The 144,179-nt window shown below is 33.9% G+C and overlaps 10 protein-coding genes and 2 pseudogenes across 22 annotated transcripts; 6 read left to right on the forward strand and 6 right to left on the reverse strand.

Moving 5' to 3' along the window:
* Positions 1-6,671: 6,671 nt before the first annotated feature.
* LOC121224991 (uncharacterized) lies at positions 6,672-8,495 on the forward strand. The gene has a single exon (XM_041108652.1). It carries the CDS (start codon positions 6,672-6,674, stop codon positions 8,493-8,495), a length of 1,824 nt encoding a protein of 607 aa, XP_040964586.1.
* A 1,891-nt stretch (positions 8,496-10,386) lies between these two features.
* Positions 10,387-13,233, forward strand: LOC121224992 (uncharacterized). Its single transcript, XM_041108653.1, has 2 exons — positions 10,387-11,173; positions 13,064-13,233. The coding sequence occupies exons 1-2, from the start codon at positions 10,387-10,389 to the stop codon at positions 13,231-13,233; spliced, it is 957 nt and encodes a 318-aa protein (XP_040964587.1).
* A 4,645-nt stretch (positions 13,234-17,878) lies between these two features.
* On the reverse strand, positions 17,879-20,864 carry LOC121203359 (cellulose synthase-like protein E6; annotated as a pseudogene).
* Positions 20,865-21,520: 656 nt separating this feature from the next.
* On the reverse strand, positions 21,521-43,827 carry LOC107922422 (cellulose synthase-like protein E6; annotated as a pseudogene).
* Positions 43,828-44,757: 930 nt separating this feature from the next.
* Positions 44,758-50,184, reverse strand: LOC107937150 (uncharacterized). Of its 7 annotated transcripts, XM_041109206.1 has the most exons (6): positions 48,662-48,796; positions 48,463-48,525; positions 47,862-47,941; positions 46,276-47,094; positions 46,072-46,188; positions 44,758-45,982 (listed from the first exon to the last, which is right to left on the reverse strand). In XM_041109206.1, exons 4-6 carry the CDS (start codon positions 47,086-47,088, stop codon positions 45,116-45,118), a joined length of 1,797 nt encoding a protein of 598 aa, XP_040965140.1. In that variant the 5' UTR covers positions 47,089-47,094; positions 47,862-47,941; positions 48,463-48,525; positions 48,662-48,796; the 3' UTR covers positions 44,758-45,115. The 7 variants fall into 7 exon arrangements, with proteins under 7 accessions (XP_040965140.1, XP_040965137.1, XP_016725510.2 ...); XM_041109203.1 differs by lacking the exons at positions 47,862-47,941; positions 48,463-48,525; positions 48,662-48,796 and adding exons at positions 49,483-49,643; positions 49,773-50,184 and having other exon boundaries at positions 46,276-47,160; XM_016870021.2 differs by lacking the exon at positions 47,862-47,941.
* A 15,265-nt stretch (positions 50,185-65,449) lies between these two features.
* On the reverse strand, positions 65,450-67,559 carry LOC107937143 (superoxide dismutase [Cu-Zn]). Of its 3 annotated transcripts, none has more exons than XM_041109207.1 (8): positions 67,374-67,559; positions 66,730-66,818; positions 66,539-66,640; positions 66,353-66,448; positions 66,185-66,216; positions 65,989-66,064; positions 65,747-65,800; positions 65,450-65,640 (listed from the first exon to the last, which is right to left on the reverse strand). In XM_041109207.1, exons 2-8 carry the CDS (start codon positions 66,803-66,805, stop codon positions 65,618-65,620), a joined length of 459 nt encoding a protein of 152 aa, XP_040965141.1. In that variant the 5' UTR covers positions 66,806-66,818; positions 67,374-67,559; the 3' UTR covers positions 65,450-65,617. The 3 variants fall into 3 exon arrangements, with proteins under 3 accessions (XP_040965141.1, XP_040965143.1, XP_040965142.1); XM_041109209.1 differs by lacking the exon at positions 67,374-67,559 and adding an exon at positions 67,260-67,300; XM_041109208.1 differs by lacking the exon at positions 67,374-67,559 and adding an exon at positions 67,057-67,073.
* Positions 67,560-71,095: 3,536 nt separating this feature from the next.
* Positions 71,096-77,958, reverse strand: LOC107937126 (acyl carrier protein 2, chloroplastic). 2 transcript variants are annotated; one of them, XM_041109210.1, is made up of 4 exons: positions 77,802-77,957; positions 77,092-77,202; positions 76,720-76,842; positions 71,096-71,422 (listed from the first exon to the last, which is right to left on the reverse strand). In XM_041109210.1, exons 1-4 carry the CDS (start codon positions 77,850-77,852, stop codon positions 71,294-71,296), a joined length of 414 nt encoding a protein of 137 aa, XP_040965144.1. In that variant the 5' UTR covers positions 77,853-77,957; the 3' UTR covers positions 71,096-71,293. The 2 variants fall into 2 exon arrangements, with proteins under 2 accessions (XP_040965144.1, XP_016725440.1); XM_016869951.2 differs by lacking the exon at positions 71,096-71,422 and adding an exon at positions 76,098-76,442 and having other exon boundaries at positions 77,802-77,958.
* Positions 77,959-85,226: 7,268 nt separating this feature from the next.
* Positions 85,227-89,899, forward strand: LOC107937097 (vesicle-associated protein 2-2). 4 transcript variants are annotated; one of them, XM_041109211.1, is made up of 10 exons: positions 85,280-85,429; positions 85,521-85,821; positions 86,012-86,092; positions 86,432-86,502; positions 86,596-86,677; positions 87,583-87,698; positions 87,775-87,957; positions 88,196-88,561; positions 88,886-88,963; positions 89,556-89,899. In XM_041109211.1, exons 3-10 carry the CDS (start codon positions 86,044-86,046, stop codon positions 89,715-89,717), a joined length of 1,107 nt encoding a protein of 368 aa, XP_040965145.1. In that variant the 5' UTR covers positions 85,280-85,429; positions 85,521-85,821; positions 86,012-86,043; the 3' UTR covers positions 89,718-89,899. The 4 variants fall into 4 exon arrangements, with proteins under 4 accessions (XP_016725417.2, XP_016725406.2, XP_040965145.1 ...); XM_041109212.1 differs by having other exon boundaries at positions 85,283-85,429; positions 88,202-88,561; XM_016869928.2 differs by lacking the exon at positions 85,521-85,821 and having other exon boundaries at positions 85,227-85,429; positions 88,202-88,561.
* LOC107937116 (E3 ubiquitin-protein ligase SIRP1) lies at positions 89,764-91,667 on the reverse strand. The gene is made up of 2 exons (XM_016869941.2): positions 91,528-91,667; positions 89,764-91,261 (listed from the first exon to the last, which is right to left on the reverse strand). Exon 2 carries the CDS (start codon positions 91,245-91,247, stop codon positions 90,231-90,233), a length of 1,017 nt encoding a protein of 338 aa, XP_016725430.1. The 5' UTR covers positions 91,248-91,261; positions 91,528-91,667; the 3' UTR covers positions 89,764-90,230.
* A 7,168-nt stretch (positions 91,668-98,835) lies between these two features.
* On the forward strand, positions 98,836-99,972 carry LOC121225151 (uncharacterized). The gene is made up of 2 exons (XM_041109213.1): positions 98,836-99,263; positions 99,411-99,972. The coding sequence occupies exons 1-2, from the start codon at positions 99,261-99,263 to the stop codon at positions 99,729-99,731; spliced, it is 324 nt and encodes a 107-aa protein (XP_040965147.1). The 5' UTR covers positions 98,836-99,260; the 3' UTR covers positions 99,732-99,972.
* A 946-nt stretch (positions 99,973-100,918) lies between these two features.
* Positions 100,919-118,995, forward strand: LOC107922415 (uncharacterized). The gene is made up of 4 exons (XM_016852448.2): positions 100,919-101,029; positions 109,098-109,245; positions 118,112-118,233; positions 118,382-118,995. The coding sequence occupies exons 1-4, from the start codon at positions 100,919-100,921 to the stop codon at positions 118,685-118,687; spliced, it is 687 nt and encodes a 228-aa protein (XP_016707937.1). The 3' UTR covers positions 118,688-118,995.
* A 2,620-nt stretch (positions 118,996-121,615) lies between these two features.
* Positions 121,616-122,669, forward strand: LOC107940074 (uncharacterized). The gene is made up of 2 exons (XM_016873493.2): positions 121,616-121,948; positions 122,144-122,669. The coding sequence occupies exons 1-2, from the start codon at positions 121,694-121,696 to the stop codon at positions 122,444-122,446; spliced, it is 558 nt and encodes a 185-aa protein (XP_016728982.2). The 5' UTR covers positions 121,616-121,693; the 3' UTR covers positions 122,447-122,669.
* The last annotated feature ends 21,510 nt before the right edge of the window (positions 122,670-144,179 follow it).

The raw sequence follows: 144,179 nt of genomic DNA on the forward strand, positions 1-144,179 counted from the left end.
AATATATAAAATAAAAATAAAGAGGAGAGTTTTACCTGATTTCGGCGGAGGAGAGGAGGAAGAACCAAAGGGTCTCTTCCATTTTCGGTCTCTTTTCGCTGGGATTTCGGCTTTTCTAGCCTCGAATACGAACCTTACTCGGAAAAGGGGACAAAGTGGGTTTTTTTTGAATTTTTCGGCCACCGCGGACGGCGGCGCCATCGCCGGCGACCGGTCACCGGCGCGGTGGCCGACGGCCGGACCTAAGGCCAGAAATCGGATTGCCCAGAAGGGCTTGAGAGAGTTTTTGAGTTTCTTTTTTAAGAAAAGAAAAAAAAATTTGTTTTTATAGCGCCTGGAAACGACACCGTTTTGGCTTGTTTCATCTGGCCCCAAAACGACGTCGTTTTACCCCATAACCCGCGCGTTGACCCGACCCAGGGGAGGATGCGCGTGTTTTCGCCAAATGGGTTATTTATGCGCGCAGTCCCTCCAATATTAAAGCGCATTGCAATTCGGTCCTTTTCGCTATTTCCTTTTATTTTTAATCGAGCCCTATAATTTTAATTTTATTTCAATCCGGCCCACTGCTGCGCTGCGTTTTGAGGCGGTAGGGTTATTTGTCCATTTGATCCCTTCCCTTTTGGCGCGCTTTGTAATTTAGTCCCTTTTATTTTGAATTTGCCCAATATTTTTGCTTTTACTTTAATTTAGTCCCTTTTAGTAATTTATGACTGTGTTCATTATTTTAATGTTATTATCGTTATTGTTATTCATTGTTATTGGTTTTATTTCCCATTTATTTAGTCATTACAATCTTATTAATGCCTTAACTAATTTTTATTTATTTATTATTATTTTAGCTTTATTTTCATAATATATGTACATATACCTATGTATATTTTATGTATATGCATACACATATTTGTTTCTATATTTTATTTATATATACCTATATACATGTCTATACTTCATTTTCATAAATATATATATATACACTTACATATACTTTATACTTTCAAAATATAACTTGTATATATTCTTTACATTTTATGACTAACATATACTTACACATATATACTTTTATATATTTAATGATTATTATATATGTATATATGTATGTACATACACTTACATAATTTTTAATGTACAATAATTCTGAAATATGTACACATACACATGTTTTTCATATTCTCATTGTTTTATTTATATATATATGTGTGTGTGTGTGTTTATATATTTTTATATTTGCACCATGTTGTTAATTTTGCTCATTTATTTGCATGTTTATTATTGTTTGTTTTCTTACTTTAGTTCTTAATTATTTGTTACATTGCCCGTATGATTGTTTTTATTATTTATTGTTTTGCTTGTATCATTTTATTTACATTGACATCATTATCATTATTTTACATCCATTTTACTCGAATTTATCAAGAATAAAAATTTCAAAATAAAAGCAACACTCGGTATTTAGGATCTTCGAGAGAATCGAGCCCTAACGTATTGGGTTCCGATTTTCTTTGTTGAATCTAAATAATCGAGGTTACTTTTTTAAAAATAAATAAATAAAAGCTCATTATTGGGAATTCAATATGTCTTGTCCTAACGCATTGGATGTGACACGTTGTTTTTTCGAGATGAGGATTTTCTTAAAAACAACCAAGGCAATATTCAATGTTCGGAATGTTGAGAAATGGTGCCCCAATGTATTGGGTTGCGATTTCCTCATCTGACTCGAATAATTGAATATCCTTTTTTAATTTTTATCGTAGGAGTTTTTTTTTACAAGCAACCTATTTTATACAAGTCATTTTAAGACAAAGGATCGTATTTTTTAAAATTCTTCAAAGTTATCAATTTTCGACATTAAGACATTAAATAATCAACTAGGTACCAATTTTGGGCGTTACGAGGGTGCTAATCCTTCCTCGTACGTAATCGACTCCCGAACCCGTTTTCTGAATTTCGTGGACCAAAATCGTTGTTTTAATAAAATCAAACCGTTTATTAAAAACAACCACTTTTCGAGGTGATCCAATCACACCTCATTAAAAAGGATTGGTGGCGACTCCCGTTTTCATTTTTAAAACCCAAGTCGACCCCGTTTTCAATCAAAAAAATGGTGTCAACAGTTTGGCGACTCCACTGGGGACTTTAAATAAGAGAGTCAAGCCACGAGTTGATTATTTCTTGTCTTTTTGTCGAAAGTTGAAAATTTGATTTAAATATACGATCCTCTCATTGCATTTCATTTGTTTTGAGTTATAGTTTTTATCATGTTTTGTATTTTAAATTTTTATATCTTTCTACATTGCATTGCATGACCGTTGGTCACACCTTTTAAGTGGGAGTGAGAAGCTAGTCCTTCGTGAGGTTTTCACCTCCGTGCAGGATAGTGGATCGCTTTCGGGATACATCCGTACCTATGTCTTCATGAGATTTTCATCTCCGTGCAGCCATAGGGAAATGTATTCCCCTGAACCGAACTCGGTCCGTATGAGCCTATAATAGGTGAGGATCGAGGAATCTGCTGGTTCGGGTACCTTTTCTTTAGAAGCCAAACCACATATAGTGAACCTTAGGAACCCACCCTAGGTAGAATCACTTCAAACCCCTAGTATATACCTAAATAGGTGCTTTATTATTTATTGCTTGTATTGGATTTTATTCTTATACTGATTTATTGTGTTTTGTTTTGACTGTATGGCATACATGGCATTTCATTATAAAAGGCGTTGATTCACATTCGGTTACTAGATAGAAAGCTAATCATGGAAAGTGAATTTCTTGATAAAGTGGAAGATAATGCGGTTGTCCGAATATGGTCAGAAAAAACGCAACTCGAGAAAGGAGACAGCTTGACGGAAGGGTACACATCAGAGTTATCGGACTTCACTTATATCAATGTAACTCAGAATAATTTCTGGGAGTTGAAAGAAATATGGGCCCGGTGGGATGATGAAGTCAAACAATTGTTTTACTCTAATTATGGTGACTTGCCTTATTTGCTTGATATTAAAGTGGACGAGCATTTGTTTCGAGCTCTGGCCCAATTTTGGAATCCCTCTTATAGTTGCTTTACTTTTGGGGAGATAGATTGGTGCCTACCATAGAGGAATATACAGCCTTACTGCATTGCCTAAGGTTCAGGCAGATAAAGTCTATTCTAAAGCTGTCAATGTCCCGACTTTTGTGAAGAAGCTAGTGAACATCTTGGGAATGAGTGAGCAATGGGTCTTAGCACGGGTCAAACAAAAAGGGGAAAACAAATGTATTCCTTGGAGAAGTCTGCGTGATTTGATTTTAGCTCACCCTGATACAAAGAAAAGAGTCGATGTTTTTACTTTGGGCATTTATGGGCTGATGATTTTCCCTAGAGCGTTGGGATATATAGACGAGGCAGTTACTGATTTGTTTGATCGACTGGACAAGAGGGTCACACCTGTTCTAGCAATTTTGACCGAGACATTTAGATCTTTAAGTGTGTGCCGAAGCGCGGGGGAGGGAAGATTCATTGGATGTGCACATCTCTTGTTAGTATGGTTCCACAGTCACTTCTAGAAAGTGGATAAAGTTTCTTACCGAGTATTCTCCAAGAATTATTCTCCACTGAAGGAATTAGCAGCCATGCCGAGACGTGACAACATTACCGTGGAAAGATGGATAGCGATTCTTCAAAATCTCAAAGATGAAGATGTTGAATGGAAAGCTCCTTGGATGGTGCCTGATGAGATCTTGTATCGATGTGGGAATTTCAACTGGGTCCCTTTACTTGGGATTTGGGGAGCTGTTGGCTATGCGCCATTGATGGTACTGAAACAATATGGGTCAAGACAGCTCGTGCCTGCCACCCAAGGACTAGCTCAGTGCGAGTTTTCGTATAAAGATGATGGTTACAAGAAGAAGATTCGAGAGATGACCAATGCTTGGAGGCAAACTCATCGGATGAAACGATTTACCGTGGGAGCAATGACGACCCCCGAGTATCATGGATGGCGAAGTAAGAGGATTAATGATAACATCCCCGGGCCAAGAGAAGATTGCGTTCGATCCATAGAGGAGCATTTGCAAGTAGTTCCATCAGAATTAGAGATCATCAAACAGGACTTTGAAAAACGAAGTTTGGAATTGGAAAAGAAGATAGAGCAGCTAGAAGAGGAAAAGATGCGTTTAGGACTAGATGTCGATATCCACAAGTTGGAAGCTGAAAAATTGAGGAAAGGGAAGAACAAGGCCGAAGAGGATTTAGATAGTCTAAAAACAGATTGTAAGAAGCTACGTTCGTCACTGAGAACTACGGGTTTAGGTAAAACATCAGAGCAATGGCGACAAGAGATCAAGGAAGAAAAGGCCAAAGCTGTTCAGTGGGAAAAGAAATTTCAAGACGCCTGAGCTCGAGAAAGCGTTTTGGAAAAAAATTTGTTAGAATGCCGAAATGAAGAAGTAAGATTAAAAGCCCAGATAGCTGAGTTGGAAAGGTCGCTTCACTTGTGCCGTAGTCGTAACTCTATGATCGAGCTGAGAGTAAGTTTGAGCAAAATTGAAGAATTGAAGAAAAAGATAGAAGAACTTGAAGACGCATTGCGAAATTCTGAATTACGAGTAGAACTTCTTGAAAGACGTAATGAACAGTACCAAGAGCAACTCCATCATCTTCAAAGTTAGATTAGAGATAGAGATTACGTTATGGACGAAGCTGTGACTCAAGTGCGGGAAGTGGCTGACCATCTGCAAACCTTAGCGGTTCAGGCTGATATACTGAGTTTGAAATATGAGTCAGAGTCAAGTCGGGGTCGAGAGTTAGCTTGGCTCCTTAAGAGGGTTAAGGCTTTGAGCATAAAGGCAAAGCCGTATATGTAATCCACTTTATGTAAAGAAATTTATTTTCTAGTCAAGTTTTTCTAATGAAATTGAATTAGAATCAATGCCTTTTCTTTGCATTCATTCATCTGCATTGCATTTTTATCATATGCATTAAAGTTCCAAATAATAATAATAATAATAAAGAGCTCTAATTAATAACAGTTACCCTGGAAATCAACGAAAATCTGTCAACTAGATATCATTACGGTACTCGCCGGAGAACCAAAGAAATAGATCAAAGACTAGAGAAATTAGAGCAATTGCAAGAATAGATACAAGCTCAGATGCAAGAAAAACTAGCCAAACTGCAGCAAGATATGGAAGCATCCCAAAGAGAATTATTGAATCAATTAAAACAGTTAACGGCTGGGGGGCACGATAAGGGGAAGAGCCCCGCGATAAATTCTGGGGATGATCACGAAGACCCTGCCTACCCTCCAGGTTTCGCCCCAACTAATGTCCAGACGCAACCAGGGATGTACCCACAGAGGGTACCTGTCACCATTAGATCCCAATACCAAGTTGGTGCCCCAGCATTGATGAACTTCCCAACAGGTTCGGGTTCTAATCCCGGGGATAATCCTATTAATCCCGTGGTTTCGGATCTCGACGACACAGGAGAAATAAAGAAGACAATAGTAGACCTGTCAAAACAATTAGAAGACCAATGTAAATGGTTAGAGGAGAAATTTCAAGCCCTGGAAAATGCCGATTACCATCGAGGAATGGATGCTAAAGATTTGAGTCTGGTACCTAATCTGGTGCTCCCTCCCAAATTTAAAATGCCAGATTTTGAGAAGTACAACGGGACCAATTGCCCCGAAGCCCATATTACTATGTTTTGTAGGAGGATGACAGGATACATCAACAATGACCCATTGCTGATTCATTGCTTCCAGGACAGTTTGATCGGGTCAGCGGCTAGATGGTACAACCAATTAAGTCGGGCCAACATTTATTCATAGAAGGATTTGGCGCAAGCCTTTATGAAGCAGTATAGACACGTGATGGATATAGCACCCGATCGAATTGTATTGCAAAACATGGAAAAGAAGCCTAATGAGAGTTTCCGGTAATATGCTCAGAGATGGAGGGAAGTGGTTGAGCAAGTTCAACCACCGCTTTTAGAGAAAGAGATAACTATGCTTTTTATCAATACTCTAAAGGCTCCATTTCTCAGTCACATGTTGGGCAGTGCCACTAAAATCTTTTCAGACATAGTGATGTCTGGAGAAATGATAGAGAATGCTATAAGATGCGGCAAGATAGAAGCGGGAGAAAGTACTAAAAGGTCAGCACCAAGAAAAAAAGAGCATGAGATAAACAATGCAAGTGTGTTTAACAGGGACCATTCTAAATCAATCACGGTGGGGAAAGCCAGAGCAGTAACCGCTAATCAGCAAGGTTCTTCGAAACATGAATCTAATCAAAGGTCGAACGTAGAGAGACCTCAATTCACACCCATCCCAGTGACGTATAGGGAATTGTACCAGAACTTATTCGATGCACATGCGGTGTCTCCATTTTACCTGAAACCAATGCAACCTCCATACCCTAAGTAGTATGATGCAAACGCCCAATGTGAGTATCACGCGGGGACTAAGGGGCACTCGATTGAGAACTGCACTGCATTCAAGAAGTTAGTTGAAAAACTTATCAATTTGGGGATCGTAAAGATTGGCGACTCATCAGGACCGAATGTAGTAGAGAATCTGTTGCCCAACCATGATAATAAAAGGGTGAATGCGATAATTGAGTATGGAGGAAGGAGAGTCAAAGCCAACATAGTAGAGATAAAGACCCCCCTTGAATGGGTTTGGAAACAAATGATGAAAAGAGGTCTCATCAAGCAAGGTTCAATAGAAAAGCCTGAAGGAGTAAGGAAGTTTTGTGAGTTCCATGCAGGAGAAAGCCATGACATCCAAGAATGCACCGAGTTCAGAACCATGGTGCAAAACTTAATGGATAACAAAGAGTTGGATTTTTATGAAGAGATTAAGGGACTAGAAGAAGGAGAGGTTTATGCTGCAGAAGAAGGATCTACGGGGAAAGCCCAAAAGGCTAATCACCCGGTGGTGATTATTTTAAAACCAATGAGCAGAGAATCTAGAATACAAATAGCACCAAAGGTCATAATCCAAAAACCTGTATCCTCTCCCTACAAGGATAGCAAAAAGGTTCATTGGAATTACGACTGCAATGTAACAATCCCAGGAGAAGAAAGCTTGGTAAATGCTTCAGGAGAGGATGAAGGATTCTATACACGAAGTGGAAAATGCTATGATCCGGCAAACGCAAGAGTGGAATCTGGAAAAGGAAAAGCCTTAGCGGTTGAATTGGGAAAAGCAAAAGCAGACAAAATTGAGCCGCGTTTTAATCAGCCGGTAACTGAAAATGAGGCTAAAGAATTTCTAAAATTCTTAAAACATAGCGAGTACAGCGTGGTAGAACAATTACATAAGCAACCGACTCGTATCTCGGTGCTTGAATTGCTTTTAAGTTCAGAGGTACATCATAATGCTTTGATTAATGTGCTAAATGAAACTTATGTCGCTAGCGATATCTCAGTGAATAAGTTAGACCGTTTGGTTAACAATATCAGTGCCGACAATTTTATTTTCTTTAATGATGATGAAATACCGCCGGGGGGAAGAGGAGCCACCAAAGCATTACATATCACTGCTCGTTGCGGGGAGTATACGTTAGCGGGAGTGCTAATTGATAATGGATCAGCCTTGAATGTTTTACCCCTATCTACCTTAAATAGGTTACCGGTGGATAGTTCCCACATGAAATCATGCCAGAATATAGTGAGGGCATTTGATGGTACCAAAAGAAAGGTGATGAGAAGAATAGAAATACCCCTATTGATTGGCCCGAATACATACGAAGTAGATTTCTTAGTGATGGATATCAAGCCTTCGTATAATTACTTGCTGGAAACACCATGGATTCATTCAGCAGGGGCGGTGCCTTCATCATTGCACCAGAAGTTAAAATTAGTGACAAAAGGCCGGTTAGTTACGATCGACGCTGAGGAAGACATTATTGCATCAGTAACCAGTGACGCACCATATTTGGGAACAGATGATGAGGTGATCGAATGTTCCTTTCGATCCTTAGAGTTCGTAAATGCGACCTATGTTATTGAGGGAAAGAGGATCCCAATGCTCAGCGTGTCTAGAGCCACGAAGGTGGGATTACAAATGACAGTTGGGAAAGGAGCTGTGCTTGGAAGAGGACTGGGAAGATGCCTTCAAAGAAGAATAGAGGCACCAATGGTGAAAGACAAACAGGACCGCTTTGGTTTAGGATTTAAACCAAATGCTAGGCAAAGAAGGAAAGAGTTAGAGAAAAGACAAGAGAGGAGGAAGGCGCGTTTGAACGGAGAAGAAGTTGATTGGGAACCTATGGCTTTCCCCCACATATCTAGGACCTTCGTATCGGGAGGAACCATGTATTCTAGTCTGAGGAATCTAAGAAGGAAGACCACAGAGGAAATGTTAGGAAACCTGAACATCAATGCCATATTTGAAGAAGAATCTGAAGAAGGAAGTACATCAGGCATCTATCCCTTTGAACCTGGGAGTGTTTTAAACAATTGGACTGCAGAGGAAATGCCTGAAGTTTTTAGAGCTTTTCCAGAGTAATATTCAAAACATACTAATTGTTCTAAGCCTAGAGAAAATGAAAACCTTTTGTGAACTGAAATGAGCTTATATTTGAACATTATAACTTCAATGAAATATATCTTCGCATTTTCTTTTTTGAGTATATATTCTTTTAAAATTCTTTTCATTCTTTCGAATAGTCATCTTGGATGCTTATATTCCAAATCATTCTTTCATTCATGGCCATACTAAATAAGAATCCTTAAATTCATACATTCCTTGTACATTCTTTGGTACTTATAACAGGTTCCAAGATATCGATGACATGAATGACTCTACTATGAACTTAGAGAACCCTTTTGAACGAGAGATGTGTTTAGAGGAATCTCAAGATTTTGAAGATAACATAGATTGCAACCTATCTCCGGACTTGTTGAGGATGGTAGAGCAGGAAGGGAAACAAATCCTACCTCACGAAGAGACGATAGAGACGGTGATCCTGGAAGAGGGAAAGGTGGTGAAGATTGGCACATGCATAACTGAAGAAGTAAAACAAAACCTCATTGAATTGCTTCGAGAGTTCAAAGATGTCTTCGCATGGTCGTATCAGGATATGCCTGGCTTAAATACGGATATTGTAGTTCACCATCTTCCTATAAAGGAAGATTGCAAGCCGGTTCAGCAAAAACTCCGAAGAATAAGGCTTGATGTTGTATTGAAAATAAAAGAGGAGGTGCAAAAGCAATTCGATGCTGGATTCCTGCAAGTGGTCAAATATTCTGAGTGGGTAGCCAACATCGTACCCGTCCTTAAGAAAGATGGAAAGGTACGAATGTGTGTAGATTACAGAGACTTAAATAAAGCTAGCCCAAAGGATAATTTTCCCTTGCCTCATATCGACACTCTGGTAGATAACACGGTGGGACACTCACTGTTTTCTTTTATGGATGACTTCTCGGGATATAACCAAATTAAGCTGCATCCTGATGATATAAAGAAAACTACATTCATAACCCTATGGGGAACTTTCTGCTATAAAATGATGCCATTTGGATTGAAAAATGCGGGAGCTACATACCAAAAAGCCATGGTGGCCCTTTTCCATGATATGATGCATTGAGAAATAGAAATCTATGTGGATGACATAATTGCAAAATCTAGAACAGATGAGGAGCATGTACAAGTCTTAAGAAAACTCTTTATACGGTTAAGAAAGTTCCAACTAAAGCTTAACCCAGCCAAATGTACTTTCGGAGCTAGATCGGGAAAGTTGCTAGGGTTTGTAGTCAGTGAAAGAGGGATTGAGATTGACCCAGATAAAGTCAAGGCCATATAAGAATTGCTTCCGCCGTGCACTCAGAATGAAGTTCGAGGTTTCCTAGGAAGATTGAACTATATTGCCAGGTTCATTTCACAGTTAACGGAGAAATGCGACCCCATCTTTCGTCTCTTTAAGAAACATAATCCGGGAGTATGGGATGAGGAGTGCCAAAAAGCTTTTGACAAGATTAAGTATTACTTGTCCAACGCCCCAGTGCTGATTCTACCCTTCCCAGACAAACCGCTCATACTGTATTTGACAGTGTTTGAAAATTCCATGGGATACGTGCTTGGTCAACATGATGAATCAGGACGAAAGGAAAGAGCAATTTACTATCTCAGTAAGAAGTTCACCGAATGCGAAACAAGATATTCACCAATCGAGAAATTATGATGTGCCCTAATCTGGACAACTCAGAGACTGAGACAGTACATGTTGTACCATACGACCTGGTTAATCTCCAAATTGGACCCTCTGAAATACTTGATGGAGTCAACCGCTCTGAATGGAAGAATGGCCCGATGGCAAATTCTTCTATCTGAATTTGACATAGTCTATGTGAACCAGAAGGCGGTCAAAGGGAGTGCAATAGCGGAATTCCTAACAAGTATGGCTCTGGATGATTATGAGCCATTGAACTTCGATTTCCCAAATGAGGATTTGATGTATGTTGCAACTGTAGAGAAAGATTACCAAGAAGGTGGTCCTTGGAAGTTGAGTTTTGTCGGAGCTTCAAATGCTATAGGCAACGGAATTGGGGCAATACTCGTGTCTCCTAGTGGAGATTATTATCCTTTCACTAGCAAATTGGACTTTGACTGCACAAATAACATGGCTGAGTATGAAGCTTGCATTATGGGCATCCGGGCAGCCATAGAGCGGAAAGTTAAGGTGCTAGAGGTATACGGGGACTCTGCATTAGTAATTTACCAACTCAAAGGGGAATGGGAAACAAGAGACCCGAAGTTGGTCCGCTATCGAAAATTGGTTATGGAGTTGATTGAGGAATTTGATAATGTCACCTTTAGTTACATCCCACGAGATGAAAACCAGATGGCAGATGCTTTGGCCACTTTAGCCTCCATGTTTAAAGTGAACAAATTAGAAGATATGAAGCCTATCCAGATCAGCATCTATGAGGCTCCAGCCCATTGTTGCAACATTGACAATGAAGAGGAAAAGGATGATCACCCTTGGTACCATGACATATTGCGATATGTGAAGAGTCGTGAGTACCCTGACCATGCGACAGAAAATGATAAGAAGACATTAAGGAGATTAGCCATTGACTATGTCCTAGATGGGGAAATTTTGTATAAAAAGGGAAAAGATCAAGTATTGTTGAGGTGTGTGGATGCTGTCGGGGCAAAAGAAATTTTGGAAGAAGTGCATGACGGTATCTGCGGAACGCATGCCAACGGCTTCACGATGGCCAGACAAATTATGAGATTTGGGTACTATTGGTCCACCATGGAAGGGGATTGCATTAGTTACACCAAAAAGTGTCATAAATGCCAAATTTATGGTGACAAAATGTATGCACCACCTTCACCCCTCCACGTAATGGTTTCTCCATGGCCATTTTCCATGTGGGGAATAGATGTCATCGGGCTAATATCTCCAAAGGCTTCTAATGGGCATCGTTTTATCTTTGTGGTTATTGATTATTTCACTAAGTGGGTGGAGGCTGCTTCATATGCTAACATTACGAAGTCAGCAGTCAGTAAATTCTTAAAAAAGGAGATTATATGTCGGTACGGGATGCCAGAAAGGATCATATCTGACAATGCGCTGAACTTGAACAACAACTTAATAGCGGAAGTTTGTAGTCAGTTCAAGATCAGACACCATAATTCATCACCATACCGCCCAAAAATGAATGGGGCCGTGGAAGCAGCAAACAAAAATATCAAGAAGATTGTAGGGAAAATGACTGAAACCTACAAGGACTGGCACGAGAAACTACCTTTCGCTTTCTTGGCGTATCGTACCTCTGTTAGGACTTCTACTGGGGCAACACCGTTTTCTTTAGTCTACGGGATGGAGGCAGTTTTACCCATAGAAGTTGAAATCTCTTCTCTCCGGGTATTAACTGAACTAAGGTTAGATGAGGTCGAATGGGTTCAATCTCGATATGATCAGCTGAACTTGATAGAAGAAAAGAGACTAAAAGCTATTCGTCACGGTCAGATGTATCAAAAACGAATGATGCGAGCCTATAACAAAAAGGTTCGTCCCAGAGAATTTCACGAAGGGGACCTAGTGTTGAAAAAGATTCTTCCTCTACAAAAAGATTTTAGAGGAAAATGGATGCCAAATTGGGAAGGTCCTTATGTTGTAAAGAAGGCATTTTCTAGAGGAGCTCTGATCTTGAGCGAGATGGATGGTAAAAACTTGCCAAATCCTGTGAACTCAGATTCAGTCAAGAAATACTTCACTTGAAGGAGAAGGACCAAAGTGAAAACCCGTAAAGGGCATTCAAAAAAAAAAAGAAGGAGAGGCCGAGGTGAAAACCCGTAAAGGGCGCATTGAGACCAAAGGGGATTTGAGTTGAAAACCTGAAAAGGCGGCTTAAATTTTGAGAAGATATGAGGTGACCGGAGTAGCTCAAATTTTGATCTGGGGCATGAGGTGGTCTCGATATACCTGAATCAACAAGGAAAGGGTAGACGACATCTTGGGGTATCGACAAAACCTTGCAGATTCCCTAAACACATATCAAATTCAGAATGGTTTTCAGAAAGCTTATGCAGGGAAACTCGTGCTGCGATATCTTGGGCACCTGCCGTCATCTTATTCATTTTGAATCTTGGCAAACATTTGTTATCTCGATTAATGTATTCATCTCAAGCTTTGCTCCTAATAAAATTCCATCTTGTCCATCGTCTTTTCTCATTTTATCTTAGCAAAATTTGCTATCTTGATTAACTTATTCATTTCGAGATTTGTTTCCAATAACATTTTTTTGTCCATTACGATAATCTTTTTCAAACATTTGAAATAACAACTAATAGACTAAATGTTCAAGTAAAAGGAGTTTTGCATATTACTCTAGAAACTTCTAAATAATGAAGGAACCTGGAACAGGACTGTTGTTTAGAACACACTAATTTTAAAAGGAAAAATTTAAGTCAGGGCTATCCTTTCAAATTTTGTTGTCCAAACATGGATTAAACAAAATGGCAAGGTGTCATATTGGTGACATAGTTTCAATAATTACCAAGTGATGAGAAGAGGTTTTCTTAGAGAAAATTTTACAATTGTGCATTTTGGTATGATACCCTAGGAATGGAGACCAAAGAGTTTTCACATTCTGTATCATTGAATTATGATAAAAGAGGATCGAGAAAAGGTCAGGTCTTTCTATCCTTGGGTTACAGTGGGAGAAAGATGGTTCAAATTTTGCATCCAGTGGATTGCATTTGGAGGCTCACAATGGAGGGCCAATCAGATTAAGTGTTTCTTTGGATATGCCAGCTAAGCAAGAAGGCGTTGTAACACGTCAGTGATAAAACAATGAGCAATAACAACTCAAACATTAAGGAATCATCTTCATGACATCATGCATTCATTCAAATGTCATTCATACGTATCTAGTTAGGAGCAGTTGATTCATTCTGATCATGCCATCCTAATCACTAGGCACAATTAGGTCCATAAAATAGAACATAAATGTCAGGTTCACCAGAGAACAGATCAATGAAGATAGCAGATCATGCCTTCCTGTACCGGCAGTGAAGCAGATCGAAGACACCGGCCTTGTTTTCCTGTACTGACAGCGAAGCAGATCGAAGAAACCATAGTTTGCAATTAAGAAGATTGAAGCTACAACAGTGGATCTTACTTTCCTAGCGTTGCAGTGGAACAGATTGAAGCTACAACAGCGGATCTTACTTTCCTGACATTGCAATTAAGAAGATTGAAGCTACAATAGCAGATCTTACTTTCTAGGTGGTGCAGTGGAACAGATTGAAGCTACAACAGCAGATCTTACTTCCCTGACATTGCAATTAAGAAGATTGAAGCTACAACAGCGGATCTTACTTTCCTAGCGCTGCAGTGGAACAAATTGAAGCTACAACAGCGGATCTTACTTCCCTAACATTGCAATTAAGAAGATTGAAGCTACAAAAGCAGATCTTACTTTCCAGGCGGTGAAGTGGAACAGATTGAAGCTACAACAGCGGATCTTACTTCCCTGACATTGCAATTAAGAAGATTGAAGCTACAACAGCGGATCTTACTTTCCTAGCGCTGCAGTGGAACAGATTGAAGCTACAACAGCGGATCTTACTTCCCTGACATTGCAATTAAAAATATTGAAGCTACAACAGCAGGTCTTACCCCCTGACGTTGCAGTGGAATAAAATAAAACCACAAATCTCGTCTCCCTAAAGAAGTAACAATGGAGTAGATTGAAGCTACAAGTCAGATCCCCCTGAAGTACAATGGAGTAGATTGAAGTGACAAGACACAGTGGATTAGAATGAGACTACTTGAAGAGAAGCGCCAAGAGAAATCAAGACTCAGCGAGACTGGACAAATTGGTCTTTCTTAGTCTTTGCTCTGTTCTCGTTACACGACAACGAGCAAAGAGGGGCAGCTGTACAAGCCCATTTGCCCGAACCCAACAAACAAAACAAAAACAATTAAACCCAACTAGCCTAACCCAATACCTCAAACCCAATATCCAGCCCAAACCCTAAATCTGACCCAAGAAGATTAGTCAAACTAGGGTTTCAGAACTGAAACCCTAGCCTAATGTTGTAGCCACCAACATCCTTACCTGCCCCCTGCTACCGCCGTAACCACCACCACCGACTCCTCTGGCACCTGCAAGGAAGTGCATACGCAACAGCAAGTACAATAACAGTAGGAAAATTGTAAAAAAATGAATGTAATGGGCTATAAATAGCCGAATATCAACATTGTAAGGGGCTTTTGGGGAAAAACAAATTGGAAGAAATAAAAATGTTTTTTAAGGTGATTTACTTTGATTTTTCCGACTTCTTTTTTCTTATTTTTGTTTTATTTCAGTTTTCTACATTGTTTCTTTCTCTTCTCATTTTTCATTTAATCAATATACATAATAATATATAAAATAAAAATAAAAAGGAGAGTTTTACCTGATTTCGGAAGAGGAGAGGAGGAAGAACCAAAGGGTCTCTTCCATTTTTGGTCTCTTTTCGCTGGGATTTCAGCTTTTCTAGCCTCGAATACGAACCTTACTTGGAAAAGGGGACAAAGTGGTTTTTTTTTTAATTTTTCGGCCACCGCGGACGGCGGCGCCATCGCCGGCGATCGGTCACTAGCGCGGTGGTCGACGGCCGGACCTAAGGTCGAAAATCGGATTGCCCAGAAGGGCTTGAGAGAGTTTTTGAGTTTCTTTTTTAAGAAAAGTGAAGAAAATGAGAAATCTGAAAAAAAATTTGTTTTTATAGCGCCTGGAAACGACGCCGTTTTGGCTTGTTTCATCTGGCCCCAAAACGACGTCGTTTTACCCCATAACCCACGCGTTGACCCGACCCAGGGGAGGATCCGCGTGTTTTCGCCAAATGGGTTATTTATGCGCGCAGTCCCTCCAATATTAAAGCGCATTGCAATTCGGTCCTTTTCGCTATTTCCTTTTATTTTTAATCGAGCCCTATAATTTTAATTTTATTTCAATCCGGCCCACTGCTGCGCTGCGTTTTGAGGCGGTCGGGTTATTTGTCCATTTGATCCCTTCCCTTTTGGCGCGCTTTGTAATTTAGTCCCTTTTATTTTGAATTTGCCCAGTATTTTTGCTTTTACTTTAATTTAGTCCCTTTTAGTAATTTATGACTGTGTTCATTATTTTAATGTTATTATCGTTATTGTTATTCATTGTTATTGGTTTTATTTCCCATTTATTTAGTCATTACAATCTTATTAATGCCTTAACTAATTTTTATTTATTTATTATTATTTTAGCTTTATTTTCATAATATATGTACATATACCTATGTATATTTTATGTATATGCATACACATATTTGTTTCTATATTTTATTTATATATACCTATATACATGTCTATACTTCATTTTCATAAATATATATATACACTTACATATACTTTATACTTTCAAAATATAACTTGTATATATTCTTTACATTTTATGACTAACATATACTTACACATATATACTTTTATATATTTAATGATTATTATATATGTATATATGTATGTACATACACTTACATAATTTTTAATGTACAATAATTCCGAAATATGTACACATACACATGTTTTTCATATTCTCATTGTTTTATTTATATATATATATATATGTGTGTGTTTATATATTTTTATATTTGCATCATGTTGTTAATTTTGTTCATTTATTTGCATGTTTATTATTGTTTGTTTTCTTACTTTAGTTCTTAATTATTTGTTACCTTGCCCGTATGATTGTTTTTATTATTTATTGTTTTGCTTGTATCATTTTATTTACATTGACATCATTATCATTATTTTACATCCATTTTACTCGAATTTATCAAAAACAAAAATTTCAAAATAAAAGCAACACTCGGTATTTGGGATCTTCGAGAGAATCGAGCCCTAACGTATTGGGTTCCGATTTTCTTTGTTGAATCTAAATAATCGAGGTTACTTTTTTAAAAATAAATAAATAAAAGCTCATTATTGAGAATTCAATATGTCGTGGCCTAACGCATTGGATGTGACACGTTGTTTTTTCGAGATGAGGATTTTCTTAAAAACAACCAAGGCAATATTCAATGTTCGGAATGTTGAGAAATGGTGCCCTAACGTATTGGGTTGCGATTTCCTCATCTGACTCGAATAATTGAATATCCTTTTTTTAATTTTTATCGTAGGAGTTTTTTTTTTACAAGCAACCTATTTTATACAAGTCATTTTAAGACAAAGGATCGTATTTTTTAAAATTCTTCAAAGTTATCAATTTTCGACATTAAGACATTAAATAATCAACTAGGTACCAATTTTGGGCGTTACGAGGGTGCTAATCCTTCCTCGTACGTAATCGACTCCCGAACCCGTTTTCTGAATTTCGTGGACCAAAATCGTTGTTTTAATAAAATCAAACCGTTTATTAAAAACAACCACTTTTCGAGGTGATCCAATCACACCTCATTAAAAAGGATTGGTGCCGACTCCCGTTTTCATTTTTAAAACCCAAGTCGACCCCGTTTTCAATCAAAAAAATGGTGTCAACAATAATCGTATTATCTTTTTACATAAAATAAAAGTTTCAATAAAAAAAATGTTGAATATGATAAGCAAGTAGATAGTTACTTATCACTTAATGTTGAAATTATTTAAGTTGATTTTACTTTTCTAAATTTTATTTTTGAATTAAACTATTTTCTCATTTTATTAAAAATTAAAGTATTCAACTTATTATCTTTAACTTTTATTCAAAATTATTTAAAATAAAATAAAAGAAATTTAAATAGATAAATATATCAGATTAAGAATAACACCAACTCAATTATTGACATTATGAATACTAGATTATGGTACATTGGCGAAAAAAATTTATGTAACAAATATATTTATAAAAAATTGATTTAAATATTAAATTATGTTGTTTTGGGTTCAAATATCATCAAACGCATTTTTTTAGACTTGTATTTAGAAATAACATACAATAAATAATGAAATGGAAGATAAAAAATAGTTTTAATTGTGAGTAAAAGGAAATTTAAATATATAAGTACATTATATTAAGAATATTAAATGCATTTCAGTTGAGAATGAGAATATTGAAATAAAATTTTCGTTGAAGAGATAAAGAAAATTTTAATAAAACTTATTTAAAATATGTAAAATTATTTTAATAACTTTCTTAATTGACTCGTGATATCAATTCAATCACGCATTTGAATGATAAGTTGATAATTTATTTAAATAAAACATAAAATATAGCAGTACCACAAATAAAACCTTTTCCATGTGTATTTTAATTTTATGATCAGTCCAAGTTTTCAAATAGAAGTTTGAGAAGTTTATAAGTTAAGATAAAAAGATAAGGAAAATTACATATACATGAGACTAATTTTGACCTTATTTCTTTAAATACAAACCTAGTGTTACAGGCTCTGAAATTTCCAATCCGATCTTAAATCTGCTGTGCGAGTCTCGGGCTCGGTCGATCACACGCTGACTGTGACACTAGTAAATGGCTAATGTGGAAGCCAAGAGAGCGAAAGCAACGGATTGAAGTGTTACAGATGCTGGGATCTTACCGCTATCTTTTCGGAAGAACATCCCTTGGTAAATCGGTAGGTTGGTGAAAACCAAAACGTAGCAAAGAAGTATCTGAAAACCGAATATGTCAAAAATCTTCATACGAGCATCATCAATGGCAACATAGTTTTTACTACCGCAATGAGTCCGAGCAGATTGAAAAGTGCGAGCGCAGCTAAAACCGTGAACATTGGTTACCAAGTCCTGAACACCATGATTTCTTGCTCATCTCTCCGGTGTACATTATCGTCAGCCACTTTTCCGGTGATGGCAAAGGCCGACTTCGAAAACCCAAAAAGTTTGAGGATGTGGTCAATGGCGGCAAAGAAGTAGGAAGTTGTTCTTTTGAACATCCACATCCTCTGTTCATTCAACCAACCTCGGACTGTGCCTCCCAACCATACATATTCCACAAGACTGTGAACTCGGTGGACAAAGATGACATACAAATATGGTATAACCCAAGAACTCGATATCTAACTTTAATCATGATATTGAAACATTTAAGATTGAACCCTGATCAGTTTAATTCGGTTATACAACCATCTTTGAAAGGTTGTATTTAGTATGTCTGGGATTCCAATTCTAGCATGCACAATCCTTTCTATTCTTACACTACAAACTCTTTCATACCAAAAAGGAAAAAAGAAATAGTAACTTTGAAGAATCCAAGGCTTAGGCTGGTTGATTTACACAACCTCTTTTAACAGGTGTGATGGCATTTAACAAATTTGAGCTTGAATGTAAAAAGATATGAAATTTTTTGTATCAAAAAGAATATGAAATGTTGGAAAATTTTGTTGGTATTTGATGCTCACCTTCATTAGAACTCTCAAGGAACCATAAATTTCAATTTCATTTTCAGTGAGGTTATCAAAGGCCTGTGGATATTTGGACATAAGCAATTTCATGTCCATTTCCTTCATCCAAAAAGAAGCAATGTGCATCCCTAATTGCTTTGGAATTATTTGAATACATATCGCAATCTACATTAAGGATAAATGGTGTATTGTTTATTCTTGAATATACCCTTATCTGTTCATTCACATATTCAAGAGTTAATGCTTTCAATATATATATACACATTCAAGAGATATAAAATAGTCATTTAATTCAACAAAGTATTTATATATAAATATATATTATTTAAACTTAGGGTGAAAATTAAATATAAACATATCTCCAACTTAGATCTATTCAAAGATTTGGTTATTCATCCAGATCGACTTTATATAAATAAAATATGATCCAAGCCAACAAAACCTCACTTGTGTCACTATTTATTAATAAAAAAACATTTTTATTTAGATTTTGAAATAAGAAGTATGCTAGGGCTAACCTAAATTTGAGTAAAGAAATATAAAATTTTCCAATCATGCTCCAACGAGAAAGGATTGTATCAATATGTGATTTCTTAAAAATTTCAAATTTAACTAAAAATGCTAAAAATCAGGAAGAAAAATATGATTTGTCATTCTCCAATGAAAAGAATAGAGATGACGTGAAATTACAGTTTCATACAATCCCTTCTCCACTCTAATTTATGGACAGTGTTCTACTAACTCATATTTGAATGTGTATCAAAGACAAATATTGGAAGAAAAGTATAAATATAGAATGCTTAATTACTAATGCATTTAAGGCGCCATCTTTGAAATTGTGGTGGATATGAGGTCTCTTTTCACGTGCCAAATATACAAGGGTTGGCAAAGCTTTTCCTTCAATATCAATGGTGTTAGGGTCTCTTCCATCAATCAAGATCTACAATTAAGTTTTTAAATGCACAATTTGAAGCAATTATAAGGTAGGAGTTAAATGTAGTTATAAAGTTTGCGATCCAAAAGAATAAAAAAAAAATTGTAGCAAATTACTTGAAGAATGGATGGATGATGATGTCGACTAAGAACAAAATCCCATTCATCAAATCCCTTGTGCTCTTTGCGTCTGTGCGCTGGAACTTTGCCCAATCTTGTGATGCTTTCAATCCGACTCTTCATGTCTTCGTATGATTTCTATCATTCATACCAAAATAAAATAAAATAAAAAAATCTATTCCTACACAAAATTGAAACGTCTAGAAATTTAATTCATTTATTTTATGTAATCATTATTATGCAATGACAACTACCATACATGTGAGTATACACATTCATTGCACTAGGGTGAATCCAAAGGGCATAAGCATCCCCGTTGATTAAAATGAATATTTTCTTGTTTTAATTAAAACTGTTTTTAGTGAAATACAAGAACATGACAAAGCTCGAAATAAAAAATGCAACAAACACAATTCGAACTCAAACCATACTTGAAACGGTGAACATCAAGCCATCACGATAAATAATTATATATGATAAAAATATAAGTTCATATAATATAATTATATTTTCATTCTCCAAAAGTTAAAAAAATTTGTTTAATCTCTTAAAAAAGGTTGAAATCATAAATTAACATATGATACAGATTATATTTTAACATCTTAAAAAAATTAATTTAATTATGTCTATTAAGGTTTAGAGTTTAAGGTTTAAGAGATTAATCACTCATTGGTCATGAATGCATCATCCACTGGTTCTGGAGTGGTCTGGAAATAAGCCTCAGGAGATGTGGGCTCTACTTTCAGCTTCCTGCAAAACGGAAGCCATAGCTGGGCAAACCCTGAAGCTTCTAATAAAGCATAAAATGTCAAATCGGAGCAACCATCATCAGATAAGTAGACGCTTAGCTTATGAGGTGGGTAGTCATAAGCCATGACCGATAACACTGTGCTGACCACCATCGTTGGTGGCTTTAATCTTGGGTCTGCCGTGGAGACAAATATACTATTGATAGTTTAAGATGCAATTAGAATGTCTCGACGTTTGGAGATCGAGGATCATTGTTTGGGGTTTTAGTGCAATTAACCTTATATAAATTCTAAATAATTCTCAAAATCCAGTAAATTTAAAAAAAAATACAAATAAAAAATCTGGCTTGACCTTGCTTCCATACTACATTTCCAAATCCCTGACTGTTGACATCATCACCGATTATCTCTTCCTCTTATCTTTCCATTTAGTTTCTGAAACTCTAGATTCATCCATAATTTAAATGATAACAATTAATAGTAAATTAATGTAAACCGACTTGTGTGTGGAAAATTGCACTTTTGGCATGCTTTTGTAAGTTTAGGGTAATATTTCTCTTTTGGCATACATTTAAATTTTCTTTTCAATTTAGTCCTTCACTATTTTTTATTTAAATTATTATATACGTATAAATTTAAATTGTATATGTATATAATATTTTTTTCCCTTTTGTTCTTTTATTTTTATTGTTAAGATTTTGTTTCTATGAAATCTATAGCTGACAAGTTTATCTTGGAGAAGAAGTAATCTTTTATTTCAGTTCAAAATATACTATAACAACAGTTACTTTAGGGTGAATTTTAGCTATTATGATTATGATCAGCATAATGCGACTGAAAATGCATCCATGACCGCAATTATAATCAAGTTGACATTGCTACTGTAGACACTAACAAGGCAAAAGTAATGGACTTGTAAGTAACTGGAGCGGGCATTCCACCGTTGTCTTTCCGAAAAAACACTGCCTTGTATACAGGCCAGTTGAGAGCAACCAAAAGGAAACCAAGAGAATTTGCAATCCGAATCGGTCCCAAACCTCACTGTGATCAGCATTGAAGACGAGCTTCTTGATTGCCCCAAAGCTACTGAACAGATTCAACATTGCGAGTGATGCTAAAACAACGAACATCGGTGATGAATCGCCAAATTCCATCAGCTCTTGCTCATATCTTCTCAAGACGTCTTCGTCCGCAACCTTTGCTGTGATGACAAAGGTTGGATTTGAGTATCCTAATAGCTTCAAGATGGTGTCACGTAAGGCGAAGAAGTATGAAGTTGTTCTCTTGAACAGCCACATCCTTTGATCGTTGCACCAAGCTTGGAATGTGCCCCACACCATAGGAATTCTCCAAGGCTATATGCTCGGTGTGCAATGGCAACATATGCAAATGGGAGGACCCATGGACTTGATACCTTAGGAAACAGGGGGATGTCTTTAAGCAGGCAAAAGCAAGGGACAACAACATAGTACAACGTAGGCAAGGAATTTGCAGCCATAAATTGCCCGCACAGTAAGCAAGTTGAAGTTTGAGAGGAATCCGATTATGTCCATACAACAAGGAGCAATATCTTGATAAGAAAATCTGGAAATGACCTTCGGCCCATCTCTTATGTTGCACCAGCATCGTCAATAGTGAAGTTGGAGCAATGCCTAAGAAGCTTTCTCTTTCAGGATTTAAGTAAATCGATTTCCAGCCTCTGCACTGTATGCTCAATCCTGTTATTATATCCTCAGCTGGGCACCCATATCTCAACCCCATCTGCACATAAATATTAGATTCCAAAAATGAGTTTGGGCACAGATTGTGTGACATATGCACAAATAGTAGTGTGTAGCAAACCTCGTTTCCCCATTGTGTGTTTTGTTCAAAGCTACAACTTGCAAGAACTTTACATGTTCCTTCAAGAACTGTTGCGTTTTCTTCAACCTCTCTACGATTTAGTCGCTTCCAACCAACCTTACAGGTTTTGTCGCATTTCTTCCCGCAAAGAGCATCTCGTCCGTGCCGATATAGCATGGTCCTCCATTTGCGTCGAGTCCTGAAAACTCCAACTTCATTTTTCATACCCCCATCAAATACAGGATTTGTCAAGCAGCTTACTCAACTCGTCATCAAAAAGACATCATCAAATTTCATTAAAACCATTGGATTTAATTAACTTAGTTACCTTTCGTGCAACTCGAAATGAATTACCATAAATATCGTTCTTGGTGAGATTATTGAAATGCTGAGGATATTGTACGTAAGCAATTTGATGTCCATTCTTTTCATCCATGAAAAAGTACAAAGAATCTTTAATCACTACACCAAAACAGGTTTTTAGCGGCGTTTTTTTAGGCCTTTAGCGGCGCTTTTTAACGCCACTAAAGATATTTGCGGCGCTTCTTCAAGCGCCGCAAAAAAGGCCGCTAACGAAAACGTCGCAAACGTTTGCAGCGTTTACAAACAAAAACGCCGCTAAAGACCATGTTCTTTAGCGGCGTTTTTCCTTAAGCGCCGCTAAAGAACATATTCTTTAGTGGCATTTTTTTTACAAACGCCGCGAAAGAACATGTTCTTTAGTGGCGCTTTTATACAAAAACGCCACCATTTTGGGGATTTTTTATATTAAATTTTTCATTTTTTCGGCCCTCCTGTAGCAAAAATTCAAAAGCAACAATTCAAAAGCAACCAATAGCAATAAATTTATATAATATTTCAACATAAGGGAATAAAATAATATTAATATCAATAAATAAAAGTGAATTCATATTGTTTTTGCAAAAAATGTTAAATGTTAAATGTTAAAATGATAAAAATATTTATGTCATACACTATGAAGGCGGAAGTTGCGACTTAAACATCTTCATCATAATCTGAAGCTGCTGCTAAAGTTCGTCGTACTTTTTGTTCTGCTCTGCTTCTCTCGCTGCAGCCTCTGCTTCCCTCGCTGCAGCCGCTGCTTCCCTCGCTTCCGCCTCTGCTTTAAGTTGTAGCTGGAGTTCTTCATATTTCCTTTGAACCTCAATTGTAGTCGCTTGCATCTGAGCCATCTGGTCTTTTAACCTCTGAACTTCAGCTTGAGCCTGACTCCCCGAAGCCATGTATTGGTGGGAGCTGGATCCAAAATATTGGGTTGGGCTAACAAAAGATCCTTGAAATCGAACCCGACCATACCTTTCAGGACCCAAAACTTCAGTAATAATCCGGTTATCAATATCTTCAAGATGAACCGAACTATCACTAGAAGCAATTGCTTCGTACTCCGCCTTTTTATCCTTTAGTTTTTCCTAATAAATATATCACATAGTTAGGAACGCAATATTATATATTGAAAAACATATGCAACATAACAATAGTCGCATTACAAGCAATGAATTAAACCATTAGAAAATAAACACTATAAATAACTAAAATAAGTCAAATCGTATTAAGTAAACGTACCATTATTTCAGCAGCTTCAGGAGTCATGGGAGATCCATCTTTCTTCCTATGTGTAATTTTAAAAAGTTGAAGGCGTCCAACTTTTTGACCGGACGACCGTTCCTACAATATAGTAGTATAAATATTCTTTAATAGAAAGTTATACATATTCGACAATATTAAAAATTTAAAAATACCTCCGCCTCAGCTACACATGCGAAACTTCTCAACCTGGCTGTGTGGGTGAATTTTTGTTTCTGCCTGCTGCTTATTCCAACTTGTTCACGATCCTACGTTATGAAATTTTTTAGTACGTAAATAGAAAATACTATAAACCAAAATAATTACAATAGTTTAGAAGTACGTCAAACCTCGCCTTTATTCGAATGCCAAAATCTAACCGCATCTTCCCATTGGTACCTCAACATACCCGGTGGGACATTTTGCAATTTCTCATCGAGGGTTTTTTTTGTCTTATAATAATTTTTCTTCAAAGTACTTTTGTTGTCTCTCCATCTTTTTCCCAATGCCTTCTTTACATAAGCATCTGAGACCTCTAAAGCAAACCTCGCCTACAAAAAACAAAAAACACAAGTTAATAAAGTAAATATAAATGAAACTATTTCCCAAGCATTATAGATGACATTAACATTTTGTTACCTTAATATTATCGAGGGCTTGATTTTTGTTGCTATCGGGCATTTGATGCCATGACTCGTAGTTTATAGGCAACATATTCGGATTTCATGCTAAAATGCCCATGTATCCAGCTAAAAGTCGAGCTTCTGATCCAACAGGCTGACCAAAACTGTTTCATCCAACTTTGGCACGCTCGACTGGATCTAACTCGTACAACTCTCTAAGTAGCGTACGTCCTTGACCTCTGCGTGTCCCACCATTTTCAGCTACAAATGGTATATTATAATATAAGAATTTGAAAAATAAATCAACTATAACAGAAACACGCATGTAAATTAAATGTAAAATTACTTTGAACTTGTGTAGGATCCTCAGCTGTAATCGGAACATTTGAAGATCCAACTGCTGTCTGTTGTTCAGTACTATTTGTTGCTGTCGAGTTTGGATCATTTTGAACAATGCTTCCCCTTAGAATTTTTCTTTTAGGCATTTTATCTACAATACACATAAAATAGTTAATAACTTAATAACTAATTACAACAATAACAGCACATATAAAACAGTTGAAATATATAATAAGACGAAGATTTAAATTATGATATTACATATAATTAAACAATCGTAAAATCTTACTACATCATTATTCGTAAATATCTTCATCGGTATCCTGACGAACCCATCCAAATTGTGCACTAGTACTAGGGATATTATCGTTTAAGTTTTGTTCTGGAAAGGGCAAAGTTACTGATCTATCGTCGATGTTATCTCTACTTCCACTGCCCATGTCAAACAAGTCTCTAGGGATGTTACGAAGTACAACGTACCAACCCTCATCAGTTGGATCTTTTGAGTAAAAAACTTGTTTGACTTGAGATGAGAATACATACGGCTCATCTATCAGTTGTTGTCCTGTGTGAATCAATCGGTCAAAGTTCACCATTGTAAAACCAAATTGATCTTGCTTAATTCCACGAGCTGTATTAACATCGGCCCAATCACCACGAAATAAGACAACTTTCCATTTGCCATAGTAATCCAACTCAATTATGTCAGTAAGTTGTCCGAAATATTCCACATTTCCCTCGACAGGATTATTGTCCCTAGCACTAGCATAACTTGTAATTGCAGAATTGACAACTATTCCACAATTTTGCGTTCTCATCAACCTCTCGCGATATTTTGTATGAAATCTGAATCCGTTGATGAGGAACGCACTATATCTTTTAACCACTCGATTTGGACCTTGGGAGAGCCATTTAACATCGTCGTTTACGTTCTTCCCACTCCAAACCTATTGAATGGAAAGTAAACTGAGTAATTCATTTGTTATGAGAAAACATTATTATTTGTAAGCGGAAGCTCGAATTGCATACCGTTTGGCTTAACCATTCATAAAAAGATTCTGTAAACAACTTATTGATACCTCGATGTTGTGTTCTTCGAGAGCGCAAACGAGATCTCAATATTTGTTTGTACTCACTGTGTAAAAAAAATGTGATTTTTCTTAGAAGATAAACAGTTATTAGTTTGATAAATATTTATCAAATTTGTAGAACTTACTTCCGTAAAGGTTCCAGTAATTCATGGTGAAATAGAACATATCGATGTGCTTGTACCCACGATAAATGATCTAATTCTGCAATTTCAACTTTTCCGATTGGTTCTCCAAAACTTTGGAACAAATAAGTATCGGCTAAGTTATGGTCCGTGAGTCCAGCATTCCTATTTGGTCTATTTAACATTGTTTCAACATCTTCCAAATATCTTGAGCAGAAGGTCATACATTCTTCTACCAAGTAGACTTCAGCAATCGATCCTTCTGGATATCGCTTGTTGCGGCAGTAAGACTTTAATTTGGATAGAAACCTAAACACAATATACAACATTTCTTAATTATTGAAACTAAAGGCATAGAGGTGAATGAAGGAAAACTTTAAAAATTTTAATTAACACCTTTCTATGGGATACATCCATCGATAGAAAACGGGTCCGCCAAGAATTGCTTCGTGCGGGAGATGGATTATCAAGTGAACCATAATGGTGAAGAAGGAAGGTGGGAAGATTTTCTCCATGTTGCATAAAGTCAAAGCAGCTCGATCCTGTACCTTCTGAAGTTCTTGAACGTCCAAAACTTTGCCACAAATGGCTTTCATTATGTTGGATAGTTCAATTATACAAGACGTCACCTTCTTGGACATACAACATCGTAGAGCCACTGGCAGTAAATCTTGCATCAAGATGTGATAGTCATGTGATTTTAGCGAATATAATCTTCAATCTTTAACACTAACACATTGAGATATATTTGATGCATACGCATCTGGAACCTTTATATCCTTCAACACCGTGCAGAACAATTCTTTTTCCGTCTTCGACATTGAAAAAATAGAAGGCGGCAACCGATATTTCCCATTCGGAAGTGGATTGGGATGAAGATCAGGTCGGATTCCCATTTGGACTAAATCAAGTCGACTCTGAAGATTGTCTTTTGATTTTCCGTCGACATTCAAAACTGTACCCACAATGTTCTCGCAGACATTTTTCTCAATGTGCATAACATCAAGATTGTGTCGTAGAAGGTGATGCTCCCAATAAGGTAACTCAAAAAAAATACTTCTTTTTTTTCCACAACTCCGCCTCATTAGGATCGTCCTCTTCATCAGAGTCATCATCAGCTTCATCATTGGATCTTCTATTTTTTTTTGTGTTTGGCGGTTGGTTCATCTTCCCATAAATGAAATTCATATCTTCCAACATGAACAATATTTCAGAACCACTGGTCTACGAATGAGCTTCTCTGAACTCTTCAGTACCGTCAAATACAGAACTCTGAAATCTAAATCTATGATTTTTCGGTAACCACCGACGATGCCCCATGTAAGAGAACTTCTTCCCATTGTACAACCATTGCGAACATGTTTGTGCAGCACAACAAGGACACGCATAACGACCCTTGGTACTCCAACCGGATAAATTGGCATAAGCGGGAAAGTCATTAATGGGCCACATCAAAGTTGCACGTAAATTAAAGTTCTCCTTTCTCAGCACATCATATGTCTCGACACCAGCCCACAATTGTTTTAACTCTTCAATAAGTGGCTGCAAATACATGTCGATATCATTCCCGGGCCCTTTCTCTCCAGGGAAAATCATAGGTAAGATAAGGGAAGATTGCTTCATGCAAATCCACGGAGGCAGATTGTAAGGAACAAGCACTACTGGCCAAGTACTGTAGGCAGTGCTCATGATCTTGAAAGGATTAAATCCATCAGATGCTAGCCCAAGCCTCACACTCCTAGGATCGCTTGCGAAGCTTGTAAATTTATTGTCAAATGATTTCCAAGCTAAAGAATCTGTCGGATGCCTTAGTAATCCATCAACGGTTCATCCATCATGGTGCCATGTCATTGACTCCGCTGTCTTCAACGACATGAAAAACCTTTAAAGCCTTGGTATCAACAGAAAATACCGTAAAATCTTGGCTGGCTTCTTCCGTGACTGTGCATCATTTTCATCGTCGTTCCCATCTTCTGTGTTTCTACTTGCCCAACGAGAGTGGCCGCATACATGACAGCACTGTTGGTTTCTCCAATCGCCCCAATACAACATGCAGTCATTTGGGCAACTATGGATTTTGTTATACCCAAGGCCTAAATCTTTTATCATTTTCTTCATATCTTTGCATGACCGAGGGATTTTTGCAAACGGGAACATTTCTCTCAAAAACTCTAACAGCATTGTCAACGAGTTTCCGGTCCACCCTCCCAAACACTTTAATTGAAAAAGATGAACACAGAAGGACATCTTTGAAAATTTTGATCCCTCATACAGTTCTTCGTTCATGTCATTAAGTATCGCGTAGAACTTCACCACTTCTCCATTCGGCTCTTCATGACGTACACTACTTCCCGGTTCGGTAAAAGTATTTCCACCAATATTACAATCATCAGAGGCCATAAAGTCCGCTGGGAATGATTCGACACCATGATTGTGCATATTAAATGCATCCCGCAACATACCTTCCATGTCATCCCCTCTATCAAACTGATGGTAAGCAGTATCAGGATAAGTTACATCCATCCTTGAAGAGGAAGTACTAGGCGGGCATTCTCCATGAAATAACCATTGTTTATAACCCCGAACAAACCCATCAACAATTAGATGCTCGTATACAACTTCACGATAATGTCAGTTTATGTTGACACACTTCTTACACGGGCAAAGAATCATGTTCTCTTGGCTTGCATATTGAAATGCAAAATTTAGAAAAGTCTGTACTCCATTTCGATAACCGTCGCTTACCCTTGACAAATTCATCCAAGACCGGTCCATTTCTTAGATCTTGAAGTCTGATTTTCACCAGAAATTACAATGGTAAGTTATGTAAGTTATGTAAGTTAAATGTATTATGTAAGTTGTAAGTTAAATGTATTTTGTAAGTTGTAAGTTATTATGTATTATGTAAGTTGTAAGTTAAATGTATTGTGTAAGTTAAATGTATTGTGTAAGTTGTAATTTATTATGTATTATGTAAGTTGTAAGTTAAATGTATTGTGTAAGTTGTAAGTTATTATGTATTATGTAAGTTGTAAGTTAAATGTATTATGTAAGTTGTAAGTTAAATGTATTATGTAAGTTGTAAGTTATTATGTATTATGTAAGTTGTAAGTTAAATGTATTATGTAAGTTGTAAGTTATTATGTATTATGTAAGTTGTAAGTTAAATGTATTGTGTAAGTTGTAAGTTATTATGTATTATGTAAGTTGTAAGTTAAATGTATTATGCAAGTTATGTAAGTTAAATGTATTATGTAGGTTATGTAGCTTATGTAGCTTATTGTTATTAAATTTTAATAAGATTATTGTTAAATATTTTTTAATAAATAATAAAAACAAAAATAAATAATTTAATTATATTTTAACATAATTATTGTTAAAATAAAATTTAATAAAATAATATATAATTTAATAACATTACTAATATAATTATTAATAATATTTAATAAAATAACATTTTATTTTAATAGTCAATTTTAATATTCCACATATTTTTTTATATTTTATTTTATCTTTTATTATAACATGATAACAAAAATTAATTATAAGGTATACTCTTTAATAAATTAATTATTTATAGCAATCTTTTGGCTATGTAAGATATGTATGATGTAAGTATAGCACTTTTATGCATCTTATTTATAAATATTTTTAAAATTATAATATATTTTAACAAGTTATGTAAGTAATGTAATATATACTTAAATTTTAGTAAGTAATGTATTTAAGTAACATATTTAAGTAATAAATTTAAACAAATTTTAGTAAGTAATGTATTTTAGTAAATAATGTATTTTAGTAATAAATTTAATCAAATTTTAGTAAGTAATTTATTTTAGTAAGTAATGTATTTTAGTAATAAATTTAAACAAATTTTAGTAAGTAATGTATTTTAGTAAGTAATGTATTTTAGTAATAAATTTAACATTCAATCGCATAAATGAGAACTAACGTCGATAATTTATTAATTGACAAGATCCTTGAAAATCGTTAATTTGTTCACTTTAAAACGAATCCACTATTTGCCCATAATTTATTCACTTACTCAAATATATAAACTGATTTAAGAATTTTAATCATTTGCGTAATTGTTTTTGCTTGGGTAAAAAATACGTACAAGAATTACAATCATAGTTTATACCTTGCAGTTATGGAAAAATTTGGCAAAGTAACATGCAAATTGAGCTAGCAACATATAAATCAAAAATGAGAAATAAAACCGATACCCACAGCGTAAAAAAATTCTTAATTAAAACTCCTTTTTAAAACTCAAAAATAATAATTAAAGTAACAAAATCCAAAATTTAAACATTTGGAGGTGTTTTTTTTAAGAAAACCGAGGTGGGAAACATAGGAATAAATACCTCAATTTCCTGGACTTCGAAGCAAACTACTGCAAAAAATAAAAATAAAAAGGAAAACATAAGTAAGTTAGTTCCAAATAAACAGGAAAAAATTAGTATAAAACTTAAATATAACAAAATCCAAAATTAAAAATCTTATTTGAATATTGAAAAATCAGCACTGAGACATGTCAAACCATACACCACAAACAATATACTCCAGGTAGGAGGAATAATGCAACCACTTAAAGTTAATAAAGTAATGTGGAAGTTACGATGACACCACTATTGCAACAATTAAAGAACTTCTGATATCAGTATCCATAACTCTGTCATGGGAGATCAACTATGTCCAGCTGAGAAATAACCAGACTAAACGAATCAGACATAATTATGCACTATTGCAACAATGATTGCATGGTCCGAATAATGGCTCAGCCAAGAAAATTTTAGGAAAATAATTGCATTATTTAACCTTCACCAGCTACCTTGGGTTTAAATCTATGTTAATTTGAGTCTTTCAGGTGTAAGACCAGACGAGTTATTTACTAGTATCTCTTGTCTAGTCCATATGCAAAATATTAGCAGAGCTATTAAAGGGAATGTATTCTCAAGCTCACCAGCACCATCCACAATCATATATACTGACATATAAAACAGTTTTGCTTATTGTCCTAGTTGCCACATATGTTTAAAAGGAACCGAGATTAAACTCTAGAATCCACAGCCATAAAGATGATAATCCGGGAGTTTGAGATATTCAAATTTAGTTACCCATTATATCAACCTGAAATTGCTAGAGTGACTACATCATCCCCTATGACCATAGAAGCACCAAATACTACCATGACCAGAAGGGCTGTCCTTACCCTTTTATGCTTCTCCAAAAATCGCTGTAATGGAGAAACAACAGGCTGTGTTGAGGACCCATATTTGTATTCGGGCAACCCCTAAATAAACAAAATTTTTCCTAAACAAACCCTTCTATTTAAATTGCTAAATAAATAATTCACAAGTTCCCCAAATTCCCAAACAAGAATGGTATTTTAACCTAAACCGGAAACCCTAAAATCTAATTTTTTTTCTAAACCCCAAATTCAAAAAACACAATACACCCAAAACCCCAAATCAAGACGATGTTCTTCAGAAGGATTAAACGCATACCTTTTAACCAGATATTCTGCAATTACTGTCAAGAATGGCGCAATCGTTGCTTCCTCTTTGATGATTTCTGATTTCTCCTCCCCTTTCTTCCTTAGAATATTTTCTTAGGTTTTTTCCCCTTTCCAATCGGCCTCTGCACTTGCCTTTTCTTTCTGTCTTTGTCGAGTGAGTAAAAATGCTAAGTTAAAAAACATCTGCAGAAACGGCATCGTTGAGAAAAAATATTAAAACACCTTCGCGGCGTTTCTTGAAAGAACGCCACTACTTATTCCAAATTTCTGGCGTTTATAGACAAAACGCCACAAAAAATTAAACCTTTTAACAGAAACGGCGCCGTTTTGTTAGTCTGAAATTGCATTTTTTGTGGCGTTTAATAAAAACCGCCACGTATACTTAATCTATTTTAAGCCAAACGCTGACGTTTTAAATAAATTATTCTAAAATTTTTCTAAGTTAAAAATCTGTTCCGGAAACGACGTTGTTTAGCCATTATATTAACACCGTTTTGCGGCGTTTTTGGTACAAACGCCGCAATTTCTTCCACATTTCCGGCGTTTTCCTAAAAAACGCCACTAAATATTACAGCTGTGAACAGAAACGACACCGTTTTCGCGGTCTGGAATTGCATTATTTGTGGCGTTTTCCCAAAAACGCCACTAAATATTACAGCTGTGAACAGAAACGACACCGTTTTCGTGGTCTGGAATTGCATTATTTGTGGCGTTTTCCTAAAAACGCCACTAAATATTACAGCTGTGAACAGAAACGACACCGTTTTGCGTGGTCTGGAATAATTGCATTATTTGTGGCGTTTTCCTAAAAACGCCACTAAATATTACAGCTGTGAACAGAAACGACACCGTTTTCGTGGTCTGGAATTGCATTATTTGTGGTGTTTTCCTAAAAACGCCACTAGATATTACAGCTGTGAACAGAAACGACACTGTTTTGCATGGTCTGGAATAATTGCATTATTTCTGGCGTTTTAAGCACAAATGCCACTAAAATTTGTCAAACTAAAATATACTGTAAACAAACGACACCGTTTACCCATTTTTTAAAACCCTTTTGCGGCGTTTGATATAAAATCGCCACTAAAAGTTCAAGTTTTAAACAGAAATGGCGCCGTTTTGCTAGTCTCAATTTGTATTATTTGTTGTGTTTTGTGCAAAAACGCCACGAACACTTAATTGATGTTTTAAATAAATAATTGTAAAATTTTTCTAAGTTACAAATCGTGTACAGAAACGGCGCCGTTTAGACATTATTTTAATACCCTTTTGTGGCGTTTACTGAAAAAATGCCGCTATTGCTTCCAAAATTTCCTGCGTTTTTTCGAAAACGCCATAAAAATTTAAACCTGTATGCAGAAACGGCGCTGTTTTTTGGTTCTCAAATTGTTCATTTTGTGGCGTTTTATATAAAAATGCCACTAATACTTAACGTACAACAAGCCAAATGGTGACATTTAAAGTAAATAATTCTAAACTTTTTTATAATCTAAAAATCGTGTAGACGGACAGTGTCGTTTACTCAAATTTTAAAGACACTTTTGCGGCGTTTCTTGTACAAACGCCAGGACTGCTTCCCATATTTGCGGCGTTTAACAGTTAAACGCCACCAAAAGTTTAACTATTCATTCGAAAACGGCGCCGTTTTGAATTTTTTTGTTTTTTTTATTTCATTTCTTATGTATTTGGTCCTATAAATATATATATTTCCAAAATAAATAATTATACCTAAATATATAACCATCCATATAATATATATCAATATATTTTTTAACTTATTTATGAATTCTATTTAAAATAATATTTAAATATATCAATTGGTACTTTAGATTGATTTTTTAAAATATTATTTAAATAAATTAATCTAAACTAACCTAAAATCCTTATTTGACCCCTAAACCCCTAAATCCTAAATCTTTAACCCCTAGATCGTAACTTGTAACCCCTAAACCCCTAGCTAACTCTTATATCCCAAACCCTAAATCTGTACCCCCTAATCCTTAAAATAGCACGACCATCCAAAATAATCCCTAAATCTTTAATAAATATCATAAAATAGTTATAATTGATTAAATAATAATTAATACTAAAAACTTTTTGTATAAAGTTTGAAATTTACCGGAATGGGCCATTTTCCGCGAAATCGCATCCACGTCAGCGCGATGTCAGGGTACGCGCCAGGACATCGCTTCCACGTCAGCACGATTTGCTTACATGGAAGAAATCGCGCCCTCTAGGACGTGATTTGCTGACGTGGCATGAACAGTTTGTGTTTTTAGCTTGGAAAACTTTGAAAGGCCATAACTTTTAGCTCGGTTGTCCGATTGAGGCGAATTTTTTTTTATTTCGAATAAATTTTCGAGATCTACGTGCTAGCAAATGGCCAAAGGCGGTTTTCCAAAGTTTTCATCGAAAAAGATCCTCTTTTGCCCCTCAATTTTGATTTTTTCAGTTTAAATTTGAATTTTGAAACATTCAAATCGTTATTTTCCTCATTTATTTGAAGTAAACACCGGATATTTTTTTACACAATTGTCTTATATCATCCTGTTATAGGTATAAGTCAGCTCATTCCACTTTTGAGAAGTTCCCTAACATTTTCCATTTTATTCAATTTAGTCCCTAAAACTTAAATAGTCATATTTTCAAATCTAAGCTTCGTTTTTCAATTCAATTTCAATTTCATCATTCTTTCAATTCAAATTCACAAAATTATTTAAGTATATATTTAAGTGTTATTCATGAATTATTTGAGCATTACTATTCAAATTAGTATTTAAATTAATAATATACCGAAACCAAATCATATACCGAACCGAAAAATCCTAAAAAAATTTATTATTACCTCTTTTACAATTATATATATAAGAACATATTTAAAATATAATTTGGCAATAATAATTAATCTAAACCCTACGTTTCCTAACCCAACCCCTAGCTAAACCCTAAATCCTTAATTAACTCCTAATAACCCCTAAGTGCTAACCCCAACCCTAACCCCTAAACATTATATCTCAGCCTTACACCATATCCCTAAATCCAATATTATATATATACTCCTGATCAATTATAATAATAACCTTAAAATAGTAACCCCTAAACCGACTTAAAATCTTAAATGAATAATATCATATATATATACCCTAAAACCTAAAACCCTATATTAACTATAGTGATACGCTTAATTCAATATTTTAAATTTAAATTAATACTTACTATCTCTTTTAATTACGATAATAATTTCAAATTTTTAATATATAAATTAAAAAACAATCAGTAATGTACCCAACAAAACTTTAAAATTATTTTAAATAATACTATTTTAATTTTTCCATGTGTTTTATTTCAAATTATTTATACCTGTTATTTTTTATTGAAGATTTTAAATATTCTATTAGAAATATGTTTAATTTGATTCAAATAATATAAATAATAGTTCAATTAAGATAAAAAATTTTTGCGGCGCATAAACAAAAACGCCGCTAAAACACCTAGATTAGCGGCGCTTTACAAAAAAGCCACTAATTCCCCCCAAAGGACACAAAACGGCACCGTCTGGGTGTATTATTTGCGGCGTTTTTATAAACGCTGCTAATGTTAACTCTTTAGCTGCGCTTTACAAAAAACGCCACTAATTCCCCCCCCCCAAAAGCCACAAAACGGCACTGTCTGGGTGTATTATTTGCGGCGTTTTTATAAACGCTGCTAATGTTCACTCTTTAGCGGCGCTTTTCCTTAAACGCCACTAATGCTCACTCTTTAGCGGCGCTTTTCCTTAAACGCCGCTAATGCTCACTCTTTAGCAGCGTTTTTGTTCCAAACGCCGCTAAAAGTGCTAAAAGCTTGTTTTGGTATAGTGAATTGATTCCAAATTATTTGAATACATGTCGCAATCTAAATTCAAAATAATTGGGCTGTTGCTTATCTCTGCAGAGACCCTAATCTGTTTTTTTTACCATGAAAATTATTCATTAATTAATAACATATAAAGTAAATAAATAAATTAATATATATAAGAATTTAAAAGTTTCATAAACAATATTGGGAGTGATAAAAAATGCACGTCAAGTATATTAAAAAAATTTAAGTACACGTGCATATATTATACTTACAAGTGCATTCATGGCTCCAGCTTTGAAATGGTGGTGAAATTGGGGTCTTTTTTCACGTGCCAAATACACAAGTGTTGGCAGAACGTTTCCTTCAGCATCCGCAGCAATTAAGATCTAAACAAACTAATTAATCAAGTCTTTTTAAGATTTAATTTACTTTAAAAATAGTTTGATGATCATTTCTGCTTGAAACCAAATTCCATTCACGAATCTCTTCTGGGATTTGCTTCATTTCAACCCTCATCTTTGCCTCCTCGTATAGTTTCTGTGTTAACCCAAAACTATATAATATGTAACAACAATATTTTGGAAGGTTTAGTTAAAAATATTATATTTCAAAATAAGTTTTTTTTTTTTAAAAAAACAACATATTCATTTCCAAAACCTTGGTTTCAAGGTAAGGCAAGCTTGAACTATCACCTTTTCAATATATTATTCCTACATTTGTATACCTTATGTGATTCATAAAAGAATAAATATATATAACATTATTATCTTACACAGTAAAAAAATTTAATAAGCGATTCTAGATCGATGTGATTTGTTTTTAGGGTACAATAAAGTAATAAGTAAATAATTTTTAAAAAAATACATTTGATATTATTCTAAACCCACTTGTGAAGTTTTTTTTTTTATTCCATTGGCCGTGGCTAGAATAATTACCCATACGTATGGGAAATTATTTGGAAGCAAAATTAAAAGGTTGACAAGTATTTTATAGGAGTGTAGTAAAATATGTTTTTAGAAAAAAACATATGACAATTTTTTAAAATTACTTATAAAATAAAAAATTTACACTAAATACTAACGCTTTATATATTGAAAATGGTATAAGGAAATGGTCATTATATAAGCAATGTAAAATAACCTATTAATAATGAGTATGATTAAATCATAAAATAATATTTAAACCATTATTTTTTTAAATTTCTACTTAAAATTTTTTTATCACAAGTAATATCTTAAGTTTTTTTTATCACAAATAACATCAAAATTATATTTTGTTATATATATATAAATTATTCTCCATTAATTATTGAACAAAAAAAATTATACTCTATTAGTCAAATTACACGAGCCATTAAAAAGAGTCCCTTAACCAATCATTTTTGAATTAAAACTTTTTAATTTTTTCACTCTTTTCCTCCCCACAATTTCTTTTCTTCTCTTTTAATGCACCCTTTTTTAAATGTTTGATAACTTTTCTTTGTAATCTTTTTATCCTTTTTTTTTCGCTCAACTTCTTCCTAATATTTTATCTAATTTTTTTTCTTTAGAGAAGTTCATTCAACATTAACTATTTTATGTCATGAATATATATATATATATAAAGGAGAGTTATTTACAAAAAAAAAAAGATAATACATGGGTTTTGAATCAAGTTGAAGTTTAAAAAAAGAAAAAAAAACTGGCCAAAATTTGTATTTTATTGTCGAAAATAATAATATAATACGTCATTATTAAATTAAATAAAAAATATGGCTATTACTATCCATTTTACTGTTACATTCAGGATTCATGGCTATCTCTCCCTACAAAATCATCTCTAAAGTTTGAATTTATGTTTTTTTTAGGAGATAATTTATTTTACCACTACACTTAACACTTGTTGTTACTGTCAACAAAATATTAGTACTGAAGATGGTGATAAAGGTTAAAGTTGACTAATAATGGTTATAACCCCATATTCATTTACAATATTATTTTATAATGAGATAATATAATTTTTTCTCTTTGAACTTGGCAATTAGGTTTACTTTGATACTTGTACTTGATAATTAGGTTCATTTTAATTTGAACTTAAAAAATATAAAAATTTGATGAAGTGGCACTTTAAGATTATACATTGTGCTACATCATTGTTTAAAAAATAAAAAAAATTTATATAAGCTTTCAAGTGATGATGTGAATATCAATGTCACATTCAATGTTTTAATAAATAGATTGGTAGTTGAACAGGTTGGACCATCGGTTACGGATTCAACGAGTTCGATTGATTACACTATCGTACTAATAATAATTAAATAATTAATTAAAATTCATAAAAATTTAAATTTTTGTTTTGAGTATTTTATTTTTACCAAATTCAAGCAGTTTTAGAGTCGATTGGTTTAACCCCTTTGTTCGGACCTTTATATCAATCAGATTTAGTTTTGTTCCAGCAACACTAGTCACATCATCAAATCTTGACAAAATTTAAATTTAGGGACCAAAGTGAATCTAGTTGCTAAATTTAAGTGCCAAAATGGATGGAAAAAGAAATAAATGTACCAAAGTGAACCTAATTGTCAAGTTTAAGGGTGAAAATTTATATTCTAGATTTTATAATAAATAAATTAAGCTTTTATTTCCACTATCTATGTTTTATGTGTTTTTTTACTTTAATTTCGTTAAATAAGTAACAAAAAAGCTGCACAAAATTTAACAAATTATTCATCATGTAAGAAAGGAAACAAATACCTTGACTAAAAGCCAGTGTTTAAGCATAAGAGGATGATGGCTGTCTGGTTCAACAGCTGTCCTAAAGTAAGCCTCGGGTGATCTGGATTCCACTTTGAACTTCTTGCAAAACGGCAGCCATTGCTTTGAGAAACTTGAAGCTTCTAACATGGCGTAAAACGTTAATTCCGACGCTCCGTCGTCAGATAAATAGATGTTTAACTTCTCCGGGGGATAATCATATGCCATCACCGATAAAACAGTGTTCATCACCATACTTGGTGGCTCCGCCGACGGATCCGCCGTGCATACAAATATGTCTACGCCCGGTAACTCTTTCTCGTACCTGTTATTTCGAAAATACTCCCATTCCCATAATTAAGCTCCCTTTGTCTCACGAAAATAATATTAATATTAATTAATTAATAAATAATACCTTAGGGAGAGCCTGTTTTTGTGAGGAAAACGGTAGACAGGGTTCCATCTACAAATTACGGTGAGAAACCAATAAAAACTAAACCAGAGCTCGCAATGAAACAATCCAATCCAAGCCCATCGCTCAAGTTTTCCCGACGCCACTGGTAACAACCGCAGTCTATAGTAACAAATGAAGCCGATGCCGAGCGCCATTGAAGCCGCAAATAACCTGAAAAGGAACCGTCCCTTAACTGCCATTGTTTCGAAGAGTGGACATTTTCGTTTTCTGCCATTTTCCCCCTTTTCTCCAGCTATAATAAACCTATGGATGGTGCTAGGATACAAGTTGAAGCTTAGGAAACCCCAGAATCGGTCGCTGGATAAATCAGAAATTGGTGCCTACGTTAATGACGCAAGGGAACTTAGTGGGGGATCCAGAACTGCTTATTTAAACGTCTCAAGAACGGGAGCTCATTCTCTAGCGACAGAAGGAATAAAAAATGGAGAGCAATCTTACCTGCGATTTGGTGTGCCTGCTTATGCGAAGTTGGTGGTAGAAGAAGATTGTAGGTGGATAACTCCGATTGAGTGAACTGGGTGACCGGCGTTGGAAGGAGAGAAGGATATGGAAGGAATCCTAAGTGTTGTCTTCCCCAGGAGAAGTACCCAAAAGTTTTGTGTTGGGCATTGGGTTTTATTTTAATAACAATCCACCTTATATTTTTCTAATAAATAATTCACGATAATATAAGATATTCCTTTCTCAAAATTATTAATTAATTTTTAAGGAAAGCTCAAAGTAAACAAATAAGGAAGAATCACAAGCCAAAACAAGTTGAATTTTATGCTTTCATCATTGCTGGGGACGTGAAATAGAAATATCTTTTCTCTTAGAGTTTAAAATCATGTATCTCTCAAGTCAAGATCATGCTAATTAAAAAAGTTTCTATTTCCATTTCATTTCAATTTTGATGTTCGAAAAATTATTGGAATAAATAATTTGGTTTTGTTGTTGAAAGTCAATTTTGTTCTTATTGTTGTTGGAATAGAGGTTGAGACACAACTGACTTTTAATAAGATAGGACAAGATGTAAAGTAAGAAGACAAATAACACGCAATATTTGTTAATGCAATTCGGATTCACCAATCCTACTATGTGGAACCTCACTCAGAAAATGATTTTATTCTATAATTTGCCCGAATAAACTATTGGAATAGATAGATTGATTTTGTTATTGAAAGACAACTTTGTCCTTATTGTTGTTGAAACAGAACAGACTTTTATCAAGAGAAATAACTTACAATATTTGTTAAATGTAGTTCAAATTTACCAATCCTTTTATGTGGAACCTCACACAGAAAATGATTTTATTCCACAATTTATTTGGATTAACTATTGGCTAGAACCCAAACTACCCTTACACCAAACGGATACTTGCAGCCCTAATATTAAACCTAAATGGTTACAAATTACTCTCCTCGAATACCCCACAATATAATCAAGCAAATCTCTCCAATAAAACACAAACAAGAGTGTCAAAAATACTAAGCTAAAATAACAAAACAATTACTCACCAACACACTCAAAAACCTCTCAACAATATCGTCATTAAGCTGCCAATATATATGCTTGGTTATCTCGATTTGCAGCACCAGGATACTACATTATCGTTTGTTTCATCAACTGATATGATCAACACACTAACTTTGAAGAATATTCCAAAGCATATGGTAGGCTCCAGCTGCAACTATCACCCTTATCCAAAGGATAAGGAAAACCTTGATAAACTAGTATTTATCTTTTAGTACAAGGAAAAGACGAGCCAATCATTCTTAGCAACAAGAAAATGGGCTTCAACCATGTTTATGACTTTGCTGATTAGACCAAAGATAATACCAACTTAAAAAAACTTTGGCTGGAACAAATACTCATAATAACATCAATTTTAACAATCCATTAGACAACAAGAGATAGCCTTGCTCCAAAGCTTATTCGAGCACACCATGGACCAATCAAAGGTTTCAACAGAACTCGAGGCTTGTTCTTCACCCTTCAAGCTTTCTACACCTACCATTCTTGTTTTGATATCAATTTGCACACACCATTCTTGATATCAAAGCTAGTATATTGGTGTCATGGCTGATGATATTAGATCTCATGACTTGAGAAGATTTGAAGAAAGGCTCAGGTAACTATTAGCAAGTTGCTGGGTCAAAAAGCTTTAGCTACCATGAGAGTTGATATCATAGCCTTGAGTGTGCTATAAACTCATATTATGACTTAGCTTCTTCACCAGGCTAATTATCAAACCCAAAAATATAAAAACTAGTATTTTGCAACAAGATGAAGGTGGACTTCCCTCGATTTACTAGTGAGAAGTGAGAACCTTAATGGATGGCACTCTAAGAGAGCTAGGAGTTGTTTGAAATAGATCAAATCTCCAAAAAGAACAGGGAAGATTTTTGTTATTAATTTGGAGGGCAAAGCACTAGTTGATCTATCCAATGTCTATGCCTTATCGCAACTACAAGAGAACCTTAACAAATACCTCTACGAGCACCTCAAACAAAAAAGAAAAAAAAAACTTACCTTTATTGTCAACTCCTACAATCTTGACCAATAAGACCAACCCTTTGGAAATACTAATAATTCCTTTAGAGTATGGTCTAGTACTGAGTTTGATGAGGAGAGCTAAAGGTCCTTACTTTTGGTATGCTGGTAGGACACAAATGTAATAAGAAGAAGCAATTGTACTTGATTGAGGTTAGTGACTTTGATTACAGATTGCTGATGAACTACCTCATAGCTAAATTTAATACATCAAATATTTTTATTTAAAATACATAAATCACATTTAGAATTTCCGTCAAACTTATAACATAAATTTTAATTTAGATTCATGTTAATAATAACAAACAAAATCATTACTTATATAATCACAAACTAGTTTAATTTGCAGTCTTACACTTAGCTTAGCCACCCATTTCTTAACTTGAATAATTATTTCATATTTTAATTTACATGCCTTAATTAATATTTTAAAAAATAAACACAATTATATAACACATGATAAATCTAACTTACGAAATTAAAATATATTAAATAATAATATCCTTATACCTATTTGCATAAATAAGAGCAGGAGATAAGAAAATTATGCTATTTTTCATTTTAGATATAATCATACAGATATTTAAAATTTAGAATTTTATTTAAGTATTTTGCATTCAAAATCACCCTTAACCTTTCATATTTATTCAATTCAACATTAACTTAAACAAGTCTAACCTTTTTTATTGGTATAACGATAAATTTAGTTCTAACATTTACTCTTTCATCACTTTGGCTCTAATTCTTTCTTCTTCTTTTTTGTCACTTTAGTGTTCAACCTTCAAATTTTAGTCAATTTATTGTATTTTGGATGGAAAAGTTGAGTAAATTATTAAAATTTTAACAATATTGATGTGGCAACTCATGGGAAAATCGGCATGTACTTCACAAAAAAAATAAATATATACATTTCAAAAAAAACAAAAAGTTCATACAACTTTTAAAATATTATCTATGTCAACAATAAAACACTTGTAGATTGCCACGTGGGCTAGCACGTCAATGTTGTTAAAATTTTAATAGTCCAATCAACTTGATTAAATTTTAAAGTTAGAGGAATATCATAATGATCCAAAAAAAAAAAGAATCAATATCAAAACGACAAAATAAATAAATATTAGAGGCTAAATTTGTTAAGTTTAATTTGCATATTTTGTCAAAATGGCCCTAATTGTATTTTTGAGCCTTTTTTTGCCATCAACATTTGTTCTTTTTTTCAATCTGTTTTTTTTAACAAATTTAATGAATAAATTCTAAGTTTCAATTTTTCTTTTTTTTCAAAAGATTTCAATCTTTCATACCTTTGTTTACTAGGAAGTGTTTCTACTGAGTTAATTTTTTTAGATAATTGCGTTTATTTTCTTTAAATTAAGAGTTGTTTTTTTAATTTAATATATTATTTATTTATTTTATTATTTTCCACATGTAATTATATTATTAGGTTATCTAAGTAATAAATTACGTCTCATTAAAAATATTCTACATATGAAATTCTATCATCCCCTTTAACTTTTGTAACAGTACTTTCATTAAATCTGTTAGAAAAAAGCATATTGAAAAAATGAACAAAGGTTGATAGCCAAAAAAGGCTCAAAATATAATTAGGACCATTTTGACAAAACATACAAACATTAGTGGCCAAATTTGTCATTAAGCCAATTCGTTATTATGTCTCTTTTATTTAATAAAAAACCTTATTTGATATACTTTTATACAATAAAAAGATTTGTTTAAATGTGTTATGTACTTATGATCACCAACCCGAGAACCAGATAAGATCCGGGTCGCCCACATGCGACTCGGAAGATCGCAGGGGAAGTTTGCAGTATTAGCTTGCACATTCTATGGGGTGTTCACAAGGGGAGCTCACTGTCTCAGCTCGTACATACCCAAGGAGTTCACATGTGGGGCCAGAAAGTCTAGCGGCCAGCCCAGAACAGTACACGTGTTTTGCATGCATAGAGTTTACTAAGAATGTCAATTATATAGATAAATATCCGATTGTCCCTCAAATTAAATACGACGGAAAATTACTCGATTATTAGTTTATAATAAAACTAGTAAACTTATAAAATGTAGCTTTTTTTAGTTATTTGGCTTTCTCTTTTGTCTTTCTTCTGTAAAACTTTTGATGCAACTGGGGAATAAACAATGTAATTAATAGCATTACCTCCAGAAACATGATAAATAATAAAAAGAATGCATACCAAATAATCAGTTTAATAGGTCACTAATAAGATGGATGAACCATGAATGCAAAAGCAATAAAGGAAGCAAACACCGACGGCATAAAGGCGGTGGCATCGGAGGTAGGGCTAGGGGCCTCTGCAGTCGAGGCATTAGAGGGAGGGGCAGCTCTCGGGGATTTAGTGATAGGGAGAGGGACACCACCAGCTGTGGCATTTTGGACCACGGACTCCGCCGTCAACACAATCACCATTTCCGAAACGAGTCTTATCCTTAAAGCTTCCATTGTTGAAGTCGTCTTTTGTTTAGTTAGCCAAAAAAAGGGGATGTTTTTACATAATAGGTTACGGGCAGGATGCCGGAGATGACCTTTGGTCCAACCATGTGAACCTGTTTTGGGGCTTCAGGGCTATCCGTTTGGCTAAGCTTTACTCTTTAGGGACCATATATTTGTTGCGGCAATTCTTTTGAGGGTACTTGACACACTATAAAGTTGTTCATGCACTGAGTGGATATCTAAATCTCTGGACAATTTTTGTAATTGATTTTGTTAGGAGATTGATAAATATTAGGTATAAAAATTATTTTTAAAAAATACTAATAAAATTAAAAAAAAAACACTGTCACTCATCCAAAATTATTTATATAAATTTAGAGATTTGAGCAGTTGGTTTAAATGAAATATTATTAATATGAAACCTAAATAAATGATGGGCCTTGAACAAAACTTTTTACAATTCAAACCGGCCCAACCAGCTCTTCTTATTTAATAAATAAATAAAATATTAAAACAAATTATTTAAATAATAAATGAATTATTGAGACAGCATGAGCCTTATCCAAAGAGAGTTAGAATAAAAGATTTCAAAGAAAAACCCCAAGAGATGAAGTTGAGGTAGGAACATTTGTACAAAACACAACTTCAACCTAATGATTAGTCTCATGCTAAACTAATTTTTTTTTAGTCAACTTAATCCTTTAGTTGATCTGCATCAAATACAAGCAAATCCAGGAAGATAGAATCGAAACAACATAAGAAATATTTAATTGAACAGAAAAACCAAAAGAAAGATCTATTAGAAAAATAATAAAGGGATAAAGGTGTTGAATGAAGCATTCATGGACAAAAAGAGTGAACTAAAACCCAAGACCAGCAATTACATATATGTTGACACGCATGTACGACGAAAACATTGTAAAACTTGAACAAAATAAAAACTATAATCATACTTGTGCCAGACAAGTATCTGTATCCAAAACTCAGATTTCAATGCCAGTCTTGCCAGCATATAAAAACAGAATGCGGCTAAAACAATGTATTAGCAAAGAGCTGAATAGGTAGGTTGGCAAAGAAGGGTCAAACAAAATATCCAACCAGGTTCCCATGCAACCATATCCAGATAGCTTCAGAAAGTACTGATTTGCAATTTGCTTTATCCTAATTAAATATGATAAAACCATTTAACAGAGTAGCTTATTGAAGTTCAGCAACATGCATGCAAACAAAATAGAAAAAGAAGTCAACTAATTTTGAAACATGTTCCAGGTTAGCGATATGAAGGGACTTATAGCTCTCAGCGATAGGGCAAAGATGCACCACCAAAAGAATACCGGGATGAAACTGATGTAGAAGCAGATGCAGGGTTAACATCTCGATGCCGCTGCATCCGGTTATGATCTACTAAAACGTCAGAAGGATATTGAGAATACAATCTCTCTGCTTGGTTGCTTTCTATCCTCCTCAAATGATCACTTTCAATCAGGTGTGCTTCTCTTGGACGCGACAGGTAAGCATCCACCAATGGATCACCAGAATAACGGCCATAATATGGATCCGCAATATAGGAGTCCAAGATAGAAGCACCAGCACCAGATGTATTTGCAGTTGCTGCAGAAACTGTTGGTTGCATTTCTCGTGTAGCGCCCAAATCATAAGTCCGGTATTCTCTTTCAGTCAAGCGAAGAGGATCAGAGCGAACTACATCTCTCTGCAAAGGCACAGATTCCCGGTATGCAGTGTCTGGTTGTCGCAAAGGTGGCTCTCTGTAATCTCCCAGGTAAGATGTTAATGTAGGAGCGATATGATGCTGTGGAGTCAAGTTTCGTCTCTCCCCCAGAAGACCATAAGTTCTGTATTCCTTCTCACTGAGGTATAAATCACGATGGCCATCCTCCCTCTTATTAGATGCCACCTCTCCATATGCCACTCGCTGATTCCTTTCATGAGGAAAACCAGCATAATTCCTAGCACTGATATTAGCATAAGGGTCTCTAACAGATGCTTCTCTGTGTGATGAGGGCCTTGCTTCCCTTGGTCTATCATGAGCTTCCCTTTTTTCAGGGTGTTCAATGATTCGAGCTGCTGCCCTTGATGGGGAGTGAAAAGGTAGTGCTGTTGAATGAACTGGAACTGGTCGAAAAAGTTCTGTGAGCTTCCGAACCTGAAAGGGAAAGTTCAGATACCGTATATCCTAAAATATGAAAGGAGACCATGAACATCCAACCAACAGGTAACAAAACTATTCCTTACTTGTCTAGCAGTAAGTTCAGTTTTGAATTTGTTCTTTTCATCATAATTTTCCTTTATAGCCTTCTTGAAAATGTTCTCTGCCAGAGGAAAACAATCAGAATGGACGCTGAACCGCACCTGAAACAGAAGTCATTGGTACACAAATCTCTTTAAGTAATGAATTAGAAGAGATGTAAGTTAAGGAAGGCTAAAACAAAATGGTACCTGAGCAGGGAAAGCCCCACCAAAAGCCTTGGGCTCAAGTTTCATACCACCAGAAGAGGTTGCCCTATAAATACCATAAAGAAGCCTGACATCGTAATCATAGAGAAATAACTTAAGCCCTGGTCTGATACCCAGCACAAGATCCTTTTTACCAGCTGATACCCCCATTACACGGTATCGAAAACAATCTGGCTTGGTCCTAGCATTGCACATGAATATTAGACCATCAATCTTTTCTTTCTTTTTAATTTCTTGTTTCTTTCCTTTACCCTCACGCTTTTCATCATTCATGTTATTATTCACTGGATTACGGTGCCTTTCCTTATTTTCGTTTCGTTTTCTCTTTTTCTTACCCTCCCGCTTTTCTTCATTCTTCTTATCTTTATTTGAAAGACCAGGCCCTTCACCATTTCTTTGTTTCTTGGGATCGTCATTTGATTTGGTAATCTTTTCCTTGCTATCTGATGCACATGTATTTTCTTCATTCTTTTGGATCTGCTGGCTCTTCTCTACATACTCCGTACTCGTAGTAGCATCCTTTTGCTGGTCTTTTTCCACTGGATCTAACTTCTTAACATTATTTTCAGCTGCTTTATTGCCCTCTGATATGCCCATGCTTTTCATTTTTGGCCTTTTCCTCAGGACCTCAGAAGTAACATTTGCTTTTCTTGTCTTCAAGAAATTCTTGGCCACTGACTTTGCAATATCAGATTTGGCTTTCAATAAATTAGGGCTTTTCTTTTCAGATGATTCTGATTTTGCCAAGTCTTCCGCCATAGTGTCAGCTTCATTTTTGTTATTTTCTATCTCCATAGTCAACTGAACCACAAAGCTCTGGTCAAATGAGCCAGCAAGCAGATAAAATTCTAAACCAGGAAGGAATGCCTGTGAGAGAGAGGGATGAAGAGAGTGGAGCAGTTTGGGAATGTCTAAAACCAGTCAAGCATATTGAGTAAACTTCAAGGAAAATAAGTACACAGAAAAAAGCAAACCTTATCTTAAAAGAACTGTAAATCCTTCTTAATCAAATATGTAAATTTAATGTGTTAACATCATTATTGAGGTAAATAAGCTTATGGAAACTAGAATCATTCATGCAAGAAGCTTTGCAGTCTCTCTTGCCAGTGAACGTGATTTATAAATTAGGCTCCAAAACAGATACAGAAACATATTACTCCCCAGATACCCATGGTAGAGTAACATATTCAAAAGTAGAGTCCATATACAGATTCCCACCATCTTGAAATACAAAGTTTCCCACAGTCTTAAAATATAAACCTGGCAGAAGCTATTATATTTTCAGATTCCAACCGTCTTGAAATACCACATTCCAAGTGTCTTAAAATTTTATGTTCACATAGTGACATGAATGAAACCGATATTGATTGGCTATAACTTAGTCATGAATTACTACCGAGGAAAATTAAGAACCGTGTAATCGCAAATCCTGAGTCTTTTTTACTTTTGAACAGCTGAAAACCCTAACTGTCAATTCGAAAGCAAAACAATATAATATGTAAAGTTATATGTTGCGCTTGGAACCAGATGAAGCAAATATCACTTGAGAGGAGAGAGTTCCCCCTTACTTTCTCCTACTTAGAACAAAGAACAAAAATGGAGAACATCGAAGTTTCTCAGCTTTCCCTCTCACCTCACACCACATTATCTGGAGACAGAAAAGACATTTAAAAACAATTTGTCCGAATAACATAAAATGCCATGACATTCAACTCTTTTCTTCCCTTCCAACAGTTTCACATATCTATTAAACAAGCTCGATTTCATTTCCACATGATTCCTTCATTCTAAATGTCTTCAATATTCCAAAAGAGATGTAGCATACAAATAATGTATATCATCTCGACGCGCATACATCTAAATATCTAATTAGATCCCAATCATTGTCTAGGCACTGATAAATTCTCCAAAAAAGAACCACATACAAATGCACAAAATTTTATTCAAGTTCCAGATAAACCCAAGTAAAACACGCAAAAGTAAATTTAAACAAATTCAATCATAGCTCTAATCATTCAATAATTTTCACTAATCATAGATATAAATTGAATTGTAAGCTTTTACAAAGGCCTAAAAAGCTAATCTACATCAAAATTTAACTTTTACAAGTAAATCAAAGCAAAAAAGAAGTCATAATAAAAACAAAACAAAAATTCAAGTATTCGTTACCTTGACTTTTTCTTTCCCTGCAGACAATCAATGACAGAAAGAATTACACTCCAGATAACACTGCTGCGAAATCCGATCAAACATACAGATTAGGGTTTTGAATCCGCCAAAATGGATAATTTTTTATTTAAAAATATCTCTAATTTCGCTGGGAATTTTTTCTCATTAATCTTTAGTGAGATAAAAGAAGAGGCATAACCTTTTCTTAAAATAAAAATTTGAACGAACGGCGAACCAGCTGCGTTTAGAATTCAGAGTTATATAGATGTGAAAGAAGATAGCAAATGCTAGGGCGCCTAAATGAACTGGTATTTTCTATCAAGTTTACCATACTACCCTTCTTTCCCTCTCAACCTTATTCTATATAAATGCAATGGCTTTTACCTTCCGCTTGTCCATTTAACTATTTTAAAAAATTAATTAAAATATACTGATAATTCCATAGCTTTTTTTTGTTAAAATATAATTTTTCAAGTTCTCAATTTTAGTTTTTTTATTGATTTAGGGTGAGGTTGGATGGACGGTACGTTTACCTGCGGTTAGTATAAAAACAGCGGTGGCGGTGAGATCAGATACTGTAGCGATACTGTAGCGTGAGACAAAAAGTAAACTAAACGCACCGCACCGCACACAATCGCCCATCCAAACCCACCCTTAATATCCACTGATCCAATTCAATTCTGATATCATTGTAAAATTGTCACGTTTTTTAAGTTAATTGCACTAAAGGTCTCCAAATTTTATGTCAAACTCTAAATTAGTCTTCAAACTTTAAAATATTATAATTGAGTCTTTAAACTATTAACATCATTCTAATTAGGTTTTTCGTCAACCATTTCATTAACTTTTCCTTTAGATGTCCGCCGATAATACATATCAGTATATGGTTATGACACGTCAAAAAAACATCACAATCAAAGGAAATAAGCCACAAAGATTTCTGAACATTGGAAATACATATCAAATAAATCAATATGAACACTTAAATGAAAGTTAAGCAATAAAAGAAAAACATCCAACCTTAGGAAATAACATTGGAAATAGCGCCGAACACCATGGATATAAGCCACATCAATTGGCATCAACCACTAGAATGAATCTTTTGAATTGGTGTGTTAGATACAACATCGATGATCTAGTCCTTCCAATATAACTTGTGAAACTTCATAAAATGTTAAATCCTTCAAATTAAACATAGATGAAAATGAGTCGGCTCAAAATCATAAAACTGAGTCATCAGAACTCGAGAAAATCGAGTTACAATGGACCCAAGAAAACACAAGTCCTCACAAGCTAGATTGAAAACCTACCTCATAGGAGGAGCCAAGGGCCAATCCCTGGGCTAAAATTATTTTTTTGAAAAAACAATATCTCCTTGTGTCGGAAAAAAGAAAAAGAGAATGGTTGGGGAGGAGGTGCCATGGGCAGTGACAGTGGAGGGGTTGGAGGATGGGGAGGGACAATCAAGGATATGGAAATAAAATAAGATTTGAAAAGGGATAGGCGGAGTAATAGGTGGGGTTAAGAGGAAATGGTTGAAGAGAGGGGAGGAGAGTGTTGCTACCAGTGAGGAGACAACACTAGTAGCCATGTCGGTGGTACAAAAGGAAGAAAAAATAAGAAAAAGGGGAAGAGAAAGGATAAGGGAAGAAAAGAAGAATGCATCATAAAAAGAAAAAGGACAAGGGAAAGAAGCGGAGAGAGTTGGAACTAGGACTAAGGTCGACAATTGACCAACTGGTCGAAAAAGGAAAAGCCTTTTAACTATGGGTTTAGGATATTTTGAAATTCAAAAAAGGAATGCTTTAAAGTTGTGTTAGGTGCATTTTATGTTTTATTTGTATGCAGCGAATCTAAATAGCTTAAATACAATATTAATTTTTTTTATACGATTAAACTTTATTCAAAAATAGTTGCAAAGAGAAAAGGTTAGGCTTCGCATGATTTCAGAAAATAAAGGTCATTCTCATTTTTGTTTTTGTTTTTATGGAAAATTAAAAACAACGAAGAAAACATGTTTAGTTAAAATTTTTAAAAATGATTTTGGAAAATGAAAATGAAAATATGCAATATTTTTTTTTAAACCGGATTGGTGGTCAAACTGGTCAAGCCACCAATTCATTAGTCCAACTAAAAGGTTTATTTTTAAAAAATCTCGTTTCAACTATTACTTTGCCAGCTCACCCGGTTCAATAGTGCATATTATCCTTAGGAATATAAAAAAGAACAATTTTCTTGTTTGATAATAAAACAAATCAATCTTTGATGGTACTCAATTAATTTAAAGCTCCAAAAGAGTTAATATATCAGTATTTAATGGACCAAAATTTGTGATAATTAATATTATGTTCTACTCAGTCTCAATATTGAAACAAACTAATATTAATGCAATATTTAGTAGTACAAAATTAGTTGAAAGCTCTGGAAAAGCTTTTGAATTAGTAGTACAAAATGATAAAGAAGGATTGAACTTTTGAATTATATTTATCAACAACCCCACGAAGGGTTGAAAGTAGAATATTAGACTATATACTATCTACTTAAATTGTGGAATAATTTTAAGAGAAAGATATGACCATTGGAATATAATAATTTTATCTAAAGATCGTTATAATTAGATGCACTTGAAGTTGCAAAATTTTAAAATTATGAGTAAATTATGAGTGAGTATAACTTTGTAGTATTTAGGATAAGTTCTTAAATTAACATTTTATGGTGAGAACATTACTAATAAGAACTTGTTAGAAAACTTTTTTAACTTTTTATGCTTTAGATGTGCTCCTTTAGTAGCAATATTGTGAAAAAAAATATTGTTTACTTGTGGTTGAATAAAAAAACAAGTTATTAAATAAATAAATAAAAATCATAAAGTATGTCTTATTTGACCTGCTCCATCCCCTAAAATGAATATAACAATATGTAAAAAATTCGAAGGACGTAATTGTGGACATGGTAGATGGAACTATAATAATCTTCAAAGGAGATAGTTTACCGCTTCCACCACCAGGGCGGAGAATCAACACTAAAACAATCAAATATAAAGTGATTTGCTGCAAGTGTGACATATCAGTTGTAACATTGTAGTGTTTCAATGGAACACATGTGTATTCCAAGGATCAAACCTAAGGGATTTCCAAATTGGTAAATGTGTTTATCAAGTTAATTACAAGTTAAGCAATTACTAATCTAATCGAATCGAAAATTATTAGTGCAAATTCAAATATAAATTGTTTATAAACTAAATTTAAATTATCGATTAAACTACTAAGGTAAACTTTATTCCTATTGTTTTAGATCATGTAGATGATAAAAACGATAGTTGATTGATTAGTCAATTGCTAATTAAACTAATGAAATGAACTTATAATGTTTATATTGTTTGCCACTTTTAGCTAGGAATCTCCTTTCGATCTCATCTTAGACTAGAAATGCCACCTAAGCTATCCTCTCGGTCTCACCTAGGCATATAAATCTCCTCTCGGTCTCACTATTTGACACAATCATATCAAACTATTTAAGGATAAACTCTCCTCTCGATCTCGTTTATCTGAATTTTCCATTAGAGGCATTAATTCTAGCGTATTAAGCATTTCGATATAATCAAACAATCAATTATTCAAGAATAAACATTAACTTAAACTAACAAATAACCAATCAACCAATTAACCAACAATTTAGCACATAATAAAGCTTAACATCCAACCAGACATTTCATCAAACAATTGATATGCACAATATAAAGATAAGGCTAAGAAATGTTCATTTAGATGTGGAACTTATGACACCCAAAAGCTTGAACCATCTTCATTTACAAAAATATTTAACAAGAAAGAAGAAATAAAACAATAAAAAGAATATCTACTATAAAAAGAAAAGAGAAAATCTAATCTAACAATGAAAAGAAAAGAAAATGAAAAGAAAACCTAACCTAAAACTAGGAAAACTAGAGAGATATTTAGCCACCAAAATCTGAATTCAATGGCTTTTAAAGTGGTATTTATAGTCTATTAAAATTTAATCTAACATTGACCATTATGCCCTTAAATGAAAACAAATATTTAAGCTTGTTTGGACAAAAAATTGTCCCTGCAGTGTTTTCACCCATCAAGCAACGGTATCACAATACCCAAGCTCTGATATCATGATGTCCACAGCAGTCTTGAATTGGGGGGGTCCTAGGGTGTCTCAGTACCGCGATACCCATGCTTGGTATCGCAATACCATCGAAGATAACCTCACTTCTCTTTATTCAACATTTTAGGGGTATCATGACTTTCATGTTTTGATATTGCGATACCCCTTTCTAGGTGATTTTTTTTTCAAGTTCGGGCCATTATCAACTCCTTACACTACTTAATCATACTGTTAGGTTCCACATGACACGATTGGTCAATTTGGGTCTCAAAATAGCATAAAACTCACAAAAACAATTTATTAAGAATAAAAACTAAAAATCGACAAAAGTAATTAAAAAACACCTAAATTGCTTGAGAATAAACTTTTTAAGTGTAATGGAGAGCCTAATTTGGCGTATCAAATTATGGCAGATCAAACTCCCCCAAATTTAATTTTTTTTTCCTCAAGCAAACACCGAAGAAACATGCATAAAAGACGACCCTTGAATAATGAACAAATTTGACAATCAATTAATAGGTATGTACGATGTAATAAATTCTTCTACTATACAACTTAAGAATGATACATTGTAAATTCAAAACTTTGGGAGCAAATCATTTTAGTTCACAAAGTTACAGAGTAAACTGAAATAAAGGTAATGACATTTTCCACATTATTCCATCAAAATAAGGCATGCATAAATGATGCATTTATACATGAAAGAATTTAAATTATTTATTTCTTATTAAGTTTCACAAGTTTTGGTTTCTTAAACATCAATGTTAAGGTCACATAAGACTTTTTGGCTTGTAACGTTCTGAGGCTTAGGTTGGTATGTATTCAAAGAATAGGTTAGGTCAAAACGATTCAAGCACTATTAACAGTATAGAACATGACATTGCTCCCATTTCCCCTATATGTAATCATTAAGCTCACCACATTACTTTTCCTCTCTCACCTTCATTTTCTCTCCAATAATGTGGAAGATACGATTCGATATTGACTAGTATAGATAGCTTAACGAGTATTTGTGCACTATGACAATAAAAAGCTTGATTTCTCCTTTTAAGCATATATTACAATTCTTGCTCTTTTCACTCACAGTGCTTTTATATCTAACCATGTTTTTTATTCACTCGCTTTGTTTTTTACTCTCATAATTTTTTCTTTGTTTTCTCACATTTTTCGTTCTTCGCACATTTTGTAAGAGCCTATACACGCTATATCTAACCATCTTTGCACTATTTGCTCAATTACATTTTTAAAACCTCTAAATTGTTCCTACCTAACCCTCAATGTCCGTGACCTGACATCCATTCTATAGTGCAATTCGAGATCAAGGATCGAGAAAGGTTAAGTCTTTAACTCACTTTAGGCTAAAAGTTTCAAAAACATTGGTTCATCAAGAAAGGATCACAAGGCTCAAATTTTGGGTACTAGGGATGTATATAGCCTATAGGTTAATCATTTAGGCTCTTAGCTAATAAAGAATGTCTTAGGTCATCCCTTAGCATCTCAATATATACAAAACCAAAACATGATTCTACTTGTTTCCATAAATAATGTTAAATCCCAATGCATGCATTCAGACATTTATCCACATACTCATTCATCATTCGGTTAAAAATTGAAAAAAAAATTCATAAAATTTTAACTACCTCTACTCTATTAAGCAATGTAACCAATTCAACTAAACAATTTACTTACAAAGAATAGAATTCATCAAACATCATTCAAAATTTGTACAACTCAAATAATCTATTACATAAAAACATACCACAAATCACCAATTGTCAATCAAATCGTGTTCAAGCACTATGCAACAATTAAAATAATAAAAATAAAACAAACACACAACCATAAAAAATGACTAAGCATGCAAATTTTCTATAAATGTCCCCCACACTTAAATTACATATTGTCCCCAATGTGTGTCCCAAACAAAGATTAGAAGATTTAATAGACTTTTATAAATATCGTTATCGCTCATCAACACAAACTAAAATTGTCCACCTTCTTGTTTAAGCTCAAGTTTGTAGTGCAATTTTTGAATAGGTGGCCTACACAGAAAAATAAAGCAAACACACCAAAAGCAAAATATGCAATAATAAGAAAATAATAACAAAATAAGAACTAACAAAAAGAAAACTTATCAACTTTCGAGCGATTTGTATCCCCTCCATAGAAGAATTTCCAAGATGTCCTTTAAACCTTGAACCGATGTTTGTTCTTCATGATTAGAATAAGGACCCCGTTGTCATTCGAGAACATTGTTGCTGTCTTATTTTTTGACCTGCTAAACAACCACATCATGAACCACTTTCTTCCAAAGCCTAACCAACTCTAAAGCTTGTTTTAGTGTACTATAGCCTCGGGCATTACAAACTCAAGTTGTTATAAGCTATAGGTACCCAAGCTTCACTTCCTGTTTCAAACTAAATATATATATACTCATTAAGTTCATCAGTTGGCTCCTCTTCAACAATTATTGGAAAGTGTGTTGGCTCCTCCACACCTTCACTTAGTTCTAGTTTAAACTCATCTTCAATATCTAATTTTGCACCTACTCTTACTCCTACTTATATTACTAATCTTAATCTTAATTATTTGTCAATCGGAGTGAAGATACCTTCTTCGTTTCTCACAACCTCGTCACGGTCTTCAACTCCGAACTCTTGTTGAACACTTATATTCAACATGTCATGTTCAACTATGGTAAGGTAGGCCTCTTCTTCGAGTTCGGGAACCTCATGCTCATACTTATCCTCTTTTACCAGTGCGTTCATTTCATCTCGGAGTTGGACGGCTTCCAATATTTGCTCCAACGAACATAGAAGACATGGTAGCCTAGATATGGAATAGATTTGTCAAAATAGAAAGCCGCAACTCAAGTACAATTAAATTCGTGTAGTTTTTGGACCAATAGTCCTAATATCTAAAGGTATAAAGCCAATGGTGGTACAAATGAAGTAGTTTTGCAAAACCAAAATAAAATATGAAGTTTTTCACTAAGTCTTGACATTGATTATGAAAAGATATAATATTCTTTTTTGTGGTGGATGCAATAACCTTTAGATATACTATTAAACTGGCAGTTCATAAAAGATTTAACTTGCGTCTAATGGTTGTTGTTATAACCTTTTATGAATAACTATATAGTAAAGTTTATATTAAAATCCTTGAAGGGTTTAGAATACTAGAAGCATATTGAAATTCTCGGAAAATTGTTCATTTATATGAATTGAAATAATTTGAACATATGTGGTAAATCTGACTTAGTGAATAGTAGTTGAATGATGATTATAAAATGAACTAAAACACCTATTTGTATTTTTATAGAAGAATCATGATTAAAGTTTGTTATGATTATTGTTGAAACTCTTGAAGAGATCAAAATATATTTCTCCAAAAGTTTCCTCACTCATAACTTTCAAAAGAATGATGATATAAATGCTTAACAAATATGTTCAAATGGTCATTTGAAAAGCTAGTAGTCAAAATTGAATACATAGAATATGAGATATTATGTGATCTTTTCATGAGGGAGAGTAAATATGCGTTGTACTATTTTTTTCCTTAACCGAGGTTTTGTCCCATTGGGTTTTCCTGATAAAGTTTTTAATGAGGCAGTATGTTATGCATATTATAAATATGTGTACTCTTTTTCCTTCACTAAGAATTTTTTCCCCAAAGGATGTTTATATTAGTAAGATTTTAACGAGATACATTATCTACCAATGGACATCCAATGAGGAGTGTTATAAATATTTTATTATTAGGTGGATATCCATCAAGATCAAGTTTTGATATACTTTAAATTCTAGTAGTTATTAGAAGTAGAATTCTATTATTTATACTTCTTATGTATATAAATATAGACTTTGGAGAAGTGTTGTATATTATTCTCATTAATCAATAAAATACTTTCGCTCTTTTGCTCTATCATTTTCTTTATTCTTTACTCTTTGTCCTTTTATTTTATAACAATTTATTGTTTATTAATTGTTTGTTATAATGTTCTAATTCATTTGGAAGGGCAAAATATCAATAAAAGCCCATTTTTTAAAAAATTACTGAAATGGGCCTGATAAAAAATTAATTACCGGAATGGCTCAATTCCCTGAAAGCGCATCCACATCAGCGCGATGTCAGGGGACGTGGCAGGAAAACGCTTCCTCAAGGAAGCGCTTTGCCTATGTGGCAACAAAGCGTGCCCTCAAGGACGCGTTTTCCTACCACATAAGCGCTCCCCTGGGGACGCATTTTGGCCGCGCGTGAACAGTAGCAACGGCTAATTTTTTGACCGTTGGTGACCCCCCAACGGTAAAAAAAACTATAAAACCCCCCACCCTTTCATTTTTTTCACAAATAAATCATTTCTTTAATTTCCTCTCAATTTGCTCTCAATCTCCTTTCAAATTTCTCTCAAATCCATATTTAAAAGAGCTTTAATTTTTTTAATTATTTAAAAAATTTTAAATTTTTTAAATTTTTTTAAATCGTAAAAATTTGTACGAATTTAGCAATGGCCGGAGAATTGATTCGTCTTGATGACAAGCGCATATCGATCGAACAAATGAAACTGGTAAGCGTTAAATTTAATTTTTAAATATTATTTAAGATTTTTTTATGCAATTTTAAATAATTATTAATTTATTATTTGTTATAAAAGTCTGTAGATCGGATATTGTAATGCTATATCTGTAATATGCATGATCCTCCATCACTGTTGGTAGAGAATTACCTGCGGGAAGCGGATTTTTGGCACGTGGCGACGGTAGGCCGAGGATGCAAGTTAGACCCAAAACTTATCAGTGCATTGATTGAGAGGTGGAGACCCGAGACGTACACATTCCATCTTCCATGTGAAGAGTGCACTATCATTTTGGAAGATGTGAATCTGCAATTGGGATTGTTGGTGGACGGTTACCCAGTCACCGGGTCTGTTCAATCTGGAGATTGGGGAGCCGTATGCTACGAGCTTTTGGGTGCTATTCCGAAGAATATTAACGGAGGTCGGATCGAGATGGGCTGGTTACGAGACACATTCCCGGATCCGGATGATGATTCAACCGAACTAGAAAGAATTCGATATGCTCGGGTATACATTCTTCAGATAATTGGAGGTTATCTGATGCCGGACTTGTCACGGAACCTCGTACATCTAAGATGGCTGCTGAAACTCGTTAATTTTAGAGTAGCCGATGAATTGAGTTGGGGGTCGGCCGTGTTGGCAATACTGTACCGGAAGATGTACGGGGCGACGCGACCCAATAAAGCAAAAATCAGAGGTTGTCTGTCACTACTGCAGTCATGGGCACGGTTTTGATTTCCATTTTTACGTCCTCGAGTGGACCACCCATAAACATTCCCACTCATAACGAGGTAAATTTTATCTACCGATTTTACAATTATTACGTAGATTTAAAATATAATAGTATGCTAAAAATTTATTTAATTAGGTGGAACCATCTGGCAAGTTAAGCTGGATTACCTATCTGTCTTAAAGATATACAGCTTCTATTAGACCAAAAGTCGAAAGCACAAGTAAGTATTAAATAAAATTGATATTTCAATTATGAGCTAGTCGATTGGTATTTAGTATTTAGTATTATGTATTATGTATATAACTAATATTTCCATCATCTTCATATAGTTTGAATGGACACCATACGAGGATCCGGCAATTCGGGCAGTAATTCCAGATGAGTACTTATAAAATCCAAACACTTGGCACGTGAAAGTCACGTTGGTCAACTATGCGATCGTGGAGATGCACCAGTCGGACAGATTATTACGGCAATTTGGATTCCGACAACTGATCCCCGTAGCACCTGAGGTGTTGGATGATCATCACAAAATTGACCGACGACAATTGCATACGGATTGGCCGAGATTCTGGCCACACTACATCTAGATGTGGGAAGATCGGTATGATTATATACCTACTCGGGAACCGATCATCGTTCCTAAGTTAGCGTACGTGCCAGAATACATGCTATGGTTTAGGATCCATGGCAAGCCGTATTTACTGTCGGCAGAGGAGAGGTAACGGCAATTACGTGTCCAAAGGGAACGACGTGGCCTTTTAAATCCAAGACGAAGGGATGACGACGCAAGTCCATCAACGAGGCCCAGACAATCACCCGACCCATCATCAGCGGCCATTCAATCACCAGGCCCAGCGAGAGCACCGACACAGTCACTTGACCCAGTATTTCAACAAACGATACCCACTGCACAGCCTTTTCAGATGATGTCAGGTGCGTATCCTAGCCCTTTTATGTGTCCTAACCCTTATATGTTTCCTTTTTCTAGTCCTATGGCAGGTTGGAGTCAATGGCCCGGTTCATCTCTATTTTTTGTTACACTGAGTAGACTGTCGATGTATATGCCAGCGTCACACGAGAGATCGCAAGAGGGGCCGTCAGAGAGCTCTTCTTTTTACCAATCGCCATCACCATATGGGTTTCAAACAGCTTCGCCGTTGGTTATGCAAACACCTTCACAGTCACTATTCTATCAAAGTGGCTCATCATCCCAACACTGACAACAAGATCCCTACCGGAGGAACCAGGATCTCCGCCGGAGCAACCACAACCCCCGCCGAAAGCTGGACGAAGGAGGAATCCAACGCGTAACTGTCGACGACTGCCATGTGGTACTGAATCCGGCGGGCACGAAGATTGATTTTTATTTTAATATATTTGTACAAACATTTTGAATAATTTGATATTATTTGATGTAATAAAATAGAAATTCTTCTATATTATTTCATGTACTAAAATAGAAATTTACTTTTACATTTTTAATATAATAGAAATTCTTTTAAATAAGGCAATATGTTGAATAAAGTAATTGTAATTTACTTTAATATTTTAATATAATCGAAATTCTTTACAATAACGTTCAACTATTAAGATTTGGGCATGATCGGCTTGTATGGACTGAGTTCCTACACCATCCGCACAACTTATGTTTACTGGCTGTTTCTCAGATATCCATATTGTTACGTATTCTAGTCAAGCAAGGTCGACCATTTGGCTTGCGACGTAAATATCTATCCAATAACAGCTTAAAGGGAGCAAGCGATACAGACGGTCACTTACGTTCATCTGGGACTGGTGGGAATACGTGTCTCTAGACGTTGTACATGTTTTCTAATTTGTAGACTTCATCGACATAGCTCATCGGATCCAGAAAGAGATTCTGACAAGCTGCAATTACATGAGCGCATGGATAACGAAGTACGTCAAAAATCCCACAGTCGCAAGTCCTATTTCACAAGTGTACCCGATATTGCCCGCCAATAACACCTTGGTGCAGTCTATCAAACTCTGTCACGCGAAACTATAAGTTGTCTCGGTCGTGATAGACTATATGCATGGTGTTCGCCCGCACCTTGGCCTTGTTAATTTCTTGCACTACCTTACTGCACTACACATGGCCTTCCTGCATCTGGCCTGCATAACTCCCTGCTCGCTTTGAAAATAGTGCCGCTAAATGAAAATATGTCTTTCACACAACCGATGTTATCGGTAGATGGCGCGTTCCTTTTAAAATGAAATTTATGCATTCAGCTAGGTTTGAGGTCATATAACCATATCGTAGGCCATCGTCGTATGCTTGTGCCCACTGTTCGAAAGGTATGTTGCAAAGGTAGTCCGCGCATTCACTTTTACTGCCAACATCTCATGAAAACGATCTTTATTTATTTCATACCCTGCCAATATAAGTTCATAGCGAATATTACATACCACTCTTTCAATTATAATAGATTAAAAATGACAAACAAAATTATATTAATTGAGACTAGATACCCATGTTGGTCACTTGTCGTCGTTCATTCTTAGATGGATATTGCCTATAGTAGTTGGAAACAACGTGCTTTAGGCAATACTGATGGTGTGTGAACTGCCATAAGTTTCCTTGTCGATCAATTGCAGCTAGTATGCAGGTGCCCCGATCCGAAATAACACAGATGTCAGGTTGGTGGTACACATGCCTTCTTAACCTAGATAGAAAGAAATTCCAGTCATCAGCTGACTCCCTCGGTGTTATTGCAAACGTAAGTGGAAGAATTCTCCTACTGCCATCCTGTGCCACTGCTACCAATAGCCGATGGGTATATCTACCGAACATAAAGGTACCGCCAATTTGTACCAATGGTTTGCAGTATGAAAATGCGTCTCGGCATTGCTTAAAGGTCCAAAACAGGCATTTGAACACTTGGCATCCACGTAGCAATCGGTCGTTGTAGTATGCATATTCGGTTTGAAGGTCCGTTATGCAAGCTAGGACGTATCTCTCTAGCACTTGACACCACTGTCATATTTCATTATATGAAGTGTCCCACTCACTATACATCTTCTCTAACGTCTTCTGCTAAGCTATCCAAGCCTTGCGGTAAGAGGGCATGTACCCCATTTGGCTACGAATATTGGCAATTAACACCGGCACTGAAGTCTTGGGATCTGCCTTCACCGTGGGCAGTATCAAGCTAGCTAACATAGCTGAATCCATATTGGGATGATCTTGTGAAATACCTATAAACGGAGTACATTAAATAATGCAACATTACATAATAACAGTATAATTCAGAAACCCTAAATATTGTACCTGCAGCACATGTATGTGGACCTTTGTACTTTTTAATCTCCCACAACCCTGTCCTTTTCCTTAACGAGGCGTAGATTTTCCATGAACATGTACCATCTTGCACTGCACACTTCGCCTCAAACTTATCAGTTTTGGACTTAATGACGTGGTAGTTAACGCCATTATTGATGCTATGTTATTTTAAAGCACCAATAAAACTATCCTTATTGAAAAACTAATTACCAACTTCAAATTCACCCGAATCCAGTACTAAACTTGTACGATCACGTAACCGGTGTGGTAGGTCTGGAAACTCCAACTCATCATCTGTAGACAGATCGACATTATGCATATGGGTTGGAAGTGAGTATGCCCTGAATTGTGGATCTTCTTCTTCATCTGAACCCCTTTAACATCTTCAGGTTCGGTTGGAATAGGCTACGGTTCAGAAAATAATCCAACTTCTGCACCATCGGGCCCGAGCTCTTGAGGTGGATCCACATCAGAGTCATCTTCTAACCCACCATCATCTACAACGTACGAGGTCCCCTCAACGGTGGACGTCGTAGGGAGTACGTCATCCCTTCTTCTGGGCGTTTCATAACGTCCTCAATTGGATGTAGGTTGCCAACCAGTAGAAGTTGATGCCGTTCCCCAGTACGTATTTCTAGCATCAAACATTGACCCACCGAGATGCATGTCCCATCCACCGATAGAGTGTCGTGCAGGGGTTGTGTATTCCACATTGCTACCAAACATGGGCTGCTCCTTGTTTTGTAACCCACTAACCGAGTGTCGGGCAGAGGTAGCGTATACCTCTCGAACACTACTCGCAAGTGCATCATTTGGCGATGTAAATTGTACATATAACTCAATATACGGTGCTCCACTAGCAAGATGAGTCTGCACCATTGCTTCCAAGTTATGAGTACATTTTATGTCGAACGAGTCATATGTCACCAGATCAACAGAAGAACAAAATCGATACGTAATAGACAGAACTTTCATTGGCATCATTCCAAATATTTTACGCCTAATTCTTTTACGAAGTTCTGTCAAATTTATGTTCTGGTTAAAAACCAGTCGCACTGTATTCTCCGACAAAAAAAACACCGTTCTCAGTGTGGCAAACCTCACCATCATAGTAAATAACAGCACTAATACGTTCACTCATCTTCAATTTCTATCCTTCTTAGCCTCTCTAAATTTTTTTTGCTATAAGTAACTTATGCAATCTGAGGGAAAATTTTTCCTTATTTATAACCTCAGGCCATGCGCCACTGTAGCAAAAGCGCGTCCACGTGGGAGCTTCTTTCAATACTTCTGCTGACAAAGCATCCTGCTTAAAGCGTTTTTGACACTGTTTACTCAGAAACGTCTACTCGAAATTTTTTTTCAGGAGCTACTGTAGCAAAAGCGTGTCCACGTGAAAGCTTTTTTTAGTACTTCTGCTGACAAAGCATCCTGCTTAAAGCATTTCTGATACTGTTTACTCAGAAACGTCTACTCGACATTATTTTCTCAGGAGCCACTGTAGCAAAAGCGCGTCCACGTAGGAGCTTCTTTAAATTAACAAATAATTTAATTATGTAACCGTAAACCCCAAACCCTAATTTATTTGAGTTTTTACTTAAAAACCCTAAACACTAAACCCTAAACTAATTTATTATAAATTTATAATTAATTTACTAAAGTAATTGGGCAAAACACTAAAAAAGCCCAATTTTTTAAAAATTTACCGAAATGGGCCCGATAATAAAAAATCTTAAACCCTAATTTATTTAATTTTTCCTTAAAAACCTTTAACTCTAAATCCTAATCTAATTTTTAAATTTTTTAATTATATTACTCAAGTAACCCTAAACCCTAATTTAATTGATTTTTTCTTAAAAAATAATAAACACGAAAACTAATCTAATTTTGAAAATTTTTTAATTAATTTAATTGACAGACCCTAAACCCTAATCCTTTATTTATTTAATTTTTTTAAACCCTAAACTTAAAAATACCAAAACCCTAACCCTAACCCTAAACCAATAACCCAAAAACCCTACCAGGAGACACGGGCAAAACGCGTCCTTGAGGAAGCGTTTTGCCTACTTGGACATCAAGCGCGTCCTTGAGGCGGCGATTTTTGTCCACGTAGGCAAAACGCTTCCTCAGGGACGCGTTTTCCTGCCACGTCCCCTGACATCGCGCTGACGTAAACGCGCTTTTGGGGAAATAGGGTCATTTCGGTAAATAATTATTTACTGGGCTCATTTCGGTAAATATTTTAAAAATTGGGTTTTTATATGTAATTTGCCCCATTTGGAAGTTGCAATTATGTTTTAATATTACTTTTATTGTTATTAAATTGTTCTTAATTTTCTTTATTATACTTTGACATTTTTGGAAGTTACTTTTATTGTTATTAAATTGTTGTTAATTTGGTGTTTTAATGAATTATATAAGATTAGTTTAGTGTTCTTAACTAAATAAAGGTGATGGGTGTTTTATTGTGTATTCTCATTTAATAAATTAATATCTCTCACTAATCCATTCAATTAATTTTGCATGTTATATCTGTCAACTTTTTTTTATTGTTTTTTAATTCTAACTTTTTTCTTTTTTTTCTTTTAAATAAATATTTCTTTAAAAATATTAATTCTTATTTTATCTATATTTTATATATTTCCAGCTTCTAAGGGAGTCTATAGGGGTAAATTACACTTTTTATTAAGCCTTTTAATTGAATTTTTTTTTCATTTTTCTAATATTTGTCCACCCTTATTAATGTTTACTTTTTTTATCAATATTTAAATGTTACTTATAACAATTAAAATTTTGGATATGAATTTATATTTTTTTTCACACCCTTTTTTTTAGTAAATAAAGAAAGTTTGGATAACTTTTAATTATAATTTTGGGTTAATGTATATAAAAGTATGTAAATTTAATAATTTATATCTACTTGATATTTATATATTTTTAAAACCTAATTAATACCTAAATTTGACAACCTTAAGGCAACTTGGTACTTTTGTTAGGAACTTGACTAACACTATTAAATATGCTAACGTGACACTAACAACTAATAGCATAGTGACATGTGGCAACCTTACATTTTGATACGTGACAAATAAAATTTTAAAATAAAATGTTTAGATTTTTTTTAAAATATATATATTTTTAGTTTTGGCATGTGTCAAATTGTGAGGCTATCATGTCACATTGCCATTAATTGTTAGTGTCATGTCAGCGTATTTAGTAGCGTTAGTCAGTTACCTAAAAATGGTACCAACTTGTCTTATGATTGACAAATTTAGGTACAAGTTAGATTAAAATGAAATTAAGGTATAAAGTAAATATAAAATACCAAGTTCAAGTATCTTAATATATATTAACCCTATAATTTTTTACATTTTATTACTTTTTCCAAAATTTGGCAGTTATAATAAATATTTTTATTATGTTATTTTTAAAATTTATTATTACATTTTATTTTTATTATTTTATTATTTATTTCTTATAACGTTTTAATTCATTTGGAAGTTGCAATCATGTTTTAATATTGCTTTTATTGTTAATTTTATTTATTATACTTTGATTCTTTGAAAGTTACATTTTTTCTTTTTCTTTTTTTTATATACTGCTCTTTAGTTTTTCTTGGCACTTTTTCTTCTTCTTTTAGAATGGTAACATTGCATTGATTAAATTTTTCTTCTTTTTTTTGTGATTTTTTTAATATTTACACAAATTGTGATTATTAGATGAGACCCGTCTGGAAAACTACACAATAATTTGTCCCACTTTCAATTTAATAACACTTTAATTGCTAATATTAGTTAATATAAATTGAATAGCAATATATTAATTGACTTATTTGTTATTTTGTTTAAGTGAATTGTTAGTCCAAATACCACAATTCCAAGTGATTTTGCTATTCTGTTTTGACCTTAATTTTCAATAATGCCTTGCTCCAACAGTTAAATTTTTGAATTTTAATGTATTTAATATTAAAATTGTTTTTGCAAAAATCATAAAAAAAAGATAAAATTAAAATATAAAAACAAGAAGCTCTAGAGAACATAATTTTAAGACATTTGAACATATGAAATAATAAAACTGCAAAGGCTTATTGATATTAGCCAATTCCACTAAATTCTTTCAATTATTAAGTAATTATTCGCTGTAACTGTAAGGGCCTAGAATCGATCAAATCTGAATACGGGAGATAGGGATATATATTGAAAAGTGCAGAAAAGAAGAAAGTATGAGCAAACATAAAGCATTCAACAAAAGGTATTTTAAGATTCAAAGGACACTGAGTTACACATGACAACCAACACACAACAAAAGTACACAAACTAAGGATTCTTTTAACCTTTTTATTATTATAACCAAGTTCTTTCTACTTCACAAAGCCCATTGCATCCTTCAAACGCATTTGGCTCGGATTTTAGCCTTGCAGACCAATAATACCTACATCATTTACAACTTACTAATCAACAATAATATATCTAATCATCAATTGTAGCTATGATATTCCACAAAATTATTGAACATGTGATTGAGATAGATAATTTACCGCAAGCTACTCTGCCGCCAGCATTTCCTGTGCTTTTGCTGAGCTCATGGCCGCCTGCACATATAATAGCACTGTTACAAAATATGACTCTAACTTCCAAATCCATTTCATAGTTTGCGGTAGATGCTTGATTACAAACATCCAATGAGGAAGAGCAAAGGGGTATACTGTTCCTAGCATAAGCAAAGGTCATAAAGGAATAAAACAATTTAATCGGAGTCAGAATTTTGAACTATTATTACCCTTGCCAAGGTCATCGGGATCTGCATGGACAACTACAGCTCTTCCGATAATGGAGTTTGGGCCTGTGAGTGGAATCTACAAGATACGGAACAACAGATTTTAGCAATGGACTTAAGTCGGTCCACAGCATAACCGGAAACACAAGAGAAAGAAATCAAAAGAAAGCACAAAGGACTAATAAGTAGCTGAACAAACCTGTTTGTCGGTGATGGAGAAGCTAGCACAGCCTGGATCAAACAAACAAAATTGGAAAAAAAAAAAACATACTACTGAAAAAACGTGAAACGGAACAAGGAAATCGAATGTTAAACTGCTAAAACTGCTGAAATCTTATGGTCGTTGATGGAAAGCAAATATTCATACCATCATCACCAACAGTGACATTTCCTAGATCACCAGCATGGCGGTTCTCATCTTCGGGAGCACCATGCTCTTTGCCAGCAGGATTAAAATGGGGTCCTGCAAACAGATTAACCTCAAGGTCAAAATCCAAAAAACAAATACACAGAAGCCAAGAGAAACCAACAAAACCAACTTCTAGACGTTTACCAGTTGACATGCACCCGTTAGTTATGTCCCCAAGGGCATGAACATGGAAGCCATGGAGTCCGGCCTTAAGACCAGAAAGGTTCCCAGTCACGGTAGTTGGACCTAAAAAAAGGAAAGAACAGATTAAATAACTTCAACATGAAACATAGAAACAAAGAAAACAGAGAGATCCTATCGGAGTTGTGATTTACCATCTCCTTCTTGGGAGAAGAAAACAGTTCCGCTAACACCTTCATTGCTGCTAAGGACGGCAACGGCTTTCACCATTTTGGTATGTGATCTATAAATTTTCACCAAATACGTTAATTTCTCCCACTAAAAACACTATGTTTTAAGCACAATTCTTGAATCACATAACAGCAAAGAAGAAGAATACTCGTCTCAAGTAAGATTAACATTTTTCTTAGAAAGTGAAAAGATAATCTATAATTTTCAAAATTAGAAAAAGAAAATCCAGCTTCTTTCTTCAGCACAGAATCTAGTTCAAGACATACATACATGTATATTAAATAATTTACCTTTTTTTTCCTTTTAGCTTTCGTCAATCAACATAAGAGAAAATGAATTGATAGTCATCAAGATCAAGCTTAACTTAAGCAGGAAAAATTGGGAAAAAAAATCGAACAAGCAAGCAAAATCTAGGCAAGAAAAACAAGAAATCGAGAGTAGACCTTGAATAAAAGCTAGTATTGGAAGAAATGTAGATCAAAAGTCAAAATACCTCTTTGTTTGGTATGTACCGAAAAAGAAAAGGTAAATGAAAGAGAGATTCAAGCCTTTAAAACCCTAGAAATTGAATGGACATAAAAAGCCAAAGAAAGGAAAAGGATCTAACCTCAGAGCCCCCCTTTGCTGAATGTAGAAGAGAACAAGGAAAACAGAAGTGAGAAATGAGCGTGGTGTGTCTAGCAGTTAAATCAAACTTATAGAATAAGGGGTGGAAATCGTGGAATCACTGAAAACTGAGAGAAGCTTCTAGTAACGTACAACCTTCACCACTTCACCAACCCCCTTAGGGTACAACGGTAATTGTGCTATATGATTTAAACTATTATAAACTTTGTTTAAAATTATATTTTCAGCACTCAACTTTTGAAAATTACATAATAATCATTAATGTTATTAAATTATTACATATTTGTCACTTAACTGTTAACTTCCGTTAAAAAAGTAACTTACACCTTAATTCAAATGGTTAATAGCTAATCTAAATTAAAATTATTTTGATAGTTTTAAAATTTTCTTAACAATAATTGTAAAAAAATTAAAAAATCTTAAAAATAAATAATTCATATAAAAATAAATTGACACAAGCAAAAAAAAAAAATGTTAACTAATTTTTTCACATCCAATCTTATAACAAATCAGTTTTTGAACTTTTACAAAACAAATAAATAAATACCCATTCACTTTGATACTACTCGTTTTTCATTTGCTTTGTTGTTTTACACTTTTTTCATTTTTATTTTTCTTTGCCCTTTTCTTTTTCTTTTCATGCAAATCGGTGTTGGTTTCGCTCTTCCCAAATTATTAAAAATAATATATATTATTTATAGCTAAAAGTAAACTATTGACTTGAAATTTGAGGGAAAAATGGTGAGTTTTGGAGAAGAAGAAAACATTTTGTATTATAATTTAAAAAACTAAAAATTACTCAAAAATCCAATCAATCCAGTAATTAAATAATGGTGGGTTGAGAAAGAAGTAGGATACTTCATATTATAAACTAAAAGAAAAAAATCTCAAATTTCAAAAAGTTAAAACTTATCAAAGAACTTAAACAATATAATAAAACCTTTTGCTCTTCTTTTTTAACTTTTATTCCATTATTTTTGTTTTTTCATAATTATCAGGAAAATCTTGTAAAAAGGTCGTTGATGGTAAAAGTTTTTATGATTCTCAAGAATGAAAGCAATGTTGCAAGCTTCGATTTTGTATCTTGAAAACTTGAGCAGTAATAATCGATTTAATAGTGGAATTTGACTCTTGCATTGAGATGTATTTTACAAAGGCTAGGTAAAGCAACATGAAGTTGTTGATGTGATTGAAGGTGTTCATCAATGATGGAAAATAAATGGAATTTAATTTAAATTTTTTAGTTTTTTTTATATAATAAAAAATTGCAAGAAAAGTAAGTTTAAAAAATTTAGTTTTAATTTTAAGAATTTTTAGATTTATACATATTTAAATATTTTATATTTTAAAAAATTATGAGCTTTTAAAATTATTTTTATATATTTTAAATATTTTTTAGTCTAAGATTTTTTTAATTATTTTACAATTATTGTTAAGAAAATTTTAAAAATATCAAAATAACCTTTTTAACTATAGCAGGAACCAGAGTAGCTATTAACCCAGACAAAAATGTAACAATTTGATAATGTTAATGACTATTATGTAACTTTTGAAAGTTGAGTGACGAAAATGTAATTCTAGACAAAGTTTAGGGCCAGTTGATGTAGTTTACCCTTTTTATATTTATATTATTATTTAAGTTGTTATATGAGATGGTTTTATGAGTTTTTTTTTATTTATAAAAATTTGGTTTTTAGGAGTTAAATTGATGCCAATTTAGCTGAAAATTTATGAAAAGGTTAAACTTTTTAAATAATAGCAAATTATAGTGATAGTTGTGCAATTATTAATAATATTTTTTAGTTATTTACATATAAAAAATTACAAAATTATTATTTAACTAAATTTGAATAAAAGTACTATAGATGTCCATATATTAAGAGTTAGATTATATTTTATCATCTATACTAAAAAAATGAGCAAGATAATCCTTCTACATTAGATCAAAATGTAAATTGGACATTTTTGTTAAAAAGTTTGTTCATTTATACTGTTAAAACTGGTGCGACTAACAAAATAATCGGACAGTAATATATGACATGCCATAGGTACCTCAATGATACTTTTACAGTTAGATTTATCGTTTTTTTGATCGTCGAAGATAATATAATAACTTTTCAAATTGGTTTAACAACAAATTCAAACTTATGTCAATTTGATTTTATTTTAAAAATTTAACCGTTAATCCTGATTATAAAAAAATTCACACACATCTTTCTTCTTTCTATTTCTTTCTTCCTTTGCAAAACGAAACAAAGCTGCTTTTCTCAAGGCACATTGTTATGATGGGGGAGATGGCCATAAAACCGGTGTTAGTAAACAAAGCAACATTTTGAAGTGGCTCCATTCCAACCCACCACACAGGTGACAGAGTTGAAAGCTGTTGCCAGCACTATATTCTTTACCCAACACCACAACATATCATTGAAAAATAACCCAGTGGATGAATTGAGAGTCAAGAACTGGAGCCGGCAAACTAACCTTGTATATCTATTTTTATGTCTGTTCGTTTAATTTGAAATCATTAAAAAAATTATCCCAAATATAATTAAGAATATCGTTTGACACAAACTAATGAGCACGTAATAAGAACTATCCGAGCAAGATATATGTACGTATCCAATGAAATATATATTATTTTTTCAAAAAACTTCATTATTATTTTTATTTCTTTCACTCACATACTAAATATGTGATAGGATTGATTTATATATAAAGTTGATTGCATCCAACATTTTCAAACTTTGACTAGGATTCTAAATTGCGAATCTCACAATGTTTTAATTGAGGTATGGAGATTTTAAATTGATGAGGAATTGAAGTCAGGAATGGCATACAAGGTTTGAAGTCGGCGGCTTGACCAACAGTGGTCTCCTGTAATGCTTTTCAATGCATCAGATGCAAAAGTAGGGAACTGCAAGCAATCCAATTGCTCATTTACAATTCAGCTTGTCTCCCTTCTTATTAGCTTTCTTCCATCCCACACTCTGTTTCCATTCCCATGCATGGCATAATAAGCTTTGACAATTGATCCATTCATGGAAGTTTGCCTAAATCCTTGTACTTTTAGTCTTTATTACTTTACTTTTTGGCTCTTGTAATCATATCACTTGAAATCTTCAAGCTCCTTAAGTACGTCTATTTTATGTCTATGAACTCAACCGCATCTTTTCAAGATTAGAGATAATTGAAATTACCAACATCAAACATTTTGATATAAGAAATCAATGAGGGAAAAGATAATGAAGAGAATGTGATGAGAATTTAGAACAGTTCACTTTTATAGGGCGAAGAGCCGTTAATGAACAACATGAGGTGGAGAAAATATGAAGAGCTCCATGGTGGAAAAAGGGGCCATAAATGCCTTTTGTGACTATTAATATAAGACAGGAAGATCCCAAAAAAACCCACCTTTATCTTAATCACAATATATATATATATAATCAAATTATTTATGCATAACAAAATACGAGTGCATTTTCAAAACCCATCCAAGTAAGTATGATAGCTTATGCTCACTTACTAGCAAAGAAAAAGGCATAGATGCCCACATGAACATGAACATGATATAGATTTTGAGTTTTGATTTCAACAGGCCCTTAAGGTCTCTTTAGCATTGAGATTGGCACACCAACAGTAATGCTATACTAGCCTTAATCCTGTAAGGTAGATGATAAAGGATTTGGTTTGGGCATATATCTAATAAAATTAGGTCACATTAATAACAATAGAACGGCAACAGGAATAGTATTTCCTTGATTTACCACACAAAAAGTTAAATCGACAAATTTAACTTAAAATTCCAACAACATAGGGAGTTCAAAACAAGATTTTTAAATGCTCTCAGAGATCAAATATGGGGGGGCATGGTGAATGAACCTGCAACTTAGGTCCTTGTTTCTAGGCACCTTTAGCACGGCAGAGCTTCTCAATAAGATCGGCGGCATCCTGAACAGTTGTGATGTCTTGGGCATTGTCCTCTTTTATTGTGACTCCAAATTCTTCCTCGATTCCCAGCACAATCTCAACCTGAAATGGTATGACACAAGCCACAAGCAATAGCCTCAAGTAAAACACATTATAGCGTGGACATGCGGCTTTCTGTTGGTGCAACAGCAGAATCAAACAGACTCAGCAAGTTTCTTGTCGAGCAAGCCTCGAATCTTGCTGAGCAAACAAACAATTTCGAGTTGAAGAAAGAAGAAAATAAGCTGAGGAAATTTGAGAGAATATTGATGAACAAAGCTGATTTCATTCATATATTGAACAATGGCATAATGCCAATACATAAACCAAGCAATTTGCTTGTCAAAATCTGCATAATGATACCTAATCATCACCTACTACCACTAATACATTGAAACTTGAAAAACTAAGCTTACACACTTAAACAAAGCTGACTTAACAGCTCAATTGTCATCAAAATTACATCAATCATAAACCTAACATAGTTCTAAATGAACTAAAGTACATTACATTAACTTAAGATTACTAGATGAACAAAATAGGAATAGTTCAGCTCGTTCCAGCAGCTCCTGCACGACTTGGTCTTCATGGCCTGCATGCTGTCGAGTTTGCTGCATGCTGAACCAACTTCATCACTCCTCCTTGGTTTGCATGGAGCAAACACCTAGCTTCTTTCTTAGATATTCAAACCTTGTGACACTAAGAGCTTTGGTTAAAATGTCAGCAAGTTGATCTTCTGAATTACAGTGGATCAGCTTTACTTCCTGAGCTTGCTCCATTTCTCGAACAACATGCAACTTGATGCTGAAATGTTTTGTTCTTCCATGGAACACTGGATTTTTAGCAATTGCTACTGCAGATTGGTTGTCACAGAAGATCTCAGTAGCTTCCTCTTGATGCACATTCAAGTCAGCCAATATTTTTCTTAGCCATATGGCTTGGTTGACAGTACTTGCTGTTGCCACATACTCTGCTTCAGCAGTAGATTGAGCTACTAGACTTTGCTTCTTTGAGCTCCAACAAAACATGGCTGAACCAAGGTTAAAAGCATACCCTGAGGTGCTTTTCATGTCATCTATCGAGCCAGCCCAGTCACTATCAGTGTAGCCAACCAGCTTCAGATTTCCTTCTTTGCTGTACTTCAAACCATAGTTTAAAGTGCCTTTGACATATCTCAGCACTCTCTTTGCAGCTTGGAAATGCTTCTCATTGCAGTAATGCAAGAACCTTGAGAGCAATCCTACAGCATACATAATGTCTGGTCTAGTGGCAGTCAAGTATAGCAAGCAACCAACTAGACTCCTGTAGGTTGTTTCACAAATCTTAAAACCACCTTGGCTCGATAGTTTTTCTCCAACAGCAACAGGTGTTTTAGTTGCCTTGCTATTTTGCATGGAGAACTTGGTCAGAATCTTTGTGGCAAAGCTTCTCTGGCTTAGAAATATCTCATTCTGTACTTGAGACACCTCCATTCCAAGAAAGTATGACATCTCCCCAAGATCAGACATTTCAAACACTTCCTGCATCTTGGTCTTAAAATCAGCCAGCACTACTCGATCTCCTCCTGTCACCAGAAGATCATCAACATACAGGGACACAATGAGTTGTATTTGTGTCCCTTGTTTCTTGACATACAGTGTTGGCTCACTCTTGCTTCGATCGAATCCTAGATCAGTCAAGTAGCCATCAATTCTGCTATACCAGGCCCTTGGAGCCTGCTTTAATCCATATAGGGCCTTCTTCAGTTTGTAGACCATATGCTCTCTGCCAGCTATTTCAAACCCTTGTGGTTGTTCAACATAGATGTCTTCATCTAAGAAACCATTCAGAAAAACTGATTTCACATCAAGTTGATGGATCTTCCATTCAAGCTGTGCTGCTAAGGCAATCAGCAGTCTGATGGTGTCGAGCCTGGCCACTGGTGCAAAGGTCTCCAGGTAGTCCAAGCCATACCTCTGACTGAACCCCTTGACAACTAGCCTTGCTTTCAGCTTGTTCAAGGTACCATCAGCATTCTGCTTGGCTTTGTACACCCATTTCACCCCAATCACTTTCCTTTTGACTGGCCTTTCAACCAATTTCCAGGTGTGGTTCTTCTCAATCATGCTGATCTCCTCAGCCATTGCCTGCTTCCACCCTTGCTGAGCCTCAGCCTCTTCAAAGTTGCTTAGTTCAGCTATGGCTACATGAGCCCTTTCATAAATTTCAGCCAATAGCCTTGTTCCTCTGACTGGTTCATCATCAATATCCATTTCAGGGACATCTTGGTCTGGCTCAGCTTGGTCTGCTGCAAGTTCTTCAAAAACTTCTTCAGGTTCATGTCTTTCCCAGTTCCAACATGACCTCTCATCAAATACCACATCCCTGCTTACTGACACTTTGTTTGTTGAAGGATCTAAAATCCTATAGCCCTTCTTAACAGTGCTATAGCCCACCAAAACACCAGGTCGAGCCCTTTCAGACAATTTGTCCCTTTTAACAGCAGGTACATGTGCATAACAGATGCATCCAAAGACCTTCAGATGAGCCAATGATGGCTTGAAGCTAAACCAGGCCTCGAATGGGGTCTTTTGATCCAAAGCCCTGGTTGGAAGTCTATTTTGAATGTATGTTGCAGTGTTAACTGCTTCTGCCCATAGTGCTTTAGGCAGATTCTTCTGAATCATCAAGCACCTGGCCATATCCATCAAACTCCTATTCTTCCTTTCACTTACCCCATTCTGCTGAGGTGTATATGTGTTGGTAAGTTGATGTTTGATGCCTGCCTTATCACAGAAGGCTTGGAACTGAGCTGAGGTGTACTCAGTCCCATTATCAGACCTTATGGTCTTCACCTTGCAGCCTGTTTCAGTTTCAGCAGCAGTTTTGAACTTCCAAAACACAGTGGCCACCTCTGATTTCTGTTTTAAGAAGTAAATCCAACAATATCTCGAGAAATCATCAATGAACAGTATGAAATACCTGTTTCCACTCAATGACTCAGTCTTCATAGGTCCACACACATCAGTATGCACCAGTTGGAGTTTTTCAGAGGCTCTCCAGGCTTGATTCGAGGGAAATGGGAGTCTGGCCTGCTTTCCTAGCTGACATACTTCACATACATCATCATGGTCTACTGAGTTGATGAAGTTTTCAGCCAGGTCTTCTCTGATCATTCGGGCCATCGATCTGAAGTTGGCATGTCCTAGTCTTTGATGCCACAGCTTGGATTCATCTGAAGTGGCTGTGTAGGCAATGTCTGACTTTTTTGTCCAGTCAACCACAAAGCTCTTATCAGCCATAGGGACTGCCATCAGTTTGGATCCACTTGGATCACTGATTTGGCATTGGTGGTCTTTAAACACAACTGAGTAACCTTTTTCCAGCAACTGAGCTATGCTGAGCAGGTTTCTGTCAATTTCAGGCACCAACAGCACATTTGAAATCACTTTGGTACCTGTAAGGGTGCATATCAGAACATCACCCTTGCCTTCAGCTTGAATAAAATGACCATTTCCTATCTTGACTTTAGTTCTGCAGCTTCTGTCTAAAGACTTAAAGATTGCAGCATCAGGTGTCATGTGGGTGGTGCATCCACTGTCTAGGAGCCAACCAGATGAGGACTTTTCCTGAGCAGCTGAGCATGACACAGTAAAGACTTGCTCCTCTTGGTCACTGTCCTCCTTAGCTACTCGAGCCTCAGCTTTCATCTGTTGAGCCTGATTGCGCCTTGTTTTGGCCTTGCTCTTACAAACTCTCTCAACATGACCCTTTTTCTTACAATGCTGACACACAGCATCTGGATTAAACCAGCATTTTTCTTCTGAATGACCAGCCTTTCTGCAGTGCTTGCAAGTCTGACCTTCTCTCCTTGCAGCATCATCCTTTGGCTTGTCTCTCCAGGCCTTCTTGCCTTTGTAGGCAGTATTTGTTCTTGCCTGAAAGGCACCTTCTTGGTGCTCCTCCAGTCTGCTTGCTCTCCTCTGCTCTTGAGCATATAGAGCATTGATCAACTCTGTCAGGGAGATGGTGGACAGGTCGCTTGAGTCCTCGAGAGATGAGATTTTTGCCTCATACCTCTCAGGCAGAGTTGCTATAACCTTCTCCACTATCCTAGCTTCATTGAACTGCTCTCCAAGGAGCCTGATGCTGTTAACTACAGCCATAATCCTGTCAGAATATTGCTTGACAGTTTCTTCTTCCTTCATCTTCAAATTCTCGAAATCTCTCCTCAAGTTTAACAACTGTTGTTGCCTTGTCCTCTCAGTCCCTTGAAGCTCTTCCTGCAACTTGTCCCAGGCCTGTTTTGGTGATTCACAGGCCATAATCCTTGTGAAAATCACATCAGACACTGAGTTTTGGATGCAAGACATAGCCTTGTGCCTCTTGGTCCTTTCATCAGCATGCTGCCTGATCTGAGCCACTGTTGGATTAGCTCTAAGTGGCTCTGGTTCAACATCAGAGTTGACCACCTCCCACAGATTGAAAGCCTGCAGGTAGGTCTTCATTTTGACCACCCATATGTGATAGCCTTCTCCATTGAAGACTTGAGGTGCAGCTGGTGAAAAACTTGATGAAGCCATGGATTTGTATAACAGGTCCCTTAAGAAATAAGCTCTAGATACCAATTGTTGGTGCAACAGCAGAATCAAACAGACTCAGCAAGTTTCTTGTCGAGCAAGCCTCGAATCTTGCTGAGCAAACAAACAATTTCGAGTTGAAGAAAGAAGAAAATAAGCTGAGGAAATTTGAGAGAATATTGATGAACAAAGCTGATTTCATTCATATATTGAACAATGGCATAATGCCAATACATAAACCAAGCAATTTGCTTGTCAAAATCTGCATAATGATACCTAATCATCACCTACTACCACTAATACATTGAAACTTGAAAAACTAAGCTTACACACTTAAACAAAGCTGACTTAACAGCTCAATTGTCATCAAAATTACATCAATCATAAACCTAACATAGTTCTAAATGAACTAAAGTACATTACATTAACTTAAGATTACTAGATGAACAAAATAGGAATAGTTCAGCTCGTTCCAGCAGCTCCTGCACGACTTGGTCTTCATGGCCTGCATGCTGTCGAGTTTGCTGCATGCTGAACCAACTTCATCACTTTCGCTTTAATTATATGAGACATAGAGTTATTCATGTTGACAAAGAATTAAGATTGATTAGAGAAAAATGGATGACTTCAAGGATACATATATAGATGAGCATGAACATACAGATAGGCAAAATTTCATTCAACTCAAACAAATGCATGAGATCCATGATTCTGCACCCTACATACCCAAATAAGAAGAAAAGGGAAAAAGCTAGGCATTCAGAAACCGAATCAATGATCATTGAGGGGTTGAGGGAGTACCGTATCAAGAGAATCAGCTCCAAGATCAGAAAATTTGGATGCCCCAGTGACAGGTTCGTCACTTGACAAAGCTAGTTGTTTCCTTGCTATTTCGCACACCTTATCTACCGTCTCTGGTTTGGCCTGACCAATGACAATTAACCCAGGCATTAAGATCATGTTATTCACCAAAAGTATAACAATCATTTCTGCAAAAATGAACAGATCATTACTATCATGTTTACAAATAAACCTACAAAAGATGCAGAGACATTTATGAATAATGAATATAAAAATACAAAAAAATGTGAACCCCATTGTGTAGTCAGTAGCATTTGCCCCCTCACAAATGAGTACAGAAAGTAATATCATTCAATTGATTGAGAAACGTACAGCACAGGATATCCGCAAGCGAGCAGGCACAGGACGCAACCTAAAAGATAGGTTGTTTCTTTCCTGGTTCACAAATGAAGCCAATTTCAGCCCAGAAGCCCTGGTTGTAGCCTGTTAAAAGAAGTTGTTAAACAGCAGTCAGTCCATAATAATTCCTATAATAATAATTGTACTAGAAGAATAAACTATCTTCAAGGATATCTCAACTGCACCTTACACCAAGCAATACAGACACTTTATATTTGCATTTTATTATAAGGAATCGTAACCAGTGGCTACCGGCACTGGTTAAGATGATATTTAAAGAAAGAAAAATATGGAAATTTACTTCAAATAGAAATCTCAGATTACACAAATCAAAACAAGCATTAGACTAAAAGGTAAAATCTACGCAAAACTGACAAACAGATAGAGAAAAAAAAAGACTAGTACTATACTCAGAAACATGAATTTGAGAGAATGGATTCAGATTTCATTTATCATATAAATTGTGAGAATAAAAATAATACATTACGCATAAATTAGTTAAGATTCATTATGATTACATACTAAAAAGAAAAGCATAGAAACAATAATTTCAAACTCATGAATATCTAAACAGTTTCAAATTCACATCCAACAAATCCATGAACATGAATATTACATCTGCATGTGTTTTATCACAGAATCCAAGTTACGGAAACAAGAAGAAGAAGATGAAAAAGGAATACCAAGGAGTGGCGAGGTTGCATGGAGACGGAAGAAGCAGCAATGGAAGCCATTGGAGGCGGTGTAGGGGAAACAGAGAGAAGGGAGGAAGTGAAATACGAGGGAGAACACGAAGAAAGTGTGGGGAAGAGTGGTAGTTAAGGGTTAGGGAGGGAGAGTATTTCAATACCTGCACGTTTTGTGATACTGACAGGCATTCGTGTTTTTCGATCCTACGTAGCCATTTTCCTCGTCTTTCTTGCTATGTCTCTCTCTCTCTTTTTTCTTACATAATCTTGCTCTAATATTTAAAGCAATTTAATTGAAAAAACAAAATTTATATATTAAAAGGATTATATAAATAATTTAACTCACTAAAAAAATAAAACTAAAAACCATCTCCTTAACACAGAAATTAATATCATTTAGTCTTATTCACATACATCCTCCCTCTTAACTCCTCATATCATTTTCATTAGAACAATATGTTTTATTGTAACCTTTCAATCCGGTTTGTAATATAGCCGTCCTACCGGAGGCTACACAATATCTCATCATCTTCATCACCTCATATCATATCATACATATCAAAAGCAGATGGTAGTGACTTAAGCATAAAAAATGATGCTTACTTTATATCACAAATTGACTCCACTCAGATTGAAGACCTTGGATAACCATTATTCACACAACATCTTTCATTCATTATAAAGGAGGATTACTTACCTTACATGAATTATAAAATAAAGAAAATTAAAACACATGAAAGTAAGAGGGAACTCACCAGAAACTTTAGCATAAGTCTATAAAGCAGGTCATTTGCCTTTATCACTTGGACTTTCATTAACTTCTTGAGCTAAAATAAAGATAGTTAAACGTATCAAATCATCAATCGATCAAATCTGATCATGCATGCAAGAATCAATAATGCTTAATCTAGAATCACGAAGTTTCCTTCCTCACACACTATTCTAACATCTATACATGCAGAACACATAAATGACTTAGAGGGTAACCTAGGGTGCATCAGTAATTACCAGTGAGCTGGTATGAATGTAGAAGTTAGATGAATACTGCGAACCTTACTTCGAAGAGGTTTTCTAGACTTAGGTTTTTATAGAGTTTTCAGAGGAAATTAATCAAGGAAGAAGAATAAAACGTAAAAGTATTTTGAAAGACCACCGCTATTTTTATATACTCAAGCTCAAAGACAAGGGTTAGTGGAAAATTAGATAATTTTACTAACTCTCTTGATTCCCGTGATTAAGTGCACTTAACATAATTTAAGCTTTATTATCTATAGTAGTCTCTAGTTCCGTTCTAACTAAGTCTCAACTTAACTAACCAAATTACCATACTTAAATAATAAACAAACCTAAAAAGTTGTGAACTTAATGAGTTCGCCAAAAGCACCTGGGTTGGGCAAATACTTAACAGAAGAATCCGCCAAACCACAGAACTCGCCAAAACTAAGAGTTCACCAAATGGCGCAATACAAATAATTCAATGCTTAGCTAGACAAACATTTTACTTACTCATATCTATCCTTATTTTACCAACTATACGCCAAACAATAACCACATTCAGAGATTTCGTCGAACGAGCTGTTACAAGACACATTCCACAGTTAATAGTATAATATTAGCAACGACTTTAAAATGTTATTATGTAATTAAATTTTATTTTTATTAATCACAACTCGATTTGGCAATTGCGAATTGTTAACGACAGAACAAGATGTTGTTAAATGTCAAAATATTAACAACCTTAAAACATTGTTACGTAATTTAAATTTTTTGCTTACTAATCATAACAACACAATTTTTCATTGCAAAATGTTAATAAAATTTGTAATGGCATAAGTTTGTGTTAAACGTTAAAATATTAGTAACAACTTTAAAATGCCATTATTTAATTTATATTTTTGCTTACTAATCACAACAACATGATTTATGAGTGCAAATTGTTAAATATTAAAATATTAACAACAATCTTAAAATATTATTACGTCATTTAGTTTTCTACTTACTAATTTCAACAACACAGTTTTGCCATTATAGATTTGTAATAAAATACATAATTTCAGTAGCAACAAATTTAAAATGTTACATAATTTAATTTTCTAACTTGTAATTACTACAATACAAGCTATCATTATGAGCTCTTAATCAAATACGCAATAACAAAATAATTATGATAAAGGCACCTTTACGTACAGTATTCAAAGTACCATTGGTGGCATAGATGAAACTGATGAGGAAAGAGAAATTTACTAATAAGAAGCTTGTGAGAATTTAGGGAATACCCAATTATAATCAGAACATTACAAAGGCTTTGACATCATTGGAGAAACAATCACTTCTGAAATAGCAGAAGAGAAACATGCACTTTCTATAGGTAATGATTTTGTTGATAATGTCAATAATGATCATTATTTGTTTGACGATGGAGAGTTTACTTTTTATATATGGATTGCTTTTATTTTTCAATAAAATGATTCTGATGATGGTTGTGTTATGCAAAGGGATTGCTACCTATATTAAAGCCATTGATCCGTTTTCGGTAACATTATGTTGTAAAATACACTAACAATCCTCTTACGCCAAAGGGATCAATCCTTTCATTTTAGGAATCAATTTTTTTTTTTACTAAAAAAGTACATTTATCTTGTTTATAATAAAAAGGGGCAATCCATTTATTATAGGATCGGCCCATTTTTCTAAGAAATACATTGATCTTCTATTACAAAAAATAATAATAATCCACCTCTATATTAAATAGGTTGGTCCCTTTTTTGTTAAGAAAAAGTAGATAATTAGGGTTTTTCAATTGAAAATAATTAGAAAATTTGTGAAAATAGGATGCATTGTATTTTGTTTTTATAATTCTTATACTGTTCCTTTTCTTTTTATAAGTTATCCAAAATTTATGAAGTTGATTTCAATGTGAAATTGGAAGACTTTCGCATAAAAAAAATTCAGCTCTAAGTTTATTTATTTATTTATTTGCAATTGGTTTGCAAGTTCATTCTCCCAATTCTCTTTATTAGGAAGAAAATTATATTAAATTTATATGTATTAATTTTTTATTCGTTTTTAACATATATGCTATTATATAAGATGGCCTGTCGAAGTAGAAGAAAAGGAAAATTTGTATGAATTTTTTGGAATAAACTCTATATTTAGAAAGAATTTTAAAGAAATGGAAGCTCAACCACCAGATAATTTTTAAGAAATTGAAGAAGATCAAACCATTTAACTGAAATCCATACATATAAATAATGCTTTGAATATGGTTGTTGCTTCTGAAATGGTATGCTTTTAATTGTTAGAAGATATTCAGTTGGGATATTTACTGAAAATCCTCTTCTATGCTCATTTTGTAACAATATCCTAGCATGCATGTTAATTTATGTTTAGGAAAAAAGAATCGGTCGTCATAAAAATAAATGCTTGAATATGGACAGTAAGTTTGGATGGGCGGTGTGTGTATTTGCGATTTGTGTAAAAACAACAGTGACGGTAAAATTAGATACTGTAATAATATTATAACGTAAGACAATAAGTAAGCTAAATACACTGCACTTCACCGTCCATCTAAATTTACCCTTAAAGATTAATATGGCACATGATTTAGATTGTGGTATATTGTGGAAAGCACACGTGACTGGGTTAATTATTATGAATGCGAAGAGTTAATGAAAAAATTTATTAGTATTTAAGCACTCTATCAAGGTCAAATAACATAACACTTTGCTAAGTTATGAAAATAGAAATATTTTTTCTTTTAAATTATAATTAATATTATTATGTGATATTTTATCTTTTCATATTTTTATATTATTTTTAAATAAAAGAATTAAAAATTTTTAATTCGAGGATTGAACACATGTTTAATAATATTAAAATACAAGTTCATTATTATTCTACCTATATTCATTGTTAAATAAACTTTAAAAAATATTTTTAACATAAAATATTTAAAATTATTTTCTTTCACCCACATCGTGAGTGTGATAAAATCTAATATTTATTAAATGGTGAGTATTTGGTACACTGATAATATGCTTCTTTTTTATTCCACAAATAACCTTAAAAAATTTACATGAGTCTTTTTTTTTAATATTTATTTTTTAATAGTTTACTATACCCCTATAGGACATTTGTCAACCCTTTGGCTCTGCTTATAGAGTCTAAAAACTCCACTACCAGTATACCAAATAATTTCCCTTTATTAAAATGTTTAGCATCAAGTGGTATCAGGTTTGCTTATAAAATCCTATATAAGGCCAAGGTTGGTGGTTCGAGCTATAGCACACTCAGGTACTTCCATAATCATTCACACGCCCAATACTAACACTTATTCTGAGTCTTGTAGATACCGATCTCCACCAACTGAGGCATTCTAAATACAAAGCATTTTAAATTGGCCTTAGTCCTATTTCTCAATACTAAGCATTCTAAATTGCACCATTCAGTTTTTCATAAGATCGAACTTATCAATGATAGAATTTTTTGAAAATTCTCTGGCTATCTCTTTTTCGATGTATGTCACCAAGTAAGTTGAAAGAAAATCATCCTTGACAGAATCAACACCTTACCAGAGGAACATAATTCCTTAGTAAGACATACAAATCATCCTCCACTTGTCTCAGTTTCAGCATGAAACTCATTTCTTTTTCTCTAGGCAGTGTTGGCACTTTACCATAGGAAGATAATTCATTAGCAAGGCATACAAATCAAAATACAAGAAAATCGCTAACTTAATATATATGGGTATGGTTTCAATTAATTCTGGAATTCGGCTTTAAAATCCATATTAGGCTTCTAAGTTTAGTCTTTTAAGGCTCATCATACATTAATATTTTATTATTGTTATTTGGTCAAGGGGGCGAATGTTATGCAATGTGTACACCAAATATAAAATACATGACAATTTATATATAAAATTTACAATTTTGAAAATTCCAAGGGATGGTCCGCGCTCCCCTTGGGTTCATCCCTGAACCAAAGCACCTTATTTGTGAACCATACACGATTTTTCGTGGAAGTTGAAAAACAACACCCCAACATGAGAACAATACTTTCGAGTCGATGCCAAAAAAAATATTTAAAAGACTTTTCCTAAATCAATTGATTTCCTATAAATATATCTAAAACGTGGAATAATAATTTGATAAAATATATATTAGGTTTCCTTCTCTTGTAAGTTTAGCTTCTGTCTTAGGTTTCCTTAAACCTGTAATAAGTTTAATTGTTCTGCCTGTCCTATTACCAATATATATATATATATTCAAAAGAAAGCATCGCATTACACGGCACTTTATTGTAATGGCACCACCACATTCTTAAACAAAATCTACATTATTATTTTAATCATTGTTTGACCTCATTTGTTGCATCTTTTCCTTTTTCAATCATTTTCCACTATTTGCAAATTCACCTTTTGAGGAACTTTGCCTTTTTTTAATCAAACTTTTCACCCTCAAATCCCTCCTTTATCGGATATATATTATTTTCCTAATGTTATAATTATATTAAATCATTTATAGTTTTTTATATCATATGCACATCGCTTTCCAAATTACAAGTTACAACCTATAAGTAAGATGGAATACGGTAAAAATATAATAGAGGTTCTTGTATAAAGAGTCAGATTACATTTTATCTCATTTATTTAAAAAATGAGAAAAATAGTTCTTGTACATTAGACCAAAGTGTAAATTGATCATTTTGCTAAAAATCGCTTTCATTTCTACTATTAAAAATAAGTCTTTATACTTCAATATGATGTACACGTGATACATCATGTATATTTATTTGATTATTTCGTCAACTGCGTTATTTTTTAACAGCACAATAAAATTAATTTACTCTTTAAACTAACATATAAAAATTAATTTATCTATTTTAAAAAAAATATAAAATCTAATTCTCATACTACTTTTAACCTAAAATAGCATTCCACCAAAAATTTAATACATTAAATTCCAATGATGACAATAATGATATACAATCTGTTTTATTCGCATAAAAGAAAATGTGAATAAACATTTATGAAAAAAGTTTCGATTGCTTTATTGTTTAATTTAAAACTATATTTAATTGAAACATGCAAAAGAAACCATTACGAAAATGTTATTTAATTTAACTTTTAAGAAATCACATATTTTACTAAAAAATATTAAAGAAAAAGATGCTCGTTCAGTGTGTAATATATTTTATTTATTTTATAAGCATATGATTTTTTATTTTTAAATATATTGTCACCCTTTTTAGCATGGGATTTTACTTTGATTGAGCCAACTTCAAAGTCGTAACCTGGAGCCTCCAACATTCATCAATTTTGAGTGCTTTGATAAAAAAAGATGGCATCATATCATCAATCATCCTTCAAACCTTATAAAATTTCAATATAATCCATCCGCTTTGTAGGTTTAAAAGTAAATTATAACATTCATCTTACCAACTAAGTTCTAAACTTTCTTATTTTATATAACTACTTGTATTTCGATACTTTAAAAATTAAAGTCTTATAAGCGTTTTAAATTTAAATAAAACTATAGTTTAATATTTTTAATTGAAAAATAATAATTTTTAAATTGAAGGGAACGTATAAACTTTAAGATGAAACTAGTGTCAGTCTAGCTCCCACAAAGTGAGGATTCTCATGGAATTCCTTCAAGGCATCAATTTACATAGCGGAAACAATTCAAGCCAAAAGAATGATCAAAAGAACAGAATAACCATAGAAAAACAATGGACGAGAGGTGTTTAAGTAAATGCTCTCAATTGTATTTTGTGCAATGGTCATTAACTTTGTACCTTGTCCCGTGACACTAGTAAACTCTTAAATATAATTTTAAAGTGAATGGACTAAATTGAGAAGTTAATAAAATTTCAAAGATCATCTATGATATTATTCTAATTTTTATTTGAGCGTAAAAGCAAGTCGTAGCTTGGAAGACCGACTTTCCCTTTTACATGGAAAAGCACGGAATAATATCATAAATGTTTACTAAAAATTTTAAATATGAAAAACTTAACATATTTTCTATAATAATATCATACATTTATTTTATTTAATATAAATTAAATAATATAAAAAATAATAAAATATTAATTACAAATTACAAAATAGGTCAAACTTAATTTAAGACTTGAATATTGAATTCAAATTTAATTCATATATTAAATGAGTTTAATTTTATTTTATCTACATTTATTTTTCGAGGCATCATAATTTTATTCAAACCTCTCATATTTTAAACATTTTTTATTTGTTCAAATACTAATTAAATGTTAATAATAAAATAAAATACTTTATTGTTTAATTTAAATTTTTTTAAGAATATATTATCCAAAATTTAAGTCATACGGGCCGGACCTCTCGGATCTAGTAATTGGGTCGAAGACAAATCTACTGTGTACTACTCGCCTACCCGTGGTGTGGTGTGGTGTGGAGACGTTTATCGTACAAAGTACCGAAGCTCCGCTCTTTTCCTTTGTCTTTTTCTTTTGGTGATCTTTTACTTTTCTATGATCGTCTTCTCAGCCTTTTTCTTTGTTCCCCCCATTTCCATCTCATCCTTCATCCTTCTCTCTTTCTCTTACTCTCTGAGTCTGGCCTGACCTTCTCTTCGTTAAACCCGGTAAGCTTTCGCTCTTCTCTTCTCTTTCTCATTTTCCTGCTGAATTTCATGCACACTGGAACTGGAGACCCCAAGTCGATTTGACTGCCAGTTTTGATCTCCGGATCCACTTCAAACAAGGCCATATGATGTTGCCTTTTTCCTTGAGTTTAAGCTCCAGTCGGTACCGAGTTCGTCGTAGCTCTAATTTTTCGCGCCTGGAGTGAGTTTGAACTCACTATGATCCGAGTGTTGGAAGCCGACTCATTGTTTGCTTTGACAATTTTAAAACCTCTTCTGGTTTTTCTACTTTGATTTCAAATACTCGTCGCCTCGGTTGCAACGAACTGGAATCTACCTTATTCTTAGTTTGGAATTCAAACAGAGTTGCTTCGAGTCTGATCTGAGTCAAAGTACGTCAAAGCTCGAATTCGTTCGACTTTACTCTCTCCTTTTAAACACACACACACATATTTTTATCAGTGTTTTTAAAATATCGAACACTAATTCGGATTTGGCCAAAAAAAAAGGGATATTTTGATAAATCAAAAGAGAAATTAGCTAATCATTATTGCTAATTAGTATGATAATTATTATATGCAGATTAAGATTAGGATTCCAACTGAAGAAGGAAAATGAATACGCAACTTTTGGAGATTGAACCAAAGGAACTTGACTTCGTCTGTGAGTACATAATTGCTTGACTGCCACTTCGTTTTTATTTAATAATAGTTAGATTAAGACACTTTCAATCGTTTTTTTTTAATTATTAGAAGAATAGTCAGTCTTTTTAAAAAAAAAATCATTTTGTAGTTATTTACTTCTGTTTCTTTGCCTCTATTTATTATTTTTATAGAAAAAAAGTACAATATACTCAACAGAGTAAAGAACAAGGGTGCTTTTAGCTATTATATTTGATTTTCTTTCTTCACTTATTGTGAAAGTCCGCTAATAATAAATGGTATTTAGTTTAGCTTTGATGTTTATTTATTTGTTTATTCATTTAAAGTTAATTTTTTATAGTTATTCTGAGGAAGCAATGCTCCTGCTCCGTTAGACTCACAAATAAGACTGACCAGCATGTTGCTTTCAAGGTTTGAACCTTGAACCAGCGCTTTTTGCATTCCTTTTTCTTTTTAATAAAATTTACTGGATTCCACTGTAATTGGAGCAATGGTATTTTGCAGGTTAAAACTACATCTCCTAAGAAATACTGCGTGCGGCCTAATGTTGGCATTATTATGCCCAAAGGAAGATGTGATTTTACAGGTAAAGACTTTTTGTACCATATTGTATGTTTTTATTTTTGTTCTGTAATGAACAATTTCAAAATTTAAGTGTAGGAGAGTAATCGAGTCAAGTTTAGCTCAAGAGGTAAGACGCTCCAGTTCCACTTAAAATCGAGGCTTGAAGTGAGGCTCAAGCTTGGTCAAGTTTACTTTTAATGCTTGAGCTCAAATATTGAGATAAAAGCAAACTGCTCAAGCTCGCTCAATTAGGATTGATTGTGCTCGTTTACATAGTAAAGTAAGAGTTTGATTCTTGTACACAACTTCAAATTTGATTATTGGTGCCTGTGTTCAATTAGGCTTTTGAGCTACTTGTGTCAAGCATTGGCATATTTGAGTCTAGCTTGCTTGATAGCTCAAGCTTGACTTGATAGTGATTTTGAGGCGAATTTGAGCCTAACCCATATAACTTGTAAACATAGATGTCTCACCTACATCCCTGCTTAAGTTTCCTTTAATCTTATAATGGCTCATAACTAAGGTGTTAGTAGATATAAGGTCACCTGGCTGAGGGATCGAACATCTAGGGAAGTGTAAGGAATGGGATAAGCCGATAATACTAAAATTTGCAGTCTTTTAGGTGCTTTAAATGCTCTGCATGTGTTGTAGTTGTCTAGTAGCTGGTTTCTCTTTCTATCTGATAATTCATGATTAATTTCCTTAGAATGCAAATATAATGAGCAAACAAAATCAAATACTTGACAATCTTGATCTTTAGAACAATCTGCCATTGTTCTGCCTCATTAACTGGGCAAGTGAATCAAAGTTAGTGATGGAACTTAAAAATAAAAGATAATACTGAAATGTCTCGTATAATGTTCTTTCCTTTTCTTCCCTGTGCCATACTATATATTCTTATCCTTTTTTGGGGTACTTTTTATTTAGTTACCATGCAAGCTCAGCGCGAAGCCCCTCCTGATTTGATATGCAGAGATAAGTTCTTAATTCAAAGCACAGCTGTCCCCGTTGGAACAAATGATGAGGACATTACATCTGCCACAGTAAGTGATTTGTCTGCTCTGCTAGTGCTTTATTTGAGAACAGTAAGTGACTTTTGCCCATTGTTTTGCTCGATAGTTTGTCAAGGACAGTGGAAGATCTATTGAAGAGCACAAGCTTAAGGTTGCTTTTATCAGCCCGCCTCATTCGCCAGTATGGTCAACAATTAATGGGACCGTGAATCAGGGAACAGATTATGTTGCTTCAATACCAAAAGAGCCAGAATTCAGTAGAATTGGGATTCATGCACCATTGCAGACGGTTAGATATGCGTTGTCTACTTTTGTTGCCCTTTTAAGTTGCTTTAGTTCTAACATACATTACACGTGTGTATACACACAAATGAACTTGTATGTGTGGTTGCATTATCTTTTACAGGAAAATATATATTCTTTTTAATCTGAATGTGAACTTGAATGGAATTTTTGTTTGTATATAGTTAAACTTGAATTCCTTGATGAAGTTTATACCTAGCACCTTTATCATTGTTTATTTTCTGGGACAGGTTGCCAAGGTTGAGGAACCAAAGATGATAAATTTGGAAGATTTAAAGCCAACAAAGGATGTAGGGTTGAAGCCAAGAAAAGATATTAATGATGACTTAAAATTAACAAAATACACCGAGCTGAAACCAAATAATAATTTTTTCAATAGCAAGGAGTTAAAGCCAGCGAAAGATGTGGAAGCAAAGCCAAGGGAGAATGTTCTTGATACTGAGGAATTTAAGCCTGTGAAGGAAAAGGAGTTCAACGAATTGAAGGATGGTGAGGTGAAAATATTGAAGTCTGTGGAGGAGCTAAAGTTTGCCAAAGATGTGGAGGAAATGAAATCAAAACTGACCGACCTTGAATCTAAGCTAGGCGAGGTAAGAGTATTTATAAGATAAAGAATGATGCTCCATGCTTGATACTTGATATTGACAGTTTAAAACAAAAGTTTTGAGTTATATTTTGCCATCATTAGTTTGCATATATTATCTTGTCTTATGTTGCTTTAGACTCTTCATTTTGCTTTAAGTACCTGTGTTAGACGTTTTCTATGCATATTTAAAAATTGATATGGAGATATAACCCTCCAAAATACATGACAAAATTGAAACCACTGTGTCGGATATAACCCTTGTACAAGTAACATAGCTCTTGCCATTCTATTAAGTTTTAGTAAACACCAGTGGTCATTTCCTTTCCAGGCTGAAGCTACTATCTCAAAACTGACCGAGGAGAGGAGGTTAAGCACTCAAGAGCGAAAGCCCTTAGAAGAAGAGCTGGTAGGTTTTCTATCTGTGCGTTGTTGTTCTAATTCTTGTTATATTTTCCCAGTCACTATTTAATAATGGACAATAAATTCTCATTTAAACTTGGTTGGTGTGGCTTTTAGATTTTGGACTGTTATGATGAATGGTCATCATGTGTAGTTGTGGACCCTGGAGTGTCTTCTCTTTCTTAGAATAGACCAGTGTTTGTTTCATAACATGTGACAATCTTTCTGTCTTTTACGTCCGCAATAAATCCTCTTTTAGACCACTGATCTATGGGCCTACTGCAGCACCTATATAGTTCATCACTTGATGTCTATATCGAGTGGAATAATAACCCGTACTTTTTTTTCCCTAACATATCTGCGTTTGATATCCATGTTTTGGCATACTTTCCGGACATATATTCACCTTTTGAGTCCGGATAACACTCTTAGCATTCAGTAAGGTGGAAACTCAGAAAGAATTCTTAACCGGCAACTATAAACCAATTTTCTGTGGAGTTCCATTAGATCACAGCAAACCAATGTATGTTTTAATTTATTATGCGAAAACCCTTTAAATTTATTGACAAGAAGCTTGATATTACTAATATATGATGCAGGCGTTATTGAGGAAAAAGGCAAATATAAAAGGAGCTAAAGTGGGATACCCTCTGTTATTTGTTTGTTTGGTAGCACTCATCAGTGTCTACATCGGATACTTGTTGGCACCATTGACAAAGAGCAAGGCATCCATGTCAGATCTTTACCAGCAAATGCAATAATCAAATACGAGATTAACCCATTGATTCGGTAACTGTTTTACTTTTCTTTTTTTTGTTTATAATTTTTATTTTTATTGTCTTAGTATTGTAATTCTTGTGGAACTTTTATCGAGCAAATGCTAAGTTCTTGTTGAGGATCAAATTAGATGTTGAATTCATGGATGCAAGTTTTTCCATCAAAATCAGCTTCTCATTATATTGATGAATTTAAGTGTTGAAAGTCATAGTTTTTTTTAAAAAAAAAATTTTCTCAATCGCAAACAAAGAGAGTAGTTTATGTTTTTCAGAACGAGTTCTCACAGATGAATATTTGATCAATTCATCCTTTCGTCTTTCAAATTTTTTGAATCAAGACTTTATGGATACAATACATAAAATCTATATTTAAAAAAAAATTACAACATCAGCAAAAAACAAAAACCACCAAAATATTAAACAGCAGAAACTTCAGGTTAGGCCTCAAAAAGAATATTTAAAAACAAAACCATCCGAATTGTGAAAGAACATGTTTAATCAATTATCCTCTGTTTGAGCTGCACTTGAACTTCCAGGCATGGCTTCCAATGAAGCACTTGAAGAAGCAGCATTTTGAGATGAACCTGACAATGTTAATAAACCCTCAGAAGGCCATGGAATTGGTATCCAATACCTTCTTCTGTTCCCCACCCTTCCACTACTTTGGCCGGTGCCATTCTCGTCCAGCTTTTCTTCGTCAGAAGGCAGCCGGAAGCGGCAAATGGGGCAAGAGCTATGAAGGTCCAACCACGGAGTAATGCATCCACCATGGAATTTATGTTTACATGGCATCTCTTTTGCTTGACTTCCAATCTCAATATTTTCCAAGCACACACAACATTGTAGATTGTCATCTATGGTCACATTTGGCATTGCTTTCACTGCTTCTTTCTTTGCTGGTGGGTTCCCATGGCGGTTCGGATCATTGTCTGCTAAATACTGTAACAAAAGATCCCAACCAGGTCCCATTAAGTAATCACTAAATGAAATGGTTGCCCTTGGATTTGAGCTTTGTCCATGGTTGAAACCAAATGAGCCTTGAACAATCAATGCCTCGTCATTAAACGGATCGAATAAGATCATTCGACCGCCTCGATCGGAACCTTCGTTCTCTGCATTCTCCGATTCGGTTCGAATATCTTGAAGTATCCGAATACCTGGACCCAAAGTCCTCCTCCTTCCCCTAGTAACCAAGGATTCAAACTCTCTACCAAGTTCGTCATCCATGCCATCATTGCCATCATTGATTTGGGCCCTGCCTGTGATACGCAACTGTGAAGAACCTAAACCACCAATCAAGCCAAGCAAGATTGGACCCCAAAGTAAAAGATTGTTGGTTGAGCCTGCTGAATCGTTTCCGCCATTGTTGTTGTTGGAGTAAGGTGTTACGCTGGTGATTTCTTCAACAAATCCAGATTCACAAAATGGGCATTTGATCTCAGGTTCCATTGTTGGATTCACCATCTGAGAACAAATGTAACACCAATATCTACCTACTAGCATCCTATCCCCCATCTTTCTCTTTCAATCTACACCCAAAATTCACAACCAAATAAATAAGAATTAAAACCAAACATGGGAAGAAAAAAATATGACACAGAACTGAGAACCAATAGAATTAAAAGGAAAAATGATACTAGGAACAAGATTAAACTTGAATTGCTCAATGTTAAGAACATGAAGAAGAAAATAATACAATTTTAAAGAACAATAAGGCAAAGATATATTTTTTTAAGAAACTGAGATATAAATTATAAGAACATGATTAAACCAAACCAGGACTTTTTTTTGGTACCTTTCAGACAGAGGAAAAGGAAATGATATGAATTATTATGATATGAAAGAAATCATGAAGTGAGTTTTCGAGGTAAAAAAGGGAAAACAAAAAATCTTTTGGAAGGTAAATTTTTGGGTTCAATAGTTATTTTACCAATCATTTTTTGGGGGTTCAAAAGTTAAATGTCAAAAAACAGTTAACTATTTAAATATAGAGTTTTTCTTACAATGAAAATATATAGGTCATATTGGTTGGTGGGATTTCAGTTTTTTGAAAGAAGATAATTTAGAACCTCTAATCTAACAGTTTTGGGATGTTGAAATTTCATCTTTCTTACCACTACAATTAACTCTTCTAAATTTCAAACCCTTCTTTCAACTCCAATATATATTTTTATTAATTTTATAGTTTGATAGTCCATTTTATAATGATAACCCCAAATTTCAAATTGATTTAGTTTAATATGGGTTTTCTCGGTCAAAATGATGCTTTGATTGGGTTTAGATATATATTTGGCTATGTATGCTTTTTAGTATGTTTTTGATTTTTTTTGAATCTGTTTTGAATAGGTGAAAATGGTTGGATTTGACATGTAAGAAATGGTGTTTGAAATGACCTGTTGTTGAAGTCATTTTGGTTGCACACGACTTGGGACACGGTCTACCACACGGTCATGTGCCTTATTGATTTATAGGTGCAGGTGTTCCACACGGCTTGGAGACATAGCCGTGTGCCCCTAACTTTGAACTGTACACAGTTTGGCCACATGGCCGGTGGCCCATGTTTTCAAAATTTTTCACATTTTGTTTCAGATTAGTAATTGTTTGTTTCCAAACTATTTTTAAGGTTTCACGGACCTACTTAAGTTCCGTTTTCACATATATGCTTTGAATATTGATTTATGATGATTAAATTGAGCTCAGAATTTTATTATTATTTATAATTGAACTAAAATTTTGAAAATGTTGCAAATTAATCCTTGTTAAATTCTGGACGGTATTGAAGCATACATAAGCCCATATATGATCTGAGAAATGGCGTATTTGTTAATCATAAATTGAATTGACTATGTTTGGATGTTTTTTGTTAAATTTGAGCAATAATTATTGTTAGAGTTGTGACCCAAATTCTTATTAAAATAAAATACAAGTGGTAAGATAGGGGATATACGAGGGCGAAGCCCGAAGGCCGAAATTTACTTCCCCTGTTTTATATTGATTTGAATAAGGTGTTTCAACCTTACTCCTTTACTTTTGTTAGATGTTGATTAGAATAATGTTTTTCTAACTCTATAAATAAACGTAGTCTATACTCCTTGTAATCATTCGAATTCGACATAGTAAATTTTCTTCTCCTCTGCCCGTGAGTAAATTTTCTTCTCCTCTGCCCATGGTTTTTTTCCCAAAAGACTTCCCACGTAAAATTTGTATATTCTATTTTTTCTTTATTTTCTTTGCGATACATTGACATTCATTTTATTTTAACAATTATGCATTTATGAAGTATTCTTTGTTTTTTTAGATAATCAATTTGATTTAATGTGTTCTGTTACGGTTACGACTGTAGCATTCCATAACTTGGGTCCGATGACCGGACCAGGTTATAAGTGTTACAAGGGAAGCTACGTATCCCACGTTGTTTGGGCAGATACATAATGGGATAAAATAGTACACATACTTAATTTGTAAGGCGACAAAGTGGTAGCCAAAAGTTTGGGTAGACCGACTAGAGTCTTCATGGGAGAAAATGTCAATCCAAGGCTGAATGATCAATAGAGTCTACCAAAGAATAGCGAAGTGCGGAAGTCTTTCAAGACCATGAAACACAGTAAATATCTTGTTGATCTACCAAAGGTAGAAACCTTTAAGAAATACCGGAGCAGTAAATAGTATGTCGGGTACCACATATCTAATGGAGCATCTTAGAGGAATGGGCTGAAAGAGTAGGTACCATGGTGCTGCAGTGTGGGCATTAATTCTCCAAAGAAGTGAGGGTATTATATTCTGGTAATGACAATAGTTATGACAATTACTTGGGTAAATGCCAAGTGTCGCCAGCCAGAAGTAATACATACGAGTATCAGGGATGTGGAATATTGAGAGATAGGGAGGGAGAGAGTTCCATGAGGAACATGGTTAGGAATAAAACAGGGTCTAAGTATGCTAATAAACGACTTAGAGGGCACAAAGCATGAGCCTTTTCAACTAAGTTCACGAATTCCCCTATGAAATTCAGGGAGTTAAATTTTGAGCTAGCAATCTAAATTTCTTAAGATTTATGTCGCCTTACTCGCAAATTTGTGTATAGATTTCACTAAGTTCTCCCGAACTTATAAAGTGGTTGCTTGAATGCAAATTTAATAAAGAATCAGAAAAATCAAGAGGAACCAAGCCAGACTCCGCTAGACTTAGGTAATGCGAGGTAGGTATTCATGTATATAGAAGGGCATTCACAGGGACCACACCTCAAGGTTGAAGTTGTCTTAGTCTAAATGGGATCATATTGTAAAATGTAAATAACTGTTAGATCATTTAAAAGAATCAGGTTGTAAGAAATTGGAACTAATATGATGTGTGTATAGATTTCAAGAAAAAAATTGGAGGCATAATCTGTCTATGGATGTATTCAGATTTGAATATATATATGTGTGTGTGTGTTATGTTATTTGGTTTGTTGTGGCATCTAATACCCCGACTTGGCAATCAGGTCAAGTAAAAGATGTTACACTTTCAATAAATTTTAAAATCTTATTTTGTTTTACTTTAAAAAATATTGTTTTATTTGTATTTAATAAACTATTCTCATCAAATTCACATCAACATAAAATGGAAATTAGTTTAAAATAAAATCAATGGCTTTCATAGATAAAAATTATAGGTTAAGGACTTATTTAACTACAAAAATGATATAAAGGCTTGTTTAAACAAAAGTATAATAATTTAAGGATTTTTTTTAATATATTAACAATTTATAAACTATAAAAAATATTTTGATTCTACCAAAACAAATCTCAAAATTAGTTATTCCATGAAAAATACTTGACTTGTGGGTTCCATAAATCCCTTTTATGTTTTGTCCAAAAAATCAATAAAATGATAAATCTTATTAATAACAAAAATAATACACACTCGTCCACAACATATATCGCGCGACAGAGTATAGCCGGTGGAGATGATTGGATCAGGCCCCTCCCTATAGAACGTGAAGAACAGAAAAAGAAGATTTTCGAAATTGGATCTTTTAAAAAAGTCGACGATTTTCTTTTTTTTATATAACGAAATAAATCATTAAAATCTAATTTTTTGGACCAACAGTAATTAGATGTTGAAAACCTTTGGGACAATATTCAATTATGTAGCTATAAGAGTAGAAAAGAGAAATTTGTATAAAAAGGATTTAATTTGTTTAAGAAGATGACCCATAATTGTTGAAATGATATCTCTTTACGTAAACCATAATTCCAATTTGGTTTAATTAAAAAAAATAAGGTTTGTGCCTCAGGGGGGGTTGTGTTTGTCAACATAATTAATGCTGTGTGTGCAAGTTGAGGGGTGATTCCTATAGTTAGTGCTATACTCTAAGTAACCTGTCGCAGGGTATTGGCAGCTCCTAAAAGACGGTTTTTTGGGTTGTTGTTGAAAAGGGTTTTAACCCTACATTTATTGATTGCAATCACTATGGCACTCTTTTTTCTAAATAATATACAAAATTATTATTGGCTAGCATATCATGTGCTATGCACAAGGTTCAAACGTAGTCATATCCAAATAGATGGCTCAAAAACAATATTTAGATAATAAAAAAAGAAGTAATCAAATCAAAGCGAATAAATGTGTTAAAAGTGATTGAAGAAGGTTGAAAATACTAGAGAAGATCCATTGTAAAAGAAATAAAAAAATATGGTATTTTTCACTTGAAGTGGAGGACCAGGAGCTAGTTGGGATTACGGGTGAGCAAAATTCGTTTCGATTCGAAAAAAGTTTAAATCTCGAGTTAATTGAATTATTCGAGTCGACTCAAATAAGTAATTCAAGTTTCGATTTCGAATCGAGTTGAATTTTGCAATTCGAATAATATATTGATGTAAATATCATTTTGGTCACTATCAAGTCTGAAAATATGGAAATTGATTTCTCTATCAATAAAAATTACAAAAAATCAAAATATTTATAAAAATTTCAAATTTTATATATTTAAAAAATTATAAAAATTTCAAAAAAATTCTAAAAAATATATAAAGAAAGTTAAAAAATTTAATAAAAGTTAGGATAATAATTTTGAGACTAAATAAGTTAATAATGATTCAAGTTTATTATACTAAAGAATTTTTTATTTTGCTTTGAAAAAGTTTTTCAATATATACGATTTCAAATTTATGTGCTCTAACATGTAATTAATTATAATGTAACAAGATTTTAATTTATCATATTTAAATTTTTAATTTAACTCAAACAATTTTACTCGATTCGATTCGATTTGATTTAAAAAAGTTTTAAAGCAAATTAAGATGATAAAATAATACTTTACAACTCCATAAATTTAAAATTTTTTAACTCAGATTAATTCAAATGCTGACACTAGAGGTAGGGGTGAGCATTCGATCGAATTGAATCAAATCAAATCGAAAATTTTTGAGTTAATCGAGTTTTCGAATCTCATTTTATCATCCTAACTTTATTTGAAGTTTTCTCGAATCGAGTCGAGTGAGATGGAATTCGAATTCAAATCAAATCGAATATATTTGTTCGAGTTAAATTTTAAAAAATAATTTTGGGTCCTTGTAACCATTGTCACCCATCGTAATAAAATGTGTCCACATTAATCAAATTTTTTATTAACTTTCATCACCTCATAATTTATTTATTAATTTTTTATATAATGGTTAGCTTCTTTGTTTGCTTAGTTGTTTCAATTATCTTCAGATTCTTGTCACTATGTATTTTGGAATTAAAAAATATATTAAATGTAAAGATATAATTTTTAATAAAAGTTATTTTAAAAATAAAATGTGAAATTGATACAAATATAAAATTTTAACACAAATATTTTATGGCATAATTAATGATTCAATTTAATATAAATATTCAATATGACTAAACAATTCAATAGTATAAATAATATAAAATGTGAAATTTAATTTAATAATATAAATAGTAGATATAAATAAAATTATTACTATTTATGTTTAGTGATTTTTTTCTGGATAATTTTAATTTTTTATTTGAGAGTAAATGGTGATAAGTAAAAGTTTAGGGGAAAACAAAAAGTTTTGGGAATAAAAGTTTGAGGGAAAATAAATAGGAGAGAGTAAAATTTTGGAGGGAAAATATTAAAAAAAAATTGGAGGGGGGAGGGTTTGGGGTAGATGTGATAGGGGTGTGCATAATTCGGGTAAAATCGAAAAAGTTCGGTTAACCGACCGAATTCGGTTAATCGGTCGGTTAACCGACCGAATTCAGTTAATCGGTCGGTTAACCGAATTTTTTAGGTCGGGATTCGGTTAATTTTTTTATGATTTTTCGGTTAACGGTTAATTCAGTTCGAAACCGGTCGGTTAACCGAAATTTTTCAGTTTAACCGAAAAAATTAATAAATAAAATTATCCAACCCAGCTCAAACCTAATTACCCAACCCAATAAAACTAAAACTAAAGTTTACCCAATTACCCAATCCAATAAAACTAAAACTAAAAGACAACCCAATTTACTAAAGTCTAAAACCTAATTTACGTTAATAATTTATAAATTTTTTAAATTTTAAAAAATAAAAAATTCGGGTAATTCAGATATTTTTCAGTAATTCGGTTAATTCGGTTAATTCGATTAATTCGGGTAATTCAGGTAATTCAGGTAATTTTTAACCAAAAATAAAAAATACATAATTTTTGGTTAATTCGGTTAACCGACCTTATTAACCGAAAAAATTTCAGTTCGGTTAATTTTTAAAAAAAAAGAAATCGGTTCGGTTAACGGTTAAAAATTTTGGAAGGTCGGTTAATTCGGTTATAGTAATTTCGGGTCGGTTAACCGAATGAACACCCCTAGATGGGAGGTGGGAGGTGGGAGGTGGGAGGTGGGATAGGAAGAGAATAAAAGTTTTAGGGGAAAAGTAGGAGGGAGTAAACATTTTAGGGAAAAATAAAAGGTTTTGAGGGATTTTGGGAGTAAAATTTTGAGAAAAAGTAAATGAAAGAGTGAAATTTTGGTGGGAAATAGATTTTGGATAGATTGGGGGGTTGGGAGGGGAGGAGGGTAAAAGTTTTGGGGAGAAAGAGGGAAGGAGTAAAAGTTTTGAGGGAAAAGTAAAAATGTTTGAGAGTTTAGGGTAAAAATGTAAAATATTATAGTTTGATATTCGAATTATTCGAGTTATTCGAATTTGAAAACTCAACTCGATTCGAACTCGAAATTCGAAAAAAAATTTGAGTTGATTCGAATAACTCGATTAACTCGAATAACTCGATTCCTTTAACTCAAAATTCGAATTTTTTCAATTTTTTCGAGTAGAATCGAGTTTTTATCATCGGTTGCTGACGAGGCAGTTGGTGGGGAGAAATAGGATCATGTGCGGACTCCCCCACTAATTCCTTGTCGTTTTCCGTCTTGATCATATTACTACTAGGTACTAACCAAGGAAAGAGAAAAAGAAAGAAAGCGTGTCGCCTCTCGCTGTCGCAGTTGCCTTGCCATATCTCTCTCTATAGGCTGATAAGCACACCAAACTCCCCATAATTAATATATGCATAACCCATAATTAATATATGCATAACCCATAATTAATATATGCATAACCCATAATTGTTCAAATTATATCTTTTATATATCTCCTACAACATTAATCTCTGTTTACTTTTACGCAAAACATATTTTCAATTGTTTGTGCCTACACCCAGGCCAACGTGGCTGCTCAGGATTCACTGTTGGAAAGGGACTAAATTTTTATTTTCAATTTTTAATGTGAATTTTTATTAAATTTTTATTTTCAATTTTTAATGTGAATTTTTATTTTCAACTTTTTAAGTCTTTTGATTTATTGCAGGCAAAAAATAAATAAATAAAAGGAGCTCAATTTTTTTTATTTTTTTAATTTATTGTATTATATTTTATAAAATTTTTAAAAAATATTTAATTTATTATTTCACCCATGGAGAAAAAAATATGAAGAGTGCGTCTAATATTAGGGGTTGTGTTATCATCAACACAATTTCTATAAAATTAATGCAAAAATCAAACAACTAAACTAAAGCATAAAGAACAATTAAAGAGAAGAAGAAGAAGAAAAATGCAGGGGCAGAAGAATTAAAAGAGGAACAAGTTGAAGAAAAAAGGAGTATTCTAACTTTTGGTGAAGACTTTCAACTTTTTCATACTCTTTTTTAAGTTAGAAATATTGTTTGGCTATGCTTTACAAAAATCCATCTCAAAACCTCACCTAAACTAGACCTTAGTGCTATATTCAAACTCCTCCTAGGGCACTCAAAGCAAGCTAGTATCATGAAACTCGCATGTCGGTTGCTAAAAAGGGTTTTAATCCTAAATTCTCATGTCCTTTTCCGTCTTTTACCATTTCTACTAATCTAGGAAAGAAAGAAAGAACCAAAAACAGAAAGCGCGTCGATTTTGTTTTGGATCAGAAAAAAAAAACCCCCTATATAATAAGCACACCAAACTCCCCATCACAACTATCCAACACCACACTTCTTTCAGCTTTTCCTTTGTGTTCCTTTTCCAGAATCTTTGTCTCATACTCCTATGGTTAGATTTCTATTTCAGCGGTTTCAGTTTCTTTTCCTTTTTCTTTAGCTTTTTATTCATTTACCATCTATAGCAACTACATTAATGAGGTCTTAGATTTTGTTAATGGATGAAGTTTCTTGGTTTTTTTTTTTTTAAATCAAACAGGATAATCAAGATGTGATTATGGCTATGGCTGTGGAAGCTGCGTTGAAATGGAACAGAAGGGAGAAAAGGCAGATGAGAAAGTTGCAAAGGGCTGTTCGAGAGAAGGATAGGGAGCGTGCGTCGCTTAAGAGAAAGAAGGAGGACATGGTTGCTAAGGAAGCCGCCAAGCAAAAAGTTGTTGATGAGTTCATGCCCTTCTTTGTTGCAATTGCGAATAACGACATGGAGACTGCCCAGAATTTTGACGAGACAGCTATGATGAATACTATTCGCACTACGTTGAACGATGGCGAAGGTCACGCCGGCCACAATGCCGATTAAAAAGAAGCATGAAGGAAAGCAAATTTAGAACTAGTTTCTTTGCATGAAAAACCAGTGGCTTATGGACGTTTTGTTTATTTTGGGAGTTCAGGACTGTTTGATGTTTCTTCGCTTTTTTTGGTCTCTTCTATGTTTTTCTTTTTGTAGGGTCTTAATGTTGTCTCTTCTATATTGTAGTTCTCGAAATAAGAGAATAAATAAAATAACATTCTGAAAACGTGCCCTTAGTTGTTCTTTTATTGATCTTAAAAGGGTTATTTGAGATTATTTCAGACGTTGACCAAGAAAAGCCTAAGAGATAATGGTGAAAAAAAGAAGAGAGGCAGAAGCTTGATGAAGATGGTCATGGGGCAAGGGATCAGACAGAATATAAAGTTTCTGGGTCTTTTGCAAGAACAAAAGGAGATGAGGTAAAGCTATATGCAATAAATGGGCATAGGTAGATTCACATGTGAAATTCTTGTTGTGGATTGCTTTGCTGCCTTTCAACACAAAGCTTCAGATATTGAACTAGTATCTTTGTAATTGCTTTGCTTATGGTGGTGAAATTTTGGTTACTTGCCACAGGGTTTTCCACTTATAAATCTTTGGTGTGCTTCGACTTTTCTGCTGATTTGTTGTTTTGGGGTCAACTGATTTGGTTGGATCTGTCAGTAATCTGTAAATCTTGTGCTGATTTATTTTCTGGGTATCATTGTGTTGGAATTTCAGTTTTGAGGTGGTTCAATAGAACCCAACAAGATACTGCTCCCAAATGCAGTTTTCTCAATATCAGATGAAAATGTTAAATCTGCAAAGAAATTATGGTGTGTTGAATCTCTTGGCCAACTATCTTCAATATCCTTGATGGGAAATCCAATGGTTTCACTGTTAAAACTTTGAATTCTCATGTTTAGAAGCTATATACATACAACTCTATCATGAAATTTGTTTCTTGAATTGGCCTCCCATTAAAGTTTATTGAAAATTTCTTAACCCGGTCTAAATTTGGTGCTATATGCACTTGGAGGGTTCATGGCAAGAACTATTCATGCTACATTTGACTGGAATTTGAGTACGAGAATCACATCTAATACAATTCTGTTTAGTGTTATTCTTATGTCGATGTGCATTAATGTTATTCTTTTTCATGTATTTGGATTCTATATGTATATATTAGGGAAAGAAATAATTAGAGTTAAATAGAAATGTACTTTCAAATGCTCTTGGTTTTGTTCATGATTGTGTTTTTACAAAAATTGGAGGCTGGAAATAGAAACTGTTATCCTCGAGAGGAGAAGGTGTCGGTGAAACTTGTGGTAACTATAGTGTCTGAAAATGCTTCGAGCTATCTTAGGATTTTCTGACTGTGATGAGTCGCTTTTTAATTTTCTTATCTTTTTTTCAACTGCTCACCCATTATTGATTCCGTATTCTTTTTAGCAAAGTAGGAATCCAGAAAATGTCTGTTCTTACCGATGGACAAATTTTTATTATCACGCCCTTGACGATTTGTTGTCACCACAAGTAGAAGTACATGCCTACTCTTTTAATAAACAATTTAATGTGCCTCTTTGCATAATCATAGTTGTAAGATCACTTTAGTCTCACAATCTGTAAATTAATAATTTTTTAAATAATTTATATTAATTATTTAATTAACTTGAATTAAGTTATCTATTTAATTTAATGCTTGTAATAATAATTTATTCTCAAAAACTACTAATCGATTGCACCATCATTAAAGACGATACCAACATTAACCATGAAGTAAGCTAGAGTTTTGCAATAAATAAAACAAAGAGAGATGGTTGAATTGGGACTTGTATGGCTACCCATCCCAAAAAGTTTCTATCTAGTTTAAGCACTTGATTTTTATGTATTATTTACATCAATCCTCAATTCTTGTTGGTTGTAATACATCATTGGCTCATAGGAGTTTTATTTACATAATTCGAAGATTTTCTTGTAACTTAGCCTATAAATAGGGATCTTAGGCCACCCCTTTTAATCATTGAATAAATTTGAGATTTTTTTTTCTCTTTTTATTGAATGCCTGAAGCATTTTGTGAGAGTAAAAGTAATTCTCTTTTTTCTTTTTGTTATTTTTGTGTGTTTATTTACTTTCAAGACTCCTTTGTAAGTTTTTATGTTGTTTTAAGTTTGATTGTCCACGTTTTTTATTTTTTAATGTTATGATTTTAGTGGAATATGATTTTTTAGAATGTGATTATCGAGAAAGTTACTTTACAACGTTAGATATATATGTATTGATTAAAATCTCAAGAAAGTTATTTTACAACGTTTGGTATATATGTATTGATTAAAATCCTAGGAAAATTATATTGTCGCGTTTAGTTCACTAAGAATTTTCCTAAGAATGTAATGATAATTTACAAATTTAACCTATTAAATAAAAGATAACATTCATCTTTTATAATAAATTTTATTCTTAACAAATATTTGGATTAAATATTTAATAATAAATATGTTGGACAAAACACGTTAGCGAACAAAAATATATAAATATAAATAAACAAATATTTATATATAATAAAATAAATTGAATAATTTGTATTGAAATTATCGGATATGAAAAACTAATAAATAACATAACAAAAACCAAAAATCAAAAAGAACAAACGAGTTTTACTAGATGTTGAGACCTGTTTTACACAGTTTCCTTAAAACAGATTCAGCTGCTCTTACGATATTTGGAGAAACGTTGGTCGAATGTCTCTTAGGATACAACAACACGATGATCAAAGCAGTAGCACCTCTGCAGTGATCAACGAACAAACGTTGCTTTTTTCTATCACTGAAACATTGGAAAATATGGAGAGGAAAAGAGAAGAATTGTGGAGAGAAAAATAATCTCGGTGTGAGAGAGTGAGATTGATCTAATTTTTTTTTGAAGAAGTCTTAGCCTTTTATAGGCATTGAAAGTGGAGGAATTTTGAAGATATTCATGTATATGAAGATAAAATCTGCATTAAAGGGGCAATTAAATCAATTTGATTAGAATCAAATAAAATCAGGATATATGTCCTTTTAAATTAGATTTTGTATTTGCTGAGAAAAAAATAAATTTCACAATTTTGACATTTTGCATCACCCATGTCATGCGGATGCGCCCCAACCCCAATGGATTTGGACCTACACTCTCGCTACACACAAGACAATGTTCCAAGCTTAGTCATTCAATCATTTTTCAAGTGGGTTCTCATATATATATACACATCTCACACTTGGTCTTTAACCAATGTGGGATCTAAGTTTTTCTTTTCCTCAACAAATATTCATAAGTAGCTTACCTTAAACATCAATTTCTCATTTATTACTCAACCATTTTGAGCATATGATATACCGTTGTAAAGGTCTCATGGAGTAGAATATGAAACCATAATTCTATGATTCAGCTCTCTACCTTTACCAATTGAGAATATGCCTCAAATTTCCCATAAATTATAATTTTTCCAACAAAATATTAATTGATAATTTTTAGATTATTTTTTAAATTTATAATTTTAATTGAAAGTAAAATTGTTTTAATTTCTTTGCATATATTTTTAAATATAATAACACATATATAAAATTAAGTGTATATAAAATTTTGTTTGGAATAAATTAAAAAATACTTGAAATCACGATTTGTTTTAGTTAAATGCTAACTTATAGGAATATAAAAAAAAAGTTGATTCTAAGTATTGCTCTGAGTAAAACTACAAATTATTAAATTATATGAATGAAAAACAATAGGTGATCTAAGTCCCAATTCCTACATAGCTTAAATTGAACAAGTTCGACCATATTATATGAAAAATAATAAGTACATCATGCAAAAATGTTATGATCAAACAAGTTTGAGGTAAACCTAAACCTTAATTTTTTTTTTCCTATTGCTCGTAAATATTCATAAATACTATAATAAAATTAAATTTTTAATTAATATATGGAAAAGAGAGAAAACAATAGAAAATAAAAATAATATGTAAACGGTATATTATGTAGATGATTAAATATGCATATACAAATAAAATCATGGAAAAAAAAAACTTTCTCGCGAAGAATCCATTGAATTAATAGAGAAAAACAAGTAGTAGGAAGGAGGCAATAGCTTTTTTTTTTTACGTTTATTAATAGACTAATACCCTAAACCAATATAAAATGGAAGTGCTTGACTACAGTTGTCACTATAGCTTGGGACTGCAAAAAAAATTGTGCAAACAAAACTAAATAATATCAAGGATTTGTTTATGTACCTTTGAACCTAAATACTTGAACACCCACTTCCAAATCCCCCCCCTTGAGAACTTGGGCAGTAAACACCCAACAATGTTTACAATATAGTTTGCACCTTAATAAACAAATTAAAGTGATCTCGTACAAAACAAGCCTTGAAGCATCTATCAATTACGGCTTACTAACATAGAATCTAAGTTAATACTAAATAACTCCTTGAAAATAGCTATTACATCATAAACATTCAAAACAAAATCAATCAAAGATATGCTCTCTAAAAAGCAACAACACAATCTCGATCGAATCTCCACATTATAAGGATTGAACTGATTCACTCGAACTCGATCCAATCTTCGAAAGCCAATGATTAGTTTCCATAAATGGACCATAGTATCTTCAATATAACAACACATTAATAGGTGTAAAGATTTTCTTCATTAAATTATCAATCCTGATAAGGCAAGTAATTAAACTGCTTCAGTGGTAACCTGTAGTGGGCACTGCCAAGTGCCTCTTAGCTAAAATTTTCACATCTTGCCTCAACAAAAAGTAATTCCCAAGTGAAAGTTAGATTCCAAGGAATGTAAATAAAATTTGGCACACCAAACGTTGGAATCACTTTCCAATTGATTAATTCCCAAGAAAGTGATCACTTTCCGTCATATGAAACGCTGCCTTAATGCATTGGCAAGGGATATTAAATTTTCGCATATGTTTAAATACTAGTGTATCTTTCTCATATTTATGGTATATTAATAGCCTAATGCATAAATTAGATAACACTAGTTTGCTTTTATTTGTACGATGTATAGATTGATCGTGCACATTATTTATTAAAGGGTTAAATATGAAATTTGTACTTGAATTTGTCTACTTTTCCGAGATTGGTACTTATAGTTTTATTTTTGTCCCAAATTGATACCCCTTTTTTCTGTCCACTGTATTGGTATCTGAGACTAACGATGTTAATTTTTTCCTGATGTGGCATCGCTGGCCAATTGTACACTGCCACGTGACATCCTCTTATACCTAATTTTTCTTTTATTTTTTTATTTTCCTTCATCTTCCTTTTTCTTTTCTTTTCTTTTCTTATTTTCCTTCTTTTTCTGGGCTACTTCTACATTTCTTCATCTGTCAGCGAGTGGGTACATGACTGACTTTCCACTTTCAACTAAGCTTCTACAAAGTTCATAAAGTGTTAATATTATTATCAAATCAGGATGCTTACATACATCAAGTTCATAATGTTCCAACTCATATGGGAGACTTTCTTTCTCTTGTTGAGAAAAATCTTCTGGATAGAACTTGTTTACAAGAATGGAAATTTTATCAATATCAAATAACTTGAAAAACTCCTTAGGATTTAAAGTTGTAGTAAGAGTGAGAAGTTCGACAACATGTTCGTTAAATCTGCTCTTCAATTCTTGCAACTGAGTATTTATTGTAGCAAAAAATAAATTCACTCGATAATGATGCTCCACTATAACATCTTCCTTCTTGTTGTGACTACGACCCAAAATGTATTGAGCATTCATATCTAGAAAATCCAACTCCCAAGTTTCAAAAAAAGATATCACATTTTTCAACAATTCATTCCATCCACCATCTCTCAACTTTTGAATTAAATCTTTCATTGTCAAAACTAAACTCATGGCATTTAATATATCTTGAGAACAACGTTGCAAAGCTTGACAAAGATTATCAGTAACCCTTAAACCTTCCTTCATCATATGCAAAATAAAAATAAACTCAAAAGATCTCAATCTATTATATGCACTATGAGCATCTCCTCGCTGAGAATAGTTAAAAGTGGTATTTTTTAGATTTTCAAGAACCGTGCTAGTAGCATTGTACATCTTCAATAAACTAGTAACTTAATTTAAATGGGAACTCCATTGAGTCTCACCAGGACATTGTAAAGTGCCAATCTAATTCATTCCTCTTCCAGTTGCTAACTCATTGATGGATACCAAACGAGTTATTTTAGCTACTTGGGCTTTTTATAATTCATTGTGCCATTTGGAAGAAGAAGAAGCAATATTAACAATATCATACAAGTCTTTAAAAAATTGATGCACTTCAACCACTTCTCTAATTGCTGCAACCAATGCTAACTAAAGACGATGAGCAAAACAGTAAACATAATAAACATATCGGCAATCATTCAAAATCAAAGCTTGTAAGCCGTTAAATTCCCCACGCATATTGCTTGCTCCATCATAGCCTTGACCTCAAATATTCTTTATGTCAAAACTATTTTGCAGGAGAACATTAAAAATCACATTCTTCAAAGTCAATGATACAATATCTTTAACATGGACTATATAAAAAAACCGTTCTTTTACCTGTCCTTGTTTATCAATAAATCTCAAAATAATTGCCATTTGCTTCTTCTTTTTTACTCGTCTCTTGCTTCATCTACAATAATGTTGAACTTTTTGCTACCAATTTCTTCACGAATTACATTACGAACTCTACTGGCATAAATTTGTAATATCTCTTTTTATATTGTCAAAGAAGTATAATTAGCATTTTGTGGAGCACTTTTCAAAACATCTTCAACTTTTTCATCATAATATGCTAATAGTGATAACAATTCAAGAAAGTTCCCACGATTTTTTGATCTCGAGCTTTCATCATGACCTTTAAAAGCACACCCTTGAAATGACAACCATTGAACAACATCTATACTAGTTTTCATACGTAGACGATTAGTTGCAATTTGTTGTGTTGTTTGTCTATCAAGTGATATTTCAATATGTTGAATGTGATTTGTCGAAACCATTTTTTTTGAAAAGAACAAAAATTTAGTTATCGACTTATTAAAAATGAAAATTGGAGTCGCCACCGATCCTTTATTGAGGTGTGATATGTACACCTTAAAACGATTTTGGTCTATGAGATTTGAGAAAATAAGTTTGGGAGTCGGTTACGCACGAGGAAGGGTTAGCACCCTCGTAACGCCCAAAATTAGTACCGAATCGATTGTTAATGTCTTAATGTCAAAATTTTGTAAAGATTTTAAAATACGATCCTTTGAAAAGAAAATTTGAGTAAAATGAATAGGACGATGAGACTCACTTATTTCAAAGAAATAAATCGTCACACTCAGTATGTTAGAGTGCACGTTTTAAATCCTCAAAATTAAATTTATCTCTTGGCTTTTAGAACCTATGCATTTTGAGAAGGATTTCCAATTATTTGGGTCAAATGAGAAAATCAAAACCCAGTAAGTTAGGGTTCAATTTCACAAGATTCCTAAATATCGAATATTGCCTTTATTTTTATTCATTATTTAGAAAAATTCTCGTCTCGAGAAAACAACATGTCATATTTAATGCGTTAGGGCACCAAGTATCGAATTATTGAGATTGAGCTTTTTATTTTGGATTTTCTATATTCAAATTGAAAAGGGGTATTCGGTTATTTAAATTCAACAACGAGAATTGAAGCCCAGTAAGTTAGGGCACAATTCTCTCGAGAATTTTGGATATCGAGTATTTTGAAGGCTTATGTGCAAAACGATTTCGATGTTTTTCCAAACAAATGTAATGCGATTGAATGGTAGTGCATAATTCAAAATGACAATTCGTAAATTTCGATACATGCTAGTGAACGATAAATCATCAAATAATATGAACAAGCAATGGATAAATTTAAACAAGAATGGCAACGATAATCTCGGTCTACAACATTCAAAAATTAAATGAATTATCAATCTATTTTAAGAGATAAACAAATAACAAGGAAGAAAGAATAGTACATATTGATTTTAAAAATATATATGTGAAATGAAAGGTTTAATATAAAGAATAATATACATATAATGATGCATATAGAGGCTAAAATACATAAAATATAATAAAATAGGGTTTCAAAATATAAATTATATATACGTATATGTACGATAAAAATGGTCTAATATAAATTGTATATCTATATATATAATAGTATTGCACAAAATATTATAAATCTTTAAAACACAAAGGCATATAAATGGGTTAAAAAAGTATTATAAAATAAGATCACAAAAATACATACATATATATATATCATATTAGATTAACATAGAAAATATATAAAATGATACATGATAAAAGCATTACAAAATAATACATAATAAAATAAAATAATATAAAATAAAAGTAAATAAATAGATATAAACTAATATGATAATAATACCTATACTAATAATAGTAATAATAACAATAATAATAATAATAATAATAATAGTATTATAAATTAAAAGAAGACAAGGACAATTTCAAAAATAAAACAAAATCTCAGGGACGACTTTGAAATAAGTGCGAAGACAACCAAATCGAGAACCATTGCACATCAGAGGGAGCATTACTGCAATTTAGACGCACAAAACCAGGCCTTCAAACCCAATCAATGAAAGCGACACCGTTCAAACATATATCTAATTGGAATTGGAACCAAATATGAGGTAATAATTAAAAAAATCAAAGAAAAACTGAATTGAAACGAAAAGGAATGCGAAAGGGGTCATTGCGCAAATAGACCATCGAGTAAAAATGCGCGGATCCTTCCCTCGAGTCGGGTCACCACGCAAATCTAAGCTTATTACGATGCCGTTTTGAGGCCATCAAATCGGCATCAAACGATGTCATTTATTACCCTGCTTATAATCCAAAAATAACCCTAACAGTAGCTATAATTTTTTAGCAAAACCTAACCCAGCAAAAGCTCTCTGCGCCGCTATGTGAATCGTCCGTTCAAGGACTCTCCGAACCTAGCCCACACTCTGATGACGACGGAGAGAGCAAGGATCCGGCCGCAAGGTAACTTCTCTGCCTTCTAATCTCTGTTTTTATTCTTTTATTCAAAATGAATCAAACAAACACAGAAAAGAAAACCGAAAAAAGAAAAGGGAAAAAGAAAACAGAAGAAGCAAAAGAACGATTCAAAATCACCTTTAGAATTCTTTTTCTCTGAATCTTTTTTTTCTTAAACTGTGTATGCGTAACCTTTACAAATTCTGAAAAAATGGCTTTATAGCCGAAAGTAAAAAATGAAAAATTGCAAAAGATGTATTTTTTTTCTTTTTTTCTTTTTTCTTTTTTGCTGCCGATTTTTGCCCCCTTTTTGTTTGTTTGTCCTCTGTTTCTTTGTGTGTTGCAGGTGTACGGCCGTACGGTGAAGTGGCGCGGTGCAACGCGTGAAGGCGTGGTACGTGGCGGTGGCGCACGTGCAAGGGCAGAGGCTGGGTCCTGGTTGCTGCGGCGCTGGGAGTTGAATGTTGCTAGGGTTTCAGTTTCGGTTAGGCTAGGTATTGGGCCTCCGTAGTTGGGCTAGGGTTAGGTTAGTGGGTTTGTGTTTAGCTATTTTGGGTTGTAGTTGGGTTAATAATTGGGTTGTGATATTGGGGCTTAGTAGGTCTGATGTATTTTGAGTTAGTAATATGGACTGATGGACTTTTAATAATTTTGTTTTTATTAATGTTTTTTTATTTATTTATTTCTAATTTGGGTCGGGCAAATTTGGGTTATTACATGATTCATTAAATCTACATAAGCTCGTTGTGCATTGTTATGCAGTGAATTTAGATCTTTTCCCATATGTGTCAAAAAAGCACAATTGCATCCATCGTATACCTTTTTCCAATTACTAAAGCCATTATGAGTAAATGCAGTTGATCCAAAATGACTAGTTGGATTACTATTAAAAAGAAAACAAGGCAAACAAAATACTGCATCTTTTGAAGGTGAATATTCTAACAAGGAAAATTGTTTAAACCATGATGGTTGAAAATAATGAGGATGCTTTTTTGAATTGGAAGCAGGATATTTTGAAAGAATAGGTTGATATGGTCCAGTCTTAATATAAGCTCTTTGAATTTCATCACGCATATTAACCGGATACTCATATATTTGCTTACGTAACTCAGCTTCACGTTCTAAGTTAGACAAATCAAGTGCCTCATCTTCAACTCTAGGAATTTTAGAAGGATGAGCATCAGAGTTTAAAGGAGCAAACAATGAAGGTGGTACCTCAATTTTTTACACTTCTGAAGGTGATTGTGTTGTCTCTATATTTTTCTTTTTTAAAAATGAATCAATTATTTTCGACTTCATAACTACAATATCTTAAAAGATAAAATAAAATAAATAACTATAAAATAAAATTAAACTATAAACTTTAAAACATAATAAAAACAATAGTAAAACTGTAAAAAGATTAAAGAAAACTTAGAATATGAACTTGATGCCGCGTTTAAAGACAAACATGTCAGTAGTTGTTAATAGCAATAGGGAAAGAGACTTCTTTTTTACTAGTTAACAAATTGAATTTTAACCTAAATTCACATTTAATGTTATATTAAAAAGTGAACAACTATCATCTAAAAAAATAAAGTTGTAATATATTATATAAATATTTAAAGTTAAAAAGTTAAAATATATGATATGGAAAAAAAATAAAAAAAAAGAGAAAAATTCTTTTTAATGTTCAAAGTTGGAAGGGGAGCCAAACAACAATTTAAAAGGGGGGCAAACTTTTCAAAATTTAATAGGTTAAATAAGAAATAATCATTTTTATAATTTTAAGGGGGGGTCTTGCCAGCCCCCTCATTTTTATAATTTTAAGGGGGGGTCTTGCCAGCCCCCTCCAAATTTCCTAATGTTCATACATCTTTCTTAGATACAAAAGTTCAACTTCATACATCTTTTAATCTCATGCAATACATACACCCTTCACAAAAATTAAGGAAACCATGCTGATAATTAACAACAAGAAGATCGAAGGAAGAGAGGAAATCATTAATGTAACATCTCGATTTTGGGCCTAGTCGAAATAGTGGTTTCGGGACCACAAATTTTATGTGATAAAATTTATTTTTATTATATTTTTATTGTTTATGATTTCACAAAATGATTTAGTGAAAATTTCGTTCGAAAATTTCGACGTTTGGGCCTCAATTTAGTAAAAAGGACTAAATTGTAAAAAGTGCAAAAGTTGAGTTCTACATGTTAGAGGTGTCCAGTTGTTATGAAAATTTAAATTGGAGGTATTTATATGGTAATTAGACCATTGGTTAAGTTGGTAGACAAAAATGGACATGAGATAAGTGAAATAGGAAATTTTTAAGTTAGGCGCAATTTGGTAATTTAGTAATAAAAAGAATTAAAAAGGGAAAAAGATGGCAAAATGTGCTCATCTTCTCCATGGTGAACGAAAATAGCAAGGGGGAAGCCATAGTTAGGGTTTTCAAGCTTTCAATCTCCATAGTAAGTGATTCCAAGCCCCGTTTTTAATGTTCTTTACGTTTTAAAGTCCTGGTAACTTGATTTAGCTTATTCTAACAATAATTTAAGCTAGGATTCATATTTGGAAAAATACCCATAGGTGAAATGTGTTTATTTGATGTTTTATGATAGAATATGAAGCTAGAAATTATGTTAAACAACTTTTGCTAGTCGATTTTAAGTGAAAACGAGTAAATTGACATAATTGGTAAAATACCTAATATTCATAAGTTAGTGTTAGAGTAAGAATTTGATGTGGTCATAGAAGGGAAAAATGTTCAGCATGTTATAAAACATAATAATAAGAGATGAAGTTTAATTTCCGAGCTTTGGGGTAAAAGTGTAATTATGTAAAAGTTTAGGGGCAAAAACATAATTTTTTCAAAGTTCTAGTCAAGGACTGTTTTGATGAATGTGAGTATTAAATAAACTAAATTTGCTATTATAGATCAAGAAGAAAGAAATTCGGAGTTAAACCGAGGAAAGAAAAATATTGAAGACTAAATTGCTAGATTTGATCGTATTTTATACTGAGGTAAGTTTACGGTAAATAAATGCAATATTTCAATAATTATTATTAATGCTTCTATTTTCCAGCAATTATGTATTTATTTCATGAAATTATTTAATATTGACTCAAGTATGAGATGACAGAGAATCAGTGCTAAAAAGTCCCGTTGAAACATTAGGAATGTATTGGATACAAATGTCATGACATTTGGGTAAAGAGATCCCATGTAAGACCATGTATAGGACATGGCATTGGCATTATTAAGATTATGAGAGGTCCCATATAAGACCATGTCTGGGACATGGCGTTGGCACCGAGATGAGAGGTCCCCCGTAAGACCATATCTTGGACATGGCATGGGCACCGATATGAGAACTCCCATGTAAGATCATATTTGGGATATGACATTGGCAGTAAAGGAAACATCTCATGTAAGACTATGTCTGGGACATAGATTTGGCATGTTATTATTAGATAGGAGACCCGAGTATCCTTAGTATTCCAAGTGGTTCAACGGGCTAGTAAATAGACTATGTTACATGAAAGTTCAGGTAAAAGCATAATAGACAAGTTAATGTGAGTTATAAAGATTAAGAGTATCTCAGTTTTCAGTTGAGAAAAGAAATTTCAGCGAGGAAGAAGTAAGTTATAATCATGAGTTGTTTAAGCAAGCAAGTAAGCAAGTAAGGGAGTAAGTAAAGAAGAAAGTAAAGATCATGAGACTTGATGATAATTTATGAATACAATTATTTGTGACAAATGTTGTCATTTATTTACCTGTAAACTTACTAAGCTTTATGCTTACTTCCTTTATTTTCCTTCTTTCTTTTATAGTATCGCCAAATCAGTTCAGGGATCACAAGGACGTCGGAGTTCGTCTCACACTATCTACAGATATCTCGGTATTATGTGATTTTGAAATGTGTAAAGTTATGGCATGCATAGGGACTTAGTCATTTTGAATGTGTTCATATGATATGGCTAATGATTTGCTATTGAAATGGCTAATTAAAAAACAAGTTTGGTATTATGGATGTTTAAATGTTGGTTAATACCAAGAAATTATAAAAGAGTAAAAATTTGCAATGATACTGTTTTTGGACAGTAATAGTGATGTGATTTTGAAAAATCACCAAAATTAATAGGAGAGGAATTAGAGAGTTAATGAGATATATAATTAAAGCTTATTGAGTCTATTTTCATATGAAAGAAACATTGCATGCAAAGGAATTTTATATTGTGATATATTTGAATTTAGTGAGACAGGGTCAGAATGGTTTCTGAAGTCCCCTGTTTTGACTTTAGAAAATCATTAAAAATTGTACAGAAAGAATTAGGAGTTATAATTTATATTTCTTGATTTCTTAGTGAGTCTATTTTCAGTAGAAACAAGTGGAAGTACCATATGAAGTCTGTATAATGAGATATTTAATTTTTAGTGACAAGAGGTCAGGACAGTCAAATAGTAAAACAGGGGATAATTTAACTAATAAACTGTACTAATTGACCAACCCAAAAATTCTGAAAATTTTATGGTATGAAGATATATGAGTCTAGTTTTGGGGAAAATTTACAGATCTAAATTTTTAGTTTTTTAACTCGATTTATAATTAATTTAGTGACTACTGCGCAAGTGGACAGTTTTATTGTGAATAGTGAAATAAATTATTTTGATTTGTTTAAGTAATCGAAAAATTTTTAATGTTCCCGATTTGGACCCGAACCGTTTCATTGCATGTTTTAGGGTCTCGAGGATCCTTTTTAGGGACATATTGAATGAACGTGAGAGAATTAATTTTAAAGGTGAAATTTTTTATGCTTCGAAATAGTAAGTTAAGTCAGGTAACACCTCGTGCTCGATTCTGGCAACGGTCTTAGGTAAGGGGTGTTACAATTAAACTATTGATTTTGTTTGAGGCCCAATGTCGAAATATGAGTACTCTTTAATTGAGGTGCAATGAATAAGACATCGTAGCAGCCGCTCAACAAATGATGCTACTCAACAATAAAGATAGCAACAGTAGCACCAACATTAGCAATGGCCAGTGAAATTTAAGAACCAAATAAAAGCATTCATTAAACCAACCCAAAGAAGTTTCAAATTCGAAGATCCAAGAAACAACGTCGTTAAAAGATCCAAGAAACAGAAGCAATACCAAAGCAAGAATGAGGTAGGGTATTCTTCTATGCCATGGATTTCGCCGACTTGGAGTCTAATGGAGGCTTAAGAATTCGGGGAAATGATGGAGCACATTGACGAAGTTAATTTCGCACTTGATGGGTTAAAAAAAGGCTAACCAGTGAGGATTAGAAGAGCGAGTCTCTTGTCTCTACTTTCGGTTTGCGCCACTACCCAACAAAGGAGACTGTTGAGAACTCATGGGTATGTTGAACTTCTTGATGGGATTTTGGTTTTTAGGTTCTTTTGTTGAAATCCCAACATTGTTAATCAAAATCCCCACGTCCAGTCCTTCAATAGTTTCTTTTATTTTTCTTCACGCCTTCATCAAGATCGCCAGTGAAGTCCACAACAACTGTCTTGATTTGAATCTTGACATACTTGACATATTTTTTGAGATTTTTACTGGGTCTAAGAAAATTGATTTAGACCCATTTCAGAAAAGCAAATGAAAAGGGGGATTTTTGTGGTGATTGGATGGTAAGAAAATGAGGGAAAATTTAAGGGCGCTTTGAAGGAAAAAAAATGAAAAGGTCAGGTAGAGATGGCGAAATGAAAAAGAAAAAAGAAAAAACGTTGCAACATGTAGATGAAGACAATGGGGAAAGGAATTTTCAAAAGAAAAAAATAAAGAAAAATAAATGAAAGGATTTTTAAAAATATAAAATGAAATGGAAAATAATTAAAGGGGGACAACTTTTTAGGTCAAAGAGAGTGACACGTGGCAATGCACGAGTGGTTAGCATTATTACGTCAGTAAAAATTTAACACTGTTAGGCTCAAATACTAAACTAGTGGACTGAAAAAAGTTTGGGTACTAATCTGAAACAAAAAACTTATAAGTACCAATCTGGGAGAAATGAAAAAGTTTGGGTACCAATTTTATATTTAACATTTTATTTAATTATAATAAATTTGTGATTGTCTGGAAAACAATTACTGCTTGTATTATAAGGAGAAAAAAATTAAAATAAATTAAATTTGTGATCATATTTAAATATAAAAATATTGATTTGAAATGTCATAATCTATTGTAATTAGACTTATCCATGGGTCAGGCCATTCGGCTCGGTTTGAAGGCCTGGTCGAAAAGTATGAGGGTTTAGGCAAAAATATAGACCAGAAAAATGTGCTTGGGGAAAAAAAAGGCTCAGGCCTTAGATAGGGTTTTTTGGGCTCGGGCTCGACTTTGCAAAAAAAAAGGTGATGTTTTGCTGTTATTTCACTATTATGTTGCTATTATTTTATTTTTATTGTTTAAATATTGTATAACTCTTGTTTTATTGTTAATTTTGTCACTATTTTGGAGGTATTTGTTTATTAAGTTGCCCCTATCGTAGTGTTATTTAAGTATAAAGATTTTTTAAAAATTTATTTTCAAATTGTTGAGAAATATTTATTTTAATATTTTTTATATATTATATATTATAAAAATAAAATAAAATAATTTTTTGAATAAGGACGGGCTGGACCCAAATTTTAGCATTTTTATCTGGGTCGGGCTTGGACAAAAAATTAAGCCCATTTTCTCGCGTTGGACCGCACTCAGACCTAGAATTTTGGTAGGGTCTGTCCCGACCTGACTTATGAACAACTCTAACAGTAATGAACAGGTTGTCAAACTATAAAATTAATATTTAAATTAGAAGAAGAACATATAATTTGTTATTGGAAAGAATAATATTAAAGTAAAACAGACAAAATTCATCAAACAATAAAAATAATATTTAAATTAATGAATTGATGTAAAAGTGAATTAAATTTTCCTTTCTTTTTACAAAACGTATTAATATTTAGTAATTATTTAGGATAAAAGTAAAACATTTGTTGGCTATCATTTGTTTTTGTGAAAAAAGAAAAAACATTTTTGTAACTAATGAGAAAGAAAATGGTTTAAATTAGTAAAATTAATAATTGAAATTCTCAACGTTAAGGACTTATATTGTAGATAAAGAAAGCAGAACACTACAAAATGCAAATTTTCTATCCGCACATGCTATAATAAAGGAAAGATCTCGTCTTGTACTTCACTTAGTTATGTGAAATTCTTGGGTAGACAAAATTGAAAAATAGTAAAATATTTATGTTTCATTCATTGTTGCTTATTTTCTATTTTTGGAAAATTTTTAATAATAATAATAATAAGATATTCTGTCTTCTAAACTGGAAATATTAAAATAGACACTATATTTAAAAAATTAAATTTAAGGCCCTAAATAAAAAAAAAACTTTAATTCACTCCAACATTATATCTTATATGTTGTATTTTGGAATATGGATTTAAATTTTATTTATGTCCCGTATTATTTTTATTACTTGTCAATGCCTTCCCAAATATTTTCTCTTCATTTGTTATGTAAATAGTGGGTTCGTATTAATAAATTTTAAAAAATCTTAATTGGAGTATAATATAGGAATATTTAAATGTTAATTAAAACCAGAATACGTAACAGAGGCGAATGAGAAAATTTTGTTGAAGGTAGTGCTGATTCCTAAGTCGCCCCCGTTATGCTTTTCAAGGCATGTGACGTTTTCAAGTTTCAACTTTTGGGTGCACTCTTCATTTCATTTTTTCAATCTACATTTATTTATCATTTGTTTCCATTAAAAATAGTTTTAATTAGCAGTGTTTTTGACAAAAAGTGTTTTTTAAAAATAAAATGTTTATTTTAGACATATGTATTTAAATAATATTCAAATTAATTAATATTATTATATTTTAGTATGGAATATAAATTTTTAATACTAATTATTTATAAAATTTATTAGAATAAAAAAACAACTTCTCCTATCTAACGTTTCCTCCAAAAATACTTTTTCTTTTTTAAGTGCTACTAAACCAGCCATGTGAGCTTCTTTGTTGTGGCTAACGGTTTTGTAATTTACTAATTTTGTCAGACAAAAGAGTAGGATTGTTGCTCAAGGAGTTTTAAATTTTTGGGTGCACAAAGTTAAAAAATAGTAAAATATGTAAGAATTTGATACCCTTTCATCCATTGTTGCTTATGGAGTTTTTATTTTAAGATTGTTGTGTTAATTTCCTATTTTTTTAATAATAATAAGATATTATGTTTGAATAATTAAATTTAAGGCCTTAAATAAAAAAAAACATAATATCTTATATTTTGTATTTTGGAACATCAATTTGAATTTCATTTATGTATTAATATTTGGTATACTAATTGTGTATTATTTAAAAAATTATTAATTATGTATATCTTTTTATTTAAATATTTATTTTTTAATATTTTACTATACACACTTGTCAATGCCTTCACTTTGCTTGTGAATTTTAAAAACTTTAGGTACCTTACCAAATATTTTTTCTTTATTTATTATGTAAATAGTAATATATTACGAGCAAATTAGTTGAATTTAATATAGTACATATTAAAAATGTCTACAAATATGAATTTGTCAAATCCAAAAAAAATTCAAATTCATTATTAAATATGTATCTAAAAAATCTATAAATTTAATAAATTATTATGTATGTTACTTATTACTCAATTCATACCATTTTTAAAATTTAAATCTAAATTCTAAAATTCTAATTTTTAAATGTTATCTTACGAAAAATTAAATCTTTAAATGTTAATTAAAACCCTAAACATTATGAAATGAATCAACAATGTGTAACTGAAAAAACTATGCCATCTCAAATTTTCCATACCAACCTAGAATATACTTTTATTTCATTTCAAAAAAAAAATTGAATTAATGTTTTGAGCGGAATATTGTTGATAAATGTACTGATTCAACCTTTGTTAAATAATTAAATTAAATTATTATGGAAAAACAAAACAAAAAATTGAAGAAAGACCTGAATACGTAACAGACATGAAACATGACCAAATAAAAAATTGTTCAAGCATTTTGATTTGTACTGCTGATCGCTGAGTTTCACCAGCATTTGAAGTCAAAGGTACCCACACCGCCCGCCCGCCCTGCCCCCTTAATGTTTTTTCATTATGCACCCTGCATGTGATCCTACTCCACTTCATTTCACTTTCTACATTTATTTATTATTTAGTTTTAAAAAAATGTGTTTAGGGTAAGCTAGGATTTGATACTCAATGCGTGTCCTCGACTGCGCCTTGCGTCACCAAAGTTCGGCTTAATTTACTCATATGGTCACCGCTCTAGGTGCAGGATACCATTTGGCACAATCAATGCATTTAGTTGGCTTTTTTCAGTACAGGTCCCACCTCCAGCTCTTCTATTTATATGCAGGCATTCAGCATCAAATCATTACTCATACTTCCCACCATACTCTACCTTTCTTGCAGGCTGCTTCCCCAATCTTTTGCCTATTTATCTATGGTTTGATTTTCTGTTTCCTGATATTTTATTCATTTATGAAGAATAATAACAATCTTGAATACTGTTCATGAGGCCTTATATATGCGGTTAATGAATATAGGTTTATTTTATTTGTTCTTTTTTTTTTTGCTTTAATTACATCAAACAGGATCCAGGAGATGAAGGTATGGCTATGGCTGAGGCAGTTCTGGAAACGGAGAGAGAGTCGCTAAGAGCTTGTCAACTTGCACTTGAAGCGAAGATTAGCGAGCGTGCAGTGCTATTGAGAAGGAAGCAAGTGATGGGTGCAAAGGAGGCCGCCAAGCAAAAAGTGGTTGCTGATTTCATGCTCTTCATTGAAGCAATTGAGAAAAATGATATGGAGACTACCAACAGATTCGATGAAAAAGCAATGAAGAACACCATTCTTACAATGATGAATGATGATACTGGAGGATTTGGAAAGAAGAAATAGTAATGCTTTCAGAGCTTCACCCATCTGCCTGTTTGGATTGGAAACTGGGTATATGACTTGTTCTGTCCGTACAAGCATTAAAAACTCCGAGTTGTCATGGCTGTTGTTATGATGTTTTCAAGAGTCGTTGTGTGGTTTTTTTTTTGTTCATTTTCCTAGTTAATATGGTTGGGACATGATGGGTTATGCTGTTCAAGTTACAGAGTTTGATGTTTCCTCGCTTATGTTGTACTGAGCCGTGACTCTCTCATAGTAATGTAAGGATGTCATTATTTTAGGGAAAAAAGTTTATTTTTTTTATTACAAAATCTTGGAGTACTCATGAATCCCTGTAAGTATCACCGTTGGAATTCCAGTTTTCAGGGTTAATCACACCACAATAGAACATAAAAGAAAGCAAAGCAATTAATTAGGTTATTTTTCTTTCCCATATTTCTATCTTTGTCTTCCTATGTTAATTTTTTCTTCTTTAAATAGATAGGCAAGGGGAAGAAGACCAATAAGTGTGGGAAAAGGGAACAGGGGAAAATCTGACTGTTATATTTAGGATGCTACGTGTGAGTTGATCTTGATCCAAATAATGAATGCTTTTATAATGCTTCTAATGAATGGGGAAATCCACTTTAATTCTATGCAAGAGAATTTCGGTGTTGGAATCACTCCTACAATACCCCATTACTATGTTTATTACATTAAATAAAACAATACATTGATTACTGATTTAATATGCTCCTTGATAACAATTACAAAATCTAATTAATTATAGCAAAATGCTAAAAAATTGTATCATCTGATCATGATCAAATCATTCGTCCAGCTTTGAAGTTGTTATATTTTGATCATGCTCAGATCTTTCAATATGTCTTGGTAAGAGTTTTTTTTCTAGACTCGGTTTAACTCATTTTTTTTCCCTTTGTTATTGTTAGATGTCATTTTGCTATTATATTGCTACTATTTTGTTGTTATTGATTGGATACTATATAACTCTTGTTTTATTGTTAATTTTTCTACAATTTTAGAGACATTTGCTTGCTAAGTTGTAACTATTTTAGTGTTATTTACGTATAAAGACTTTTTTAAATGTATTTTTAATTTGTTAGGAAATATTTATTTTAATGTTTTTAGTGTATGTTATGTATTATATTTTTTAAATTTTATTTTTATATACAAATAATATTAAAAAATTTTAATACAGGCAAGCCGGATTAGGGTTTAGTATTTTATTATCTGGGCCAAACTTAGACAAATTTTTAAATTCATTTTTGAATCGAACCCGAACTTAAAAAGTAGACCTAAAATTTTATATCAGCCTGACTTGACCCGACTACGATGAATTCTACTTTTCAATTAATTGTTCTAACCTCAGTGGAATGGACAAAACCAACATGTTGGCCTTAGCGGAATGAACAAAATCGACATATTGACCTCAGTGGAATGGACAAAACCAACATATTGACCTTAATGGAATGGACAAAACCAACATATTGGCCTTAGAGGAATGGAGAAAATCAACATATTGACCTTAGCGGAATGAACAAAATCAACATATTGGCCTCAACTAACTCATTGAAAAGTGAAAAAACCAAGATATCCGTAAGAAGATTCATCTACTTATACAGAACAAGCAACACTTACAAATGTGTTACAAGGCACATGAACCTAACTTTTCCTAGATGAATCTCTTGCAAAAAAAATCCGATGCTTAGATAAGTAAAATTTAAATCTTTTTATAATACTAATTATTTACTTTTATCCTGTACAGGGAGAAGCAAAAAGCTGATGAATAACAGCAATCTCTAACTCAGAACAAAATTGATGAGTAGGGTTCAAGAGTTACAGAAAGATAAACAAAAGCAGTGCAATGTGAGCATCATAATAAAAGTTTTATGGACAACAACTTTACTTTTTATATTTGGTATAAATATGCAAGCAGCTACTAAAGTCATTTTAGAGTTGTTTTCATTCTTCATGCTATTTACTCATTGTGCTTCAATTTCAAATCTTTGATACGCATTTTCTGGCAGTATGTCTGTTGTTGCTTTTTCTTAAAACTTGAGCATACAGTTTAACATAAATATAAGATTTGATGCATCTGTCTCTGGGTGTTTTGATTCAAAATTACATTGGGGCTTATAAATGAAATGATGGCACAAGAAAAGGCCTATCGATATGTAGATTAAGCTATATGTAATGGACAGTCACTTTTTTTTTATTTTGAAGACTCTGTTATCAACACATTTTATTCTCTCTTGTTTTGAATTAATCTTTTTGTATAAATGGATGCTACTAAGAAGTTATTTCTCAACTGCTGATTTCATAATGGAAAATACCTGCTGTACACATTGTGACTGCACCGACCAAATTTCTATATTTTATTCAAATTCTAAAATCCTAATTTTTAAACGTTAATTATAACCCTAAGTATTCAACCAACCATGTGTAACTTCAAAGATTATGCCATCTTTGAAATTTTTAAACACTAATAATAAAATATCACATCATCAATTTTTAAAAAATGTAATCCATATTTAATATTTTTTAACTTAATTTAACTTTATTTTAATTAAAAATTTTAATAAATAAAAAAACTTGCTTTCTTCTTTTATAATTTTTAAATTATTTTAGTTTTTTTAATTTAATCGCTTTCAAATCATGTTTATTTTTATGCAGTATTTTTTTAATTCTTTTAATTTTTAGGCAAATGATTTTTTTTTTAATTTTAAAAAGCAAACCTGAAACCTAAAACATATACCCGAAACATGACCATAAAAGCGAATGAGACAATTTTGTTAAAGTACTTTGATTTGTACCGTTGATTGCTGAGTTCACCGACACCGGCTTTTGAAGTCAAGGGCCCCCACACCGCCCGTCCCCGTTATGCTTTTTCATTTCTTTTAGTTTTGGTTAACCTCTAATGGACATGTTGGAGTCTCAATTTTTGGATACAATCCCACTGAACTTCACTCCACTCCACTTCATTCCATTTCATTTTTTAATTACTTTTCAATGTACATTTATTTATTATTTGTTTCCATTAAAACTAGTTTAAAAAATATGTTTAGGATAAGCACGACCCTCATACTCAATGCCTTTGTCCGTGGGCACCTTACATCACCAAAGGCTGACGTTTGGCGCAGACGAACAAAAGCCGATTTGGTTGACTTTTATCAGTACCGGCCCGCACCTCCGACTCTCCTATATATTGAGTCTTTCAGCGCAATCATGTCTCATACTTCCCACCATTCTCCACTTTTCTTTCAGGTAGCTTCCTCAATCTTTTGTCTACTTATCTATGGTTAGATTTTCTGTTTCTACAATTTCAGTTTCCTTGTATTTCATTCATTTATGAAGAATAACAACATTGTTGAATATTGTTCATGAGGCCTTATATTATGCGGTTAATTAATGAATATAGGCTTATTTTGTTTTGTTTTTGGCTTTAATTACATCAAACAGGATCCAGGAGGTGAAGTTATAGCTATGGCTGAGGCAGCGCTGGAAACGGAGAGAGAATCGCTAAGAGCTCGTCAACTTGCACTTGAAGCGAAGATTAGTGAGCGTGCAGTGCTATTGAAAAGGAAGGGAATGATGGCTGCAAAGGAGGCCGCTAAGCAAAAAGTGGTTGCTGATTTCATGCTCTTCATTGAAGCAATTGAGAAAAATGATATGGAGACTGCCAACAAGTTCGATGAAAAAGCAATGAAGAACACTATTTTCACTATGATGAACGATGCTGGAGGATTTGGAAAGAAGAAATAATAATGTTTTCAGAGCTTCACCCATCTGCATGTTTGGATTTGAAACTGGTTATATGACTTGTTCTGTCCATACAGGCGTTAATAAACTCCGAATTATCATGACTGTCGTTTGATGTTTTCAATAATGAATCGTTGTGTGGTTTTGTTTTTTGTTCATTTGGGTTTGTAGGACTGTAATATTTCCAAGTTAATATGATTGGGACATGGTGGGTTATGTTGTTCAAGTTACAGAGTCTGATGTTTCCTCGCTTGTGTTGTAGTGAACCGTGACTCTCTCGGATAGAAATGGAAGGATATCATTAATTTAGAGAAAAAGTTGTGTTTTTATTTTTATTATTACACGATCTCTCCGTAAATGGTCTGATGATGGCATGGGACAACACAGAGGAGGTATTGTCTTGGGAATCTGTTGTTTCACTCGACTAGTCTGAGGTAAGGGCAATCAAGTCGGCCCCAAAAATTTATGTTTGATATACATACTCTATTGATAGGCGTCTGATCTCGGAAACTGGAAGCTAATTCGGAAAATGCAATTGATTGATGGTCTGGAAGGGAGACGAGACCATTGTAACCGCAGAGGGTACAATCAAACATGGTTGATGTGGTTCATGCCTTGTAGGGAATCAGATGGATGAAAGGTATAAAGATTTGGATAACCTAGACTGATGTTTCCATTTGATGGTGTCTGTTTGTAGTTCTTAACTTGGGTTTGAACTCCGATTGTACTTTGGTTTCATCTAATAAAATCAACTTAGCAAATGAATAAATAAATAGGTAAGGGTGTGGGATCCAAGGCCAGGTGGGATGCAATCCAAAGACAGGGAAGTTCACGTTTGTGGCTTGGTCGGCATCAAAGCCATACCTTACTCAAGACATTGCTAATAGTGATGAACTAGTAACTAGTTTTTGACATTTCCCCATTCCGTCCACTTTAAATCTTAAAATCAGAAATCACTCCCATTCTAGACAGGTGTTTTTTTTTAAGGAAAAATCTAGACAAAGTTAAAGTAGAGTTTTATATTTGATAGTCGGAATTAAATATTGTGTTGTAGGAAAAAAAAATTTAAATTATAGTAAGAAACTTGGAAAGAAAGGAGGGTCATATGAGGGTGAGCATTCAATCAAATCAAGTGAAAAAATTTTGACATGATCGAGTTCATAAGCCTTATTTTATCATCTTAATTCGATTTGAATTTTTTTCAAAACGAGTCGAGTGAAATAAAATTCGAGTCAAGTCGAATAAAATGAAATTATTTTGAGTTAAATTAAAAAATTAAACATGTCAAATTAAAATCTTGTTACAATATAACTAATTTCATGTAGAACATATAAATTTGAAATCATATGTATTTGAAAACTTTTTCAAAGTAAAATAAAAAAATATATATTTTAGTATCATAAACTTGAATAATTTATTAATTTGTTTAGATCCCAAAACTATTATTTTAAAAAATTTAAACTTTTTTATATATTCTTTAGAATTTTTAAATTTTAAAATTTAAAAAAAAATTAGCATTTTTATAAATAATTTGAATTTTTTTATAAAATTTAATAAGGATCAAAGGAGTATTTACACCAATTTAATATTTTAATTATTTAAATTATAAAATTTAACTAGACTCAAACTCAAATTACTTATTGAATTGACTCAAATAACTCAATTTGATCAACTTAAAATTCGATTTTAAAAAATCAAATTTTATTCGCCCAAACCAAAACTACTATAAGGTGATCATCAGAATGAATATTCTGTATCAGTCTCTCAACTCAATTCTGATATTTTTAGAACAAAATTGTGCAAGGTGACCATCATAAACAGTCCCTCAACATTGGTCACCTTCAGTTTTGATATTTTGTATGAATCTTTTTGTGTAATTGCTTCTGTAAATTACAATCACTTCAGGACTGTTGTTTTTGTAAAAACTCTGAAATAAATGAAATGATGATATCTAATGAACAGTTACTTTTTTTAATTTTGAAGTCTCTACACTCTACGCTCTTTTATCTATAAATTTCATTGGTTATGTTTCTTTTTCCGTTGTTTAAGGGTGAACAAAGCTACTGAGAAGTTATTTCTGAGTTGTTGATTTCAGTAAGATACTTTGCATTTAGCCATAGTGAGTGCATATTGTGAAGATTTGAAGTTTGATTTGTTTACATAAATGACATGATGTATGAACAAATCCACATAGAATTGCTCCAGTTAATTCTGCTTTTAATACTTTTTCTAATTTTAACCATAGTCATGCCTTCACCTCTCCCAAATATTGCTCATTTTCTAAATAATTTAATGACTTTCTGTGTAGCTATATTTGAATATTCCTCTTTGTTAACACCACAAAGAAAGAAAGGTAAGGGTGTCGGATCCCACGTGGGATGGAATCCAAATGCACGCTAAGCTCACGTTTCGCTGTTGGTGCAAGAGGCAGCAGCAAGCTGTTTCTAGCCTTGCTTGAGTAGTAAGCCTCGAGGCTTGGTGAAGAAGCAAACTCGGAAGCAGAAAAAACAGAAAGATGAAGCTAGCAAGTGAAAACAGAAAAGAGAGAAAGAGATTGAATGAAAATGAGCTGATATTTTTCATTAACTCATGAACAAGGCATTAAGCCATTACATATATCAGTCAATAAGTAAAACAAACAAGTAATCACCTACTAATATACCTAACACCACTAAAATGCCTAGTAACTTGGTAAACTTGATTGAAAAACAAAAAGCTTCTACCTAAGCTTGTCATTCAGCACCTAATTACATCAAAATGCAGCTACCAACTAAGTTTGATCCTAACTAAATACAAAACATTCAATTAAGGAAACCAAATGAATAGCTTCAGCTTGCTGCATCAATTTGCTGTTGAAGCACGTTCCTTGCATGGCCACCTTTGCTGCTACATGGGAGCTGACTTCAACACTCCTCCTCAGCTTCTATGCAGCAGACTCCTAGCTTCCTCTTCAGGCTTAGAAATCTTGATACACCGAGAGGCTTTGTGAAGATATCGGCAATCTGATTTTCAGAACTGCAATGGATTAGCTCGATTTCTCGAGCTTGTTCCATTTCTCTTATCACATGGAGTTTGATGTTGAAATGTTTTGTCCTGCCATGAAAGACAGGATTTTTAGCAATAGCAACTGCTGACTTGTTGTCACAATGTATCACAGTTGCTTCATTCTGCTGTAGATTCAAGTCACTCAAAATTTTTCTCAGCCACATAGCTTGATTAACAGCATTGGCAGCTGCTACATACTCTGCTTCTGCTGTCGATTGAGCCACCATTGTCTGTTTTCTTGAGCTCCAGCAAATCATAGCTGAGCCAAGTGTAAAAGCATAGCCAGAAGTGCTCTTCATGTCATCCTTTGAACCAGCCCAATCGCTATCAGTGTAGCCAATCAGTTTCAACTCTTCAGCCTTTCTAAACTGTATTCCATGGTTTAAGGTACCTTTAATGTATCTTAGCACCCTTTTCCCAGCCTTGTAATGTTGCTGGTTACAGCAGTGCATGAACCTTGATAGCATGCTTACAGCAAACAGAATGTCAGGTCTTGTTGCTGTCAAATACAATAAACACCCAACAAGGCTTCTGTAATCTGTTTCACAGACAGATTCATGTTCCTCCTGGCTCGATAGCTTTATGCCAATAGCCATTGGTGTGCTCACTGGTTTACAATTCTCCATTGAGAATTTAGCCAGCACTTTCAAGGCAAATGTCTTTTGTTTCAAGAAGATTCCTCCTTCTATTTGATTGACTTCCATTCCTAGGAAATATGTCATTAATCCCAGGTCTGACATCTCAAACATTTCCTTCATTCTTGCTTTGAAATCAACCATCATAAACTTGTCTCCTCCAGTCACTAGAAGATCATCAACATATAGTGACACAATAAGCTGTGTTTCAGCTCCATTCCTCTTAACATAGAGTGTTGGCTCACTAGCACTCCTTTCAAATCCCAAACTGACCAAATATGAGTCAATTCGAGCATACCAGGCTCGAGGGGCCTGTTTTAGGCCATACAAGGCCTTTCTTAGCCTATACACCAAATGTTCCTTACCAGGCACTATAAAACCTGGGGGTTGCTCGATGTATATCTCTTCTTCTAGAAATCCATTGAGGAATGCAGACTTGACATCCATTTGGTGGATTGTCCACTGGTTCTGAGCAGCAACTGCAATCAGCAATCTGATTGTATCGAGTCTGGCTACTGGAGCAAAAGTTTCCATGTAGTCCAGACCATACCTTTGACTGAAGCCCTTTACAACTAGCCTGGCCTTTAGCTTGTTTAAGCTTCCATCTGCATTGTGCTTCACTCGATAGACCCATTTTACACCGATAGTCTTTCTGTTGGCAGGCTTTTCAACCAACTCCCATGTCTGATTCTTCACAATCATGTTGATTTCATCAACCATAGCTTGTTTCCAACCTTCATCTGCCTCAGCCTCTTCAAAACTGCTAGGTTCTGCTGTTGCAACCTGTGCCCTTTCATAAATATCTTCTAGGGGCCTTGTGCCTCTCACAGGCACATCATCAACATCCATTTCAGGTCCTAGCTGCTCAAGTTCAGTTTGGTTAGGCACTAGGTCTTCTGAAACTGCTTCTGGCTCATTTTTCTCCCAATTCCAGCAGGCTTTCTCATCAAAGATGACATCTCTGCTCACTTGGACTTTGTTTATCAAGGGATCCAGAACCCTGTAGCCCTTTTTGACTGAGCTATAGCCTACTAGAACACCTGGTTGAGCCCTTTTAGAGAGCTTGTCTCTCTTTGCTGCTGGTATTTGTGCATAACACAGGCAACCAAACACCTTCAGGTGTGCCAAGGAAGGCTTGAAACCAAACCAAGCCTCGAAAGGTGTCTCGGATGCAAGAGCTTTAGTAGGAAGCCTGTTCTGAAGGTAAACAGCAGTGTTTACTGCCTCAGCCCACATGGTCTTGGGCAGTTTCTTCTCAAACAGCAGACATCTGGCCATATCCATCAGACTTCTATTCTTTCTTTCAGCTACCCCATTCTGCTGAGGTGTGTAGACATTTGTAAGCTGATGTTTGATACCAGCATCATTGCAAATGGCTTAAAACTGAGCTGAAGTGTACTCAGTGCCATTGTCTGTCCTTATCGATTTCAGCTTGCAACCTGTTTCTGTTTCTACAGCATTTTTAAACTTCACAAACACTTGAGCTACCTCAGACTTGTGTTTTAAAAAGAAAATCCAGCAAAACCTTGTAAGATCATCAATGAAGAGGATGAAATACCTGTTTTTGCTGAGTGATTCAGTCCTCATCGGGCCACATACATCAGAGTGCACCAGCTGCAGTCTTTCAGTAGCTCTCCAAGCTGAATTTGTAGGAAATGGCAGTCTTGCCTGTTTCCCCATTTGGCAGACTTCACACACATCATCATGCTCCACTGAGCTGGTGAAGTTCTCTGCCATGCCCTCTTTGGCCAATCGAGCCATTGATCTGAAGTTGGCATGTCCAAGCCTTTGATGCCAAAGCTTGGAGTCTTCAACAGAGGCTGTGTATGCTGAGTTTGAGTCATTTGCCCAGTGAACCTCAAAGCATTTATCAGTCATTGTGACTGTCATAAGGCTTGATCCACTTGGATCAGTAATGTGGCATTGTTTATCCTTGAACACAACAGAATAACCTTTCTCGAGCAGTTGAGCTATGCTGAGAAGGTTTCTGTCAATCTGAGGTACCAACAGCACATTTGGAATGATCTTATTACCTGTGGGAGTACATATCAGCACTTCTCCTCTTCCTTCAGCCCTTATAAACTGACCATTTCCAACCTTGACCTTGGTCTTATAACTTCTGTCCAAGGTTTTAAACAAGAAGGCATCTGGTGACATGTGGTTAGTGCAACCACTGTCCAGCAACCAGCCTTTGGAGCATTTCTTCTCAGAAGCTACACAAGAAACAGCAAAGACCTGTTCTTCTTGGTCACTACTGTCCTCAGCTACTCGAGCTTCAACCTTTGACTGCTGAAGTTGATTCTGCCTTGGCTTACTTCTGTTTTTGCAGACCCTTTCAACATGGCCCTTCTTCTTGCAGTGTTGGCATACTGCATCTGGCCTAAACCAGCATCTGTCTTCTGGATGGCCAGGCTTCTTGCAATATCTGCAGGGCTGGTCATTGCTCCTTGCAGCATCAGGCTTAGGCCTGTTCTTCCAAGGCTTTTTGCCTCGTTGAGCATTAGTGCTCGAGGTTTCTCTGGCCTTGGCTTGAAATACACCTTCTTGGTGATCTTCAGCTCTGCTAGCTCTCCTTTGTTCCTGAGCATAGAAGGTGTTGATTAACTCAGTCAAAGAGATGCTAGCAAGGTCTCTTGAGTCCTCTAGAGAGGATATTTTGGCCTCATATCTCTCAGGCAAAGTGGAGAGGACTTTCTCCACAATTCTTGCCTCATCAAAGTGCTCACCTAGGAGCCTTATGCTGTTAACCACTGCCATAATTCTATCTGAGTACTGCTTCACTGTTTCTTCTTCCTTCATCTTCAAATTCTCGAAATCCCTTCTCAAGTTTAACAGCTGCTGTTGCCTTGTTCTCTCAGTGCCTTGAAACTCCTCCTTAAGCTTATCCCAGGCCTGTTTTGGAGTCTCACAGGCCATGATTCTGGTGAAGATGACATCTGACACACAGTTCTGGATGCAGGACATGGCTTTGTGCCTCTTGGTCCTCTCATCAGCATGTTGCCTAATCTGAGCTACTGTGGGATTAGCCCTCAGTGGTGCTGGCTCAGTATCTGTGTTGACAACTTCCCACAGATCGAAGGCCTGTAGGTAAGTCTTCATCTTGACCAGCCATATGTGAAAGCCTTCTCCATTGAAGACTGGTGGGGCTGCTGGTGAAAAACCTGAAGAAGCCATCAAGTTCCTTGTTTTGAAGCAACAGGTCCACTAAGACAAGAGCTCTCGATACCAATTGTTGGTGCAAGAGGCAGCAGCAAGCTGTTTCTAGCCTTGCTTGAGTAGTAAGCCTCGAGGCTTGGTGAAGAAGCAAACTCGGAAGCAGAAAAAACAGAAAGATGAAGCTAGCAAGTGAAAACAGAAAAGAGAGAAAGAGATTGAATGAAAATGAGCTGATATTTTTCATTAACTCATGAACAAGGCATTAAGCCATTACATATATCAGTCAATAAGTAAAACAAACAAGTAATCACCTACTAATATACCTAACACCACTAAAATGCCTAGTAACTTGGTAAACTTGATTGAAAAACAAAAAGCTTCTACCTAAGCTTGTCATTCAGCACCTAATTACATCAAAATGCAGCTACCAACTAAGTTTGATCCTAACTAAATACAAAACATTCAATTAAGGAAACCAAATGAATAGCTTCAGCTTGCTGCATCAATTTGCTGTTGAAGCACGTTCCTTGCATGGCCACCTTTGCTGCTACATGGGAGCTGACTTCAACATTCGCCTACTCCTCAGATTTAAATAAAATGGAGTTCAAGGTTAAACCCGGATGTCTGTGTTCTTTCCATGCTTCCTTGACTTTTACTTGGATTATGTATTTTTTAAAATGAATATTTTATCTATATCTCGCATGATCTTTGTCTAATTTTTATCTGCACCTTCTTCTCAAGATCAGTAATATTATGTATGCCCTTCTTCAGTGTTTTATTCTCTCTCTCTCTCTCTCTCTCTATATATATATATATATAGCATCAAATTATATCCCTCATAGCTCACACCACATTTCTTGCAGTTTAACGAATCGTTGTCTCATATCCTATGGTTAGATTTCGGTTTCTGTTATTTCAGTTTCCTTACAGTAACAACACCAACATCATTTATTGTGTGTGAGGACTTATATTTTTTGTTAACGAATAAAGTTATGTTTTTTGTCTTTAATAAAACAGGACCCGCAAGATGTCATTATGTTTACTGCTATGGCTGTGGAAGCTGCAAGGATGAGAGAGGAGACAAGGCGGATGACTGAGTTGCTAAGGTCTCTTCAAGCTGCGCTTCGTGAGAAAGCCAAGGAATACGAAATGCTTAAGAAGAAGAGGCAGAGGATGGTTGCTAAGGAAGCCGTCAAGCTGAAAATGGTTGATGATTTCATGCTCTTCCTTGATGCAATTGACGAGAGCGATGGGACGAATGCCCTGAATTTTGATGAAAAAGCAATGATGAATTCTATTCTCAATCTGATGAAAGGTGGCGATAACGGCGGATTTGCAGCTGATGACGGTAAAAAAGAAGCATGAATGAAAACAAATATAAAACTGGTTTCCTTGCATGAAAAGCCTGCAGTTTATGTTTAATGTTTTTAGGGTTTGATGTGTTTCTTTTTTCTCTTTTTGTCGCTTCTATGTTGTAGTTTCCTAAAGGGGGAAAAAACTAACATATAAAATATCATTATGAAAACGTGCCCTTTAACTTTTTATTATCTTAGTTAATAGACAAAGGAGATCAGGTAAAGGTATATATACACAATAAATATCATTATTCTAGACATTGACCAAGAAAAGCCAAAGAGATGGATGTTGAAGACTGATTCAACATCAGTTGGTCGTGTACTGTTAGTTTGTTGCTAAGAAGCCTCCTGTTATTTCTCATTTTCTGTTGAGTCAAGGCACGTTGAGTTAGTGCCATATTTTTCTGTATTTTCTGGTTATCATGTGGCTATAAATGAGCCACTGTTTTTTTCTTGTTTTTTCAATCAATTCAATAAGAGTGCTTCTTCTTCACATCTACTGTTGGTTTCTTTTATCTTTCTGTTTTTAGTCTACTTGATACAGAGCTATAGTAATCAAGTTTTTTTGTTTTTTGCACCCAACATTGTGGTATCAGAGCCGGTACGGTTCTTGTCTGGGTTAGTGTGAGTTAAAATAGAGAGTACGAGAGAAACACGTGAGGGAGTGAAACACAGTAGGAAATTGAGTTATGGCTATGCATGGTGTTTCAGCATCTTTGCAGCCACTCATACCCATATTTAATGGAGAGAAGTATGAGTTCTGGAGCATCAAAATGAAGACACTCTTTAGATCTCAAGATTTATGGGATTTAGTTGAAAAGGGTTTTGCAGATACTGATACTGATGAAGCAAGACTGAATGAGAACAAGAAAAAGGATAATGAGGCCTTGTACAGCATTCAACAAGCTGTTAGTGATGCAATATTCGGTCGAATTACAGCAGCTACCACTGCCAAAGAAGCATGGGAGACTCTCCAGAAAGAATATCAGGGCACAAGCAAAGCAGTCACGGTTAAGCTTCAATCATTACGCCGTGAATTTGAGAATTTGATGATGAAAGACGATGAGATGATACAAGTTTTTATGTCCAGAGTGTCCACAATTGTGAATCAATTGAGGTCATATGCTGAAAAAATTACTGATCAAGTTGTGGTAGAAAAAGTTCTAAGGAGTTTAACTCCTAGATTTGATCACATTGCTGTTGCTATAGAAGAATCAAAAGATTTGACCACTCTATCTTTTGATGATCTGAAAGGTTCTTTGCAATCTCATGAAGCAAGAATGAACAGTAGATCAGTTGATAAAGCTGATGAAAAAGCACTTCAGGTCAAAGCATCTTCATCATTTGGTAGAGGAAAGGAGACCAATAGAGGAGGTCGCGGTGGTGAGCCAACGGCAGAGGAAGGGGAAAGGGAAGATCCTACGCGCAAGCTGATTCTAAACAGACAGATGATTACAAAGGTAATATTCAGTGCTACTACTGTAAAGGTTATGGCCATGTGAAAGCAGATTGTTGGAAGCTCAAAAAAAAGGAGAAAGCAAACTACGCAGAAGCTAAGGTTGAAGAGAAGCTATTCATGGCTAAAGAGCATGAAGTGAATGTGGCGACAGAGGTTTGGTACATCGACAGCGGCAGCTCACACCACATGTCTGGAGAAAAATCTGCATTCAAGGAACTTGATGAAAGTTTCAAAACAGAAGTAAAGCTTGGGAATAATACTGAAATCAAAGTGGAAGGAAGAGGTACTATTGCCATTCGAAACCAAAATGGTAATGTAAAATTTCTTGATGATGTTTACTTTGCTCCAAAATTGGCAAATAATTTGTTGTGTGTTGGTCAATTAATGGCTGGAGGGTATTTAGTCTTATTTGATAATGATTGTTGTGAGATTACAGAAAAGAAATCAGGTCACATCATGATTCCAGTTCCCATGGCACGAAATAATTTGTTCCCACTTGATGTTGTTGGCGTCAAAAGGTGTGGATTAGCTGCTGGCAGTGAACCAAATGACTCCACCTTATGGCATTTAAGGTATGGACATCTCAATGAAAAAAGATTAAAATTGTTGAGTAGGAAGGAAATGGTTTATGGGCTGCCAAGAATTGAGTCAATGGGGTTATGTGAAGGCTGTATTTTTGGGAAGCAGAGCAAAAAGTCATTTCCAATTGGGAAGTCTTGGAGGGCATCAGAATGTCTTGAACTCGTACATGCTGATCTATGTGGACGGATGCAGACAAAATCCATTGGTGGAAGTCAATATTTTTTGTTATTTACTGATGATTTTAGTCGTTTCAGCTGGGTATATTTTCAGGTTACCAAGGCTGAAACATTTCAAAATTTCCAGAAGTTCAAGGCAATGGTTGAGAAACAAAGTGGCCATCTCCTCAAAACTCTTCGCACAGATCGGGGAGGAGAATTTCTGTCCGGTGAATTTAATGTTTTTTGTGAAAAAAATAGCATTCACAGGAGTTGACAACTCCATATACACCAGAGCAAAATGGCATAGCAGAGCGGAAAAATCGCACCACTGTGGAAATGGCTAGAAGTTTGTTGCAAGCAAAAAATCTTCCACATAACCTATGGGGAGAAGCAGTAGCAACTTCAGTTTATCTGTTGAATATCTCTCCTACAAGAGCTGTTTGGAACAAGACTCCTTTTGAAGTTTGGTCTGGTAAGAAGCCTTCTGTAAGCCACTTGAAAATTTTTGGTTGTATTGCTTATACCTTAATTAACCAACAAAATCGTCAAAAGCTTGATTGCAAATCTGAAAAATGCATTTTTATTGGTTATTCATCTCAATCTAAAGGCTATAAGCTGTACAACCCATCTAGTGGCAATATAACTGTTAGCAGGAATGTTGTATTTGATGAACTTGCAAGCTGGGACTGGAATGAAAATCAAGCAACATCAATTGTTGGAATTCAAGTTGGAGATGACGATTCCGTTCAGTCAACAGAAACAGAAGGGCCCATTGATTCTCACGCAACAACGAATGTTCAAAGTTCCTTACAATTGGAGACCAGGCCAAGACGTCAAACTCGACCATCATCTCGTTTGAGAGATTTTGAGGTGATACAAGATGATGTTGTTGATGATGAAGGAGACATGATTCAGTTTGCAATGTTTGCAAATGTTGACCCATCATCGTATGAAGAAGCAGCAGAAGAAGAAGTGTGGTGTAATGCAATGAAAGAAGAAATGTTGGCTATTGAAAGAAATGGTACATGGGACTTGGTCGACTTACCTGCTAGAAAAGAAGCAATCGGTTTGAAGTGGGTTTTCAAAACAAAGTACCAAGCAGATGGAAAAATACAAAAATATAAGGCACGGCTTGTAGCGAAAGGGTACCGCCAACAACAAGGAATTGATTATGAAGAAACGTTTTCTCCTGTGGTACGTTTTGAAACAGTCAGAATTGCTCTAGCATTGGCTGCTCAATTGAAATGGCTTGTTTTTCAATTTGATGTGAAGTCAGCGTTTTTAAACGGTGAGTTGAAGGAAGAGGTTTTCGTGTCACAACCAGATGGGTTTGTAATCAAAGGCAAGGAGAGTAAGGTATACAAGCTGAAAAAGGCTCTTTACGGCTTGAAGCAAGCGCCGCGAGCCTGGTACAATAAGGTTGATGCTTATTTTCAAAATTCAGGTTTTGTTAGAAGTGAAAATGAACCTACTCTTTATCTTAAAAAACAAGCGAATGATTTGTTACTAGTTTGTCTCTATGTAGATGATATGATTTACATGGGGTCATCTTCTTCACTTGTTTTTGATTTTAAAGAAAATATGATGAAGTCTTTTGAGATGACAGATTTGGGAAAGCTTCATTTTTTTCTTGGTGTGGAGATTATTCAGACAGGAGATGGGATTTTTATATCCCAAAAGAAGTATGCAGCTGATCTTCTTCGAAGGTTTAACATGCTAAATTGCAACTCCACAGCAACTCCCATGAATGTTAGTGAAAAATTACAAGCCAATGATGGTTCAAAACCTGCAGAAGGGAAGTTTTATAGAAGGATGGCCGGTGGTTTGTTTTATTTATGTCACACAAGGCCAGATATAGCCTTCTCTGTTGGTGTTATTTCAAGATTTATGCATAGTCCTTCAAAGATACATCTTGGAGCAGCAAAGAGAATTCTGAGATATGTTGCAGGAACTCAGAATTTTGGATTATGGTATACTGCAAGTTCAGATTTCAAGTTAAAAGGTTTTACAGACAGCGGTTGGGCCAATTCTCTTTAAGATAGAAGAAGTATTTCAGGACAGATATTTTTTCTTGGCTCATGTGCAGTGTCTTGGAGCTCGAAGAAACAACCAACAGCAGCTTTGTCATCATCAGAAGCAGAGTACATGGCTGCAACCGCTTCAGCTTGTCAAGCTATTTGGCTTCGTAGGTTATTGAAAGATCTTGATCAAGAATAAAAGGGTGCAACTGAGATTTTTTCAGATAACAAGTCCACAATTTCAATGTCAAAGAATCCAGCTTTTCATGGGAGGACAAAGCACATCGACACCCGTCATCACTTCATTCGGGAATTAGTTGCAAGTGAGCAAATCGCTCTAACTTACTGCCACACTGAACAACAACTTGCAGATGTTTTAACTAAAGCACTCTCACTCAAAAAGCATGCGTTCTTCTGTTCATGTTTTGGATTGAGTGATTTTGAATCAAGGGGGAGTGTTGAAGACTGATTCAACATCAGGTGGTCGTGTACTGTTAGTTTGTTGCTAAGAAGCCTCCTGTTATTTCTCATTTTCTGTTGAGTCAAGGCACGTTGAGTTAGTGCCATATTTTTCTGTATTTTCTGGTTATCATCCATAAATGAGCCACTGTTTTTTTCTTGTTTTTTCAATCAATTCAATAAGAGTGCTTCTTCTTCACATCTACTGATGGTTTCTTTTACCTTTCTGTTTTTAGTCTACTTGATACAGAGCTATAGTAATCAAGTTTTTTTGTTTTTTGCACCCAACAATGGATAATGGTGGAAAAAGAAAAGAGAGAGGGAGAGGCAGAAGGTTGATGGAGATGGAAGCAAAATATAAGGTTTGTTGGTCTATATTTTGAGCAAAAGGAAATCAGGTAAAGCCATATACAATAAATGGGTGTCGGTAGATTTGCGTATAGGGATTGCAATTGATTACTTCAATTAAAAATAATTAAATATTTAATTTGTTTTTATTATAAAATAATTGATAATTACAGCTCATTCTGTGAGTTTAAACCATAGGAGCAACTCTCGTTTGATTTGCTTTTATAGGAATCAATTGTAAATATAAAAAATATATATTATATATAGTTAATTTTAGGGTTTTTATTAAAATAATATAAAAATAATTAAGAAAATAGTATAAGATATATATTAATTACAAAAATAAATTATTTTCTATAATATTTTCGAATGTCGTCATTATATCAAAGGACACCACCTTAAAATTTTCTCTCACCTTCTCTCAATGAGTCAATTGAAATAAAGAAAAAATTTACGAAAAAATATTTTTTAAGATTACTATATCAATTTAAATTTAAATATATATTATTAAAAGAAAAGGGCTGAGATGGCCTTGCACAAAAATCTGTAATTAAAGTCTGCAAATAAGATGCTGACAAGATGGGACATTAGAACTTTGTATCTAAGTTTTTAAATCATTAAGTTGAAGCAATGTAGTATTCATAAGACCCACAATAAAAAGTCCACAAAAAATCTGGAATTGAATCAAAAGCCACACTCACAACCAATGTGATAATGGAGAAATTCATCGCCATCAACATTTCAGTTTTGCCCTAACCTGTCGCCTCAAATATCCACAACCTAATACCTCATTTTGTTTTTGAATAAGTAAATTTTAAAAAAAAAAAACTTTGTTGCTTGATACTTTCACAGTACCACTTTAAAAAAAATGTTTTTTTATTAATATCATATTTAATTTGTATTTAGGGATATTTTTTGATGGAACTCATTGATAGAAAATGAGGAAAATTTTAGAATGGTGTGGCTTAACACATTGACGATATCCAAAAACATTATATAAAAAAACGATACATTTTTATAATTTATTTTTTTTATTATTTTAATAAAAACCCTTAATCCTATATAACTAAAATATTTATATAAATAAGTTGGTCGAATGGACTTTAAAAAAAGTAAAACCAATCAAATAGATATATTATTTGACTTTTACGGAAATCAAATGAATTCAACCATTTAAATTCGATTTTGACTGGTTTAATCCATTGAAGCTCAACCAATTCATGATCAAAGCCCAAACTTTATGGGCATTTTACCTGTACTCCTATCTACTTTATCTTAATGTCATTAAATTGTACTACTATCCACTATCTTACATAATATAATTCAATACCTAAAAGGTACAATAACATATTTAACCTTTAATATTTATATTTAATGATAAATTTAATCCTTGATAAATATTTTTTTGTCAGTTTGATTCTTATTCTTTTTAGTTAAAATTGACCCTCAACCTATTAAAAATATTGGATTTTACCAGTAACCTTTCAAAATAAAAATGTTGTTTTACAACGAAGGTACTAGCTAAAACATTAAATTGTTTTAACGAAATAGCTACATGGCAATCCACATATACCTTATAGGGTTTTTTTAAATTTTTTTTAAATTTTTATGAACTTTTTATTTTTTAATTTTAGATTATTTGTTGATGAGATATATAAAACAAGTAATGCAATGTCAGTATGAAGTACACATAGGCTGTCACGTAAGTTGTCATGCAAACATCATTAGAAAATTATGTTTTAATCATCATTTTCGTTTAAAATTTTGACTTTTTTTGAAATGTTAATGACCAAATTGTGCTAAAAAAAGAATAATGATCAAATTGACAAATGATATAGCAGCTCGATTTTCAGTGGTGACAGAATAGTAATTTTGGGACCACAAATTTTCGTAGTTTCGACTTCTAAATATTATTTTTAGAATATTTATAGAGTCATTAGAGTATTATTAAAATTTGATTTAGAAATATTAATGTTTAGATAGTTAATTAAAGAAAAAGGACTAAATTGAAAAATGTGTAAAAGTTAATAATTAGTTTAATTAAATGACTAATTAGCCTATTAACCACATGAGGAGCGACCAATATAGAAATTAGACCCTAGTAGCTATGGTTGGACGGCTAAGTAAATAAAAATAATAAATATTTGTATAACGGATGGCAAATTTGTAAATAAATTGAAATTAAAACAAAATTTAGTAAAAGCAAAATGTTTTCTTCCTCGTTTCTCACTTTCCATAGCCGAATAGCTCTCAAGCTAGGAGAATTAGCCAAGCAATTTCTTTGCATGTGAATTCAATTCTTAACCGTTTCTTGTAATTTTTATGTTTTTGATATTGTTGTAACTAGGTCAGCTAGCCCGTACCTTCGGTTTTTATTTTGTTAAAAATTTTGGAAGTTTTCATTGATGAATATTGATTTTTTTATGAATACCAAGTATTTGGAGCCTTTATTATGCTGTTTGATGAATTTGTAAAGAAGTTTTTGTTAAAATGTGATTTTAGGATTAAATTATGATAATGTCAAAATATTAGGGTTTGATAGTGAATTTGATGTTTATTAGGGGCTGTTTGAGTGCCTAGAAAATTTCGATAAATTATTTATTTGAGAAAATTAGTTAATTTGATGAATTTCGAGTCAATGGACTAAATTGCAAAAATTATAAAAGTTTGAGGTAATTGTGTAAATTTAAAAAATAAAAGAGTATTTATTGTAAAATGGATTTGAAATGAAATATATGCTAATAATTAAAGAGGTTTACATTATAGATCAAGAATCCGTAGATATTCGAAGAAAAGACAAAATAGCATAATAGTATTTGAACTTCTACAATTTCTAAGATTCATACTATTTCTGTAACACCCCTTACCCATATTTGTCACCGAATTAGGGTTACGAGGCATTACTGAACAAACACAACCATCTCAAATTCAATACATATATATTAAATATATATATATATTTAAATATAATAAGCTTGGTCTATTATAAAACAAAATGCAAAATTTTAAACTTCTCTCTTCCAACCATTTTTAAGAAAAAAAAAACAAAGACATTAAAATCTAACTAATAAAGATATTGCAAACTAGCAAATCCATAAGATGATAAACCATTTTAGTATGGCTATTATAATCATATACAATACAACAAAATACGACCTTCAAAACATTTATCTAGTCTATACATGCCATAGTTAGAATTTAAATATTTTAAATACCGAGATAATAGATAGGGTAATGAACTTGCTGACGATCCCCGAGCTTGAAGCTTGATCTTTAAGTCTATAAAATAGGAAGACATAAGTAAACAAAGTAAGCTTTTATAGCTTAGTAAGTCTATAGCATAACCATAAATATATATATAAATTATAAAATTTCCTGGTACACTTAATGAATTCACAAACACCATTTCTGTTAACAAATGTCTTTAGACAAGTATACATACGCATAATTGTCAACAATTTAAAATAAAAATCGAATGTATAAACATTTTAACATAAATATCCGATTTCATATATATAAACATATGTTTAACAATTTTTATAACCGAATGTGTATGCATCTTTATTACCTGCATTCATCCGAATGCACATATGTACTTATCATATGCATATAATTACTCATACACATATATACCAATCACATTGTATAATCGTTTGTGTGTATATATATATATACTCATTATAAATTTATACCTGAATGCATAGCTAATACCTACATTCGAATATATATACATATTCTTCATATATATATAAATGAGCACATTTATATATATACCTCAAATGCATACATAAATAATTATCAAACACATAGGCTCACTATCTTATTTAAGGGTAAATAATTATAAACATATAATATAAGGGTAATGTTGACTATTGCCACCCACTATCTTATTTTTGGTCTTATTACACTTTTAAACCTTCCATTTAAAAAGACAACAACAATTAGGTACTTTCATATTTAACCACTAAATTTTTATTTTACGCGATTAAGCCATTTTTTTATCAAATTGAGCCTTCAAACTATCAAATTTTCACATGAAATTTTCACACATATAACTTAAACTGCGATACACATTAAAAACATTATAAAAATATTTTTCTGACTCGTATCATGGTCCCGAAACCACTCTGTCCGATTAGGGTCAAAATTAGGCTGTTACAACTCTCCCCCCTTTAGGGATTTTCGTCCCCGAAAATCTTACCGGTGAATAGGTGTGGATAACGTTCTTTCATTGTATCCTCTGGCTCCCAGGTTGCTTCCTCAACTCCGTGTTTATGCCACAGTACTTTGACTAACGGAATTTTCTTATTTCGTAACTCTTTAACCTCACGAGCTAGAATGTAAATCGGTTCTTCTCCATATGACAAATCAGATCTCATCTCAATCTCTGACGGACCAATCACATGTGTAGGATCGGATCGGTATCTATGAAGCATCGAAACATGAAATTCATTGTGAATCTTTTCTAGTTCAGGTGGTAACATCAATCTATAAGCAATAGGTCCGACACGCTCTATAATCTCATACGGTCTAATGAATCTCGGACTAAATTTGCCTTTACGACCGAATCTGAGTATTTTCTTCCACGGTGAAACTTTCAGAAACACTTTGTCCCCGATCTAAAATTCTATATCCTTTCTTTTCAAGTCCGCATAAGATTTCTGACGATCCGATGCTGATTTCAGACTATCTCAAATCACTTTCACTTTCTGTTCAGTCTCTTTAATCAAATCGACTCCGTGTATCTTATTTTCACTGAGCTCGGTCCAATACAATGGTGTACGACATTTACGACCATACAAAACCTCGTAAGGTGCCATTTTGATACTAGATTGAAAGCTATTATTATAAGCAAATTCAATCAAAGGTAAGTATCGTTGTACTTTCAAACTCGAGAATGCAACATCTCAACATATCCTCAAGTATCTGAATGATTCGTTCGGATTAACCATCTGTTTGCGGATGAAAAACTGTGCTAAAATGTAGTTTCGTACCTAAAGCATCTTGTAGTTTCTTCCAAAATCGCGATGTGAATCTCGGGTCTCTGTCCGAAACAATAGAAATTGGTACTCAGTGAATCTCATAATCTGAGAAATATATAATTCAGCAAGTTTATCAAGTGAATAATCAATACGAACCAGAACAAAGTGAGCCGATTTTGTCAATCTATCAACAATAACCCAGATTACATCTTTCTTGCTCGGTGTCAACAGTAAACCAAATACAAAATCCATCGGACTCGGTCCCATTTCCATTTAGGTATCATGATTGGCTGAAGCAATCCAGAAGGTACCTAATATTCGGCTTTTACTTGCTGACATATTAAACATTTCGAAACAAAGTCAGAAATGTCTCGTTTCATACCATGCCACCAATAGTGCTGTTTCAGATCGTTATACATTTTTGTACTACCCGAGTGAACAGATAATCGACTGTTATGAGCTTAGTTCAAAATCCTCTGAATCAACTCTGAATTCCTCTGAACACATATTCGGTTTTTGAAACTCAAACAATCGTTGGTATCAACTAGAAATTCTGAATCAACATTTAAGTCACACTGAGCTTGTTTTGCAATTAAGTCATCATCGACTTTCTGAGCTTCACAAATCTATTGAACAAATAACGGTTTTGCTTTCAACTCAGCTATTATCGTACCATCATCAGACATAGTCATATGCGCGTTCATTGCAAGCAAAGCAAATAGTGATTTTCGAATTAGGGCATCAGCAACAACATTAGCCTTTCCCGGATGATAGTTAATCACAAGCTCGTAATCTTTTAGCAATTCTAACCATTGACGCTGTCTCAAATTCAGATCTTTCTAAGTAATCAAATACTTCAAGCTTTTATGATCGGAATAAACATGACATTTTTCGCCAAACAGATAGTGGCGCCATATTTTCAACGCAAATACAATAGCGGCCAATTCCAGATCGTGCGTCGGATAGTTCTTTTCATGCGGCTTTAACTGTCTCGAGACATAAGCTACAACTTTGCCTTCCTGCATCAAAACACAGCCCAAACCATTTAAAGATGCATCACTATAAATAACAAACTTTTTACCCGATTCTGGATGAACTAAGACTGGAGCTTCAGTCAAAAGAACTTTCAACTGATCGAAACTTTTCTGGCACTTTTCTGACCACTCAAACTTAACATCTTTTTGTAGTAACCTTGTCATCGGGGTAGCGATCATAGAGAACCCTTTCACGAACCGTCTATAATAACTAGCGAGCCCTAAAAAGCTTCGAACTTCAGAGACATTTTTCGGAGGTTTCTAATCAATTATAGTTGAAATTTTACTCGAATCAACCCAAATACCCGATGTTGATACAACATGGCCCAGAAAACTAACTTCGCGTAGCCAAAACTCATATTTACTGAACTTTGCATACAACTGTTTATCTCGTAAAGTTTGTAACACAAGTCTCAGATGTTTGGCATGCTTGGTTTCGTCACGAGAGTAGATCAAAATATCATCTATAAATACTGCCACAAACTGGTCCAAATACTGTCTAAAGATCCCATTCATCAAATCCATGAAAATAGCAGGTGCATTAGTAAGTCCGAAAGGCATAACCAAAAACTCATAATGTCTGACCTCGTTCGGAAAGTAGTCTTTGGTACATCAGAGTCTTTAACCCGCAACTGATAGTAGCCTGATCTCAAATCTATCTTCGAAAACACTGAAGCCCCTTTTAATTGATCGAACAAGTCGTCAATACGTGGCAACGGATATTTATTCTTTATAGTCACCTTATTGAGCTACCGGTAATCAATGCACATTATCATCGTTCCATCTTTCTTTTTCACAAATAGAACTGGTACACCCTAGGGAGAAAAACTCGGTCGTGTGAAACCTCTATCTGTCAACTCTTGCAACTGTGCTTTCAACTCTTTTAATTCAGTCGGTGCCATACGGTACAGAGCTATTGAAATCAAAGTTGTCCCTGGTACTAACTCAATTCCAAATTCTACCTCCCGAATATGTGGCAAACCCGACAATTCTTCGGGAAACACATCTGAATACTCACACACAACTGGCAGAGATTCAATCTTCTTTTCAGTCACTTTACTATCAAGAACATACGCAAGATAAGTTTCACACCCTTTCCTCACATACTTTTGAGCCAACATAGAGGATACCACTGATGGTAAACCATTCAGATCATTAGATTCAATCCGAATAATCTCGTCATTCTAGCACCTTAAATTGATAGTCTTTCTTTTGCAGTTAACGACAGCACCGTGTAAAGTCAACCAGTCTATACCCAGAATTATATCGAACTCGTCAAATGGTAACAACATCAAATCAGCTGGAAAACACAAATCTCGAATTATCAACGGACAATTCTTACAAAGTTTGTCAACCATAACACACCGGCCTAACGGGTTCGATACTCTAATCACAAACTCAGTAGACTCAATAGGTAGAGTCTTACTGAATACTAAAGTTTCACACACATAAGAATGAGTTGAACCAGGATCAATCAATGCAATAACATTATTATCATAAAGAGTGAGAGTACCAGTAATAACATCTGAAGAAGAAGCCTCCTCTCGAGCATGGATGGCATATGCTCTGGCAGGTGCACGAGTCTGAGATCGAACTGCCGTGTCCTTTGTCCCTCTCTGACTACCACTTACATTACCCGAATACCTGAGTGGTCTACCTCGTACTGACACATTACTCGGTCTAGTACTCTGTACAGTATTTTGCTCAGCTACCATCGGACATTCTCGAATAAAATGATCCTTTGATCTACACTTAAAGCAAGACCGATCATGTAATCTGCAATCTCCTAAATGCCATTTACCACAATGCTTGCACTCTGATCTATTTTGTCGAACATTACCCACACTAGCAACTGAAGTAGCTCGTGAACTCACAGAGGTTCGATCTCGATCATGTTTAGGAAACCCTGCAGTAGCTTTAGATCGGTTATGATCCTCTCTGAATTTCCTTGAGGTCGACTGGAACGATTTACTAAATGATCTTTTACAGGAATCTTGAGCTTCATAGTCAGCTTTTCTCTTCTCTTTCCCAAGCTCTTCGGCTTTACAAGCTCGTTCAACAAGTACTATGAACTCTTTTATCTCAAGTATGCCAACTAACAGTTTAATATCTTCATTCAGCCCATCTTCAAATCTTTTACACATAATAGCTTCAGTAGAAACACACTCTCGAGCATATCTACTGAGTCTCACAAATTTTTGCTCATATTCTGTCACTGTCATCCGACCCTGTTTCAATTCAAGAAATTCCTTGTGTTTCTGATCAATGAATCTCTGGCTGATGCATTTTTTTACGAAACTCAATCTGAAAGAATTCCCAGATCACTCGCTCTTTCGGAACCACCGATACTAGTGTATTCCACCAGTGATATGTAGTGTCCCGTAACAAAGATATGGTACATTTCAAGCACTCGTCAGGGGTGCAAGATAATTCATCAAACACTCGAATAGTATTATCGAGCCAGAATTCAGCTGGCTCAGCATCATCATCATCAGTGGCTCTGAA

This window comes from Gossypium hirsutum, chromosome D13 (genome assembly GCF_007990345.1).
Source record: "Gossypium hirsutum isolate 1008001.06 chromosome D13, Gossypium_hirsutum_v2.1, whole genome shotgun sequence".
NCBI lineage: Eukaryota > Viridiplantae > Streptophyta > Magnoliopsida > Malvales > Malvaceae > Gossypium > Gossypium hirsutum.

What these genes read in the sequence shown, in the direction of transcription:
- LOC121224991 (XM_041108652.1), top strand. Translation starts at nt 6,672, where the DNA reads ATGATGAAAAGAGGTCTCATCAAGCAAGGTTCAATAGAAAAGCCTGAA.
- LOC121224992 (XM_041108653.1), top strand. Translation starts at nt 10,387, where the DNA reads ATGGCTCTGGATGATTATGAGCCATTGAACTTCGATTTCCCAAATGAG. An exon ending in TTTGGAAGAAGTGCATGACG is followed by an intron (nt 11,174 to 13,063) that starts GTATCTGCGGAA and finishes ATGATACCCTAG; the next exon opens with GAATGGAGACCAAAGAGTTT.
- LOC107937150 (XM_041109203.1), bottom strand. An exon ending in GTGGGGCTTTCCCTGCTCAG is followed by an intron (nt 46,189 to 46,275) that starts GTACCATTTTGT and finishes CTTCTGTTTCAG; the next exon opens with GTGCGGTTCAGCGTCCATTC. An exon ending in CTGAACTTACTGCTAGACAA is followed by an intron (nt 45,983 to 46,071) that starts GTAAGGAATAGT and finishes TTTCCCTTTCAG; the next exon opens with GTTCGGAAGCTCACAGAACT.
- LOC107937143 (XM_041109207.1), bottom strand. Translation starts at nt 66,805, where the DNA reads ATGGTGAAAGCCGTTGCCGTCCTTAGCAGCAATGAAGGTGTTAGCGGA. An exon ending in TCTCCATCACCGACAAACAG is followed by an intron (nt 66,065 to 66,184) that starts GTTTGTTCAGCT and finishes CGTATCTTGTAG; the next exon opens with ATTCCACTCACAGGCCCAAA. An exon ending in TCCCGATGACCTTGGCAAGG is followed by an intron (nt 65,801 to 65,988) that starts GTAATAATAGTT and finishes TTATATGTGCAG; the next exon opens with GCGGCCATGAGCTCAGCAAA.
- LOC107937126 (XM_041109210.1), bottom strand. Translation starts at nt 77,852, where the DNA reads ATGGCTTCCATTGCTGCTTCTTCCGTCTCCATGCAACCTCGCCACTCC. An exon ending in GCTTGCGGATATCCTGTGCT is followed by an intron (nt 76,843 to 77,091) that starts GTACGTTTCTCA and finishes GTCATTGGTCAG; the next exon opens with GCCAAACCAGAGACGGTAGA. An exon ending in GAGCTGATTCTCTTGATACG is followed by an intron (nt 71,423 to 76,719) that starts GTACTCCCTCAA and finishes ATACCATTTCAG; the next exon opens with GTTGAGATTGTGCTGGGAAT.
- LOC107937097 (XM_016869917.2), top strand. Translation starts at nt 86,044, where the DNA reads ATGAATACGCAACTTTTGGAGATTGAACCAAAGGAACTTGACTTCGTC. An exon ending in TTGAATCTAAGCTAGGCGAG is followed by an intron (nt 88,562 to 88,885) that starts GTAAGAGTATTT and finishes TTTCCTTTCCAG; the next exon opens with GCTGAAGCTACTATCTCAAA. An exon ending in AGCCCTTAGAAGAAGAGCTG is followed by an intron (nt 88,964 to 89,555) that starts GTAGGTTTTCTA and finishes TATATGATGCAG; the next exon opens with GCGTTATTGAGGAAAAAGGC.
- LOC107937116 (XM_016869941.2), bottom strand. Translation starts at nt 91,247, where the DNA reads ATGGGGGATAGGATGCTAGTAGGTAGATATTGGTGTTACATTTGTTCT.
- LOC107922415 (XM_016852448.2), top strand. Translation starts at nt 100,919, where the DNA reads ATGTACTTTCAAATGCTCTTGGTTTTGTTCATGATTGTGTTTTTACAA. An exon ending in AGGTGTCGGTGAAACTTGTG is followed by an intron (nt 101,030 to 109,097) that starts GTAACTATAGTG and finishes TGTGTGTTGCAG; the next exon opens with GTGTACGGCCGTACGGTGAA. An exon ending in TTCAGTTTCGGTTAGGCTAG is followed by an intron (nt 109,246 to 118,111) that starts GTATTGGGCCTC and finishes TTTTCAGTACAG; the next exon opens with GTCCCACCTCCAGCTCTTCT.
- LOC107940074 (XM_016873493.2), top strand. Translation starts at nt 121,694, where the DNA reads ATGTACATTTATTTATTATTTGTTTCCATTAAAACTAGTTTAAAAAAT. An exon ending in ATTCTCCACTTTTCTTTCAG is followed by an intron (nt 121,949 to 122,143) that starts GTAGCTTCCTCA and finishes TACATCAAACAG; the next exon opens with GATCCAGGAGGTGAAGTTAT.